Source organism: Homo sapiens, chromosome 11 (assembly GCF_000001405.40).
Source record: "Homo sapiens chromosome 11, GRCh38.p14 Primary Assembly".
Taxonomy (NCBI): Eukaryota; Metazoa; Chordata; class Mammalia; order Primates; family Hominidae; genus Homo; species Homo sapiens.
The window spans coordinates 49,108,124-49,252,302 of NC_000011.10; the positions used below are offsets into that span (position 1 = coordinate 49,108,124).

Consider the following 144,179-nt stretch of genomic DNA (forward strand, 5'->3'; position numbering starts at 1 on the left):
AAATGAAAAAAAAATTATTTAGTTTCTTGTAAATCCATAAAATGATATTTAGGTTAATATTTTGGTCATAGAAATATGAGAAAAGCTTGAGATTCTAGCTAACTAACTGCCTTCCTCCTCTATTTTCTCTTTAACTGTTATCACTAGATTTGTATCGTGGTCATCTCTGGGTCAGATATACTTAAGAATGACACCTTGGGAATTTTTGGACAACTCATTCGTGTTTATAACAGAGCACATTGGCTTCCCAGATCTCCTTCCACCCCACTCACTCTGAGAAGATCCTTAGAAATGAGACTTCTTCAGAGGTTTCCCCTCTGTCAATCTGCTCAATTGGGAGTCTCTATTGTAAAGAAAATAGGCAATGACTTCTCAAGTATGAGGAAACTGAGGAAAGACTATTTTTCAAAATTGTCTCAAGTTCTTTGACAGGACTTAGTGAAAGAGATGTCCTGTGAAGACCACTAAGCCTCCTGTTTTTGCCTTCACTGGCTTTTGGAGACATAATGTACAGTTGAGTCTGTCCCTGATTCCAGCAGTGCACTTTCAGAGTTTTCACAACAGCTACTGAAATGAGCTCACACATTATTAAAATGTTAACTCAATTTTTTATGAATCTATTTTTCCCTTCCTCTGATATAGAAATGTTTCCGGTATTCAGTAATTTTATTTGGCATGGTTTAAAAGAAAAGTTGCGAAAAAAAAAAAAAAAAAAAAGAAGAATCCTAATAATCTATTCCAGGTTAATTTTTTAGTTCTAAAAATCCTATGCATATGTGAAGGTGCTAAGTTTTTTTAAGTGTTAACAGAGACAATTACTTTAGTGAATGCAGGAATAGTGGATGCCAGAATAGAGAAGGAGAGAAGGAGTCTCGCTGGAGTGAAAAACCTAGTGAGTTACTCCTATATGTTACAATTGACAGCTAGAATAGATGAAAGAGACCCTATACGTGTGAGAAAAATGTGGTCCCAAGGGCAGCTCTATAAACCAATCTCACAGCATCCACATTGGCAAACAAACAACATAAACTACTAGCCTTGAAAAAAATCCCATTGTTCCACACAGGGAGCATTGCAATGGAGTCTGGTAAAAACTGTATACTAGCCTTTTATTCCTGAATATTCTCAAGACATAAGAGAGTCAGGGTCTTTAAAAATTACTGGTTATTGGAAGTAAAGAATAGACTCAATTCTGACTGAGAATTTTCATTTGATTTGAAAATTTAGGAGCCACAAATAGGAATTAATCTGGGAAAAACAAAGTGATGATATTGTAGTTTTCAAATTGTGAAATAAAATAAGATTTTGTTGAAGCATCTTAAATACATAATACTAGTGACTTTTTTTGTAGCTGTATAAATGTTAACTGCAAATTTTTCCTTATAAAAGTGAGGCAGTATAGCTGCAAGTGCCCTAGGCTGTGAACTCAGATCTCAGAGCAGGGCTGATTTCTAGACTGATTAAAAAGCTCAACTGCTTTCTATGTAAGGGGCAGCCCATTAGCAATATGCTCATAATCTAGTATTTTTTTGTGAAATCATATGGATAATCTTTTTACTTTAATTATTGAATTTATTTTCAGAAATTATTACATCATTTTGACCTTGCAGACTTTTTATAATTGCATACATCCTTGTAATCATATTGGCAAGATGCAGAATGAATCAGTATGAAACTTAAATAGATCTAGGCTCACAATCGGTGACTTACATAATAGGCAAACAGAATGACAAAGTAAGGGAAAAAAGGAATAAATGGTGCAATGTTCAGAGTTCAGGTAAATTATTCAATGTTACATATAAAATTGTACATTTATTCAGTGTATTTAATTTTCAATTGCTAAGAGTAGATTTTTGGGGTTGTCTTTTGTACTGGTGTGCTGTTCTTTATATTATTTTTACAATGGCATATATTATTCATATGATATACAATTTGAATAAATAAAAGTTGTTTTTAAAAAACTAAAATAAAAACTAAGCAAGGAAGCAAAAAAAAATTTAACTTACGGTATGAAGAGCTAATGTTAAATCAGAAAATTCAGGGTAGCCCAGTGTGAATGCAGAGAGTCAGACAGACTAGAATTTTAAGAAAATTATTTATAAATAATACCTCTAAAATGCTTATATATATATTCACTTCAAAAAATAACATGTGTGGACTTCCTTTTGTTTTCTAGGGAAGATCTTGAATAAATGGCAAATTCTGACATCCTTGGCAAATGATGTTGTTATTTTGAAGTAAGAAATGTTTTCCTGGAAATTATTATTTAGAACTAACAAATGTTTTCAGCCATCTCTGATAGCTGAAGGGAGTTAATGACAGATAATTTATAGGGCATTTTGTTATGAAAGTTGAACTCAAATACATTAGTCTTGTATTTGATTTTTGTTATTTGAATTTTCAGAAAATGATTAATGTCTGTGGTTAGAGATTTGTTTGTTCTGCACATGTATTAGTAATCCTCTACTTTATTAAACAATTTAAACGGAATTGTCATTGGCCTCTTGACCTCATATTGCTCAGTTATATAATACCTTGGGAAAAAATACACTTTATATGCTTTTCTGGTGAGATAAGATCCCATTACTCATGTATGTATATGTATGCATGTATCTTTTTTCTTTTTGCAATGACTATTACTCTGTATCCTGACAAAGCTAATAGCCGTATCCTCCTACTTGGAGATTTGAGAAGCATGAGTGCTGGACGTGATCCTCAAGATCTACCATGTACAGCTCCAAGATCTAAGTGTTTTCTTGAATGAGAACTCAGACTCTCACTTTTGGCAGACATTACTTGGAGATGAGAGATTCTTGAAATTGGGCTTTTGGTGTCTGTAATTATTACTGGAAAGGGAAGAATAGGGATAATGAGATAAATGACGTGGAGAGATTCTCTCCTTAGATTGTTAAAGAGAACTTTCACTACAATCTATTTACCACTTCCTCACTTTTATTTCATTATGTGCCATGGTCTTTCAGTCAGAAGAATTTCTAGTTAATGGAAAGGGAACTGTGAACTTTGTTAATATTGTTCAGTTCCCTTTTATATAGCACTCCTTCTCTTTGTCAGGCCTGTCTTTTACTGTAGTTATTTCTGACCAGAAACAAATCAGGAAATTATCCATATATGGAGTAACAGAAGTAGCTGAAGGAGCCCTTCTAGTGTGTGTGTCTTCTCAAATAAGATGCATGGGTTATATCTGATTAAGTTCCTTCTAATTTAATGAAAGCACATTTACTATGATACTATTGGACGTATTTGGACATCTTATACTTTTATTTTATTTTATTTTATTGAAATAGAGTCCTGCTCTGTTGGAGGCTGGAGTGTAGTTGCACAATCTCGGCTCACTGGAACCTCTGCCTTCTGGATTCAAGTGATTATCAGGCCTCAGCCTCCCTGGTAGCTGGGATTACAGGTGAGCACCACCATGCCTGGCTAATTCCTTTTCGTATTTTTAGTAGAGACAGGGTTTCACCATGTTGGCCAGGCTGGTCTTAAACTCTTGGCCTCAAGTGATCTGCCTGCCTTGGCCTCCCAAAGTGCTGGGATTACAGGTGGCCTGTACCTGTAATTTATACTTTTCAAAATGTGCTTGTGTATATTATTTATTCATTTTATGAAAATCATCACTCATGATGCATAGCATATTGCTATTCTATGTGAAAAAGTGCTTATTAATCATTAGATTAAGGCAAATTAAAATCACAAGATGAACCACTAATTGCCCAGAAGAGCAACCAGAATTTACCAAGAGATTTATTACTATGTGTTGACAAAGATGCAGAATGAATGAAATTCCAGTCATACACAGGGGAATGTAAATTTATACAACCACTTTGAAAACATTTTGGGAAATCTACATAAAGTATTCCTTATGACCCACTAATCCACTCCTAAATATACATCCTACATAAATAATACACTATCTTTTTTTTTGTAGAAATGGGGTCCCACTATGTTACCCAAGCTGGTCTCAAATCCCTGGGCTCAAGCAATCTGCCCGTCTCGGCCTTCCAAAGGACTGGAATTACAGGCTGCACTCATATGTTAATTAAAATATGTGTACAACAGTACAACATTCTTCATATCATTACTGTTCATAGTATACCAAAATTTAAATTAAAAAGTTTATCTCCAGTAGAATGCCTAAATAAGTTGTGATATATTCATGCAAATAAATTTTATGAAGCAAAAAAAAAAAATAATGAACTCTCACTACATGCAACAAAATGAAAGAATATCAAACATCACTTTAAGAAACGAATCTGGACAAAACTTATTCTTAAAGAATACTTAATATTGAAGAATATTAAATATTGACAACAGACAAGTTCTATTCTATCTAAAGATTTTTCTTCTTTTACCCCACTTTTTTCTTTACCTCTTTCAATGTATCTAAAGATTATGTCACACACAAAGACCTGGGCCTTCCCTGTCTCTTCTTCCCTATCTCCTCAATATAACAGAAGTCTAAACCACTGCAGGAAGATCGAGAAACATAGCTTCCCTTAAGGTACTGGTAAAAATTTATTCCAGCTCATAGACGGGAACAAGAAATTAAAAGATGGGAAATAGCATAAATATGTGTTAGATTAAGACCTAGAACCAAAGGCAGAGCAAGATCACTGAGAAAGTCCCACTTACAAGTCCCAGAGATACAGAGTCTGCCTATAACGGAGGCTTAATCAGAACTGTTTCATCTATCTGTGTGTATGTTTGTGTAATTATTTAGCCTGATCATAGAAAATACAATTTTTTTAATAATATAGAATATTCTGTAAACCAAATAATCATAAATTAAATCAAAAGGAAAATAGTAAATTCCACAGTGTTAAAATACACACAAGATCTATATTATGATCTTAAAGTCTTTTATACAGTATATATATGTGTTTATGTGTGTGTGTATATATGTATGTAGATAAAGATTCCATATATATATATATATATATATATATGTATATGGCTTCTTCATCTATTTGATACTAAAAGTCCTATATAAATATTTTCTATATTGAGTATGTTTCTACCTAGGTTTTCTAGCATCTATTTTAACTTTTAACTTTACAATTTTGGTTCCTATACATTTGGTACATAGCTATTTATAAGGTTTAATTTTTCATTGCAAATTTTGATAGCATTAAGTTGTCACATTGAAAGTTGTTGATTTAAATTATACTGACTTTCTTATCAGATTCTCAGATCCTTCTTTCTTAATGTCTCCATCTTTCTAGCATAATTTTGTCCTTCTCTTTACTTGCAGTCTTTCTGAATTATTTTGCTTTAGGTGTCTTTTTTTGTATACAGGACATAGCTGGGAATTATATTTGAGCTTATAAAAATACTTTTTATCTTTTAATAGGTAAGTTAAGACATTTCACGTTTATTTTATAAATGGTGCATGAATTGAACATCTCTAATATAACTAATAAGTACAAAAAAGATACTCAACATCATAGTAATTGAGATTATTTTAATTAAAAGCACAATTACATGCCACTATAAGCTCAATACAACAGCTATAATAAAAAACATAGACAATAGTATTTGTTGTTAAGGTCATGAAAAAATGGGAATTTTAATGCATTCTAGGTAAACATGTAAAATAATACAGCCAATTTGAAAAAGTTTGTTTTCTTAAAAAAATAAATAAATAAACATAAATGTACCAGAAAATCCAGGAATCCCTTTACTCAGTATCTACCTAAAAGAAATAAAAATATGTTTATACAAAGACTTAAACTCATATATACATGATAGCATTATTTATAATAGCTAAAAAGGTAAAACAATCCAAGTCTTGATAAACTCTTTAATGAATATCAAAATGTGAACTATTCATACATTGAAATGCTAATAAGAAAAATAATAAATAATGAAATACTGATTTATATTACAATATGGATAAATATTGGAAATATTATGCCAAGTTAAAAGACAACCTAAAAACTACATATTGTATAATTCCATATATATGGAACATTCAGAGGCAGAACATTAGAGAGAGGTAACTGATTTCTTGGTACTAGGGTAGAAGGTGAAATTAATTGTAAACCAGCACAAGGCATCCTTTTGGAGTAATGATAATGTCAAAAACTAAATTATGGTGACAGTTGCGGAACACAATAAATATACTAAAATTCATTGAAAGTTACATATGGGAGAATGTTACATGGGAGAATTTTATGGTATACAGATTATATCTCAATAAAGTTGTTGAAAGTACTGAGGAATATAAAAGTTATAAAATTGCCAAAGTACTCTTCAAAAAAGAATAAAATGAGATTTACATTATCTGTATCCAAATGTGCTATAAGTCTGTAGGGATCAAGAAAGTATATTAGTGTATGGTGAGAAAAATAAATATCTACAACAATAAAACAGAATTAGAGTCCAGAAGTAGATAACACATATATGGTCAATTGATTTTTGACAAAGGTGGTAAGATCATTCAAAAGATTCAAGGATAATCTTTTCCACAAATAGTGTTTAAATTTTTGGAATTTAGGAGCAAAAAATATGAACTTCAAACCCACATTACACTGTACATAAAAATTAACTCAAAATGGATCACTAACCTACCTAAATGTAAGCTGAAATTATAAAACTTCTAGATGTAGTCATATAAAAAAATTTAGTGACCTTGTGTTAGACAAGTATTTCTTAACATGTGGTGTCAAAAAAGGAAACATTAAAAAATGACAAAGTGGATTTATTAAAATTAAAAATGTTGTTCTTCCAAGGAGACAACAAAATTAAAATATAAGCCATAGACTGGCAGAAATTATATTTGCAAAACGTATATGTGATAAAGGATTTGTATCAAAAAGAACTCTTACAACTCAGCAAGTAGACACACTATCCAATGAAATCATTGTACAATGAGCAGATGATTCACTAAAGAAGATACTTGGATGGAAACTAACGATAGTAAAAGATGCTCAAGGCCAGGTGCGGTGGCTCATGTCTATAATTACAGCACTTTGGGAGGCCAAGACGGGAGGATAACTTGGGGCCAGTGGTTCAAGATCAGCCTGGGCAACACAGAGAGACCACATCTCCTCAGACAATTTTAAAAATTAGCTGGGCAGTGATGTGTGCCTGTAGTCCCAGCTACTTGGAAGACTGAGGTGGGAGGATACCTTGAGCCCAGGAGTTTGAGGTTACAGTGAGCTATGATCTTGCCATTGCACTCCAGCCTGGTTGACAGAGGGAGATCCTCCCTCAAAAAAAAAAAAAATGTTCAACACCATTAATCACTAGTAATATATATGCAAATTAACCCACAATAAGCTATTACTATACACTAAAAAATAGAAAAGCTTATGTAATAAAGGTTGAAAATACTAAATGTCAGTGAGGATGTAGAGGAATTAGAACGCTTATCAAGATGCTGGTGGCAATGTAAAATGGTACAGTCACTTTTTAAAGAAGTATTTTGACAGGTTCTTAAATGATTAAAAAAATCCACTAAATAATTCAGTACTTTCACCCCAAGTAACTACCCACAATAAATGAAATATATGTGGGTTGATTTGAACAGAAATATAAATCACAGTTGCTAAAATTGGGAACAATTAAGATGTACATCATCTGGTGTTTGGATAAATAAAACGTGGTGTATACAAGGTATGAAAAACCACTCAGCTAAAAAAGAATGGAAGATGGCCAAACAGATGCAACCGGAAAGCTCCGTTCCTGCTGAAAGAGACCAAAATATTGAGTAAACCATATAGCTAACAGACACTATAAAGCAACTATACAATCAACTCTACAAAACAACCAGCTGACAGCATGATGACAGGATCAAAATCTCACATATCAATACAAATCCTAAATGTAAATGATCTAAACTCCACAATTAAAAGGCACAGAGTGCCAAACTGAATAAAAAGACAAGACCCAAGTGTATTTGGTCTTGAGAGATCCATCTCATATATAATGACATCCAAAGGCTCAAAGTAAAGGATGGAGAAAGATCTACCATGCAAATAAAAACAAAAAAATGCAGGAGCATCTATTCTTACATAAGATAAAAAAGACTTTAAACCAAAAACAATAAAGAAGAGCATTACAAAATGATAAAGGTTCAATTGAACAAGAAGGCTTAAGTACCATGGTACCATATCTATGTATCCTTTACGTAATGATATTTCTCAGCCTGTTCTGTCTTGCTAATTATGGCTATACTGTAGTATATTTTTGTTGGTTCTATAGCTTTTGATTTTAATAATTTTACATGTTTATTCATTTAATTATTTACATATTTCTTGAATATCTCTCATATCATCAGACTGTTTCTTATTCCTATAATGAATGAGAAGAACTATCATTGGCATTCCCTTTTTGTAATTTACAAACTTGAAAAAAAGACCCAAATTCTGTTAGGAGTTTTACAGGGGAAATGTATGAGCCATTCTTGACATCTGAGACCTTGTCTAGTTCAGAAAGGTGGGAACTGGTGAAGGGAAAGTTTTATCCAGATGAAGGCAGGGAATAGAGAATTTTAGGCTGACACTGAGTTTTGAATAAGGGCTATCTGGAAGGCAACTTGTCTGTGCTTTAATTTGACTCAGTTAGCTGGGTTTTCATGCTCATGTATTCTTTCACCTCTAGTACGCTTTGATAACAATTTAAAAGAACATGCATCCTAAACAATATAATAAGAGACATTACATCTATTCAAATAAAATAGAAATGACAAATGTACATTATCAACACTTTAAAAAATGATACAATAAATATATATCCAGGAGGTAAAATGAAGTAAAAGGTGATGAGATATGACTGATTTTCCCCATTAAGAAAGTAACCAGAATAGGAGCCTCCTCTGCTATTAGAATTCCCAAGGCCTTGGTCAGGTTTGTGACCTGTCCCTGATTATTTAGATCCATGGCAAATGAAAGGTCTGAGAGGAAAATAGAAGATGCGTGAGAGGAAACTACAAATGAGGGAACTTTGGGCAACATTAACAAAGCTCACTACCCCACATTCATAATCCAGGAACACCCTTAGCCAGCCTTGGGGCCTTGGAACATAGTGAGGTAACAGTGGGGAGGTAGAGAAGAGACTGAAATGGTCATCCACTTTAAGACACAGGAGTAGAAAGATACCCTCAGAGTCAAGTCACATGTCATTCCTCTTTGTCCAGGCTTCTCTGCAAAGTCCTGTAACCCAATTACAAGAGTCTCTCACATCCACCTCCCAGTAATGTTTGCCAGAGCTGAGGATCTGAGCTCCCCATGAAGAAGTATACTGTGTACTTGTTGGATTACAGGACATGTCTGTATCATCAAGGCTGCATTGCAAATGCCTCAGGTCTTCGAACAGAAGCTTGTGATTCCTGCATATCTTACGATCCAAGGTGATATACACTGTAGCAAAAGAAAACAGTGAATGCAAAAAACAGTTTAACAGTTCAGAGGTACAGGTGCAGAGGCAGTCTGGCAAATGCTTAACAACCAATCCCTGAAAACAAACAAATAAACAAAAGCAACTGGTTTTGTTTATTAGGAATATTTCCACCTCACTAAGGACAGTTTCAAGTTACCAACAATTTAATAATCAGTCAAAAAATTTCAAAACATTTAACAATTTGCTCTCATGAGTCAGTACTAACTGGCTCCAGAACACCACTCTATCACGAGTGGCATACAGAGTATATCAGAGGAATTATGGAGACAGTTTAGCAACAGCTTCTTGCCCATTTGCAGGGCAAATGAATCTTTAATCAAGCAACTAAGATGAAAGAAAATTTAGAGAAAACATAAAGATGTAGGATGTCAAGCTCTGATTTAATTTTTACTAGACTACTAAAAATTTGCCAGCTTATTCATAAGATGCCAAGAAAACATCAAAATGGCCCTTTATTTAAGCCTCCTTATTAACCAATTTTCACAAAATAAAATAAACATACTAAAAATAATAAAAATATTATTAATTATACTCAAGCTATGACATTGTTACCATTATTAGTCCTAAACAATACCACTTTGCCTAAGATGGGAGGGCTTCACACTTGATCTTAGCCAAAAGGCCAAGAAGTAATGAGGGCTTCACAACTTAAGCAAGCAAAAGTGAAATAAACTGAAAATCTATATGTGCCTTTTTAAAAAGGCGGTTTCTCTCCCAGAATTTCTGGTTTGGACACCATTAAATCAGAATTCTCTTCATCTCATCCCATGGCTGCCTCTCTTCTATATGCCAGACTCACCCTCCATTTCCATTTGTCTGTATAGCCCTCTACACAGTGAAGGGATTTTCTTTCAGACTACTTTGTTGTTGTACCTATTGTTTACAAACTTGTTTTTCTGCTTTTGAGAATCCTGTGGTTTTTCAAATGTATTCCTTAAAAACTTCAATCTTTAGGTAAACATTCGAATAACAACATTAAGATATTTCTAAGAATTGGATCATGTAAATATAACCAGAGTTGAAATGCTTTGAATGAATATGCAGTTTTATATGCTACACTGAAAAATGAATGCTTTATTTATAGCATTCCTCCAGGTCTTTTTTTGAGTGTTTTTTTTTTAAATCACTTAAAATAATCATGTTACGTACTGTATTTCTTATTTGTTTATTTATTCCAGACTTCAGTTAGCTTTTCCTGAATGTTTATTAACAGTTTTAAAATTGGTTATAAAGGTTTCCATATTTACCTGCTTGTTCACTGAAAATAATAATAGAGACAGAGAAGTGAATATAGACTAAAGTGAATATAGGTCACCCATATAAAAATACTTATGTTGGAAACATTAGTGCAGTTCACACTCTCACCTCTGAAGAAGTTAAGCCTTTCTGACATCCCAGTGATGGTCCATGTACTGAGCTGTGGGTTCACAGGCTGAGGCATGGCCAGCCTCAGAAACTCATTCCTGCAAAGAAAAATACCTACTTTTTATTACCAGTCCCAAAGGAATCATTAGCAATCCACTAATAAGATGCTTGATCAGAATCCTCACAATTAGGTTGAAGAGTGTGACTTGAACTCAAGAACTAAGACATATTGCAATTGTAACTGTATTTTATGATGTGCTCTGCTGCTTTTAACACCTCTATGCCAGTAAAGTAGGTTATCTCAGTCATAATTATATCAGTTCTCACCTTTGCAGCTTCCTTAGGTGAGCCATGCAGAAATACTAATTTAATTTCTGAAATCTGATAGCTGTCAAATTTTTGGAACATGCCACCTGCTACATATGGAGCCTCAGCTCTATACTACATTCCTTCTTGGTGATGTTCCCTTTCTCCTATTTTCACCATCTCTCCATCAGCTGCCTCTCTGAGATTATTTGCCTTTCCCATTGACAACCTGGAATAACCTTCAAATAATTAGGATGTAGAAAATTAGAGGCAGGAAAAATAGTTGTCTTATTGAAACTTCTTTCTACATTAGGCCTTGCAATTAAAACTGCTTCCCATCCTTCACTTTCATCTGAAGTAGTCAATATACAAAGCCTGGATGACCTTTGAAAAGAAAGGAATAAATACAGACAGAAATTCCTCACTAAAAGTCGATCCCAGCAGAAACAGCCTTATTATTGTCACAATTACCAGGACTTGGATAGAGGGGCAAACTTACCTTTTCGTTATGTCTCCCAAATCCTATAAAGAGAGAGAGGATTGCTTAGTTTGCAGCACAAAATGGTTCTCTCAATATATCCTAGACATGCAGTCTGAGGATATGCACTGAATTGGAAAACTTAATGTCTTCCACTTTCCTTCTTTGGATAAAGGCATTTTTTCATTTTCTTTTTCTTTATAAATATGAAACCCAGTCTGACATCTACATATAGCTGATAAAATTACACTCTTGATGAAACATAGTCAGATGGACTGAGGTTGAACAAATGGGAAGAGGAAGGGAAGACATTCTGCTGTACAAACATCTGCAACAAGATTGACAGAGGTCCCCACAAAGTTCTTATAAGGATGTGTGGGGCCCAAATTTAGGACTTTAAAACTAAAAGAGTAAATAAAATTCATAAATCTCACACTTTCACATATTGACACATCCTTATACAAAACTGAATCATGTATTCACGAGCTGCTCTGTTGCAACTACTAAGAATCAGTGGGTGTAGTAAGATAATTTTAGAAGAGAATTTTCCTGAATTTGTTACTAGAACCTTTCCAAATAGTTTTCCTTCTCCTCTATGGGACAAGAAAGAGTGAGACTGGGTCTACAGAGGAGTGAAACCTGTCACCATAAGGTCAGGAGAGGCAGAATCTGAATATTTGGAACCGGAAAAGTAATATAGATCAAAAAGGATATAGACTCTAGCGATACGATTCCCAAGCAGGGTGGTGTTCAGCACCCTGACCTCCTTCAGTTTTTACCTGAGACAGGTTCACATCTGCTTTACAGCTCATTTCCTTCAGTTTCTCATACATTTCTCTCAGGAGTACACCCATCTTTGCCATTTTAGTTTGACTTCTCTTGAGTTGCTGAAAAACTAACCTGCCTTCTCTTGCCAGGCTCTCTAAGTGCTTTTTCTCTTCTTCACGGAGGTATTGACACACCTTAGGATATTCAGCGCTAATCATCATGCTCTGCAAATTTATAAAAACCTGTAGTGATATTTGATTAATTAAATCATGTGTCTAAGTGGTTTTATTCTTTCCTTATCAGCTATTCTGCTTTGTTTCATGTTTTGTGCTATTCTATTAAATATAGTTTAATGCCTTTCCACTTCAAATACAGTATAAATCTTCCTTTCTTCCTCCTTCCCTTCCTTCCTTCCATTTCCCTGCATCACTCTACCTACTTTCCCTCAAACCTCCATATTTACTTTTTAAAAATAAAGATAATAAAGATAAATTAAGATCAAATTTATGTTGTCTTATATAATGTTCTAACCTCTTCATCATTATACCTAAATTTTATTCCATTTTTCTCAATACTCCTACTCATAACAATTTACTTCCTCAGGAAAATAGAGAACATAAGATATTGCTGCATCTTTCTAAAGTACCTCCATTTCCAAAACACTCGGTGTTTTCACCAGTGTTTGGCTATGCTTGCCTATTACCCAAGACTACACATCTCTATCCACCCCTTGTCTAGATTACTTTCTTACAATGTTCATTCTTTCCTTCTGCCTGCCTCTGTCTTCCTGTCTCTGTCCCTATTGTTTGCCTACTCTCTCTTTCTGGCTCCATTTCTCTGTCTCATTCTTTCCCTGGCTTGTCTTTGATTTTCTCTGTCTCTGTCTTTCTGTCACTGTGTCTTTATTTCCCCTATCTCTCTTTCACTCAATTATATTATTATTATTATTATTGAGACAAGGTCTCAGTTTGTCACCCAGGCTGGAGTATGGTGGTGCAATCATCGTTCACTGCAGCCTTGAATTCCTGGGCTCAGGAGATCCTCCCACCTCAGCCTCTTGAGTAGCTGCGACTTCAGACACATGTCGCCATGCCAGGCTACTCAATTACTTTTTTTTTTTTTTTGAGACGGAGTCTCCCTCTGTCACCCAGGCTGGAGTGCAGTGGCATGATCTCAGCTCACTGCAACCTCTGCCTCCCGGGTTCAAGTGATTCTCCTGCCTCAGCTTGCCTCCCGAGTAGCTGGGACTACAGGCGCATGCCACCATGCCCAGCTAATTTTTGTATTTTTAGTAGAGACAGGGTTTCACCATGTTGGCCAGGATGGTCTCAATCTCTTGACCTCATGATCTGCCCACCTCGGCCTCCCAAAGTCCTGGGATTACAGGCATGAGCCACCGCGCCTGATCTCAATTACTTTTTCACACAGTTTTTCCCTTCTTTCCACATCACCTTTAAATACGTGCAAATTTTGCAAATTACTTTGGAAAAAAAATTAAAATATTCTTGTCCCAATTACCTCATCTAGCTTCTCTTGCTAAAACATTTCTATCCTTATCAAAGGTAAATTTATTAATCAAATGTGATCAAACTTGCTGTGCTCATGTGTGTGATTAAAGACCCCTTTACCTTTATTCCCTACTCTTTCCTGAACCAAACATTACAACTTACCAAGAACTTCTTTTTTCTAAATCCAAATATTATGCTTTAGTCCTAGAATTCTTTACCTTCCTTCTGCATTTGACACCATTTTCTACTTATTCCTTTTAACCATACCTTGTTTTTCCTGCCACAGAAAAATACATTCTTACAAAGCCACTGATTCATTTCTTCTGCACCTTCTTATCCCTGAAAATGGGTTCTTCTTGGCCAGCATACATTCTACAAACCTGGATTCTTTGTATCCATTCTCTGCTTTATTTTTCCCTGAAGCACTTCACGAACATTATTTATTATAAAGTTTACATTTTAATTTGTAGATTGAATTCCCCCACTAGATTATAGACTCCTAGGGTAAGTGATCTATTTCTTCTTTTGTCCACTTCTGTATCATTTTGTTGGGCTACAGCAGTGAGCAACACATGATAGGACCTCAAGAGAATGCAGGACTCCTCAGAAAATCCATCTGAAATGATCAACAAGATTTTTTTGTTCCCCTTTGGCATTCTCACAGTATCATGTATCAATTATTATTATTCTCTACTGGTCCCTGTTTATATGTCCCCTTCAGAAGTGCTTGAGATCTTTGAGAATAAAAATGTTGTTTAATTTACTTATTCAGTTTTAGGTACTTAATTCATATTTGTGAATGGATTATATAATCCTAATTTCTTACCTAAGCATTCACATTCTAGACCTGGCCATAAGTACATTTATAGCCATATCTCTCATCACTGCCTGACTCTTTTTCATGAATTAATCAAGAGGAGTTACTCACATGTCCAAATAATTTTACTGCTTTTCTAACTTTCAGCTTTCTTATTCCTAAAATCTTCCAACATTATCATCGGTAAATTTCTAAATTTTACTAATACATTAGCATCAGATTGATTTTCACCTAGAAGCTATTTTTTTTTAGCATTTCATGTCTGTTAAGCTGCTGTAGAACCACATTTTTACCTTCATTCTAGTGATCTTGCATGCCATTTTTAGCACATTTCTTGTCACTGCTGATGTATTATTGGTAGATACTGCTTTATTCACAAAAATCAGGATATTTTTAGTTATATATTGGATTCAACATGAAATCTCACACTAAAGATTAAGTTACATTGTAGAGAAACACATGTAGGTCCTTTTTCTGATCATCCTATTCAGGGGACATATGGTTAACTCAAGTTCTTCTCCCACAAGTCACATTTTCTATTCCAAACTGGTTCTGAGAGAAATTAGCTTACTGCTTACATCCCATGTTCCAATTATGTTGGTCTCTCTGTTTAGATTTCTTTGATTTTTCTGTTTTTTTTTCCAGATGGACTTCATTTGAATCAGGAGTTTCTTCTGAAAAACAAAACTATAAATTTGAGCACTAGAAAATAAAATATAGTATATTTCAGATACTTCCAAAAGAGGTACAGACATGGGACAAGTAAAGAGTGCAGAATGCAGACATGCAGGGGCTTTTCTTAAGGGCACTGATTATCAAGTCTGAGAGGTCAATGAAACCAAAGGTAGAATTCCCAAATTTAGAAAACAAGACCCATTATCTTAGAAGTCTGGCACTGAAACTGATACAACCTTGCCAATTTTCAGAAGTCACTCTTATTTTATATTTAATTTTAAAATGCTAGCCCTCAACTTATCTACAGTACTATTGGAGCATACTGACCAGTATTTATTAGAATTTTCTATAATAGATTCACTGCAATCATGACTGTGTTAGCCAATGACTATCATGGAAACTAGTGATTAATATAGAGCTTCTTACACTGAAATACCAGAACCCTAATGTTCATCAACTTTATCATCATTATTCTCCCTCAACCCAAGAGAATTTAAATTTCAGGTGAGCAGGGATGTTTGGTTTCTTCAGTGCTTTATCTTAGTGTCTAGAACAGTGTCTAATTTATGGTCATAAGCAATTCTGTTTGTTTATTGCATAAAATTATTAATAATGATGATGATAAGTATATCTTTCCTTATTACCTGTAGGATTCAGGGTTCTTCATATTTCAAAGTCCAATCAGTAGCATTTACTTACCCTATAGTATTCATCAGCCTCCTTTGTCATATAGTGTTTGTGAGTAGCATGCCTTGGGGATTGAGAGCAGAGAAAACACAGCAGGCTCCTATCAGTTTCACAGATGAGGTTCTTGATTTCCTGGTGCCTCCTACAGATCAGCATGGCAGAGCTTGATAACTGGCAGGAGACTGATTCTCTTGTAGGAATAACTTGTTTCTCAGCAAAAGTAATGCGTTTGAAGTACATTTGCTGTGATATTTCCCTGCGCCCAGGGCAGCAATTAGGAGTTAGTGGATCTTCCCACAAGAGGCAGAGACAGGGACTACAAAATCTGTGCCCACAGCCAATGGTGACAGGGTCTGTCAAATAGACTGTGCAGATCGAGCAGGTGAGCTCACTGGTAGAACACTGTGTGATAGCAGAAGCCATGTTTCTGAGAAAATAAAAGGAAAGTGTCATTCTTTCCCCCAAGGCATATGAAAGGAGCTTAAGACCTTTTTTACTAATTTGTGTATGCACTATAGCATGACAGGCCATGTTTTCTGAAAGACTAAAATAGGATGGAGAGACACAAACAGTGCAACAGATTGATCACATGCCCTCTTTCTTGACAACCTTGGCCTATAGCACTATTTTCCAGTTCCCTAATAGAAATCCAATATTTTTCATATCTGTTATCTCTTCTACAAAAACATAAAAATCACAGGTCCTGGGCTCATCTGTAGCCGCAGGCAGTGGATCATTATTTTGTCCAAAGCTATCAAGATTTCCCCCTTTTTTTCTCTCTCTTTGATTGGTCATCATAAGACATGTACTCCAATTCTGGCTAAGAGAACAAGAAAGTAGACTCGTAGAAGAATTCTGTAAAAGGTGTTCTTGCTACAGAAGAGACACATAGAAGAAACAATTGCTTTTTCTGCCTCTGGACATTATTTGGATGCAATATTTGCTTGTGTAACCATTTTGTGGGCTCATAGTGAACTAATCTAAGACAAAAGCCAATACTCTAAGGAAAACAGAAAGGTGGAAAGAACCTGCATCCTTAATAATACAAAAGAACACTAACTACATAATTCTGGAGAGGCCAACTAATGCAATAGAAGGAATGGTGGACAATCCTCATTTTACAGATGCCATAAAAATAACTGAATCAGGCAAGAATCATTAATGGATAATAAAATAACTAAGTCATAGATTTTGTGAAAGAGCCTATTTACATATCATCAAAGTTCTACCCCACATTAGCTCTATCCACAGTGTTATTGAGGCATAATAGATAAGTGAAAGTATATAATTTAATGTACACAGAGGTAGATGACTAAGGACACAAAACACCTCTGTAGTATTTTTGCCAAAAACATTTTACCTGCATGTAACCATGGGAGGAAATTAGATAAATGCATTTGAAAAACACTATGCAAAAAATAAGGCTGGCCTACTAAAAATAATTTTAATTTCTAAGGAGAAAATGTCTGGAAACAGCTATATAGCAAAGATAACTAAAAGAAATAAAAAATCTAACTCTGATGTAACTATAGTATCGTTGATTTGTACCTGGTTTGAAAAAAGTAACAGCCATTAGGACATTATTAGGACATTCAGGGATTTCATAAAACCTAATAGAGTCTTATGGTTGCAGCTCAGAAATGGAGAAGGATGAAAATACTATTGCCGCCTCCCTGCAAGAAAAAAAGTGCGAGAGAAACTAAAGATTAATGAGGTTTAGTTTGTTTGTTTGTTTTGTAAACCGTTAGAGAACAGAGGTAACAAGACAACTCAATCAGTTCTGGATAGAGACAGGTACAGCACTGAGAAAAACAGGACCCATGCATATGTTTATCTGGGGCAGATTCTACCAAAGTCCACAAAAACAGAAAATAAACCAAATGGTTTTAATTTACTGCTAAAAATCAAAGCTGGGCTAGAGTGAGCGTGCAAAGACCCTTAGGGTCGCAGACATAGAAGAATCCTCACCCAAAGGGCAGACCTTTCCAACAGAAATGCCAAGAGGCTCTCACAGGGAAAACCAGGAAGAATCAAGAGAAATTTTCCCTTCTTGTGGTACTGGCTGGCAGAGAAAAATGGCAGCAAACACATGAAATCAACCAAAATATCCGTCAATGATAGACCAGGTCAAGAAAATGTGGTACATATACACCATGGAATACTACACAGCCATGAAAAGGAACGAGACAATGTCCTTCACAGGGACATGGGTGGAGTTGAAAGCCATTATCCTCAGCAAACTGCAGGATACAGAAAACCAAACACCACATGTTCTCACTTATAAGTGGAAGCTGAGTGATGAAAACACATGAATACATGGTGGGGGACAACACACACTGGGGTCTGTCAAGGGTAGGGGGTGAAAGGAGGGAAAGCATCAGGAAGAATAGCTAATAAATGCTGGGCTTAATGCCTTGGTGATGGGATGATCTGTGCAGCAAACCACCATGGCACACGTTTACCTATGTAACAAACCTGCACATCCTGCACATGTACTTCTTAACTTAAATGTTGAAGAAGAAAAAATACATTTTAAAACATCTTTTAATTCCTAGAAGCTTTGCTCACCATGCATTTTCCCCAAGCACTATATTAAAACTGAAAGTGATTTCACATCAGATCTCTTTCTTCCAGTCTTTGCCTTTCTCAATAAACATAAAAGAACCCTTTCCAGTGAATCTGATGAAATTTTAATTTTCTTAATGTTTCTCCCACTGAAACACAACATTTAAAATAATTTATACCAACTATGTTAATGAATATTAACATAATAGTGACAAAGACTAGTTATGTATCATGGATTAAAATAATATAATGCAATTTATTTTTATGTTATTTTTCATTTTGAAAGTTTTTACAAGTAGCAAAAATATATGTGCACAGTTGAATTGGGAGAATAAAAGTAGACAGGTATCTGTATAATAACCACAGGCTTTTTAATTAACAATAACAAAACTTTTTAACATAAAAAGTCCAGAACCTGTTAAGGCACTCAGGAGGGGGGTCTCCAGGTGCAGAGAGTGGTTCTCATTCCAGTTCTACTCCTTTAAAAGATTTCTGGATAACCACTGCCACCATCAAGGTGACCACAAATGGGGCTTTTCCACATTAATATGCTTGTTGAACTCAGCTTCAATCTATTCTGAAACATAGGAAAGAGATGCAACTGGACCTTTGGTTAAAGGCTTTATTAAAGGCTCAGTGAAAACTACGGAGAAAGAAAAGCAAACAGTAACCAGAAGTCAGGTAGCCTAGTTCATGAAGCTCACTTTTCTCACCTTACAGTTGGTGCTTCTCCTCAAGGAACCTCCTTTGTCTTATCCTGCCTGCCCCACCACACAGAACTGATGCTTTGTAGCTGCCTGCACTGTCCAGATCCAGGAAGAGGAGGAGATGGGAGAGGGCTAAAGTCTTCATTACCAGCTGTGCTTTGTTTGCTCTCTGAGAAGGGATCCTTCTCAGATTAACAGCCAGGCTAATGAGTTAGCCTAGCTGGTGCATCAGTATCACCTGGAAAGCTTCTGAGGCCACAGATTGCTGGGGATTACCCATGGCTATTCTTCATTCAGTAGGTCTGGGGTGGGGCCAGAGAGTTTGAGTGTTAGGCAACTTATAAGAGGTTGCTGCTTGTCCCTGAACCATACTTTGAGAATCTCTGATTTAGCCCAATGTTCATAAAAGATGATATGTTTAGGTTGTAAAAGGATGGACAATTTTAAAAAATCTATTTGGAAAGCACAAAAATAGAAGTCCAGGATGTAAACTTGCCACTGTAGCTTCTTGCGGTTTGTGGTGGGTGAAAAGAATGGTAGGAAATGCATCCCCTTTTGCCCATACAACTACAGCACAGTGGGAAGGCTACTGTGCAGGACTCTTGCTTTTCAGGGTCTAGGAGCTCAAGGAACAAGATATAGACCCAATGTCCAGGGTCCCAGGCAGCCCTAGTTTTAGACATTTCTTTCCTTACCCCAACGTTACAACCAGTAGGTGATCAGGAAATGGGCCCTTACTACAGAGGTTCACAATGTGTGGCTGTGAATATTTTTAAGGTTCATAAAGTCAAAACTATTTTTATAATAATAATACTATTTAGACATTAATTGCCCTTTGAAATTTTATTATCCCATGAGTATACAGGAGATTTTCCCAGGGGCTACATGACATGAAATATCACAAAAGATTGAATAGAGAAGCAGATGTGAGAATCCAGATGACTTCTACTAAGCCAGACATTAAAGGGATTTGTAAATATGTAATCAAAGCCACTCTTTTCTTTATTTTTATGGTTTTGCAAAGTATACTTATTTTTTATAGAAATATTACATTACCAATTATGGTTTTATAATTATTTTAAGTTATTAATAAATAGATATTTAATATTTTTCAGCTTTAATTTCTAATACAGCATATCTTGACATTAAAAAACCCACATCAACAAAAGCTTGTGGAGACTCTCAATTATTTCATCAGCTTAACTGAGGTATAATTTACATACCATAAAATTTACTTAATGTATAGAGTTTAAAGACGTTAATAAATTGCTGTTAAATTCATTTTATGCATGATCACCATATCCACTTTTAGAACACTTTAATTCTTTCAAAAACATCTCTTCTCCCCCTGCTTTTTTTTATACTTAAGTTCTAGGGTGCATGTGCACAACGTGCAGGTTTGTTACATATGTATACATGTGCCATGTTGGTGTGCTGCACCCGTTAACTCGTCATTTACATTAGGTATATCTCCTAATGCTATCCCTCCCCACTTCCCCCACCCCAGGACAGGCCCTGGTGTGTGATGCTCCCCACCCTGTGACCAAATGTTCTCATTGTTCACTTCCCACCTATGAGTGAGAACACGCGGTGTTTGGTTTTCTGTCCTTGCAATAGTTTGCTCAGAATGATGGTTTCCAGCTTCATCCATGTCCCTACAAAGGACATGAACTCATCCTTTTTTATGGCTGCATAGTATTCCATGGTGCACACATATGTTTATTGTGGCACTCTTCTCCCCTTTTATAGTCAATCTCTACTCACATCCCTGTCTTCAAGGAACCGCTGCTCTGTTTCTTGTCTGTAAGATTTCTGTTTTTGTTGTTGCTATTTTTGTCGTTGGTTTGTAAAGAAGAGTCTTTCTTTGTTGCCCATGCTGGCGTGCAGTGGCACTATCACAGCTCACTGTAGCCTCAACCTCCTGGTCTCAAGCAGTTTTCCCTCCTCATCTTCCTGCATAGTTTGTACTTCAAGCAAACACCACCACACCCAGCTAGTTTTTAATTTCTTGTAGAGACAGGGTCTCACTCTGTTTCCCAAGCTGGTCTCACACTCTTGGGCTTAAGTGATCCTCTTGCCTTGGCCTCCCAAACTGCTGGGATTACAGGTGTGAGGCACCCCACCTGACCTGTCTATCAAGTTTTGACTTTTAATAAATATTACACATGTAATCATTCAATATATAATCCTTTGTGTCATTTAATATGTTTTTGAGATTCATCATGATTTTATGTATCTATGATTTGTTCTTTTTTTAACTTTTATTTTTTATAATTTCAACTTTTATTTCAGATTCAGGGAGTAAATGTGCAGGTTCTTTACATGGGTATATTGCGTGATGCTGAGGTTTGGGGTACGAATGATTCCATCACACAGATAGTGATCAATTTATGTATGTCTGAATCAGTGCCTGGAACTTTAAATAGACTCTTATAAATGTCTGTGGATTATATTATTTAAAACGAGCAGCCGTTAAAAATTCACTTTTACTGAAAACATTTCATGAAATAGACCCTTTGATAAAATATTTCTAAATTGACCCTTACATTTTCTTACCTTTCCTTCTACAACCAACTCTACAGCCTTCCATCATGTCTACTCCATTTGATTGTTTAAGTCACCATCCACTTCAACGTTGTTACGTACAATACCCTATCTCTAACCTCCTTTTAATCACTCTCTTTTCAATAATACTGTTGGTTACTTATTTCTTCTTGATTTCCTTTTATTCTTATAACTTCATATTCTGAAAACACTCATTTTTATTAGATTCTCAGACAAAATTTATATTCATCTGACTTCCAGCCTACCTCAGAGAACACCCTTTAGCAGACTTTTTGGAAGTCTCCTTCTTTTCTGTTTCATATCCAACTATTAGACTGTCCAAGTGCTCAGTTTTGCTACCTTTCCCTCCTTGATTATGCTCAAAATTAGTGTCATATGGTGTGATGCTTTAATACCTGATAATGTTACCCAAAGTTATGCTTCACTGATGTATTCATCTATTCAATATTTACTCACTAAATGTGAGTGCAAGGCATTGTTCCAGACTCTAAACTGTTCAGTAAAAATTATAGGGGCCCTTGTTTTGGACTAAGCTCCTGTGCTGGGCCCCAACAGAGCAGACTAAAAACCAAAATGAAGTTTCCCATACTGAAGTTCTACATCACCAAACCAAAACTAAGTCTTCGTTGTTGGGTTGATTTCTGACTGTCCTATTAATAGAAATCAGAAGATAGAGATTATGACAAGTAAATTCCCAAATAGGGTAGTTTCAGTCGGCATGATATTGAGGTTCTCTCTGTTTTAATGTTTACCCCAAAAAGTAACCTGAACTATTCTGATATTAACCAATCAGTTATTTTTCTGTACTCTTTCTCCCTGTCCCTGCCTTACAAGGAACATAACTTTGAGGTGATCAGCCAGTTTTCTGTTCATTGTTTTTGCTTTCTTCAGCTCTGTATATAAAACCAAGCTCTTCTCAGCTTATAAGAACACTTACTCTATTTTTTTTCTTTCTTTTTTTTTTTATTATACTTTAAGTTTTTGGGTACATGTTGTGCACACTTATTCTATTTTATGAAATACAGTGTTGCCAACTTCAGGAATCACAGATAAAGCCAATGAGGATCTTTAAATTAATGATTGTCACTTTGGTTTTTTAACAGAACCAAACAAATGTAATACATATTATGGAGTAGTAAACTATTTTTTTTTGTTTTGTTTTGTTTTGAGACAGAGTCTCGCTCTGTCGCCCAGGCTGGAGTGCAGTGGCACAAGCTCCGCTCACTGCAAGCTCTGCCTCCCGGGTTCACGCCATTCTCCTGCCTCAGCCTCCTGAGTAATTGGGACTACAGCGCCCGCCACCAAGCCCGGCTAATTTTTTGTGTTTTTAGTAGAGACGGGATTTCACCACGTTAGCCAAGATGGTCTCGATCTCCTGACCTCGTGATCTGCCCACCTCGGCCTCCCAAAGTGCCAGGATTACAGGCGTGAGCCACCGTGCCCGGCCATGGAGTAGTAAACTAATATTTGGGCTCCAGATTCTTACATGCACTGGGATAGGTAATGGGCATTTCAAAAATTAGAACTCCCAACTTCCCTGACAAAACCTGCTTACCTTTTTCTAAATGTCAAAATAACTAGGAATCATCTGGATTTCTCTTGTACTTTTACTTTCCATTTCAGGAAATTATCTTGCTTTTACCTCCAAAATATGTGGCAAATTGTCCAGTTTCCTTACTTTTTGTGTATTAAGTACCATTACTGAGCGCATGAAATAATTTGCTGCCAAGAGAACTTTCTTCTGTCTGTATTCATTTGTCTCCCGTTCTCCCATGAAAAAACCCAATAGAGCAAAAGGCAGAGGAAAGAGGAATTCAACCTTTTTATTTTTCCCTGCCTTACTGGTAAGCTAAGATGTGTCATACCATCTCTTGCCATTGCACTAGGATTTACATTATTAGCTGCCCTGGATTTCAGGCCTTCAGATTACGACTAAATTACACCATTAGCTTTTTCCAGAGCTTCTTGTTTAGAGATGATAGGATTGTAGAGCCAATTTCTCATTATAAAATCACATTCTCTCTCACACATACACATGCTCACACACACACATGCTCATTCACACACACACACACACACACACACACACACAAACAGTGCCCTATTGATGCTGTTTCTCTGGAGATTTTTGACAAATACCTTAAGGAAAATTTACATTGATACATAATAAAAGAAATTTGACAAAAATGAATACACATTATGGAATAAAACTGATTAATCCAAATTGGCATTTTATTAATATGTTATTATTTCAAATATTAGCATAATTGTTACAGTTGTAAGTGGTGTAACCATTAGCTTAAAAATTAGAAGCAATACAAAAACATATAACTGCTATTATTTAATATTGCTCTGTATTTTCTAAAAGAACACATAAATAAGGGATTTGAAATATTAAAAATATAAATATTACCATTATTTTCTGGTACAGTTTACCTAGAAAATCACTTATAATTTATTAAGAAATCTAGGAACAAAAACACTAAAATCAATAGATATAAAATGGATGCCACTTCTTCTATGATGCAAACATTAATGAGAACATGAAAACAGAGGAAAGTATGAGAATGCAGTAGCCTTCAACTGACTTTAAAAGATAGCAGTAAACCAAAATAATTAAAGCTATGTGGTATTGGTGAATTCACAGGTGGACCAGGAGAACAGTGTAGTGTGCATATCTACTCCTGTATCTTTCTAGGTATCCATGTATATTTCTGTATCTCCTGAATGATAAAGGTGAGGTGGACTTGCACCTGAGGCAGCAGGAAGAATCTGGAGCTTCCACCCAGGAGAAAAAATACAACAGACACCACTTGGAGCAGCAGTGCCCTGCCCAGTCACAAAACATTGATTCTATGGAGAAGTTTATTCAAGTGAAATAGATACATTTCCATGTTTAATTTCAAGTTTTTGAAATCAGTAAGAAGTCTCTTTGGGAGCTGAATCAGATATACATGTAAAAATATTGCCCCCTACATCACTCTGCCCACACTCAAGCATGGGAATGGCCAAGTCCTTACTTCAGGGAGTGGGGAGAGTGACGGCAGGAGTCTGGCAACATTCTTAAGGCACCTGCCCTAACTCCCACCAGCTACTCTTCACTCTACGTTCAGCACAGGAGTCCTGAGGGACACTTCACAAAGAAGGTGGAGATTACAGACTCAGTGTCCCCCTACCACCTCTTGCTGGCAGAAAATAAGGAAAGAAAAACTTGTTACTTCTGGAATACTCAGTCTAATACCCCATAGCCCAATCATCTCATTGTTTATTCAAAAAACCTCAATTCCATGAACTCCCTCTCTCTGGCTAGTTGTGTATATGGGTGAGGAGGCAATACTGGCTAATACGAATATTTGTTCTCTATGGTTGGTCCCCACTTCCTGGGTTTATGGACCTAATATAGAGTAGTGCACTGCATCAAGTTCCTTGTTTATAACCCGTCCCACTTTGTACAGAGGAGGAGGGGGAGAAAGGAGGGAAGGGAAAAAGCAAGGAAGTAAAAAGGAGCAGGAGGAGGGTCCCCTCCCTTTGACATAGATAACATGGATGGACTTTTGGCTTGGAAGGACTGTCCAACCTTTTAGGGTATTAACCAGGCTCAGGTTGAGCCTGAGTCAGGAGTACCCTGAGGAAGCTGAGCTAGAGCTGCTGCCCTCAGACTAGCCATCTTCATCTTCACTCCCACTGCTAGAGTCGGAGCAGTTACTACTTTCATCCTCTTTCCATCTTCCTTCTTGTTTTCCTAATCCCTGTGAGGAATTATACTTGACCCAAATGGTTTCTAATGGATTTGTTCCTGGACCCAGCAGCCTCTGCTCCTCTTCAAATTCTTCTTTCAGATTCCATTCTGATGGGATGGCAGATCTTTCTATCAAACCTGGTGTTTGGGCCTCCTGTGATGCTCATGTTCTTGTGCTAATTAGAAGTTGACTGTCTATGCAGCATAATTTTTTTGAGACAGACAATTGAGCCAGAGATTCAGGTCTACCTTGCAGTATTTCAGCAACTCCTCAGCATGACTCTTATGTTCCTTAAGGCTCTTCAGAGTATACTGATGGTATCTGCCAGTCTCTATCATGGTCTTACTCAGTGGCACCTGTTGCAGCTTCCTACTCAATCACGAATCTTGATGATACTTTTGGAATCCATTCATGAGGGGCTTCTTGGGCTCTCCATGGAATTGTATCTTTGTGGAAGAGTCATAGTTTTCTGGTTGAGATCTCAATTGCACATTTTCTGAGGCTTTATTGGGATAAGGGGATGTTTTGGATTGGTGCTTCTTGGGCACAACAGAGTTCTTGGAGTTCTGAACTAGATTGGGGGGGTCTTCACTGAGTTGAGAACAGGTTTTCCTCAAACTCCTGTTTGTCATAGAAATCTTGAATACATTTCAACTACCACTTCTCTGGGAGCCTCAGAACATTGGTCAGCTCCTAGTTACTTAGAATACATTATAGGGTTGTGGGAAACAAGTACTTAAGAGCTTCTCGGAGACGTGCTGATGGGTGTTTTTGGTTTTATTTATTTTGTTTTTTTTTTTTTTTTTTTTTGCCTCTTAGGAATTGTTAATATGTTTCTTAGTTTCTAGGATTCATTCTGTCAGAGTGATACTTGTTGAACACATAGGAAATTTCTAGCCACTTGAATATGCATATTACTCCAGTATAATCTTTAAAAGCTATTTTTTCTCAATCCAGCATTAACTGGGTTATTTTGAAATGCTGGATTTCATTAGATGGAAAGTTAGTATTCATGCCTTCCAGAAACCTTAGGAGTTCCTCTTAGGACCATTAGTCTTGGTTTTTAGGTAATGCCATTTCCAGGTGTTTGAGTCATTGATAATGTCCCAGTTCTGCAGACACCTCAGCAGGAACTCAAATGCCTTTACTCTCACAACTCGGAGGATACATTTCAGAGGGTATTATTTCTGAAATTCTTGCTATGTGTGTTATTATGTATTTCTGAGGAGAAGGACAATGAAAGTTCTTCTTTTTCCATGGTTTGAGTAAGAAAAATCACCCCATTTGTGATATGTTGTTTATATAAATAATTTACCGTTCACAATATAAATGAAAAGTTGCCTACTTCTGAATTACAATTTCTTTGTCTTTCATATACTACATGTACAATATTCAAAATCCTCCCCTTCCATCCCAGCCCAGCTTCTGCCAAGTCTTACCAGAGCCTGTCACAAATATAGCTGAATAAGACAAACGCCAGGCCACTCAATCAAGAGGCTTGCCGTAAGAAAAAGATGCTGGAAAAGGGTGGTTAAAAAAAAATGACTAAAATGGACAGGACTTTCCATCTCTATTGCTCTGAGTGTGGTCACTTTCTAAGTGCAGCCCAGATGTGCATGGCAAGAGGTGCAATTGGAAAGCTGGAGATGCAATGAGACAAGCCGAGGAGCTCCTCCAGACATGCATCCAGCTGTTGTTTTCCTTATGGGTAGAACATGAACCTTCAATTCTTCAGGACCCTGTGCATGAGAATGCATGGTTTTTTCCCTTCATATGGCAGGTGTTTCATAAAATTGGAAATGTTCTATTTAAGTCACAGTGCTTTGTATCTTACAGAAAATTCCTCTAATATATATATGTCATTTATTAGTACTTAAACATATAAAGAACTAAGAGCTACAATATCTTTACTAATCTTGTCTTTTCTAGTCTAATGTCTTTGAAACTTATTTCCTCAGATCATTCCCTGAACTATCCTAACTCTTTCAATATAGCATTTTCAGGATAACCTTCTAAGACTATGCTTCACATGAGTCAAATTAAATACAAACAAATAAAATATTTAATAAATCTAGATCTTGCCTGAGGAGTGGGCTAATAAGAAGAACATAACATAGGCCTTCAGGAAAAAAAATATGCAGAAGGGAGAGACAACATAAGACAAAGAGTCAAAAGGAAGGTGAACTTTAGAGAATGAACTTTGGAATATCTAAGAAACATATTTTAGTATTTTTAATTCTCAGTAGAATATAAAAGTATCCAGCTTTTGAATGGCATTAAAATGTTTACCAGAAGAGGAAATAACTCAATAATTATGGTAACTTCAGATAAATGATGTATCAGAAAAATAAAATAATCTAAAAAATTAAGAACATAATTTAAGTTCATATTTGAGAGAGAAGAGAAAATAGCAAAGATATTAGACTTAGAAATGGCTTTTGAAAAATTCTCCTATAATAAATTAAAATATGAATAAAAAACAAAATGGCAAAAAAATAAAAGATTTGAAGTTGATGAGTGCAGAAGATTGAAGAGTCAACTTGAAAGTTACAGAATTTTTCATTTCAAAACTCAGAAAAAATACTATTTCATCGATTTCCTAAGAAAAATTAAAATAATTATTATTTCTGTTATATTAAGTTTGGTTTTAAGGAAAAAGTAATATTCACATAAGAAAGTAGAAAAATGAAGAAATAAATTCCCTACCTCTTGTTTATGGTCACAACTTACTCTCAAATTCTTCAGGGTTAAAAAGTTGCCATCAACCTACAACTATTATGTAAGTGATACTTATGAAAAATAAAAATATGTATATGTAAGATGTATTCTAACTCAGAAAAAGGAGAAATCACACAAAATTGACATTAGAAAAGAGATCTGAAATATTTAGAATCTGAAACTAGTGAGGATGAATTACTGTGTTTCCAATTCTAAAAGGTAGGATGATGTGTGTAAATTCATGGAAACGGAAACACAGTTTTTGTTTGTTTGTTTGTTTGTTTGTTTTTGTTTTTTAATTGTGTGGCTCCTATGGGCCAGGCATTTTTTCAGATTGTATTGAGTTGAAGAATGGCCCTCCAAAATAGATGTCTAAGTCCTAACCCCTGATACCGGTGAAAATGGACTTCTGAAAATAGGTTCTTTGCAGATGTAATTAACTTGATAACCTCCAAAAGAGACCATTCTGGATTTAGGGTGAAACCTAAGTCCAGTGACTGTTATCATTATAGAAAAAAACAAGAGGAAGATTTGAGACAGAGACATCCAGGGTAAGACAGAGGGAGGAAGAGATTGGATTTATACTGCTGCAAGTCAATGAAAGCCAAGGGTTGCCATCAGCCAACAGAAGCTAGCAGAGAGGAAGAAGGTGGATTTCCCCTCAGAGCCTCCAGAGAGAACCAACTCTGTCAAACTCTTAAATTAAATTTCAGATTTTCAGAATTGTGAGATAATAAATTATTGTTTTAAACTCCTCAGTAGTCATTTATTATGGCAACCTTATAAAAATAATACACAAATGTTGGACACTTACCCGATTTTCTTCCTCCGAACTCTATTGGGTGGGTTTATCATTATTATTCCATTACATAGTTGTCCTAGCTTCCCATCAAAAGTTTATATAACTTCCCAAAGTTATGATAATAGTGAAAAGAGTAGGAAAAAATAACAAGAAAATTTTTTAAAGAACATTTAAATAAAATATTTATTTTGTAAATTGAAATACCACTGCAAAATTAAAACTCCAATAAAATATTTAAAAAATAAAATTGAGAAATTAGAGGAATAACTAATGAGCTTTTTAAAAATATGATATTAGCAGCAGAAAAAGAGACAAAGTCTAATTCAGGTGGTTCAACAGATGTTAATGAATGGGCTGCTAACACTATTATCAAAAAGGTGAGGAGAACCAACAAGGGCAAAGCACCCAGCTCCAAAAATGGGGTACACTCTAACCACTTCTAAACCCCAGGGATTAAAAAAACTTGTAGATGAATTTGAGGGACTGATGAATGTGTATGTAAATCTTGAGAAGATATTTTAGTATAGAATTTGAGTATGACTTTTTGATACGGTTACTGAAAGCTGGAAAAATAAAATTTAACTCCAAGAAAAAACAAAACAATGGTAAGGAAAAGAAGATCTAATCATACCATGTCTCAATGCTCAGCTATTTCATTTTACATACAGATTTAATTTTACATACAGACAATAATTTGCACAATGTTCATACAATTTAAAAATTTGTAAGTTACACTGGGAAGATGAGAAAAAAGTGTATTCCACGTATGGGTGAAATCAAGTAGTTAAGAAACTTAATTCTTCACTTCTCATAAAGTCAATGAACATTTTTCTAGATTAAGAAATATTATAATAACCATATTATTTAACATCCTATACAGTAAGATTGAGACTGTTTTGGCACATGTATGAAGATTAAGAAAATCATCCCTTTCTTATCAGAAGTTCACAGATACAAACAAAATATCAACAGAAAAATGCCATTCTGGAGAAACGTGCACATGCTATATGAGCTGACACTAGGAAGCAGTTCTTACACTTTGTCCATTTTTTTATCTGCACGTGTGCATAGAAAAGTTCTTGCCACCTATGGACAGATCAACCTGAGAAAAATGATTATGCACACACAGACACTAAAATTAGTCTCCAAAATCAGTGACCTAAAATTAGTCACCTACAATGCTTTATTTTATTATATTAGAAAACCCCATCCTATCAATCCCTAATACAAAATAATTGATTAGTGTTTCATCAATCTTTGGTAGGCTGCAAACTTTAGTATTAAAAATTTACCTCTCTCTCCTTTTTAGCATCAATGCTCTTGCATTTAGGCAACCTTAATATAAACGGTATCCAACACTGGGAACAGAAGAGCAATATATTCCACAATCATGTCAGATTTACTCTTCAAAGGTCATCCACATTTGGAAATAACGTAAACTCCAAGTTAAAATGACAACTGCTGCCATCTAATAAATTACAGTTTTAAAGTAAATAACTAGACATAATAAAAATTCTTACTTGTGGTGCAGAGTGCAGAAAACCCTCTCATTCCTGGTATTCAGTGTGGTCACCAATGTCACCTTTCCACAACCATGACAAGTTTCTGAATTGCTATTGAGCACTTTAATGACCAAGGCTACAACTTAAAGTTCCAAACATCATAGCACTTTTCACATTCTACAACACAGATTTCCAATTAAGTTTTAAACATCATGCCATAGATAAAACTGCATGATATCTAGAACTTTCCTTCCAGAAATCCACAATTTTCATACACAAGGAAGGAAAAAAAGGAAATAAAAATCATGTAAGTTTATATATTTCAAAGCAATGATAGATATTATACCTGAAAAGGAAACCGAAATTAATTACATAACTTTTATCAACTTGGCACATCAAGGTGACCTGCTTGGAAAGCTCATAAGCCTAGAAATATTTAAATTAATTCATCTTATGGGTTTTTTGTTTTGTTTTGTTTTGTTTTTTTTTTTTGAGACGGAGTCTTGTTCTGTTGCCCATGCTGGAGTGCACTGGCAGGATATCAGCTCACTGCAACCTTCACCTCCCAGATTCAAGTGATTCTCCTGTCTCAGCCTCTCTCAAGTAGCTAGGATTACAAGCCTGTCCCACCACACCTGGCTAATTTTTGTATTTTTAGTAGAGACGGAGTTTCACCCCCTTGGCCAGGCTACTCTTGAACTCCTGAATTCAAGTGATCCTCCCGCCTCAGCCTCCCAAAGTGCCGAGATTAGAGGTGTGAGTCACCACGCCCTGACTTGCATATTTTTTATTTCTAAGGGAAAAAAGTATGCATTCTCCAGCAGGCCTGTAGAAGAGGGCCCTGACTGTTAGAAGGAAAACTAACAAACAGAATGCAATAGCATCAACATCAACAAAATGGATGACCACACAAAAACCCCATCCAAAGGTCACCAACATCAAAGACCAAAGGTTCAAACCAGTTCAAACAGGCTGAAAATTCCGAAAATCAGAACGCCTCTTCTCCTCCAAAGAATCACAACTCCTCGCCAGCAAGGGAACAAAACTGGATGGAGAATGAGTTTGAAGAATTGACAGAAGTAGGCTTCAGAAGGTGGGTAACAACAAACTCTTCTGAGCTAAAAGAGCATGTTCTAACCCAATGCAAGGAAGCTAAGAACCTTGATAAAAGGTTAGAGGAACTGCTAACTAGAATAACCAGTTTAGAGAAGAACACAAATGACCTGATATAGCTGAATACACAGCACGAGAACTTCATGAAGCATTCACAAGTATCAATAGCTGAATCAATCAAGTGGAAGAAAGGATATCAGAGATTGAAGATCAACATAATGAAATGAAGTGTGAAGACAAGATTAGAAAAAAAGAATAAAAGGGAGTGAACAAAGCCTCCAATAAATATGGGACCATGTGAAAAGACCAAACCTATGTCTGATTGGTGTACCTGAAAGTAATGGGGAGAATATAAGCAAGTTGGAAAACACACTTCAGGATATTATTCAGGAGAACTTCCCCAACCTAGCAAGACAGGCCAACATTCAAATTCAGGAAATACAGAGAATACCACAAAGATACTCCTCAAGAAGAGCAGACCCAAGACACATAATCATCAGATTCACCAAGGTTGAAATGAAGGAAAAAAGTGTTAAGGGCAACAGAGAGAAAGGTCGGGTTACCCACAAAGGGAAGCCTATCAGACTAACAGTGGATCTCTCTGCAGAAACCCTGCAAGCCAGAAGAGAGTGGGGGCCAATATTCAACATTTTTAAAGAAAAGAATTTTCAACCGAGAATTTCATATCCAGCCAACTGTGTTTCATAAGTGAAGGAGAAATAAAATCCTTTACGGACAAGCAAATGGTGAGGGATTTTGTCACCACCAGGTCTGCCTTTCAAGAGCTCCTGAAGGAAGCACTAAGTATGGAAAGGAAAAAAGCAGTGTCAGCCACTGCAAAAACATGCCAAATTGTAAAGACCATCAACAATATGAAGAAACTGCATCAACTAATGAGCAAAATAACTAGCTAGCATTATAATGACAGGATCAAATTCACACATAACAATATTACCTTTCAATGTAAACAGCCTAAATGCCCCAATTAAAAGACACAGACTGGCAAATTGGATAACAAGTCAAGACTCATTGGTGTGCTGTATTCAGGAAACCCATCTCAAGTGCAAAGACGCACATAGGCTCCAAATAAAGGGATGGAGAAAGATTTACCAAGCAAATGGAAAGCAAAAAAATAGCAGGGGTTGCAATCCTAGTCTCTGATAAAACAGAGTTTAAACTAACAAGATCAAAAAAGACAAAGAAGGGCATTACATAATGGTAAAGGGATCAATGCAACATGAAGAGCTAACTCTCCTAAACATATATGCACCCAATATAGGATAACCCAGATTCATAAAGCAAGTTCTTAGAGACCTAAAAGGAGACTTAGACTCCCACACAAAAATAATGGAAGACTTTAACACCCCACTGTCAATATTAGACAGATCAGTGAGACAGAAAATTAACAAGGATTTTCAGGACTTGAACTCAATTCTGGACCAAGTGGACCTAAAAGACATCTACAGAACTCTCCACCCCAAATCAACAGAATATACATTCTTCTCAGTACTGCATTGCACTTATTCCAAGGTTGACCACATAATTGGAAGTAAAACACTCCTGAGCAAATGTAAAAGAAAGGAAATCATGACAAACTGTGTCTCAGACCACAGTGCAATCAAATTAGAATTTAGGATTAAGAAGCTCACTCAAAACTGCACAACTACATAGAAACTGAACAACCTGCTCCTGAATGACTACTGGGTAAACAACAAAATTAAGACAGAAATAAATAAGTTCTTTGAAACCAATGAGAACAAAGACACAACATACCAGAATCTCTGGGACACAGCTACAGCAGTGTTTAGAGGGAAATTTATAGCACTAATTGGCCATATGAGAAAGTGGAAAAGATTTAAAATCGATCGATACCCTAACATCACAATTAAAAGACCTAGAGAAGCAAGAGCAAACAAATTCAAAAGCTAGCAGAAGATAAGAAATAACTAAGATCAGAGCAGAACTGAAGGAGATAGAGACATGAAAAACCCTTCAAAAAATCAATGAATCCAAGGGCTGTTTTCTGAAAAGATTAACAAAAGTAGATAGACTGCTAGCCAGAATAATAAAGAAGAAAAGAGAGAAGAATCAAATAGACACAATAAAAAATGATAAAGGGGATATCACCACTGATCACACAGAAATGCAAACTACCATCAGAGAATACTGTAAACACCTCTACACAAATAAACTAGAAAATCTAGAAGAAATTGATAAATTCCTGGACACATACACCCTCCCAAGACTAAACCAGGAAGAAGTGGAATCCTGAATAGACCAATAAAAAGTTCTGAAATTGAGGTAGCAATTAATAGCCTACCAACCAAAAAAAGCCCAGGACCAGATAGATTCACATCCGAATTCTGCCAGAGGTACAAAGAGGAGTTGGTACCATTCCTTCTAAAACTATTCAAAATAACAGAAAAAGAGGGACTCCTCCCTAACTAATTTTATGAGGCCAACATTATCCTGATACCAAAACCTGGCAGATACGCAACAAAAAATGAAAATTTCAGGCCAATATCCCTGATGAACATCAATGCGAAAATCCTCAATAAAATACTGGCAAACCAAATCAAGCAGCACATTAAAAGGCTTATCCACCATGATCAAGTCGGCTTCATCCCTGGGATCCAAGACTGGTTCAACACACGCAAATCAATAAACATAACATATCACATAAACAGAACCAATGACAAAAATTACATGATTATCTCAATAGATACAGAAAAGGCCTTTGATAAAATTCAACACCCTTCATGCTAAAAACAGCCAATAAACTAGGTATTGATGGAAGGTATCTCAAAATAATAAGAGCTATTTATGAGAAACCCACAGACAATATCATACTGAATGGGCAAAACTTGAAGCATTCCCTTTGAAAATGCACAAGGATGACCTCTTTCACCACTCCAATTCATCATAGTATTGGAAGTTCTGGCCAGGGCAATCAGACAAAAGAAAGAAAGAAAGGACATTCAAATAGGAAGACAGGAAGTAAACTTGTCCCTGTTTGCAGATGACGTGATTGTATAGTTAGAAAACCCCATTGTCTCAGCCCCAAATCTCCTTAAGCTGATAAGCAACTTCAGCAAAGTGTGAGGATAAAAAATCAATGTGCAAAAATCACAAACATTCCTATACACCAATAATAGACAGAGAGCCAAATCATGAGTAAACTCCCATTCACAATTGCTACAAAGAGAATAAAATACCTGGGAATGCAGCTTACAAGGGATGTGAAGGACCTCTTCAAGGAAAACTACAAACCACTGCTCAAGGAAGTAAGAGAGGACACAAACAAATGGAAAAACATCCCATGCTCATGGATAGGAAGACTCAATATCGTGAAAATGGTCATACTGCCCAAAGCAATTTATAGATTCAATGCTATCTCCATCAAGCTACCATTTACTTTCTTAATAACAGAAAGCTTTAATAATTTGCCCATAGACATACTGTAAGTAAGTGGGAGAACTAGGGTTGGACCTCAGGCAGTCTGTCTCTAAAAACTCTGTTCCTGGTCAGGAGAGGTGGCTCTCACCTGTAATCCCAGCACTTTGGGAGGTGGAGGCAGGTGGATCAACTGAAGACAGGAGTTCGAGATCAGCCTGGCCAACCTAGTGAAAACCCATCTCTACTAAAAATACAAAAAAATTAGCTGGGCATTGTGGCAGGTGCCTGTAATTCCAGCTACTCAGGAGGCTGGGGCAGGAGAATCACTTGAACCCAGGAGGCAGAGGTTGCAGTGAGCTGAGATTGCACCAATGCACTCCAGCCTGGGTGACAGAGCAAGACCCTGTCTCAAAACAAAAACAAAAACAAAAACAACTGTGTTTCTATCATTGCACTACCTCTTATGAATGACAGTGACATTAAATATGTTGCCAAAGTATGTTCCTAAGCCACCAAATTACATATAATATTTTGGGGAGATGATTATTGCATGCTTGCAGAACTGATTGAAACTTGACAAAGCTTTCAAGTATTATGTAGGTTTTGGTCCATTTTTTAGAATAATAATATTCACCTTATCCTACATCTACAGTATTGTCCAACTCTCTAACACTGACATGACAAAAATCCTGTTAGCATGCTCAGCCAAACCCTGTAACAAAGGCATTGTGGAAATCCTAGTGTGCACTGCAGCTTTGATTTTCAAAGCACAGAATGCCTCAGAAAGTCTCATATGCACGCCACTCTGATTACTCACAAAATGAGTGTCATCTATGGACTCTCCCTACTGATAGAGATTGAAGTGAAAATAAAAAAACAAGACTCAGTCTCTAAGGAGCTTATGGTCTAGTAAGGAATATAAGGGAAGGGGCAGTCATTCTGGAAGTATTCCTAGAAGAGATGACATGTAAGCTGAGACCTGAAGGATGAGGGTAGTCTTATCTTTTCTGGGGATAAAGGCTACATGGCAACTGTTGTCATGAGAAAAGATTTTGGGACCTGGCATGGTGGCTCCTGCCTGTAATCTCACCACTTTTGGAGGCCAAGGAAGGTTGATACCTTGAGCCGGAGAGTTATTGACCAGCCTGGGATACATGGCAAAACCGCATCTCTACCAAAAATATAAAAATTAGCCAGGCATGGTGGTGCACACCTGTAATCTCAGCTACTTGGGAGTCTGATGCTGAAGGATCGCCTGAGCCCAGGAAGCAGAGGTTACGTTGAGCTGGGATTGTGCCACTGACCCCAGCCTGGGTGACAGAGTGAGAACCTGTATTAAAAAAAAAAAAAATCTCATCTTTTGCTGGGTTGATGGCCTTCTAATCCATCTAGGCCAGAATGCTTTCTGAAATGCAAATATGCTCGTATCTCTATCCTGCTTAACCTTACTATGGGCTTTTGATAAACTACAGGAAAGTACTTACACTCCTCTGGATGTCTTCTACGCCCTATGTGATGTATTTGGTGCTCAATGTATGGATTGTTCTTCCCACAAATCCCTTGGATTCTAGAAACACTGAGTTCTTTGTATTTCTTTAACATGCCACAATCTTCCATACTTGTTTTTTATCTTGAATAACATGATTACTTTGCCAGTGGGAATACAAATAAATAAAATCACTTTGAAACAGCTTGGCATTGTAAAATTGAAGATGCACACACTTTACAACACAGACATTCAACCTATAGGCAGATACTGTCAGGAAAGAGAATCTCTTGAATATTTGCATTAGGATACATGTTCACAGAAGCAAAATATAGAAAACATTCCAAATATACACCAGCAGAAATAAATACATTTTATTATTCACCAGTTATCCAAATTTGGGTTATCCACTCCAAACTCCCACTTGATTGTCTTCATAAATAGATCTGGGCCCATTAAATAGTTCTTCTTTGTCACGTGTTAATGATGTTAAACTTTGTGAGTAGAAGGCATTGGAGAGATGTTCCAAGAGGGTGCTTTTCAATCTGCTTTCTGTGTGCACCCTTGGCAAACTCTGGCAATGCAAATGACATCTCCAGCATCTGACACGGAGGGCATACAGAGCTACACCAGTGCCCAGATTCTGTAGTTCAGGCTGCTGCTATGGCACCCACTTCCTGAAGTTCATGGTGGCCAGGAGAACCCAGCGGCCAAGAGCTTCTCCTGAAATTGTCCTTTGCCAAATTTGTAGTAGAGCCCCTCTGGCTTGACATTTCTTCATAAACAGCTTTACACATTGGCCCAGAAGACAAGTTTCTGGGGAGTTCTGAAGTGTCAATTTGAAGCAGATTCTTCAAGGGCAACACTACAGCGACTTCTTAACTTTGAGCGAGGCCACAATGTGAGGGGACTCTTCATTGGCTGCTCCAAATTCACCATGGAGACAAGAGCAATTCCTTACATCTGCTCATCACATATTCTTGAGACTTCTCTTTACATATTACTAGACAATATTTCATTGTTCCAATGCTGTAACAATTAATAATTCTTCATATTAACTTTCCCTATTCACATTACTGTATGTTTTCTCTGTCTTGATGGACCCTGAATCCTACCCTCATGTGAATGAATGCTCTATATCAGCAAAATATGGCAAACTACAGCCACAGTGATAATATATTTGAACCCTTAAAAGTCAATGAAAAAAATCAAGTCCCTGAAAATTACACATGGTATGATTGTCTTTACAAAAAGTTCAAAAATACATAATGCCAAAACATGTAAAGGATACAGCCATGTGTGATAAAATTATAAATAATGACAGAGGAAAGATAAATAAACATAAAATTCAAGAAAATGCAAAAGCATAACTGTCATTAGTACATGGGGCATCCAAAGATATTAGAAATGTTATTTTCTTCATATGGCTATTAGGTTCACAAGTGTTCATTTAATTACTATACATATATTTTATACTATAGCCTTTTATATAAATAAAAAATAATTATTTCTTATGCTATAGAGTGATAACATTTACTAAAAGTGTGATTTGATCCATTTCCCAAATAGTGTGCTGAGATAGTGATCCTCTCAGCCCAGGCTGGCCAGGTAGGCCGTGAGGCCTCTGGCTTGGGATAATCTTGTGCATATTCCCCAGTGTGCTCTCTGACATACTGATGTTTTCTTCTGTGTGAAGTGACATGAATAGATTAGACTTGATTCCCTGATAATGCCAGATGAGAGTTTTACTATATTAGGCCATTCTCCTTAGATTTAATACTGAGTTAAATTTTTCCACTTCAGAATAACCTCTTATAATTATGAAATTCAGTTTTAATCCATAGGGAGAAGATAAACAATATAAACACACACATATATAAACACTCACATAACTATATATAATATTCAACTTTATTTCAAATATACCAATTTTAAAATTTATCAATATACCCATTACGATTCTTTCTGAGTGACATACCACACAAATTCAATACGGATTCTCTAAAGAATCCTCTTAGGCTACTTCACTCAAAGTCTCTGCAGCTGCCTGCACTGTGAAGGCTGCAACATAAATCTGTCTCTTCACTTCTCCCCAGGCCTTGGAAGGGTCCACTTTGCTTTCAATATCAAACAGAGCATCATAAATTCCTGGGAATGACTCCCCTGCATACTTGTTGTGGCTGCTTGGAGCATAGATGACATGCCTGTTGATAAAATCGTTTGCTGTTTATTAGGTGCCCAAATGATATACAAGAGAAACACAAGAGCACTCTGCAATTCCTGGATTGCATATTCCTATAACAATTTGAACAAGCCACTTGTCAACTGAACTTCCAAGTTCAATCATCTCTGAAGACTATTATATGAAATCTATAGTAATTAATTATATTTTTATTTCAAACAAATAAATTAAAGTGGTTCAGTGCTACAAAACTAACAATGATGATAGTAACCACAGCAATCATTCTTGGTATTTAATGTTTACTTGCAATTTTTCTGATGTTTAGAAATAAACTCTACACAGTTGATATTAGTATTTCACAGAGAAGGAAACTGAGGTCTGAGAGATCAAGTAACTAAATGATTTGTCTCAAGGCACACGACAAGTAACTGCTGATTTTTTAATATATCATGCTACCCCCTATATTATAGCACAATTGTAATCATTACAGTCTTGCTTGTGATCAGCCAACCCTCTATTGTGGTTTTTTTTTTGTCTTTTTTTAAAAAGTCACACTACCATGTTAGAATACTTAATATAGAGTTTGAAGAATCATCAAAAACAATTTTGTAATGTTCCATGTGACCAAGGCAGAAAATGTTTTATAGAATGGGCTATGACAGTTCATGTAATAGCCCACAGAAGAGAAGGACAAACTCCATAGTAAAGATGTAAATAAGGCCAGAAGCAGTAGCTCATGCCTGTAATCCCATATATTAGGGAGGCCAAGGTGGGAGGATTGCTTGAGGCCAGGAGTTCTAGACGAGCCTGCGCAACATAGGGACACCCTGTCGCTACAAATGAACGTACAAATATTAGCTGGGCATGGTGGCATGTGACTGTAGTCCTAGCTTCTTTGGAGGCTGCTGCAGGAAGATTGGTTGAGCCCAAAAGTCTGAGGCTGCAGTGAGCTAAAATTGCACAACTGAACTCTAGCCTGGGAGACAGAGTGGGACCCTGTCTCTTAGGAAAAAAAGGGGGGGTGGGGGATGGATAAAAATATGCTGCTACTGGTGATCTGATCCAGTCAACCTGCTTGGAAGATGCTCTTACTCCCAAGCCCGACCCTTTGATAATCCCTAGAAAGAAAGTTAGGGCCATTTCTGGCTGTCCAATGATCTATCTCATTCTGCAATATTTAGAAGATCAACCTGGGGACAGTCAATGTTTGGCAGAAAAAAATCCAACTGTCAGGATTTAGGAGGAAATAAAATATCTAAATATCAACATTAGGGAAAAGAATAAATAAATATATATTTATTATATACATTATATATAGAGAGATGTTTGGGTTCTGTGTATACATAAGTAAAAATATATTTAAAATAGAAAAGGAGCTAAAATTATACACACCAGAATATAACAATGATTTTATATTTTTCTGATAAAATTGGGGAGATTTTTATTTTTTGTCATGGCTTTCTGGATCTTCTATATTTTCTAAAATAAATTTATATTCTTTTATAATCAGAACAAAGATACTCAAAATAAAGATATGCAAAAATCATATTACATTATATGAAGAAACAATACAACTATCACTTACTACATATATTTTGAAATTTTCTATTTGCTTGCAAGAAATCAACTACAATATTTTTTCCACAGTGAAAAAAATAAAAATAATTAGAAGAAAAAGTGATATTACAGAAAGGAGTCATATTTTCTTTTCTTACCTATAAAAAGGCCTGTCTGGTAACCCTAATGGATCAATAAATGCTCTTTCCAGAAACATGAGTTGATCATTCATCATTCTTAATACTATTGGGCTGAGAAAGAAAATGAATATAATTATAACTTCATGAAAATATGTTTCTACTCAGAAAATAAAAATTTCAGAACAAAACTGAATTTAGTTATCTCCGGGGATTGGTTTCAGGACCACCCTCTACACCAAAATTTGTGCATACTCAAGTCCTGCAAGGAGGACACATGTATGTGAAAAGTCGGCCCTCCTCCTTTGTGGAATTTTTTTTTATTATTATACTTTTAAGTTCGAGGGTACATGTGCACAACGTGCAGGTTTGTTACACATGTATACATGTGCCATGTTGGTGTGCTGCACCCGTTATCTCACTCATAGGTGGGAATTGAACAATGAGAACACTTGGACACAGGGTGGGGAACATCACACACCAGGGCCTGTCGTGGGGTGGGGTGAGGGGGGAAGGATAGCATTGGGAGGTATACCTAATGTAAATGACGAGTCCTCTGTGGAATTAACAGGGTGAAAATGAACAAACTACCAAACAAATTAAATTGATCTCTCGGTATAATGATCCAGATTTAAGTCTAAAAGTTACTTAAAATTATATCGTTTCAAGTGATTTTCAGAATGGTTTAAGTACAGCGTTCTTGGAGCCTGATATGACTTTCTGGATTAACTTGCTCTGCCTCAGTGAGGAAATGTAGCTGTGTATGTGGAATCTGAAGCCACATCTGATCTCCCTTGGGTTAGCTGCCCCCAGTATAACTCTTACCACATGCTTAATCCCCCTTTCACATCTTAGTCTTCATGTTGTTAAGACAATGAGATAGGCAATTATATAAAATAGAAAATGTTTGTGGAACACATGGCTAGTAGTCCAAATGGAATGTAACAGTTTTTTTTTAAGTTTCTATAATTCTCTTACTTTATATTTTTCATTAGTTTTTCATTAGCTACATCTGAGTTTCTCAGATTCAAGCTTGTAGAGTGAGCATCATTCTGTGATAAAAGTTCTAATATATCAAAGCTAAAAGAAAGATGCTTGTTGAGATTTTTTCCACATAAATGAATTTTCTCAGTTAAAATACTTTTGTTCTAGATTTATGTCCATCCTACTTTTAGATATTTTTAATGAAATCATTTTATGTATGCAATGCTAACATTTTCAAATGTAAGCTTGAAAATAAAAGATTTAATTTGGCAAAATAAAAAGTTTTCCATATTTAAAAATAACAAGAATAGTCAGCCCTCCATATATGTGGGTTTTAGTCCTTCAATACTGTATTTTATTTTGTTTTCTTAAGAGATGGAGTCTTGCTCTGTTGCGCAGGCTGGAGTGCAGTGGCTTAATCATAGCTCAGTATAGCCTTAAACACCTGAGCTCAAGCAATTCCTCTGCCTCAGCTTCCTGAGTACCTGGGATTACAGTGAATAATACTGAATTTTCCATCTGTGTTTGCTTGCTAATGTGAAATCTATGGATAGAGAGGGCTCACTGTATTAATTGAAAAAAATTCGTAAATAAGTGGACCTGTGCAGTTCAAATCACTGTTGTTCAAATGTCAATTGTAAATTTTAACATTCTGTAATATGCAAATTAAGAACAATAACATACATAGCTATGACATCTTTAAAATCTTATAAAATACTATACTGCTCAGGCTTATAAAAGCACAGAAACAGTTGTATGTGCAAATGGAAAAAATAATAGTGATTTTTATTTACATTGGCATAATTAACTGATCAACCCAGATATACAAATATAGGCAAGATTTTCTTCACCTTAGGTATCCTAGCAATCTACTCACTGAAGTAATATCAATATTAAAATAAGATGACTTGCTAATGTTTAGTAAGATGCCTGGCAAATTATAAATATTTACCAAGTGATAACTAATAATATTCCTTTTATTTTTAAAGCTAAACCTATTATGAACACAACAGATGGTGATTACTTAAGTCTTTCAACAATATTTGGATACCTGCTATTTATCAAACACTCCCTGCTTTTACAGAACTTACATTCTAAAAGGAGTGTTGGGGTTGTTATTATAATAAGAATGATTCAATATAATTGAAAGTTTATCAGCAAGCTCTGAATACTTCAACAATGAGTTACTGAATTTAATATACCAATTATTTCACAATTTAATTAACTGAGAAAAATCATTACAATAAGAAAGCATGAATCATCTTGTTCATTAATTTACTTCTTGCTTTTCATAATTTAGTTTTACTAAAAGAGCATTTAGTGATCATTTCCTATGTGCCAATTACTGTTCTGAATCTTTATACAAAATGTGATTTTTAATTTTCAGAGCAATTCTGCAAGTTGGGTAGGGTAACAGCCCCATTTTGTAGATGAGATAACAAAGGATCATGAGTTAAATAACTTGCCTAAATTCACACTAGAAAGTTTTAGAGTGAAATAGGAGATTGATATTGTTCTTTCAACTGCACCTTGCCGACAAAAGGAAAATAGGAACAACTTAAACTCCCATAATTTGGATTTGAGCTATTTTTAACATTTATGTATTTGGCATCATGAATTCAGATTCTGTGATAGTATAAAGGTAAATGAAACACAGAATACCTGTTAGCAACTCCGATAAACAGTTGAGACAATCGAATGAAGGATAATTTCAATAAGATGCAATGGGTTTCGGAATCAAATTCACAAAGAATTGCTACAAGTACAAAAACTCGTGGCCACACACACGTAAATGCGCGCGTGCGCGTGCGTGCACACACACACACAGACACACACACACACACTTCTCTTTCTCTGTATCCTGTGTTAACGTCTTATATTCTTTGATGGGGCAAGAAGTGATACAAGAAAAGCAGGATAAAGTCATGTCTCTTCCTTAGATTTCAAAGTTTTGGTTGAGAAATTCAACATTCAGTTTAATTTACTTAGTCAGAATTTACTATTATGTGCAAAGCACTGCTCAGGTGTTTCAGAATTTGTAAGTATCATATAGGGAACAGAGTGTATCTTTACTATCACTTACAGAAAATAAAACAAATATAGAAATACTAAAGGAAGGGGAAGCTGAGTGTGCCAAACAATAAGTGTCCTAAACAAACCACAATTCAAACCATGAGACATTTTGTCAGAGGGAGAAAACATTTTTTCTTTTAAATACAAAAAGAAAACCAGTTTTATAGGATACATGGTGTTTGGGATCTCCTTAAAATGTATTTCTTATTGTTGACTTTTTTACTCACATATAAAAATTATAAAGAATTGAAAAGAATAGGAAAACAATTCTTCCAATATTCCCTGAGGATAGCACAATTATTATAATAATTCATTAATTCCCTTAAAGTTTTTCCTGTATTTGTTAAATAAAAATTAATCAAATTATATTTACAATTTTACAACCTTTTTGCTTACTTCATATTTTATTCTAAGTATCTTCTATTATGTTGTATTTCTAATAATCCATTGTTAGGATTATAAAATGTTCAAATTGGTGAATATCAAATTTTTTAGTAATTTCTCTTCTCTTAGGCATTAGGTTATTTTGAATTACTTGCTATTATAATTTTATACTTCAAATCTTTCTCCAGGCAGCCTTTCTTTTCCAAAATTGAGACTTTTTCCTAAGAAATAATCCAAGAAGTGGAAATACTATGTCAAAGCACAGGACTCTGTGACAGCTCTTGAACACATTAGCAATATGTATCTATCTTTTTCAAAAAGGCTAAAATAATTCATAATGCTATCAGAAAAGCATGGAGAGCATATGCTTCAGTGTACCAGCTACAGCAATGGGCAAACCAAGGTTTAAATTGTTATTAATGTGTTATAAAAATAACATCACATTACTTTCATTTGTATTTCTGAATTATGCATTAGTGAACTGCAATATTTTGCCATGTTTCTTTGCAGGTGTATCTTTGACAACATTTGTAAAATTATTTGTCTTGTTTCTTACCGATATTTTCAGCTGGTTCTTTTGGACTGTTTAAATTAATTTTCAAAAAATATTTTTATAATGTATATATTACTCTCCATTTTTGCTAGAAAATAAGTTTTCAACTTTCTTAATTTTTCTTGTGAATATTAATTTTCGTATTCTGAACCATTTCAAATGGTCTCAAATCTGATTGCATCATTTCCCCATTGCTTCTAAACTTGGCATCTTTCAAGAAATTTCCATTTTTACTAAATAATTCTTTACACCTGTTGTTTATGTTAGCATACAATGTGAAGTGCGATTCTGAATTTACTTTTATAGCAGTTATAGCAGGTACTAACATAGTTCATATAATATTATGGTTGAGTAATCTTTCCCCATTAATTTTTGCTGTATCATTTATTACTAATATTTCCTTATAGATCACCAAGCCTATTTCTACATCATCTACTGTAATCTTTTTATGTGTCCTTACATCAGCTCCTGGGGATTTGATATTTATATCATGATACTATATTTAATACACAGATCTCTGCCCTCAAAATTATACTTTAAAAAAATTACCTTAGTATTCTCACCAAGTATTTTTCCTTCCATCTTAAAATTTTGTTCAAATTGTGTTGTACTTGTGTAATCTTACACAGAATTAATCCTAAATGTTTAACATTTCCAAAATTAATGGCTTCACAATATTTGCTATTCTGGATAAACAGAATTTTGCCAGATGGAAGTGGAAATAAGGAGCTCTATGTGGAGGTAATGACAAAAACAAAGGAGGTAGAAAGAAATCATGTTTTGAAAAATAAATAGTCTGGCTGAGTTATGATGTACAGATACTGAAAAAGCAAGAAATAAAACTGGAAACAGCTGGGGTCACACAGTAGAGGACCTTCAATGTTAAGCAGAGTATTTTGTAACTGATCAAATGTCAGGAGGGAGGGACTGACATTTCTGAGCGGCACAATTGCCACTCAGAATGTCGAAAGTAGGTCTTTTGAGATGGGGCAGCCCTACATAGGACGTGCTAGAGTGGAAAGACAGAAAACAGCAGGAAACGACACTTGTATACCTATGTAACAAACCTGCACGTTCTGTCCATGTATCCAGCAACTTAAAGTAAAACAAATTTAAAAAAAAGAAAACAGCAAGAAATTCCCAAAGCTAGTTCAGCAACAGTCATGTTAGTTTACTTTTAAATATATATATATACACACACATACACACATATGCACATATATGTAGAACATACTTGCTTTTGTCAAAGTCCTGGAGTCTCTCACTGAACTTGGAAGCAATTTCTGTAAAATTCTTTACTGCAGAAAAAAGTGAATCTGAAATAGAAATTGGGATCATCAAATGCTTAAAGAACATAATTTCTAATGGCACTGCTCTATAGTTCAAGAAAAGGAACAATATAGAAGCCATCATCTTTTGTGTTTTACAAGGTATTTATATTTTTATATTATAAGACGTGAGCATCCATAAAATGGAAAATACATTTATAGACATAAACAGAATATTGGATCACTTGAAATAGCAATAAATAATAAATGACCTAAGATAGCCCATTATATTTAGGAGATTAATAGAACCATACAGATGAGGAATTTGAAAAAGGAAGGGTAACATACCAAATGATACACTGTATGTCTTCATTTCCTGTGGATGTTTCATAGAAATACTGTAGATTTTGTCAGCATACTTTCTTAAAACTACAGCATAATCTCGACAATCAAAAGGGAGCACTATGGAATTGGCTAGCTCAAACACCATCCCTCCTCGAACCTGGGCCACAGTGAGGTGATATTTAAACATTGGATCATAAAACTTTTCCACCAACTCATATGTTTCATAGACACTGTGATACAGTGGATAGCCGCTGAATTTGTTTGTTTCCTACAGAAAAAACAACAAAACATATCTCTTATAGGATAGCTTACAAAAAATGATTAGCACCATATTTACTATTAGTATTAGTAAGATTGGTCAGTGATGGATCAAGGAAAGTACTTAAGCATCTCAATAAGCTACATCCTAAATGGCTAATATTATGATACATAAACACATTCCAGGCTTGTATCAATTAAAATATGTGTATATGATATAACAAATATTATTTAAAAATTATTTGAAAGGGACCAAACTGGCTTGCCTCTAAGAATGCAGAACATTGCATTCTTAGATTCATGTTTTAAGAATCTGAAAAAAAAGACAAGACAATCTTGCATTTGGATAAAAAGAAGACGAATTGTTAAAGGCAAGTACATAAGTATTACACAATATTATATAGGAGAAGACACTAAATTGCTTAATCACTAAAATTCCATGGATAAATGATTGTCTGACAAGCAGTGTACTGAAGGCTGGAGAGTCTGAGTGGTGAGGGGTGCAGTAGTGGATCCAAAATCTCACTAAGGAGAGAGAAGGGAGGCCCAGACAGGTGTCAGGAAAACCAAAAGTATAGGTAGAAGGAAGGACTTTTCAAACTGTGAATTGCTGGTTTATCACTTTTGATCATCTTAAGATGCTTATTTTTTATTATTAATATAAAAGGACATTTTATGTACTGATGTGTTGAAGAGACTGGGATTCTGGAATTACCCTGCCAGGGTTTGAATCTAGGCTTCAGGACTTACTACCAAAAACTTTAGGTGGTCATTTGACTTTTCTTTGTTGTAATTTTTTCGTAGTAAAATGTAGACAATATTAATATTTATCCTCACTATCACCTCCTGCATAACTCTGCCTAACCTCCTACCTCACAGACAGGAGACTGAAGATTTTCCATCTGGGAAGAATAGCCCATGAGGAAAGGCTTACAGAAACTTAATGTCAACTCTAAATCACCAAATGTCTTTTCTGTATTTGGAGTTGAGCTCGATCTCTTATTATTGCAATATTCTTATTGGAATAGTTTTGAATGAACTCTTCCTTACCATTTTTATAACTGTGAGAATGATTTTTCTTTATAACATAAAATTTAAAATTGAAAAAGTATCAGGATTAAAATATTACTTATAAATATGGATGTATCATAAAAGTTGACAAAGGTTTCATCTGATGAACAGAAATCAGGGGTGGTATGAATATGAAATGGAAATAAGAAACAACTGTTTTTAATTATAAACCACTGTTCTTATAAAACTACTTGACATTTTATAAACTATGTACCCAATTTACTTTGAAGAAAATGAAAACCATATATATATATATATATATATATATATATATATATATATAATCAACAACAAAAGAAAGGGAATCATGACTTTTACACGTACACAGTGTATTATACTGATATGATTTGACTCTGTGTCCCCACCCAAATCTCACCTTGAATTATGATAATCCCCACGTGTCATGGGAGAGACTTTATGGGAGGTAATTGAATCATGGGGGACGAGTTTTCCTGCACTGCTCTCGTGATAGTGAATAAGTCTCATGTGAGCTGATGGTTTTATAAAGGGAAGTTCCCCTGTATATGCTCTCTTGCCTGCTGCCAGGTAAGATGTAACTTTGCTCCTCACTCACCTTCAGCCATGATTGTGATGCCTCCCCAGCCATATGAAACTGTGAGTCAATTAAACATATTTCCCTTTTAAATGACCCAGTCTCGGGTATGTCTTTATTAGGAGCAGGAAAACAGACTAATATATATATCATTTTTCATTTGTTTAATGACTTGTTATTTGTTTAATAATTGGAGATACAGTAAGAGATGGAAATCCAAATACACTCATTAATTTTGAATGATAATGGGGAGATACTAATTTTGAATAAGGAGGAGGGTGAAATCAAAGACAATTCCTACATTTCCAACTTAAATGACTGAGTGAATGCAATGCCACCAAATGAAACAGAAAATATGTTTAAAGGAGTACACAGAAGTTCACATTTGCAGACATGAGTATTGATACCAACTGACACTTGAATTTAGGGTTGGAATACAAGATATAGGAGTTATCCTACGTAGTAGTGATACTGTCAACCATTGAGACTTCTCCCTCTGCTTTCAAATTTCTCTATTCCTCTAATGCTTGAGTCACTTTTTGGAGTCAGAATTATTTGTTTAGTTAAAACATATTCATAAATAATCTTAGATAATTTGAGATTCACTTACCCAATTTTTAGTATACCGTGCTCTGCCTGAAGCAATTCCAAGTCGTTGGAAGAACACCTCAAAATCATTTCCAGATCCCAATTTGCTTATCCTTTTAGAGATAAAACAACAGAATTATTTCAAAGTAATTTGTTCATTAAGCACAGATTACATGTCCATTAAACTAAACCCCATTCTTACTATTATAAATGTAATTTTAAACATACAGCTTTAGACATGCAGCAAAAACATGAAAAGAATATTAATTTTGATCACAAAATATCTCCTTCTATGAGACTATTTCGTGTAGGAATGACTATTTTATGTCACATTTTGTTAAAGGTTTCTGAAGTTGGAAAACATTTTCCTTAAGATTATTTCATTCCATTTATCATCTTTATTTGTTGTACATAATAGAGTGAAAAGCAAATATTTTTCAGATAATTTGGACATAAATTTTGCCCTTAATAATATAAATAGTGCTGTTGACATCGATAAACTCAGAGCACTGAGATATTTATTCTTCTTCCCTTGCTTGTGAAGATACAACCAATGTTGAAATGATGCTTGCATTTTTATTGCAATAAGCAAAATATTTGTTAACTATATGATATTCAGAAAAAGGATAATTACAAGGTGATGAGGTGGCAGAAAAACGAGGAAAATTACTTTTCACCATTATCTCTATCATGGGTTGAGTATCCCTAATCCAAAAATCCAAAATCTGTATCAAAACATTTCATGCACCCCAAAAATAAATACACCTACTACATACTCACAAAAATTAAAGATTAGAACATTTTAAAAAATGCTGCAAAATCCAAAAGTTTTTAAGCACCTACATGACACTGAAAGGAAATGCTAACTGAAGCATTTCAGATTATGAATTTTCAGATTAGGCATGTTCAACCAGTAAGTATAATGCAAATATTCCAAAATCTTAAAAAAATCCAAAGTCCAAAACACTTCTCATCCCACGCATTTCATATAAGAAATGACCAATCTTTATAATCTGCTGAAATGTTCCATATGTATATATTACATATTCTAAAGAGAAATCACATTTTGATATCCTGCAGATTTAACTACAAAACACATAGTAATATTTTATTTGTGAACCAAAGTAATGCTTTTCTTTATCAGATTTTAGACCATTTTGAAACTTAATTTTTCACTTAATGATTGAAAGAAAATGTGCTTTTATTTTCAAAACAATCCCACACTGAATTCAGTGGAAACTTCATTCATTTGTTTACCTGGGCATGCCACTGAACTCTGGGGAAGGACTTTTTTTAGTCCAACTTTCATAAAGAGATTTGCCTTCAAAGCCTTCATCAGGGCTTTTCAGCTACACAAATTAAAAGAAAAAAAGAGAATACTTACAAATCAGATATATTAAAAACTAGATGTCCATTAACCAGAAGTGAGTAACTAAGCCACAATTCAGCAAAAACAAGGGATGCTATCCATACATTAGCAGTCATCAAGAATTATAAGTTTCTGACAAGTGGGAAAATACTCATGTGATTATATATAGGTGAACTATATTATAAAAATAAATGTATGAAGTGCATAGCATAAACAGGCTACACCAAATTCATACCAAGCCATTGTCTTTAGATGAATGGCATAGCATATGATCTTTTTGTCTATTTTTCTGAATTAAAAGATACTACAGTCAAAACTATTTCTCATCTCACAACAAAGAAAATAAAAAGAAGTAAGCTGGTTAAGGGTAAGGATTCAATTTAATATTGTTTCTTGCCAGTAGGGTTGCCAAAGTCATTCAATAATATACAATAAACCGCAATGTCTGTTCTTGTACCAGTATCATGCTGTTTTGATTACTGTAGCCTCATAGTATAGTTTGATGTCTCCAGCTTTGTTCTTTTTGCTTAGGATTGCCTTGGTTATATGGGCTCTTTTATGGATCCATATGAATTTTAAAACAGATTTTTCAAATTCTGTGAAGAATGCCAACAATAGTTTAATAGGAATAGCACTGAATCTATAAATTACTTTGGGCAATATGGCCGTTTTAATGATATTGATTCTTCCTATCCATGAGCATGGAATGTTTTTTCCATTTGAATATGTCATCTCTGATTTCTTAGAGCAGTGGTTTGTAGTTCTCCTTGTAGAGATCTTTCACCTCCTGAGTTAGCTGTATTCATAGGTATTTTGTTCATTTTGTGGTAATTGTGAATGAGTGGTAATTTGTGACTTGGCTCTTGGCTTGTCTGTTGTTAGTGTATAGGAATGCTAGCAATTTTTGTACATTGATTTTGTATCCTGAGACTGCTATAGTTGCTTATCAGCTTAAGGAGCTTTTGGGCTTTGACAATGGAATTTCCTAGATATAGAATAATGTCATCTGCAAACAGGGATAGTTTGACCTCCTCTCTTTTTATTTGAATGAGCTTTATTTTTTTATCTTGCCTGATTACCCTGGCCAGCACTTCCAATACTATGTTGAATAGGAGTGATTAGAGAAGAATCCTTATTTTGTGTCGGTTTTGAAAAGGACTGCTTGTAGCTTTGGCCCATTCAGTACGATGTTGGCTGTGGGTTTGTCATATATGGCTCTTATTATTTTGAGGTTTGCTCCTTCAATACCTAGTTTATTGATAGTTTTTAACATGAAGAGATATTCAATGTTATTGAAAGCTTTTTTCTGCATTTATTGAGATAATCATGTGGTTTTTGTTTCTAGTTCTGCCTATGTGATTAACTGCATTTATTGATTTGCATATGTTGAATCAACCTTGCATCCCTGGGATGAAGCCTACTTGATTGTGGTGGATAAGCTTTCTAATGTGCTGCTGGATTCTGTTTGCCAGTACTTTATTGAGGATTTTTGCATCATTGTTCATCATAGATACTGGCCTGAATTTTTGTTGCTGTTGTATCTCTGCCAAATTTTGGTATTGGGATGATGCTGGCCTCATAGAATTAGTTAGGGAGGAGTCTCTCCTCCTAATTATTTGGCAATAGTTTCAATAGAAATAGTACCAGCCCTTCTTTGTACCTCTGGTAGAATTAAGCTGTGAATCCATTTGGTCCTTGGCTTTTTTTGGTTGGTAAGCTATTTATTACTGCCTCAGTTTCAGAACTCATGATTGGCCTGTTCAGGGATTCAATTTCTTTCTGGTTCAGCCTTCAGAAGGTGTATGTTTCCAGGAATTTATCCTTTTTTTTCTTTTTCCTTTTCTTTTTTTTTTTCTGTTTTTGTTTTGTTTTGTTTTTTGATGAAGTCTTGCACTGTCACCTGAGCTAGAGTGCAATTGCGCGATCTCTGCTCACTGCAACCTCGTTCACGCAATTCTCCTGCTTCAGCCTCCCGAGCAGCTGGGATTACAGGCACCTGCCACCACACCCAGCTAATTTCCATTTCTTCTAGATTCTTTAGTTTATGTGCATAGAGGTGTTTATAATGTTCTCTGATGTTTGTATTTCTGTGGGGTCAGTGAGAATATTCCCCCTTATCATTTCTGACGGTGTTTATTTGAATCTTATCACTTTTCTTCTTTATTAGTCTAGTTAGCACTCTATTTTTTATTAATTTTTTTCAAAAAATCAGCTCCTGGATTCGTTAATATTTTGAAGGGTTTTTCATGTCTCCAACACCTTCAGTTCAGCTGTGGTCTTGGTTACTTTGTGTCTTTTGCTAGCTTTGGGGTTTGTTTGCTTTTGTTCTCTAGTATATTTAGTTTTGACACTAGGCTGTTAACTTGAGATCTTTCTAATGTTTTTTTCTTTTTTTTTGAGACGGAGTCTCTCTCTGTTGTCCAGGCTGGAGTGCAGTGACGTGATCTCAGCTCACTGCAACCTCCACCTCCCGGGTTCAAGCGATTCTCCTGCCTCAGCCTCCCGAATAGCTGGGACTACAGGCACCCGCCACCACGTCTGGCTAATTTTTTGTATTTTTAGTAGAGACGGGGTTTCACTGTGTTTGCCAGGATGGTCTCGATCTCCTGACCTTGTGATCTGCCCTCCTCGGCCTCCCAAAGTGCTGGGATTACAGGTGTGAGCCACCACACCTGGCCAGATATTTCTAACTTTTAATGTGGGCATTTAGTGCTATAAATTTCCCTTTTAATTCTGCCTTAGCTGTGTCCCAGAGATTCTGGTGTGTCATATCTTTGTTCTCATTAGTTTCAAAGAACTTCTTGATTCCTGCTTTTATCTCATTATATACCCACAAGTCATTCAGGAGCAGGTTATTCAATTTCCATGGAATTGCATAGTTTTGAGTGAATTTCTTACTCTTGATTTTGAATTTGCACGGCAGTACAAGAGACGTTTTTAATTTCATTTCTTTTGCTTTTGCTGAGGAGTGTTTTACTTCCAATTATGTGATCAATTTTAGAGTAAGTGCCATGGGCTGATGAGAAGAATGTCTATTCTGTTGTTTCTGGGTGGAGAATTTTGTAGATATCTATCAGGTCCATTTGATCCAGTACTCAGTTTAGGCCATGAATATCTTTGTTATTTTATGTCTTGAAAATTAATTAATATTTTCAATAGGCTGTTAAAGTCTACCACTATTATTGTGTGGGAGTCTAAGTCTCTTTGAAGGTCTCTAAGAACTTGCCTTATGAATCTGGGTGCTCCTGTGTTATGTGCATATATATTTAGGACAGTAAGCTCTTCTTGTTGAATTGAATCCTTTACCGTTACGTGATGCCCTTCTTTGTCTTTTTTTTTATCTTTGTTGGTTTAAAGTCTGTTTTGTCAGAAACTAGAATTGCAACTCCTGCATTTTTCTGTTTTCTATTTGCTTGGTAGACTTTCCTTCATCTATTTATTTTGACTTATGTGTGTCATTGCATATGAGAAGGGTCTCTTGAAGACAGGATACCAATAGGTCCTGGTTCTTTATCCAGCTTGCCACTCTATGTATTTTAATTGGTGTATTTAGACCATTTACATATAAGATTAGAATTGAAATGTGTGGATTTGATCCTGTCATCATGATGTTAGCTGGTTATTCTGCAGACTTATGTGATTGCTTTATAGTATCACTGGTCTGTGTACTTCAGTGTGTTTTTGTCGTGGATGGTGATAGTCTTTCCTGTCCATATTTAGTACTTCTCTCAATAACTCTTGTTAAGACAGGTCTGGTGGTAACAAATTCCCTCAGCATTTGCTTGTCTTGAAAGAATCTTATTTCTCCTTCACGTATAAAGCTTAATGTGGTCGGATATGAAATTCTGGATTGGAATTTCTTTTTTCTAAGAATGTTGAACATTGGCCTCCAATCTCTTCTGGCTTGCAGGGTTTCAGCTGAGAGGTCCACTGTTAGGCTGATGGGCTTCCCTTTGTAGGTAACCTGGCCTTTCCCTCTAGCTGCCTTTAACATTTTTTCTCTCATTTTGTCCTTGGAGAATCTGATGAGTATGTGTCTTGGGGATGATCTTCTCAAGTAGTATCTTACTGAGGTTCTCTGCATTTCCTGAATTTGAATGTTGGCCTATCTAGCTATGTTGGGAAAGTTCTCATGGATTATATCCTGGAATATGTTTTCCAAGCTGGTTCCATTCTTCCTATCTCTTTCAAGTACACCAATCAGTCATAGATTCAGTCTCTTCACATAATCACATATTTCTTGGTGGTTTTGTTCATTCCTTTTTCTCTATTCTTGTCTGCCTGTATTATTTCAGAAAGACAGTCTTCAACTCTAAGATTCTTTCCTTCACTTGGTCTATACTGCTATCAATACTTGTGACAGCATTTGTAGTATTTTTCAGCTCTATTCTTCTCTAAACTGGCTCATTTTACTGTCAGTTCCTGCAATGTTTTAACATGATTTTTAGCTTCCTAGAATTGGGTTACAACACGCTCCTTTACCTCAGTAAACTTTGTCCCTATCCATATTATGAATTCTACTTCTGTCATTTCAGGCATCTCAGCCTCAACCCGGTTCCGAAACCTTGCTGGAGAAGTGATGCAGTCATTTGGAGGAAAGAGGGCACTGTGGCATTTTGAGTTTTCAATGTTCTTGTACTGATCCTTTCTCATCTTTGTGGGCTTATCTGCCTTCAATCTTTGAGGTTGGTGACCTTTGAGTGGAGCTTGTCCTTTTTTTTCTTTTCTTTTTTTTTTTTTTAAACAGTCTAGCCACTTTTCTGCAGGGCTGCTGTGTTGTGCTGGGGGGTCGACTCCAATCGCTAGTTGCCTCAGATTTTACAGTACCTGGAGGAATCATCGGTGATGGCTGTGAAACAGTAAAGAATGCAGCCTGCTTCTTACTGTAGGACCTCCGTCCAAGGGAGTTATAGACATGTTGCCAGCCTGAACAGACCTGTAGGAGGTGGCTGGAGACCCCACTAGGAGGTCTTACCCAGACAGGAGGAAAAGGATCAGGGACCCAGTTTAAAAAGTAGCCTGGCCACGTTTTTGTAGAGCAACTGTGCTGTGGTGAGGGTCCACTTCAGCCCTCGGTTGTCTTGGACACTCCGAAGTCTGAAACCTGGGATGGCTAAGTCACCCAAACAGCAAAGATGGTGGTTTGCCCCTCCTCCTGGCAGCTCCATCCCAGGGTGTCCTAAAACCTCTGTTAGCCAGAGAACACCAGTGGGGGTAGCCAGAAACCCTAGTTGGGAGGCTCCACCCATTGATGAGGAACGTAGTTGGGGATCTGCTTTATAAGGAAGTCTGGCCACGTTTTTGTGAGGCCACTGTGCTGTGCTGGGGTACCGCTTCCACCCCCAGTCATCTTGGGCTCTCCAAAGCCTAAAGGTGGGAATGGCTAAGCCACCCAAACAGCAAAGATGGCAGCCCACCCCTCCACCCCCACCTCCCTGCCCCCCACCACCACCCAAGAGCTCTTTCCCAGATAGGCACAACACTGCTACCAGTGGCTGGCTGGAAATCCAAGCCAGTGGGTCTTATCCTGTGAAGTGCTGTGGAAGTGGGGCCTGCAGACCATCACTGCTCAGGCCCTTGAATTCAGCCTCTTTTTTATGGGTATGTATGGGGGTCTAACCTCCTGCTGTGCTGGAGTTGCAGTTACTTTTGCCATGAAGCCTGGAAAGCTGGTGTATCTAAAGCTCCTGTGTCTCTGTGCATGCCTGAGTGGCTGTTCTGCTAAGACTCCATGCACCTGTGTATCAGACTGAAGGCCCTGGTGGAGTGGGTTCACAAGGGTATCTGCTGACCTAAGCGTTGCAAAGATCCATGGAAAAAGCATGGTTTCCTGGGGTTGCACATTCGCTCATCATTTTCCTGGGTGGGGGAGGTTCCCTTGACTCTGTGTCATTCCCAGGTGGGCCATCGTCCTGCCTTGCTTTTCTCCATTCTCCTTGGGTTGGGTTGTTTCCTTGATTAGTCCCAATGTGAGTATCTGCTCGTTTCAGTTGAAGGTGCTGTATTTACTTGCCCCTTCAATTTCTCTTTGTGAGAGCCACACACCATAGTTGCTTCTAGTCAGTCATCTTGGTCACTCCTCCATTCCATTCTTTTGAAACCAAAGCTTAATGGCATTTAAATTTTATTTATAATCCCTATCTGAAAAAATGTAATTGTGATCTCATCTAGCCTCTGTCCCTGGAAGCCAGCACCTGGTATTCTTATGAATATTCTTTCTCAATCAGTTAGAACATTTAATGATTCCTGTGTTCTGAATTAATTGGTATCACTATACTGAAGAGTATAAACAAGTTTTTTAATTAAGGAGTTGAGCCATAGGACCAAGTCTTGGTTCGGCTACCGTACAAGTTGTGTGTGACTTTGGTGGCCAATGTTCTTTGAGCTCAGTTTCACTGTTTTAAGAATGGAGATGGTAGACATGATGCTACTAATGGGCTACCTCACACTGGTGTGGTGAGAAATGAGGCAATCTGTGTAAACAGTTTACTAGATGTGATGGTCTGTGAAGATGTGATGTCATATATGTTATATGAAATGAAGACAAGAAGTTATAAAACACCACCTATGTTTAACATAATACCTCAAGAAAACATCATTTGTAGAATTTGGGTTTTCTTAAATTATATGTAATTATATACCTCTTTTGTTAGGTTGTGTACCAAGCTGTACATCAGCGGTGTACAATCAACTCTCAGAGTGTAGTTTCCTGAAAAATAAGAAAAGAATAGATTTTAAAATTTAATTTCTTTCTGTTATTATTTTCTTCAAAGACCACTGCTAAATTCCTACCAGAATGATTGTTTTAAAACCTGATTTCAACTGTAACTCTCCAATGGCTTCCCAACTAACTCTGTAAAGTCCATCATTCTCACCATGGCCCACACTGCCATATATGAAACCCTAGGTCACCTCTCAAAATCTGCATTTTACATTCTGCCCAAGAATACTCCCTCAGCATCTTTGCACACACTGTCCTTCCAGCCTGGAACAGTATTCTGCATTATATCTGCATGACTTACTCCTCCTCCTCTGGTCTAATGTCATGTTTTTCTGAGAGATTTCCCCTGATCACCCTACCTAAAATAGCACTCTCTTACCCCCTAATTTTAGCCACTCTCTCTTTTAACCTTGGCTCTTGTTTCTCTATATTACTCATCTATTTAACATAAAACATATTAAGTACTTGTCTTTTTATTATTGGCCCTCCCACTAGACGATAAGTCCCCTGGGATAAGGTGCACTCTCTTGTTTGCTGCCATACCCCAAGTGTTTAGAACAATCCTAGAATCTGGCATTTAACCAATCAATATTTGTTGTAACAATGAATTTGTGAACCAGGTGCTCTTCTTAGAGTTTCAGTCCCCATTCCTCAGGAGGGGGCTGGTGGTTGTGACAATCAAGTGAAGCACCCAGGAGAGGTGTTCTTGGGAAGCCAACACAGCACAGGGAGGGGCTGCTGACTCAGGAGGAGTTTTGGGGGAGGGAAGTCAAGACAAATTCACAAACTTGGAGAGGGGACTCTTGAACTGGGTTTTCTAGAACCAGGACACAGTTGGGGGGAAAAATGGTATTTGCAGCTAAAGGCATAGCCTGTGCGAATGCCCAGAAATGTAAAAGCACATGAAACACTCAGAGGATGGCAACTAGCTTTTATCCCAAAGCCTCGGATCCATGTTTGAGAACAGCAAAAGTTGAGGCTTTTAAAATAGTGACACCACAACAGAATTGTTTATGGAACTTAAAGATTTGATTTTAGATTCTAAAATTTATCTGGAAGAATAAATATGTACAAACAGCCAATGTAATTTTTAAAACAGAAGTGCTTATAAGAGTGGAAATTGGGGAGTGGAGTAGTTTGGCAGCATTTATTACAATTTAATTGCCCACATCTGAAGACCAAATAAATATACTTGTAGCTCTCTACCCTCTCCTCACATTATACCAAAAAAGCATGCAAATAAAATAATATTAACCACAACAAACTGAAGCAAGCTGTCCAGCAGCTAGAAAACTGATACAAAATTTGTCCTATTGAATACATTGTAGATTTTTGTTGTCTGGTGGTAGTGTTTGTTTTTTAAGTGAAACCGAGATATGTGCTGATATGGAAAGTTTTTCATAATGTGTTGCTGAATGAAAAAGGCAAGTTGTAGAAGCATTTAGCTGTAATATGATACCAAATACCTGTATAAGGTGGTGAGAGACAATAGAGTGTAGTGGTTAGAGGGGTAAAGTTGGAACAGACCAGTCTGATTTGAGTCTAAGCTCAACCCTTCACTAGCTGTGTGGCCTTGGGAAAATTACTTAACCTCTCTGAGTGTCAGTTTCTTCTTTTATACAAAAGGGATAATAAAAATATTTACTTACTTATCTCAGAGAGTTATTGTGAGTACTGAATAATTTTTTTACGTGTAAAGCACCTGAGATAGCACCCACTACGCTCTTGGTGCTTTGTGAAGCTAAATTCTATATATTAATGCCAACATGATGGAAACACCCAAAACTGAGGACAGTAATACCTTTGGAGAGAGGACTAAGTTTGAGAGTAGTTTGCATTGGGGAGTTTCGCTTTATTTGTACATTTTACATTTTAACATTAGAAATTTCAGAATCTATGATTATTTGTATTATTTGAGAAAGAAACATTAATACAATGTAAAAATATAAAACAAGTGAGATGAATGGTGTCCCAATCATATAGTACCTCCTGTCCTTTGTTCTCGATTTTGAAAATTATAGAGACACAATGGAGCAATTTCAAGCCAGGGATGACATAAGTAGCAAAGCTTAATGAGTTTTTAAAATACATTAAAATATCAAATCTTAAAAAACTATGGCCAAGTATGGTGCCACACACCTGTTTTCCCAGCTACTTGGGAGGCTGACGGGGGAGGATCAGTTGAGCTCAGGAGTTTGAAACTATCCTGGACAATACTACAAGATCTCATTTCAAAACAACAATAACAACAACAACAACAACAAAAAAAAACAGAAAAAAACTATCAATAAAGAGAACGTTATTCTATGTTTCAAGAAAATATATTTGGAGTATTTATTCTGGGTGGGCATATAATATACATATATATACATGTATATATTTCACCTTATGTGTTTTAAGTAGGTGTAATGATACTAATCAAAGTTAACTTTTTTTGACATTTACTCTGTGCAAGGCACAGGTCTGGGAGATTTGCAAATGTAACTTTTTTTGCCCTTACAGGAGCCTTTGAGATAGGAGCTCTTAGAAGTTATATTTAGAAGTGAGAAAACTGAGGCACAGAAAGTAAGTAGCTTGGGTCACACAAATAGGAAGTTGCAGGGCCAGGAATGAATCCAGGCATCTGACGCCAAAGGTCAAGCTCTTAGCCACTACCCTAAGAGAAGGAGAAAAGAATAACCAAATGCACTGTGTAAACTAACTTTCAGAACAGTGTAGCTCAGAGGCATTGACAAAGAAGAAAAGGAAGGTTGGGAGCTGTGGCTCAGACCCGTAATCCTAGCATTTTGGGAGAACAATGTGGATAGACAGCTTGAGCCCAGGAGTTTGAGACCAACCTGGGTAATATGGTCAAATGTCATCTCCACTAAAAATACAAAAATTAGCTGGATGTCTAGCGTTTGCCTGTAGTCCCAGCTACCAAGGAGGCTGAGGTTGGAGGATCACTTGAGCCTGGGAAATCAAGACTAGTGAGCCATGATCGCTCCACGCACTCCAACCTGGGCTGCGGAGTGAGACCCTGACTCAAAACAAACAAGCAGACAAACAAAAAAACAGAAGAAGAACAGAAACAGAAAAAAAAAACAAACAAACAAAAAACAGAAAAAGAACAGAAACAAAAAAACACACACAAAAAAACCAGAAAAAGAAAATGCCAACGTGACTCCATCAAGGTCTCATGTTCCAAGTGTTGACATGGCAAATTTACTAATACACTAAAGAAAATATTCTAAAAAATTCCCCCTTCATTCATTTAGTCCTTTTTTTTTTTTTTTGCAACCATACCACAAATATTTATTTAATAAGACGTTAGGAATCTAGGAGTGAATAAGCAAGATACTGTCTGTTCCTTGTTAAAGAATACAGTCTATTACTTGTAAAACAAATAATTACTTAATAATGACAGTGATGAGTGCCATGAAGACATGTCTTCCCTGAAAAAGTAACATTTCAAAGGAGGGTCTAAGGATAAGGATTAAACACATAAAGAGGTGTTGAAGAGCAATCTGAGTGTAGAGAACAGGAGAGCAATGGCTGGGATGTTGCATATGGTCAAGATATAGATATATTAGTGGAGCTGGATTGTAGTGAAAATGGACTCTTTCATTTTCATGAAAATCAATCTGAGATTTCCTTTAGTTTGGTCCTTTGCTTATTAAATATATTTCCATTCTTCAAAGTCAGCCTCAAATGCCTATTCCCTTTCTCAAGCCTTTCCTGAAGTTTCTATTATTCTTTCCTCTGAACTCCCAGAGTGGTTTTATCCTACCCTTTCTAAAGTACCTGCATACATTATAATTCAAGATTGATTTAGTATATTATCTATACTGAGTGCGCCACCACGCCCGGCTAATTTTTGCATTTGTAATAGCTATGGGGTTTCACCATGTTGGCCAGGCTGGTTTCGAAATCCTGACCTGAAGTGATCCACCCGCTTCAGCCTCCCAAAGTGCTGCGATTACAGGCGTGAGCCACCGCACCCCACAAATGATACTTTTTTTCTACACCATTCTAAATTATAGAACTCTTTAGGTCCCTGAGTTAATCATTCAACAGATACTTACTAAATTCCTGCTGTATATAAAAAGAAATCTGCCAGATGAAGCTAATCAAAGAATGCTGCTTTTCTGAATTAGTACTCTATACTTCAAAGCAAAAAAAAAGTAAGAAAAGAAAGAAAAGAAAAGAGAAAAGAAAACAAAAGGAAAGGAAAGAAGAAAAGAAACACCTGTTCACCTAGGGCTCACCCAACTCTCAACTAGGGTTCATACACTGCTTCCTGTCAGAGGTTGCAGTAGATTCCCTAACCACACATTAATGCATAGCCTTCCTTGTTAGTGCATAATTTATTAACTAGACTGCTGCTCCTAGTTTAATCACATCTTTTCTTATGAGACCAACGATATTCACCTTCTATAGATGAGTCAGCATTAATATAAGCCACGCCACGCTCTTGAAGGAGTCTTGAATTCTCCTATAATAAAAAGGAAAACTATAAATATAAAGTTATAACCCACTCCCCCTCCCCCACAAAATGCACATCTACATTTAATGTATGTAGATTTCTAATTGAGCTGACCCATATTAACGACAAATTTGACATAAGAAATTCTCATAAAAGAGCTGCTTTGAAAGAATTTCAATAAAGATTACTCGTAGGAAACAACAAGCAAAACTTGTTAAAAGCTAATATTTAAGATGAAATTGTCCATATACTTATGGTAAGTGGAAAATGAGTTAATTTCTTAACCATACTGTAGTTTATCTTTCAAAAAGTTGTCTTAGCAAACATGAATGACCTAAGAGACTTTTCAGTGAAAATCTTCCTATAAACATCTCATTATTTAAGCAGAGAATCTTGTCTGATTCATATGGAATGAAGGTATTTTAAGTGTATGAAATTTTAAGTTAAATTTCATGTTACGAAAAATAAGTGAACTTAAATCATCTCCTGACCAGAAGTCAGGCTCTCCTGTAGGATGGTACCATCTCCTGGTCAATATTGATAATTGCACACTTTTAGAACAAAGCGTAGCAAAGTTTTTTTGAGATATCAATGTGAATTCTGAGTCTCTAAAATACATAATTTCCTAAGCATTCTGACTATAAGATAAAAAATGAAAAAAATACAACTGTAAGTGAAAAAAATAATTTGAAAGACACAAATTACACCGTCAAAATATTAGGTTCTTCCAGATAGTGGCAAAATTCTTTCTTATAAAACTTTGACTAAGTCTACAGGAGCACCATTTTTTTTTTCAAAGAAAATTAAAGTCCACAGGGTTTCACATAATATCTGGAGTATGAAAGGAGCCAGTAAATATTTACAGCATGACTGGAAATTAATGGAATAAACATTGACTTTGCATATATTTACTTTATAGCTAACGTTTCTGTTATATAAAGCCAACAATACATGCAGGTAAAATTACTTTTCAAATGGCTTAGTAAATATTCTGTGGTGGAAATTTCTGCCTTACTTTTAGCATAATTTAACATAGAGCAGGTCATTATGAATTAAGAAAGATAAATGAAAAGTATACCTTACGGCCAGGCATGGTGACGCACGCCTGTATTCCTAGCACTTTGGGAGGCCGAGGCAGGCATATCACTTAAGCTCAGGAGTTTGAGGCCAGCCTGGCCAACACAGCAAAACCCTGTCTCTATTAAACATAAAAAAATTAGCCAGGTGTGGTGGCACATGCCTGTAATCCCAGCTACTCAGGAGCCTAGGGCAGGAGAATTGCTTGAACCCGGGATGCTGACGCTTCAGTGAGCAGAAATCACATCACTGTACTCCAGCCTGGGCAACAGAGCGAGACTCTGTATAGTTAGCTTTAGGAGATATTTTGGAAAGCGTAATAGAATCATGATAGAAATCAAACATGATACAGGAAAATTTGGCTTCATGGTCAGGAAATAGAGACAATTTAACTTCATATTTTTCATAAATTTGAAATAGCTTAATTCCCTTTGAATCAGACAAGATTCTCCATTTAAATGACATGTTTATGGCAAGATATTCACTGAAAAGTCTGTTAAGTCGTTCATGTTTGCTAAGACAATATTTTGAAGAATAAACTACAATATGATTAAGAAACTAACTCCTTGTTTTGATGTTTGGTTTCTAGCATATCTACTTATTTACTCTCATACTCCCAGGAAATAAAGATAAATTAATTTTGACAATTGACATTAAGTGGCTCTAAAAGGTTCAAACAAAACTTAGTTCTTTAGCAACAGAGATTTTTATTGCTGATTTTTGAACAAGAATATGTTACTTCAGATTTTGGGGAAAAAACTTTGAATACTTTCTCATTATATTCACTTCTTATTTTTATGTGCTTGGCAAATAAGTCCTGGCTACTTTATTTTATAAAAATTTATATTATAGCAAATTACCAACTAACCTCTGCCCACTCAGTAGAACCAAGAAGACCAAATTCTTCTGCATCCCAGCTTGCAAACAAAATTGTTCTTCTAGGTCTCCACCCTAAAATGTATGTGTATATATAAATGATAGAAAAAAAATTCATAATATACCCAGGACACTACCAAGCCCAGATTGGAAAAAAAAAAAAAAAAGTCATTGATGGTTTGGGAAGGGCAAATTGTAGTAAAAAATCTTTACTTACGTAACTTTTTTTGTAAGATTTTAAAGTTGTCAATACAAAATAGCACAATTACATAGAAAAGGGGGGACATGTGACAGTAAAAATCTTGCAAGATCATAAAACATTCTAATAGGTTTATAATGATTCGCTATGCATAGGAAGTCATTGGTGGTCTGCAACTGCCTAGAACAAAGAAAGAAATTTCTAGATGCATTTGGTATTCTGAAAGCAGATATAACTGAAAGAAAATCCTTTAGAACTCTTTCCTGTTGTTCTGACATCAAATGAACAATTGTTCAATATCAGCTGGTCCGTATGATTTCACACCATTCTCTGCCAGAATTAATCAACAAGGGCTCAGTTAGCAACAGCAATGTTTGCTGTTGCTGAAAACCACATAATTCAGCAGAGGGGTGATGTGTCTCGGAGGTTATAAACACTGACCTTGGAGTTAAGGCAAGATCTTGTTTCAAACCCTGGTTCTCTCACTAGCAGCGTGACTGAGGGAAAGTTATTCAAACCTACTAAACTTCCATTTCTTCATCTGTATACAAGGAACAAGAGAGTAAAGATGAAGACACCACTTGATTGTGGGAGGATTAAATGGAATAATGTTTAGAAAGCACTGAGTAGGTGCTTTCAAAATTGCGAGTAGTCATCATCTTAGTAAATATTCATGTGTGCTTAAGAATGTGTATACTATAGCTGTTAACTCGAGTCTTTTGTTTTTGTCAATAGTATTATTCAAATTTCCTATTATTATTCATCAGCATTCCATTTCTTTGGCATATTCTGTAATTGTCACAGTGATGTTTTGTATAGTTACCACAGGAATTTCCTAGAAAAATCATGAAACATTTTTGTAATAAAATTAAACACTACCTACTTCATGAATTATGTAAATTTAGGTCTCCATTGTTTGTTTTCTTCAAATATAAGATAGCTGTGTAGAAAAAAGAACTGAGCGCCTTTACATTTTATTTTAAATAGAGACATCATGGTTTTGAGGACTGGTAGTGAGAAATTTGAGTTTCAGCCCTGATTCTCTTATGCTGCCACATGCTAGCTACATAATCCTGGGGAAATTACTTGATTCTCTAAACCTTGGTTAACCTATCTGTAACATGAGAAGATAAGTAAATATGTCTTCTCCCTAGTTGCTATGACTTCAAAGAAGATAGGACATATAAAAAGTTTCTCAAAAAAAAAGTAAATACTATGCAAACAACATACATTATTGTTTTTATGGTTGATAAAAATATATAGATTACATTTTACAGCCCCAGACACCTTGTTTGCAGGGTCAATAAAGAGAATGAACTTCCTGCTCTCAATGTGTAATTATTATTTTAAAAAGCAAACATTTGAACTAAATTTTACTTTGGCTTTCATATGAAGATTCTAAAATGACTAAAGTGGTGATGTTACGAGTGTAAACCTAATTTTTGTGAGAGCACACCAGGGCTCAGGATGTGAGAACACAGATTCCAAACTTTTGACAGAATCCCATTAGACCTAAGACCTGTATTTCTCTGAATAGAGCATCTATCTCCTTAATTACTTTGTACACGTAATCTGAGGTCTGGGGTTAGAAGAGACGGAGGAACGTCTGCTTACAGTCTCTGACTAGGAAGCTTTGGCTTATAATCTAATTTCAGTGTGTTTTCTCTAGTGATGTAACCCATCTTCATCTTCTTAGTTGCCAAGAACAACCATTAACAGTATAATTCCTTTATTTCAGATTATCACTTAATACATAAATATCAATAATATATGTGTTATATAAATAAATGCAAAAATAAATAAACAATATAATTAACCAACCAACACTGAAAATTGTATTAGTATTTTTACCAAACACATGTAATGGTTGAGGTAGTATTTTTATACTCCCTTTACAGAAGACTAAACTGAGACTCAGATAGGCTGTTTTTTTTCTTGCTGTTTGTTTGTATTACCTTCCTTTTTCAGTGTTCCAAAGCTCCTCACAATTTCATGAACAACAGCTGCTCCACTCTGAGGGTCAATACCACCAAACACCCATGAGTCCCGGTGACCTCCCAGAATGACATATCTGTCTAGAAAGCATAGATACAAGATTATTTGTCATTTCAGGTCAATAAAAGAGAAAATTGCAAATGACTCAATAGCATCTAAATACAAAGCACTCACGCCTCAGAAAAAAAAAAAAGGCTAGGTTCCCCAAGATTTGTGAAAATATGTTATTTCTGATTTTAATATGTGTTTCTTCTATCTGAGAAAGCATAAATGTGATAAAGCAAATATATATTTCAATGTATTACTATAATTATAAGTACTACATTAAGTAATTAAGAAAGTTTAAGGTTATCCTTGTTCACATTTTTTGTAACTCTATTACTTCTCTTACCTAACTTACCACTTTCTAATATATTCAAAGTAAGAGAACATAGTGGCCACATAGGAAGTTCTCCAATTCCTATTCTTTCTATTCAGTTTTTAAGGTACAGCTCAAATATTTTCTCCCTCCATTCAGTTTTTAAGGTACAGCTCAAATATTTTCTCCCTCTATGCAGTTTTTAAAGTACAGCTCAAGTATTTTCTATAGAAGAGGGAATTTCTTTGCCTACCCAGCTCTCAGGAGTGATAAAGCATTGATCACCCTTAAGCATATGGCTCCCTTCACAAACTGTCAGTTGTTTGTCTTGGGTCTGTGTCTTCTTTTATCTCCCCATTTCCAATGCTTATCATGGAACTGGCACAAAATAGGTACTCGGTATTATTCAACAGTAGCCACTTATATATTGTTTAGTACTCTTTAGAATATGCAAACAACAAGGATATCAATATTCTTGATCTAAAATAAATCACTGGCTGCTTGTAAGAAACATGCAATTAATATGTTTAATATGCATTTAATAGTATCTGTTTTGGTAAGAAATACAGAACAAAATAGTTCATAAGAAACTGAGCCTTCATGAACTAAGACTATGTATAAAATGTATTAATCAGTAGATCATCTGAACTTCTATGGAAATCATATGTCCATATATTTTATCAGTGGCTTTAGTGGTAGAAAATAAAACTATGAAAGGATTCATTAATACAAGATTATCTTAATTTTCTAAGAGTGTGATATTTTATATAGATGTTTATAGTTATCATGAAGATATTTATGCAAAAATATGGTAAAAAAAAATTCAGAAAACTCGGAAGAAAACACATCTTTCCCTACCCTGCTTCCCTTGATCCTTTAATTGAGGCCTGCACAATTTATCATTCACCTTGGTCATCTGCCCAGCCTAGCACCAAACATTCACTTTTATTCACCACCTGTACCACAATACAAAATTATTTCATACTTATTTCCTTTGTTTTTAGGTGAGTTCCACCGATTTTCTTCGTTTGTTTGTTTGTTTGTTTGTTTTGATTCACTTTGCACTCCCAGAGCTTGGTAGTATCCAGCACATAACAGTTACTTGATCAATATTTGCTAAGCAAACGATTCCTTTACCTGGTTCCACTGCTCCTCTGAGAGTACCTATCACATTGTAAATTCTTGTCACTTCATTGGTAGAGTGGATGTGCATCTTGACTTTTCTAATGCAAAAATAAAAGACATTCTTAAAAAAAAAAACTGGTTAACAGATTAACACTATAAGGTTTAAGGGAATTTTCCCCTCTGCCTTTGAAGGTTCAAGTCTGGTAAAATAAACTGAAAACTGATTAACAGGAGAAAAGGCATACAAACTTACTAACACACCAGTGTATACAGGAGCCAAACAAAATATGAGACTCAAACAAAGGCCAAATGGCTAAAGTTTAACTAGCACCCTCTTCATAGAGGAGGGGGAAGTGGGGGAGTGCAGGTGGTTTTGAGGGGTGGTAAATGGTTTTCAAGAGAGTTAAATGGGCCCAAAGAGCAGGCAATAGTTTATAAATAATTCTCTTTGGAACTTGAATGGAACTAGAGAACAGTCAACAGCTTGTGACAAAGCCTGTGCAGATAAAGTGATATGCCTCAGTCTTCCTTCCCACTACATGAGTTCAATCTTCCCTGGTTAATAAAATTTCAGGGAGGGGAAGGAAAGTCATTGTCTTCCTTCTGCAGGAGCTTCAGATAAGGGAACTTCAGAGAGAAACTTACACTCTGCTCTTGTGGGGTGAAGTAAGAGGTCAGAATTATTGATTCTGAAGCTGCATCTAAGGACTTTTATCCTTTAGTTCAAAGTGCTCAGCATGTCAAAACACCATACTTTGGGTTATTCATTTTCTGAGTTCCAGCAACACTCATAATTTTTAAATCTTCAATCTTGCTTAAAGATTTCTAATTGTTCACAGGCAAAAATTACACTGGTTCTAACTTGCAGTTTTGTTTCCTGCTGGTATTACATAAATTTTACTTTTTCTGTCATCCTCTATAGTATTTTTTTCTTTAAGTCTCCCCCTTAAAAGAGTTAAAATTAAAATAGTCTCTTAACTGTGTAGAAAAGTTTCCAGTAAAGCCAGGTCCAACATTGTAGGGCACTTTGAGACTTCCTCTCCAGCTGCTATCTGGTGGTGCTGAGCCACCCATTTTTCTATTGGACACAAAAAAACATTATTAGCCACAAAAAAACCTTGAAGTAACGCATTAAAATGTTAATGGATTCACTTTATTGAGCATCTGCTCATAATATCTTTAATGAGTGCAAAGTGCTTTGAATATAATACGTCATTTAAACCTTACCATAATTCTGAGGAATTGCTACCTCCACTTCACAGATGGGGCACAGGAGGCTTAGATAACATGCCCAAAGTCATGCAACTAGTAAATGGTATAATTAAGATTCAAATTATTGATAAGAATTTGATCTGCCTTACCAGTATCTAGTAGTAAATCTAAAAGTGCTTTCCAGAGCATGTGCTGAAGAAAGAGCTTGATGTCTAACTCTCTGAAATTTTCCATTCTTATTTGTCTCACTGGTATATAGTTATTTTTTACAAAGTACTTTCATACACACCTACTAAGAAGACAGGAGGATCAAAAGAAAGGATTTCATTTCAGAAGCCCCTAAAAGCTTCACGCTATTTTTTAAAATTCAGAAATAAAGATTCAGGCAGACCACCCAGTATATGCCATGGTCCCTGGTTATCTTTCAGCAGGTGACTGAGAAAGAAAACATGGTAATGTTTATGAAATGGTGGGGTTCTTGTAGTTTCACTTCAACATATCTGCCTTTACTGTATTAAGATGATGGATTAACTTATTCTTGATATGGGCATGTAAAACAATATACTTTTACTAAACAGCTACAGAGAGACAAATGTGTTTCCAGACAAACTTAAGAGACTGAGTGTTCAAACTGAATAATCTCGACCTTAATTGTAACTATATTTTTATGAAAATCCAGCTGTAAGGCAAAAACAGACTTCTTTGGGCCTACCACGGGCATTTTGTTCCTTAACAATACTCCAAACCTTAAACCCAGCTCCACTTAAATAATGGCCTGGAAAAATAAATGTCATTATCTGATATTATACTGAGATGTTTAGTTATGAAATCAAAAGTGGAGAATTTCAATCTGTCCTGTAAGGCTTTCTCTGCGGTCACGCACCCTCATGCACTCCAGGCTGTGCGGTGCAGCATGCTCTGTCATGTCCTGTTTTCTTCTGTGCCTGTACACGGGTGCTTGTTCCCTGTCTACCTGTTTGAGGAAATATGAATAGCTCAACTTAACCTAGAATCTACTGCACATGCAATAAGGAAACAATCAGTAAGATCACTTTCTCGTGGAAAATTCATTAGAATTAACATCTCGTTTTAAAATGCTCTATCAAAGTGTAAATAATTCCTCTCTCTTTTCCCTTTTTCACTAAGGAGTTTGTATATTAAACAGAATTTCAAGTAATGTATTATAAAATTTATTTAAACTATTTACAATAAAATGCCACGTATAAAGCATCAAGCAACATGAAGAGGCATTTTACATTGGTAGAAAGCACAATACATAGCCAAAACAGCAGAGTATTAAATAAACAGAAAATTTGCAAAAGGCAAGTAAAGAATATACATATACTTAATTATACATAAAATATTGATACAGGAGGTAGAAAGAAATTTAGTAAGCAGATAATGGGGGCAACAGAGTCCTCAGCAGAGCTTCCCTTCTAACAAAAAGCAGCCCAATAAATTATTTTTTTTTTCTAACAAAAAGCAGCCTGAAAAATCGAGCTGCAAACATAGATTAGCAAGCTGAAAGTGCGGGAGAATGCTGGCAGCTGTGCCAATAGTAAAGGGCTACCTGGAGCCGGGCGCGGTGGCTCACGCCTGTAATCCCAGCACTTTGGGAGGGCGAGGCAAGCGGATCACCTGAGGTCGGGAGTTTGAGATCAGCCCGACCAACATGGAGAAACCCCGTCTCTACTAAAAAAAAAAAAAAAAAAAGGCAAAAAATGAGCCGGGCATGGTGGCACATGCCTGTAATCCCAGCTATTTGGGAGGCTGAGGCAGGAGAATCACTTGAACCTGGGAGGTAGAGATTGCGGTGAAGCGAGATCACGTCATTGCACTCCAGCCTGGGCAAAAAGAGCAAAACTCAGTCTCAAAAAAAAAAAAACAAAAGAAAAAAAAGGCTACCTGGGGGCCAGGCATGTACACATAGAGGGTCTATCTTCCGTGGTTTTGTTATCACATGCACAGTAACAGAGAAATGAGCACTATGACGCAGCTCAGGCAGAGAACTCACCTGAAGAATAAAAGATTAGGGTGGGGCCACCAGAAATTCACACCCTATGCAAATGACACACCTGGTCTAACCAGTTTGTCCATGACTTATATAAATCAGACACTACCTCTTCACCAGCTCATCTATAAAACCCTCTGCATTTTGCAGTGGACCAGCAACACACTTTTTCCGGGACCTCTCTCTGCAGCAGAGAACTATGCTAATACACTATAAACTAATAACATCAGTTGCTTTGGGGGTGTAAATGGATGAGAGGAAAACTTTACTATAAATCCTTTTGAATTGTGAACTTTGTAAATGTATTTCCTTTTCAGAATAAAAATTAATAGTCCATATTTCCATAAAACAACACAATATAAAACCACGATTGTAGTGTCCCCACAAGGAGGTAGACAAATAACTAGAAGAGAACATAATAATAGTTATATATAAGAATCTAATATACCAATGAAAAAAATAATGCACATACATGGAGAAGTTTCAGTTGAAAAATGTTACTGAAATTTCTCTTTAGGTTCTCTTTAGGTTCTCTTTAGAAATAAATCTCTTTAGGTCATTTTCTCACTTTATAAATAAAAAATAAATTCCACAAATATTTAATAGTTGAATATTAAAATTTCAAACCACAAAAATATTAGAAAGTACCATTAAATGTTGGAAAATGTCTCCGAACATATTTGGTAGATGGTAGATGTCCAGTAATTAATGTATAGACAGTATTGAGTTTATAATTCTGTATCTTGTAGCATATTAATTTTGATTTGACAATTTGGAGAAGACTTGTTGTCTACTATGTTTAAGGCACTGTGTTTTATTCACTAAAAAATATAAATATATACAAGACTCAGTCTTTCCACCAAAGAGTTTATAAATCACTCAGAAGAAAATACATATAAAACCAATCATAATATAAAACAGAACATCACAGAGCAAAGGTAAAATTCTAAAAAATTTGGACAAAAGAAAGCTTGAATCAGCTTGTGAGATCAGGAATTACTTTCTAAAGAAGGTTTCACTTGATCTGGATTTTAAAGATGAATAAGGGCCGGGCATGGAAAAATGAGGGCGAAGAGCCTTCCAGGCACAGAGGCAGGCAAGCATAGAGCAAGTGTAAGGCATGATGACTATTCTGGCTGGGATATAAAATGACTAAGATTCCTTGAGAAAGAAATTGAAAAATAGTGTAACTCAAGTGCACATGGAGCATTTTTCATAATAAATCACGTCTGTAAAACGAGCCTGGATAAATTTAAAAGGTTGAAATTATACAATCATTTTATTACTCATATACTTCTTTTACTAATCCAACCACAATAAAAGGAATTTAGCAATCAATAACAAAAGTAAATTTAGGAAATTCACAAATATATGGAAATTAAACAACTAACTCCTAAATAACCAATGGGTCAAAGAAGAACTTGCAAATACAATTTAAAAATGCTTTGAGATGAATGAAAATGAAGACACAACATACCAATATTTATGAGATGCAGCAAAAACAGTGCTTAAAGGAAAATACATAGCTGTAAACACCTATATAGAAAGAATCTCAAATCATTAAGCTAAGCTTTCACCTTAAGAAACTGGACAAAGAAAACTAAACTAAACTCTAAAGCATAAGAAAGGAAATTACAAAGATTGAAAGAGAAATAATAAAATAAATAGAGAAAATCAATGAAACCAAGGGTGATTCTTTAAAAAGATCAACAAAATCAGCAAACCATTAGTTAAACTGACCAAGTTTAAAAAGTAATTACTAAAATCAAGAATACAAGATAGGACATTACTACTGACTTTACCTAATTCCTACTTCTACCACAGTGCCTGAAATATAAAAGTCATTCTATAAATGTTTCTTGAGTGAGTGGGCTGTGAGACGCCATTAAAGGTCTCCCGAGCAGAGGCATAAGAATGAGCCAATACTATAATCAACAGAGGTGGCTACTAAATGCTTGCGTCATTGAGTAGAGAGTAAGTAGTGTTTACCAAAGTGTCTTTTGCATCAGACATCAATTTGGGCCCCGGCTCTCTCACTTACTCTCTGAACATTGGTTACAATGAGTATCACAATACTAACTCATATTGTTGTTTTATAGGTTAATTGAGGAGATGTGTGTAAAGCATTTAGCACAACAGTAAGTGCTAAAGCGTAATTAGCCCTCCATGCAGGATACATGCTATTACTGTTGCCGTTGGCACTATAATTATCGTCCTGGAAGTTACTGTAGAAGGCAAATTAAAACCACATAATCACACTGTGTTCAGGGTACATGTAAAGAAAAATAGGAAACAGTATATATGGTGTCCCCTTTCTGTCCCACTCAAGTCAACATTGAAGTTTTTAACATCACTCACATTTCATCAACTTTTTATTTAAGTTCTCAGCATTCTTCGGCCATTATATGACTTTATATCTCTCCTCATTTACTCACACATTTATTAATAAACTTTTATTTCATGATATATTCCATTTGTAAAACACTGTCTTTTCTAATTAGTGCACAATGCTAAACTGCTAACCACTTGAGAGAACCTCAGAATTGAGTATCTTGGCACACTCCCAAGGTACGTGTGCCAAGAGAGTAAATTTTCACAGTGAAATTCATAAACAAACCATATGTTCTTTTAAACAATTTTTTAAAACTAAATTCCACTTATATGGACTGTTTCATTATGGCTTAGAAAGTATAGGTGGATAAATAGTGTCTATTTTTAATTATGAAATTTTGAATGTAAAATGCACTTTTTCATGAAAGTTATGTTATTAACGGTGATTGTATTTGTAAAATGGCTTACAGAGGCTGACACAGTAATGTCAGATGAATTGTGTTTGTTATTTTTCAATCAATCAGATAATTCCATTACACAATCAGAGCACAGCTGATATTGACCTAGTAAACCAGACCAAATCGTAGACGTCTAAATAAATCTCACATCTAATTCCATAATATTATGCATCCCTCTTTTGTAATTACAAAGATAATACAGGTTCATGTTTTAAATTTTTTTTTTTTTTTTTTGAGACGGAGTCTCACTCTGTCGCCCAGGCTAGAATGCAGTGGCGCGATCTCGGCTCACTGCAACCTCTGCCTCCCGGGTTCAAGTGATTCTCCTGCCTCAGCCTCCTGAGTAGCTGGGACTACAGGCATGCACCAGCATGCCCAGCTAATTTTTGTATTTTTAGTACGGACGGGGTTTCACTGACCATGTTGGCGAGGATGGTCCCCATCTCTTGACCTCATGATCTGCTCGCCTCGGCCTCCCAAAGTGCTGGGATTACAAGTGTGAGCCACCGCGCCCAGCCCCATGTTTTAATTTTTTATAAAACTGAGATAATACTATATATATATAGTTTTGAAATTTGCTTTTCTTCACTTAATAATATAAGCATTTTTCTATATTATTAATTATTCTGGTACTACATATAATATCTTTTAATCACTTCATTTACTATCAGAGTAATTAATGTATTATTCGAGTACATATAAATTGTTGAAGATTTGTGTTGTCTACAGTTTTCCACTATTACAAGTAATGCTAAAATCACTTTTATCTTTTAAATGTCATGAATACTTAGTCTTTATTTATACATATTTTTAGGCAAATGCATAGTCTATGGTGCTATCAAAAGTTGTGCCTGGTCCTGAATCTTAACCAATGCAGTAAATCTTATAGCCCCAAGGAAGAAAGACCAGGGTACTTTCTTAATCTGCCCTTAAATTGAACAGATGTGTCCTACTCCCCAGACGTCAGCCTCCTCACCTCTAAAAATGAGTGCCTTGCCCTTGGTCAAAAAGTGCTTCCTCATAGATACTGGAATAAAATTAGTAAGAAAGGCTTGAACTTAAAGAAGAAAAGGGACTACCTGGCCAGACGCTTTGGTCTCTATCAATTTCACTTTTAGAAAAGCCAGTGTTCTCTCACCTCTAAAGAATAATGGTGGCTGGGCGCAGTGCCTCATGCCTGTAATCTCAGCACTTTGGGAGGCCAAGGAGGGCGGATCACCTGCGGTCAGGAGTTCGAGACCAGCCTGATCAGCATGGTGAAACCCCATCTCTACTAAAAATACAAAAATCAGCCGGGCATAGTGGTGGGCACCTGTAATCCCAGCTACTCAGGAGGCTGAGGCAGGAGAATCACTTGAACCCAGGAGGCGGGGGTTGCAGTGAGCCAAGATTGCACCATTGCACTCCAGCCTGGGCAACAGAGTGAGACACTGTCTCAAAAAAAAAAAAAAAAAAAAAAAGGACATGGCAATGGGAGAAAGCAGCACAGGGAAGAGGAAACAGTTCCAATGCCAGGTTAAGCAGAACAAATCTGGGAAAGTTTCAATAATGAAAGCAGAAAGTTTCAATAATGAAAGCAGAAGGGGAAGAAGAATAGAGATAAAAACAAAATGGAAGTTGCTCTCATAGTGTGTTATTCTGGGTCCTCCCAGACGTAGCCAGTAAGAGGAATACATGAGTAAGAGATTTACTAGGGAAAAGCATGTGTGGAAAATGAGGAGAGAGCTAGGAAACCCTGAGAAAGTCCTTAGACTGCAAGGTAGGTCTAATATTGAATAAAGGAAAAAGGGAGGAGGAAAAGAAAGAGGAGTGTTGGGTGCAGCATCTATTTAAGCGAGGCTATCAAGGAGTCCCTGGGCCAAAGTTTTGCATCAGAGGAGTCCAGTGCCTTCCAGAAACAGGCCTGCAGTAGTATCCTTGCCACACTGAGTCATTGCCCGAGAACACCTACAGGAAGCATGGTCTTGACAAAAATATAGTGGGGTTTCAAAGCACAATGTCTGGAGCAATTGATCAATTAGGTTCCCTGAAGTTAAACATCTGAAAGGTTCATTTTCATGGCTGTCATACACTAGATACTCATGTATATACTAAATTCCAGAACAGAACCACTCTTCTATTTTATACTGATAAAATTACAAGCAACACCCATGTTGGAAAATTTAAGTACTAAAAAATGGAGATAAAAGCCTAACATTTGAAAACTGTCAATAAGAAAATTACCCAAATAGCCATCCATGGTTTCTTACAAACTTACTCTAGGAGCTTCTGTGCATCATAGTATCCAATTGGATGAACAGGAATACTTGGAAGACCAACAGCCTCTGCAATTCCACGCCTATAAGCATATTCTGAAAAAAAAAATTGCCATATTTCCAGTAAAAACTCAGTTTCATTCAAACGGTTCTCTATAAATCACATTAAATACATTCTAATTTCACATTTGCTAGAATTGTTAAAGTAAAACAGATTAACAATTCAAATGTTAGCGAGAATGCAGAGCAACTGAAATCCTCATACATTGCTTGTGATAATCTAGGCTAAAATTATACAATCACTTAAGGTAACTCTTTTGAAAAGCAATGTCAAGCAGAAATGTGCACTATGGCACAGCAATTCCACTCCTGGGTACTCTAGAAAGATGAGCACATGCCCACAAGAAGACGTGTACAAAATTGTTCATAACAGCCACATTTATATTAGCCAAATATTAGACAAAGTCTAGGTTTCTAACAACAGAAGAATGAATAAACAATCCGTAGTATAATCCCACAATGGAATGCTACTCAATCATCAAAAGAAAAAAACTAATACATACAATATGATAGAAAATCTCAAATTACTACACTGAAATAAGCAAGGCTTTAAAAAAAAATCTACTGTTTGATTCCACTTACTTGAAGTTCAAACCCAGGCAAACGAATACACGATGCTAGATACTAGATAGTGATTGCTTCTAGGGGACACAGAGAAAATTGACCAGAAAGGGGTACAAAAGAACTTTCCAGAGTGATGGAAAGGCCCTTATATTCTATTTTAAGTGACATAAACACATGCAATTTGCAAAATTTATTGAACTGAACTCTTGAGATCTATGTATTTTATTGCATGTAAACTGTACCTCAAAATAAGCACACACATCCTATCATTTCTTCAGACTTAAGAAAAATCAGAGTTGTTTTTCCATTTTTTTCTCTGTTTTTAAAACAATCTAATAAGAAACTTAGGTAACTGCAAATCCTTGTTTTTATGGGTAAAATGACACAATGATATGCTGTGTGGGATTTGTTTTCAAATTCTTTAGAATAATAGCAAAATAAAATTGGAGAGATAAACAAATAAAACAAGATTGACAACATGTTGATGACTGTCTCTACTTTTGTATATGTTAGAATTATGCCATAATAAAAAGTAAAATTAGAAAGAAAATAAAAATGTATAGAGCACAAAATATAATTCAATAAACATTAGCCCCATAGAAATAACATAATTTCTCCCTAAAATACCATCATTCAAATTTGAAGAAAATCAACAGAAACATTCCAGTTAATCTCATTTTATTTTCATTATTTTGACTTTGCATAACTAATAAAGCTTAGGCTAAGCTGCATTTTTTAAAACTTGGAAATAAAAAGGTGGAGCAAATGAAGTTCAGGTAGATTTATATAATTTTACTATAGGGTAATATGTGTCATTTTTTAAAAAAGAAAAAAATCTCTGACAATGTATTATGTTCTAAGAAGATTTACAAAGCCAAAAAAAATACATACTCTTTACAGGAGTCTACAATTTAAGAGTAAAACCAGATGAAGACATAAATGTCATAGAAAACTTGGCAAAGTATTTTATACAAGTTTTAAAAATTTAGTTAGCTTTAAACCACACAAACTTAATGATCACAGATTTTTGTAAACATCATTAAATAGTTGAGCACATTCAAAATAAATTAGCTCCCTTTGTTAATGTTTTACAGGGGAGCCTTTCAGCATAAGACTACTATGTGGACTCTGTGAGCCAGACTGCCTGAATTTGAATCCAACTGCCCATTCAGAGGAGGGGTGATCTTGGGCTGACTTCTAGTCTCACTTTCCTCCCTGTGAATAAGAGATAATAACACCCCCTAGCTTTAGGGTTGTTAATGCAAGTAAAATGCTGGCATTTAGGAAACACTCTTTGAAAGTTATCTCTGTTATCTTACAGAAATGAAGCAATATGCATTTCCTGGGCCCTATATCCTAAATTGGCCATTTAAAAAGTTTATGGAACTTCTGCTCTCCTGTCCCTTACCCACACTGTGAAATCTGTAAATCTGGGGGGAATTTATTTAACAGCAAAACCTGATCTGACCTGAACTCATTTGAAAGCAAAATTTGACTTGAGTAGACATAAGTCTGTTTATATTCCTTATTCCCCGCCCCCCACTTACTACTTAGCGTAAGTATTCATACACTCTGCAACAAAAATATTTATATACTTTTTCCCCATATTCTGTCCCAGCCCCCTATGTCACTGTTATGCAAGTTATGGTATATGTGTAACACCATAATGTTTTTTAAATAGCTGAATAAGTCTGAATTTGAAAGCCCACCAGGCCCAAGTTTCAAAATAAGGGGGTAAGGGGCCTGAACCAATCACTTTAGAGTTCAAAATTCTTTCATTCTTAAATGCAAAGAGAATAAAAAAAGACATGCTTAGTCCATTGTACCAAAGGAAATTCTTTAATAAAGTCTCTTTCAAATGTTAAGTTTCCTATGATATTCAAGGATTGATCATTCACCATTTGCTGGGTAACCTGGTGTGAGAGGGTCTCCTGCACCATTCAGATTTAGGATATTTCCACGCTGGACACCACCTCCAGGAAGATTCCAACCATCTGGATAGGACTTCACCCCAGGAGCAAAGTAGTCAGCAGGGTCGGAGTAGAGAATGACTCCTTTGGCCCCTGCCAGCTGGGCATTTTTAACCTAGAAAACACAGTGTCTTTCTTTCCTTATTTTAAATTGGTTGTTCCAGATTCGGTAATATCAATTTTCAATATTACACTTAAATGAGTACCAGAACTTTATCTTCAACCTTTTCTCATTAGGCCTACAACAAAGGACATCTCGGATAGAATTTCCCTTTTCTTTTTGCTACTATAAGCTCTAAAAATCCTCAGAACATCAGATTTAGAAATGTTCTTATTAGTGGTAGTGAGCATTTGCTATTTCCTACCACTAGCTTACAAATATAATAAGCAAGTAGACCCCACAGGCCAAATTCCTATTTGTTCTACAGTCGAAAGGGAATTTTTTAAAATTTAATTTCCCACTAAAGAGAAAAATATATTAACAAATCAAATGACAGTAATTTTTAAATTTGCTATGTGTAAATTGTTTTCCCTCATTATTTATAACAATTCATACTACAATTTAATTTAGTAAACATTTTTGTAGAAAATATTTAAAACAAAGATACTGAAAGTTAATAATAAACCCAGTGCATGCTTCTTTGTAGGCCACAGCCATAACCTGTAAGCACAGAAAAATTTGTTCTGTTCACTCTAAACATCTACACTGGCCAAATTCCAATGCTCGAATTTAACCCCGGGATATAACCTAGTAAATGTGTCCTCTCTGTAAGGTGGGCATGTCACAGAATACAAGAAAATAATGGTATTCATAAAGTTTTAAGAAAATGATTCTACACATGTAAAACCCACTATAACTTTTTACATTGGGGGAGAGAAAAAAAGAGATAATTTTTACCTTACCTTATTTCCTCTGAAAACTTTCCCATATCTGGCAATTACAATTTTCCCAGAGCAATTGATTTTCATGTCCCGTTCCAATTTAAAGAAGTCTTCAGTTCGTGCATAGTTAACATACACTAGATCGCCCTGTTGAGATCGGGAATGACTTAATATGAGTCAGATATAAAACAAGGAGGTTTTTCTGCATGGGGACTGTTGGACATTTTTGAAAGAGGGAAGAGGTCAGAGCACACAGGAAGGTCAGAAATGCATGAGCTCCAAAGAAGAGATTCAAGGGAAAAATGAATTTAAATTGAGAATGGAATTAGATGGGCTAGAAGCACATGAATAAAGTAATATTTGTTTGTATTTGTCCCATATTTAGTGGCTACGAAGCTGAAGCTACAGAAGCACCCCCCCCACACACACACAGAAAAGCATATACGTGTACACATTGCTGCACGCAACTTGAAGGTGTCCAGATACCCTAGGCTAAGAAGCCCTTAATGAGACCTTTTCTCTCTTCAGTGTGTGTTCACAGGGAGTAGCTTAATGGTTCTTAACAACCACCAAGTAAAGAAAAATGCACAGGTAACATCATTGCTTCACAGGTCTGATTTCAATCATTAAGTGATTATGTGCAAATCTTATAACATATTTGAGTCTCGATATTCTCATTGGCTCAATGATCTGCTAGATTAAATCAGTGATCTTCCAACCTTTTTTGCTCACCTATTCCCTAAATTAATTTTGACAATGTCCCCCTTCATCTAAAATTTAAAATTTTTTATCATACCTTTAAGTAGCTGCAAAGCATGCAATATCTAGCTTACTATAAATATTAATATTTTTAGAAGAAATTGTATACAACTTTTATATTGATCCAAATGATTTAAATACTGTATTTATTTACTATTCAACATCATCAATTTTAAAAAATACATGAACATGCTGTTCTTTACAGTCAAAATTTTGTCATCTCTTTTTTTTTCTTGAACTTGTATATTGTCCATCTTCCCCCACAGAATTTTACTCTAAAGTAAAATATATTTGTGCTGGGCACCAGATGAGCTGTCCAGATTCACGGTCAATGAAGGACTTTTTGCTCCAGCTGCAGGGAAGGCTCTCTGCAGACAATCTTCATCTGTCAGCCCCTTCAAGGATTGCCTCAGCTGTAGACAGCCCCCTTGCTCAAGGTCATGTCCCTTTCTAGAATGCCACACATTCAGTGACTGATTGATGTGAGGGTACAGAGACCTGGACATCTCAGTCTAACGTAGGACAATTCTGAGAAACTATTCCAGACCTCCTTATGGGCTTAGCCAAGGCTATCCTTCAGCTGGCATTGCAGGGTGACTTCTCCCTCTGCCTAATCCAGCTCTGCTTTTCACAGATGTTGATCCCAAGAGAACACTCCACAATTATCAACTAGCATTCTAAATTTCAATTCAGAATCTATTACCTTAAATATGGGTATGCTTGAAAGTCTTTTATTAATCACTGTCAAATTTCCTTGAATCAGTATATCTTTATAAGTCAAATTTTTTAAAAAATTTATTTTTGTGACAGATTGTGTTAAGAAACAGCTTCAAGAGTAAGTTATAATTATAGGCCAGGCATGGTGGCTCATGCCTGTAATCCCAGCACTTTGGGAGGCTGGGTTGGGTGGATCACTTGAGGTTGGGAGTTCAAGACCAGCCTGGCCAACATAGTGAAAACCCATGTCTACTAAAAACACAAAAATCAGCTGGGCGTGGTGGCACCGCCTGTAATCCCAGCTACTCGGGGGCTGAGGTATGAGAATTGCTTGAACACGGGAGGTGGAGGTTGCAGTGAGCCAAGATCATACCACTGCACTCCAGCCCGGGCGACAGAGTAAGACTTGGTCTCAAAAAAAAAAAAAAAAGATAGATTAAGTTATAATTATAATTACTAGCAGTATCAAATTAAGTCTAACAACATCATTGCAATTCTTATATATAATGCATAACCATAAAATTTGATTAGAAATATATCTTTGAATGCAATGAGTGGGACAGTGAAGCGTTATCTTAACACATTTGTTCAGTGGGTGAACAAATTATTGCTAGAATGAGACTGGGATCAGCAACAACAGTTCAATTTACATTTCTTGTTTTTACAGTAAGTTCTGAGAAAACTTGGATAGGAATGAAAGATTTGTTATGGAATTGTTACTAACTTATTTAAACTTCTTTCAAGTTATAATCTGAAAATCACAAATTGATCCATCATTCAAGTGTCTTTTAATGATATTAGCTGGAAACTCAATTGGGTTTACCTTTAATTTTGCTCAATTGTAAACCATTTGAATTGCTAAGAATTTGTTACATAGCTATTAGAACCATTCACTATCTTAACATTGAAAACAATATTTCTAATTGTCTCTTTTTTTGAAGCCCCAGAGATTTTTACAACACAGATATATGCTTCATATTGACTTAGAATGGGTAGGAGATGTTTTTCATTTATAAAATAAGATGAAAATGCTTGTAAATAGGGAGCAGGACCTCACGACAGGCTAGCTTTCAATACCATGAAAAAGCGCACAGGGTAATTGATGATCTGCAAACTGATCTCTTTAAAACCATGTCATGCTTGCCTTTCGAAAGTCTTTACACAGCCTAGTTTGAAACCCCTGTCCCAGATGATTTCCAATATCCTATCATTTTATTTTGGTTATTGTTTTCCTTTTTGACTACATTTTTCATAGCATGTACACGACAAATATACATAAGATATTAAAATAGAATTGTTTCCAAGCTGATTCTAGGATTAATTTGACAAATTGGTGAAGATCTATTATGTGTTAGGCAGTGCCCTATGTAATACAACAAATCTCTGCCCTTGAAGGAACTTACACTGCAGGTCCTCCTTCACTCACAATGGAATTAAGTCTTACTAAACTCACCTAAGTTGAAAATAATTATACACCTAAAGTGTGTTTTTGACTTAGGATATTTTCAATTTATAATGGGTTTATCCAGACATAACCTCATGGTAAGTTGAGAAGTGTATTGAATGAGTATGGCTATTGCACCATCATGAAGTCAAAAAATTTTAAGTAGCCATCTTAAGTTGGGGGTTTCCTGTAATGTGGATGGGATAATACAATAATGAGCATTAAAGTTAATAACTAAGCAAAGCATACATTATATTAAAAGGTGATAAGTAGTATAGAAAAAATTAAAAAGCATTTAAATAGAGTATACAAATGGTGAACTAGAGCTTAAGTGGGTGTAATATTAAATAAAATGAGGAAAGTCTAATTGGGAAACTGACATTTGAATCTTTGCCTCTGTAAAAGGATTACATTTAGCTCTTGTATTTCTTCCTAAGACCAATGTAATATTAATGCACTATTAATCATAACACTATATGTCTGATTTATCATTGTTAACCCTCTCTGGAGCACACTCATTCTATTTTAACTGTGGCTACAAAGTCATTAACCAATGTGATTTCAGCAAAATAATTTTTTTAGTGTAAATATCCTACTTTCTTTACCCTTAATATAAGTAACTTTGAGGAGATTGTACCTTTAAATGTCTCTAAATGTGGCTGTCTTTTGATATATCAGCAATCCTCACAAAACAAACTGTGAGGGAGAGAAAACTGAAAAACATATTAGCTTAAAAATGAGAGTAAACTTTGAAAATGAAAACAAGTGTGACAGATATTCCCTCTCAGCACTTCTCAAATGCAAGTTGTCACTGTTAGAAAAGAGCTTTGTTTTTAGACAAAGACCTTCTTGTACAACTTACACTGTACCATCCATTGTTCTATGACTGTGAATAAATAGAATCTTGCACTCTTAGCCCGGAATTTTCTTTGTTTCCTTAAGCTTCCATCTCCCTAACTCTTATTTATAGAGACAGAATTGGGAGGCAAAACCAGTGATTCTCAAAGATGGTCCTTGGACCCTCAGAAACAATATCACGCTTGTTACAAACACAAACTCTCAGGCTCCACCCCATTAAACTTAGGGAGTGGAAACTAGAATCTGTGTTTTACAAGCCATCCAGATTATTGTGACAGACACTAAAGCTTGAGAACCACTAGATAGACTATATTTTATGAACATCGCAAATTGCTAATTTTAAATAGCATAAAGCAGAGTCCCATATTTCATATTCCACAGGATTCAGACGTAAATTCAAAGATTACTGATCGTGAATTTTTGTTTTGTTTTGTTTTTTGAGACGGAATCTAGCTCTGTCGCCCAGGCTGAAGTGCATACATTTAATTTAAAATAGCTAAAAAATATAAAATATACTTTAAAAATCTTAAATGAATGTGATCTATTGAAGAAGCTGAAGTGTGAAGTGTGAAATTGAAGAACCCTGAAATGTATTGAGCAGTGAAAAGATTATGTATACAAAAACAGGTTGGCCGGGTGCGGAGGCAGGCAGATCACCTGAGGTCAGGAGGCGCGATCTCGGCTCACTGCAAGCTCCACCTCCCGCGTTCACGCCATTCTCCTGCCTCAGCCTCCGGAGTAGCTGGGACTACAGGCGCCCGCCACCACTCCCGGCTAATTTTTTTGCATGTTTAGTAGAGACAGGGTTTCACCGTGTTAGCTAGGATGGTCTGGATCTCCTGACCTCTTGATCCGCCCCCCTCGGCCTCCTAGAGTGCTGGGATTACAGGCGTTAGCCACTGCGCCTGGCCTGTAAAACGTTTTAAACACACATATGGACATACATAGTTTTGAAAGAATTGACATTCCACTGGCTGGGTTACAGATGATCCAGTGAGGAACACCGATCAGCAAACTCATCTGATATTTGAACATAAACAGCAAACCCATACAACATGTGTGCTCTTTGTATTTAGCCATTGATCTGGAAGATTTTAAGTCTATTTGAAGGAAATAAGAGACAACGGTCTTTATAACTCTTTCTTACGATTAATAGTAATGTCAAAGTCCAAAAATTATTTGGAAGATTTTAATTGGGTATGCAGTAAACCTACAAACTAATCTAGGTGTAATTTTCTCCTTATAATATGATGTCTTCTCAGCCAGAAACATAAACGGTTTAACTGTTTTTTCTTTTGTTTTGTTTTGTTTTTCTAAGATGGAGTCTCGCTCTGTCACCTAGGCTGGAGTGCAGTGGCACAATCTCAGCTCACTGCAAGCTCCGCCTCCCGGGTTCACGCCATCCTCCTGCCTCAGCCTCCTGAGTAGCTGGGACTACAGTTGTGTGTCACCGCATCTGGCTAATTATTTTGTATTTTTAATAGAGATGGGGTTTCCCCATGTTGGCCAGGCTGATCTCGAACTCCTGACCTCAGTTGATCTGCCTGCCTCCGCACCCGGCCAACCTGTTTTTTTATACACAGTCTTTTCACTGCTCAATACATTTCAGTGTTCTTCAATTTCACACTTCACACTTCAACTTCTTCAATAGATCACATTCATTTAAGATTTTTAAAGTATATTTTATATTTTTTTAGCTATTTTAAATTAAATTTATTCATTATACTTTCTGCTATCATATACTATCTGGTCTTTTATATTTAGCTTCAATCTGATAATATTAATACTATTTTTAAATAAAAATGTATTGTTAATTTTTGGTATACATAAGTCATGAAGTTATATCACTGTAAATCATAAAGAAGGAGAATATTAATAAAGAAGGCCCAAAGTGCAAAAACATAAGGAAAATAATTTGACAACGTCAAAATTAAGGATCTCTTTTCAACAAAGGAAAACACAGAGTGAACAAAAAGATGAAAAATTAGAATAGGCAAAACTAATTTATGGTGGCAGAAATGTCAAAGAAAGATATCCTCTGGGGTATGTAGAGTTGATTAAGAAGAACCATAAGGGAACTTTCTGAAGTGAAGGTCATATGCTGTACATTGATGGGATTTGGATCACCCAGATGTTGGCATTTGTCAAAAATCAATAAATGTGCATTTGGGATTTGTGCATCTCATTGCAGTAAGTTGTATCTTTAAAAATACCATTAATAAAATATAATCAATATTCCTTCTTCTTACTAAGACATTCTCATTACTTAAATGTGGAAAAATGAATTGGATTACATTAAAAGTCCCTTTATGACCCTTTAATTATCGGCTGAACATATGAAGAGAAGGAAGGCTTCTTTTTGTCATTTTTATTTGTTGCACTGTGTTTTTACCTCTGGCATTCCTTGAGGAGAGAAAGCACTGAAAGGTGGTACAATATCCGAAACATTTTCATATCCTGGAGGAGGTGGTTCAAATAATGATGTGTTGAAAATCTAGAGAAACAAAATATTATAATCAAAATAAAACAGTTAAAGTTTGATTACTGTAATCAAACACAAAAAAAATGAATATTATCTTTTATGTCAGTAGAGGGTGAATGAATCCTTCAGGATTTTGATGATAGTATCAGATACCCAGCACTATGCTAGAAGTTGTGAAGAATTCACGAGATGAATAAATCACAGATTCTGTCCTCAAAATGGTTAGATCTATTCAAGGAAACAAAGCTAAAAAAACCCCACCAATAACTAAAAATCAACCAAATGAAAAACAACAATCATAAAATAAGTAAGTACTATAGAAAGAAAAGCTCAGAGGAGGTAAAAAGATACTCTTCCAAAAGGAATACTATATACTGTAAACTGTGTACTGATAGAAGGAAGAATTAGAAATTTATTTTTTGTAAGTGGCATACATACTAAGCTAGTGTGAACACAAGCCTAAATATGTAGTTGCTTCACAGAAGGTTAGAAGTAAATTAACCTCATGAATTTCTTGAGAGAACTTGTAAGGACTAGCTTTCGATTTTGGAGAAAGATTTTAATCACCAAATAAAAAGTACCTTTGTTTGGTAATCTCAATCATTATAATAGTGCTTAGATAATTACCTAGGAACAAATTAAATATTAAATTTACTTTAAAAAAAAGTACATGATTGGGGAATCCACAACTGGCCTTATCTAGATTCTCTGAACAACATATGCACTGAAAAGAATGAAAAACACTGAACCAAATATATGTTTTTTTAAGTTTAAAATTAAATTGGAAAAAAAATAGTAAGGAATATTCAGAAGCAAAAAAATAAAATGAAAGCAAGAATCCTCAGAGGTAGCACGAAATTTGGCTTTGCCTTAGATGGATCTATCAAAGCCTATGGCCCCATGAAAAGGATTCAGGAGTTAGTTTAAAGCTGGTTCACATAATGGAATCTAGCAGAAGACTGTGCATAAAGCTGGTCTAAGAACAACAATATCCTGGCCAGGTGAGGTGGCTCACGCCTGTAATCCCAGCACTTTGGGAGCCCAAGGTGGGTGGATCACGAGGTCAGGAGTTTGAGACCAGCCTGACCAACATGGTGAAACCGCGTCTCTACTAAAAATACAAAAATTAGCCGGGCCTACGTGCTTGTAATCCCAGCTACTCAGGAGGCTGAGACAGGAGAATCACTTGAACCCAGCAGGCAAGCTTGCAGTGAGTGGAGATCATGCCACTGCACTCCAGCCTGGGTGACAAAAAAAAAAAAAAAAAAAAAAAGAACAACAATATCCTTCAGGGTTAAGGATAAATTCAAAATAAACTTGCTCCATGGAAAGTAATGGCTTAGCGTAAAGCAGGAAAAAAGGGTTCCAGATAATTCATAACCCTACAAATTTCCATTCACTGTTTATATAGTATGCCTCAAGCGAAAATATTTATTTTAAAGCAGTGCCAGGTTTGTAGTGCTCCCTGGGGCCTAAGAGAAATGATCAGGAGGAATCAGCCTTCAAATTAGCCTTAAAGAATTCCCAAATTCTTATTACTATCATATTAATAAACATATTTATCAAGTTTATGAAACAAGACTGAATTAAAATTATGCATATAAATTGGTAATATATAACAAAAGTGAAAGTGTTCTAAGGTTTCTATATTGTAGAAATATTGATTGAATTATGACACCAAAGCTTTAGGGGAAAAAAGGAAGAGTAAAATTCACACTAGAGGAAGGTAAAAGTGACCTAAATATTGTATATCAGAATTATAAAAAATGAAAATGGAAAAAAGAATAATTAAAAAGCGTAGCATGTCTAAATAAAATCAGCTGTGTACCAATTGACAAGCAGTGACATAAACCCGCTGAAAAAGAAATACCAAACAAATATTAATTAAAAAAAATTTTAGGACAAAGTCAAATAACATTATGACGAGATAAAAAAGGCTACTACATAAGTATAAGTCTGTCATTTCATCAACAATTCTGTTTATATATGATAATAGGTCTCCAAATTATACATAACATAAATTTATGGAATTATAAATTTTATATATATAGTATAAAACAGACATCACTATAGTGAGGTGAGATAATTTAACATTTATCTCTAATTAATAAAGGAAGCAGACAAAATGAGAGAGCACATTAAGGATAATGGAGATTTCAGCCAAATAATAAGCAAACTCAAACTAATGTACAAATACAAAATATTAAACCAAACAACCATCAAATACATGTTTTTCCCAAAGAAACACAGAACGTCTATAAAAACTGAGCACATATTAGGTTCCAAAGGAAGCCTCAACAATTGTCAAAGGATTAGTGTCCTACAAACCACATTATCTGATCTCAATATATTCAATTTAGAGATCAGATCAAACAAATAACAATAACAATCTTTATATTCAGGATTTTAAAAAATACTTGTAAATAGTTGCAGGATCAAAGAAGAAAATACAGAAATTAAAAAATATTTAGATACTAATGATAATTAAACTACTCCTAATCCAAATTTGTGAGATGTAGTTGAAGTGGAAAGGGAAGTTAAAGGGGAAATTTATGGCTCTAAATACTCATAATAGAAATGAAGAAAGACTGAATGTCAATAAGTTAAGCATTCTACTGAGGATTTTACAAAGAACAGCAAAGTAAACACAAAGAAGATAAAAGAGGCAATTATAAAACAAGAACAGAATTAATAAAATATAAAGCAAAGATAGATGAGAAAAGATTGCCAAAGCCAAAGTTTATTCTTTGGATACACTAGTAAATTTGACATATCCCTCTCAAGAGCAATAAGAAAAAAAAATAGCAAAAGCGCAAACAAATAATATTATTTATTAAAAAGAGGCACATCTACAGACGCTGAACAGATTACAAAAGATAAGAAAATACTAGGAACAACTATACTATAAATTTGAAAGCTTACATCAAATGGAAAATGCATTTTAAATAAAACTTATGAAAACTGACATAAGAATACATTTTTTAAAAAATCGGCCAGGCACAATGGCTCACGCCTGTAATCCCAGCACTTTGGCAGGCCGAGGCGGGTGGATTACAAGGTCAGGAGTTCGAGATCAGCCTGGCCAACATAGTGGAACCACGTCTCTACTAAAAATACAAAAATTAGCCGGGTGCGGTGGCTCATGCCTGTAGTCCCAGCTACTTGGGAGGCTGAGGTGGGAGAATTGCTTGAACCCGGGAGGCGGAGGTTGCAGTGAGCTGAGACCATGCCATTACACTCCAGCCTGGGTGACAGAGTAAGACTCGGTCAAAAACAACAAAAAAATCTAGTTGTATAGCCATATAACAATAAAGTCATATATCAAGCAATAAAAATTGTTCTATGACATAAAATTATCATATGACAAACAATAAAGTCATTTAACAAACAATAAAAATTGTTATATGACGTAAAATAGTCATATTACAACCAATAAAGAAATTAAACCAGTAGTTTAAAATTTTCCACAAACAGAGTCAAGGCCAACTGGTTTTCCTTGAGTTTGAAAGGTTAAAGGAAAAAATAATTTAATTGCAATAAAACCTACTTCAGAAAATATTAAAAACCCAACTCATTTTAGAAGGCAAGTAGAATATTGAAATTATAACCCAACAAATAGATTGCAAAAACACAGACTAAACATGCTATGAGTATAAACATAATATATATCAATATATGAATTTAAAACCCTAATGCTAATATTACAAGTTCAAAAAATATAAGATTATTCTAACATTAGAATACACTGAATGTCATCTTCAGATCAAGAAAGAAAAATCGCATGCTCATCTTAAAGAAAAATGTGTTTAATATAAATCCATACAGCAAAAAATTTTAGTATATGTGGAAAGGATGTACTTTAAGATAACCAGAAAAAGAAAACAGTAAATACCATAATTAATGGTGAGAAAGAATTAAAGGTATTTCCTTCAAGACCAGAAGAAAGTTAAGGATATCTGCTATCAAAACTTCTTTTCAACATTATATTGTATAGGTCTTGGTCAGTGCAGTAATACAAATGGGAGGGATTTGGAGATGAGGAGGGGATCTGGGCAGATTTTACATTGTACTGACTAGAGCAGTAGTTATTTCCCTTTTCTGACATGGATAGAAGCTAAAATGAAACCAAATCAACTACGACTTGCCACATCCCCACATATTCCAAATTTCCCATATTTTTTTCTGTGATTCACATGAGAAATGAACTCATCTGAATCACTAGGTAAGATTAAAAGAAAAATTATGCTGAGGTGCAATAAAAATCAATAAAGGAACAAAGTCATTATATAAGCATGTCTTTCAGGCAAGGGAATATTCAAACTTGTCTCACTTGATTTGCCTTTATGGTAATCAATTTTGCAGCACCACTATGCCACACTGAATTTTACAGCAAGTTTATGAGCTATTCTAACAAGTAAGAAAAGTTTTTAATGTCAAGGAAATGCCTTTTTGGTTGACTTTATCAAAGTTAGATTAAATTTCAGTCTTAGAGTATTTTTTACTTTCCAAAATGCACTGGTAGCCTCAAATTATATATTCTGAGTATAACTAAAACAATATTAGTTTATAATTTCTGTTTACATTTTGTGACATAAAAAAGTCAATATATAGTTAAATCTTTATGGGATGTTATTTCTGCATAATCAAAGGTGAAACAATGTCTCTGTATACATTAAAAATATTTCTCATAGGATCCACAAAATACTAATCATATTTGTTGCCTACGGATGGAGAACTTGTCTGTTTTGTGCAGGGGTATAAAAGAAATCATAGTTTACCACATAGCTCAGCTGTGAACTGTTATTCATAACAATTAAATTGTACTGGGAGATGGGAGGTAGTAAGAGAACATGGTGGTTGGGGCCAAGGGATGAACAGGGAGCTGACTTGTCACAATGTCAATAGATAATGCCTGCATCTGAAATAAAAGCCATATAAGCATGTAATTTATAGAAATAGATGTAAATATAAAAAGAATTAACTTATAGTTGAATAATGATTGCCTCTGGAAAGAGGAAAATAGAGAAAAAGCAAGGCACTCAGGAAAATTATGTGGTTATGTACATATATAACTTGGATAAAAATAAAAAAGAACTAATGATATAAATTTAAAAAATTAAGAAACTAGGTATCTAACACTATTCAGGAAAATCTCCCAAGTGAAACTTTTACATGATTCATTTTGTATTATGTAACAGGCTTTGGTAACATTATGCATGTTTGTAATACAAAAGTAAATAATGAAATAAAATAAGCAATGGTATAGTCAAAACTGGGAAGTGAGGAGGAACGAAAAAAGAAGAAAAAAACGACAACATAGCAAGACCCCATCTTAAAAAAAAACTAACCAGCACTTTGGGAGGCCGAGGCGGGTGGATAACGAGGTCAGCAGATCGAGACCATCCTGGCTAAAACTGTGAAACCCCGTCTCCACCAAAAATACAAAAAAATTAGCCGGGCGTCGTGGCGGGAGCCTGTAGTCCCAGCTACTAGGGAGGCTGAGACAGGAGAATGGTGTGAACCCGGGAGGCGGAGCTTGCAGTGAGCGGAGATACCGCCACTGCACTCCAGCCTGGGCGACAAAGCGAGACTCCGTCTCAAAAAAAACAAAAACAAAAACTAAAATATATTATATGTCTGCTCTTTTCCACATTGTACCTAGACAATTCTCAAATTTGATAGATCAAAGAGACGTTTAAGCATATGTATACATTTTAACATTGTCAATATTTTATTTCTTTAAATAAATTTTCTGAACATGTTTTAAAGACCCCTCGGTATTTAACTGTATAGATATGCCACCACTTATTTAACAAACATTCTGAGACTATATGACGTGTAGTGGTATTGCCTTTTCAATATAATATATTTTAGGGTTTTTTTAGTTTGTTTTTCTTTTTTTTTTTTTTCCTTTTAAGGTGGAGTCTTGCTATGTTGTTCAAGCTGGTCTGCAACTCCTGGCTCCAGCAATCATCCTATCTCAGCCTCCCAAGTAGCTGAGATTAGGGGAACATGCCACCACGCCTGGCTTAATAATATTTTTTAAAGTTATATTGTTAACTACTATGATTGAGAACAGTAGTTAATATGAAAAGCTCCAATCACATTAGAAAATTTAGTATGGAATTATATCACTGACTGTAAAACATAACAACATATTAATCATTAAGAAGAGACTGATTCATTAGTCAATAAAAGGAGGTTATTGACCTACTATGAAAAAAAATTATATATGTACTTAAATCACATGACATTTTCAGTTCACTGATCAAACTGGACATATTTCAAGCTACATGTAATTAAGAGTGCCCAGTAATAAAAGGACTAAAGGAACTTACCTAAATAGAAATGGACTCTTCTACATACGGTAGCTCTAAAACTGAGGTATGTTAAGTAAGGATGAATGTATGTTATATTTTGTGATCTTTCATATTGAACATACATCATAATAAATATATCAATTTATCTGCATTGTCTTCTCTTTCTCAAGTATATGCCCCAACTTGCAAACAAGATTGCAAATTCTTTAAATACCATGCTAAAATACCTTGCCTCCAAACTTGTCCTCTCCAAATGTCCACACACAAATTCTTCGCACAGAGTTCAACCTGATCAATTGAGACATAATCATTAAGTACCAATAAAAACTTGCTGGGTCAAACTGCATACTGGATCCGTGCATTTCCCAGCAACTCCAAATCTGTGCAGTGTCTTTATAAATTAAACCTATCAAAAATGTATCTCCTGGCCAGGCGCAGTGCCTCACACGTGTAATTCTACAACTTTGGGAGGCTGAGGCGGGTGGATCACCTGAGGTCAGGAGTTCGAGACTAGCCTGGCCAACATGATGAAACCCTGTCTCTATTAAAAATACAAAAATTAGCTGGGTGTGGTGGTGCACACCTGTAATCCCAGCTACTCAGGAGACTGAGGAAGGAGAATCCCTTGAACATGGGAGGTGGAGGTTGCAGTGAGCCGAGATGGCACCACTGCACTCCAGCCTGCCTGACAGGAGTGAAACTCCATCTGGAAAAAAAAAAAAGAAAAAAAGAATCTCTTTTATAAAGTATCTCTTTTTATGCTTGGAGGTTTACAAGTATATCATATTTGATATTGGTGTGTAGTACTAAAAACTAAAAAACAGCAGCTGTTATCAAGCATTAATTTCTCGAATCTTTCTAAAACACAGTAAACTCAAACATCATAGGAAAGTAGTTGACACGGATAATGAGATATTAAAGGTATTCACAAGATCCAATAATATTGATTTCTATTAATATTTAGAGATGGGATAGAACATTATTTCATAGAAGGTATTTGAAAAAGAATAAATGGGGGGAATGTTTCTTTTATTTATTTATTTATTTTTTACCTCATTTCCATCTTCATTAATTATTGAGATGTAGTTGGGATGAGTCTTATTTGGGTAGGACAACAGGACATCATAATGTGCTAGCTCAACAGAATCCAGGCCAAATTCTTTCCACTGGGATTGAATTTGCTTTGCAAGCTGAAAGTTTTGTTCTGTTCCTGCTAAATGTGGTATCTGTGTAAAATTACTGGTGAACAAAAATTGAAAGTGGTTAGATATTAATGTTTAATCAACTTTTATTCCAAATCAACAAAGTAAAGCAGAGTTACACAAAAGTACTTTGAAGTGTGATACGTTAAAAAATTAAAGTGGTAGTATTATTGCATGAAATAGATTTTCAAAGTCTGCTTTGAAATTTTTATGCTCTAATTTGTACTAAATCAAGAGAAAAATCGGAGAAACTGATTTTTGTATCATTATGTGTAATCCTATTACTATAACCTCGTATGGTAGATTATCATATTCTTTCTTAAGACCTATACTTCTTGGAACTTACATGGAATTATCTGTTTATATCACTGTGTAAAATATTGAAACAGACAAAAATATTTTATCCAAAAGATCAAGGTGTAACATGGCAAGAATTACTAATAATTACATTTATTTAAATACTGAGAGTTATAGACAAGTGATAAACTTTTTGATTAGCAACCATTTATAAAGTATCTTCATCAAAGAATAATCTGAACATACCGATACAAGTTCAGAATGAATCTCTTGCACTCCATCTATCATACAGAGTGACACACTTAAAATCAATGACAATAATTAGTCTGAAGAGGAATATCTTTAACAAAGAAATTATGTGGCCAAAATTTGGCTACCAGAAATATTTTCAGGAGTAGACTAATTTCTCATTTAATATATTTAGATTCTGGTGCTTTTGATTGTTTTAAATTTCTCCCTCCTGGGAAATTTCTTGTTTCCCTGAAGAGCTCATTGGTAAGTATTTTTAACTTAAGCCCTTAAATACATGACAAGATATTATGTAGCATGAAAAGATATATATATATATATATATATAGTTCATAAACTTTTGGAACTTCATAAATTTCTAGTTTTAAATATGTAGCTTTATAAAATCAACATAATTCCATCCTTATGGTGATTTAAAAAAACTAATAACCAACATGACTATGATAATTCCAGTTTCAAGTTTCATTCTACCATGTATTTTAATTTTTTTTATTTGATGAATCAACAATGAATTAAAGTAACTCAATTTTTTAAAATTGGAATTTCCTGTAACTTGTTTACTTTAATAATTATATTAAAGTTATTTAAATTGTATTTATAAAAATAGTATTAAAATCCTCGTTTGGTAAATGTTTAGGGGCAAAATATCTTACACAGAATTTCTAATATGGAAAATATTGTAACAAAAAGGACACAAACATAAGAGGCAGCTAAGGAGTCTCTATCCCTTATCAGTGAGCACCTGCAGGGAAAACAGAAAAACAGCCAACATATCGCTATTTTCTTGAATATTACAAAGATCACAAACTGCAATGTAACTAATGTAGGATGCAGATATCCTGAAGTGCCAGCTATGCCTCTGTCCCTATAAGCAAAAGGAATTACTATGGGGAATCTTGAACCTACTCACAAAAAAGTGGGAGAAAATCATTATAAGGCTTTGCTACTATTAAGTGAATTTTCTTGTAACAGTCTTGTCACTACCAACTAGGAAACAACATTTTGCTATTATCAGGGTTGGGACTCACTCATTTGAACAAAACACATCCTGGAAAAGATTAGTAGGAGAAAAAAAGATCCATTGCAAACACTAAATAAATTAATTAGCATAAATCATGTACGTGGTATAATACAGGTGTTGTCATTAACTCAGTATGTAACCCTAGCTGTGTCTTGAGTTTCTCATCTGTATATGGGGAGAACATCACTGTCTCACTACTTCACAAAGACTTGAGGCTCAATTAGATTGCGTATTAAATAGCACTTCTCAATGATTTTAATCATTTGAGATGTGTGTCACAAGTTGTTGAACCTACCAGAATATCAAATTTTGTAAAAAATAAACAAGAATAAGAATAAAAATATGAATTTACAAATTTTCCCAAATAGCCAAATTCTGTTTATATATCACTGTAGGGCTGCTTTAAATGTGTTTCTAGTATTGTCACATTATCTCTTTTTTTTTTGTAAGAGACAGAGTCTCATTCTGTTGCCAGGCTGGAATACAGTGGTGCAATCATAGCTCACTAAAACCTGGAACTCCAGCTTCCTGAGTAGATAGGACTACAGACACATGCCACCATGCCCAGATAAGTTAAAAAAATATTTTGTAGAGACAGAGTCTCACTCAAGGCATCTGCCTGCCTTGTCCTCCCAAAGAGCTGGGATTACATGGGTGAGCCACTATGCCCGAATACATTATCTCAGTCCTTTAAAAGAGCTACTGTTGTTTCTGTTTCAGTACATTTCATCTTGTTTACAAATAATTTGGCAGTGTTTCCAAGACTTCAAGATGACGAAGGTATTTAGTAAAAGGTGGAATTAGCTGGGCACGGTGGCATGTGCCTGTAGTACTACCTACTGGGGAGGCTGGAGCTCCAAGCTGCAGTGAGCTATGATTGTGCCACTGCACTCCAGCCTGGCAACAGAGTGAAACCTTGTCTGAAAATAATAATGATAATAATAATTGAGATAATGTGACGATACTTGGAATATATTTAAACCAGTCTGAGAGAGATCTATGAATGGATTTTTGCTATTCTGGAAAATGTGTAAATTCTTATTCTTACCTTTTCTTTTTAACAAAATTTGATATTCTAGTATCAACAAATTACTTGTGACACACATCTCAAGTGATTAATAGATTAAGAAGTGTAGTTTAATATGTGATTTCATTGGGCCTATATATTCAAATACAGACCTATGTATTCAAATACAGACCAGTAAAATTCTGAGACCAAAAGTCTAAAACACCTTTTAAAACAATCTTATCTTGCAAAACAATGTGGAAAAGGAAGAATCCCTCTAGAGAGATGCAAAATGGTAAACAGATCTGTGAATTCAACTGGGTGTTTTCAAAGAAGGGAAAACACAGACAACCCTGTACATCAAGGCAGAGTGAAAAAAAGCTGCTCCTAATTAATCTTCCCATTCACTACTGAGGCAGATATTTCAGAGGCAGTGGGGGCTTTTAAGAGCAGAACAAAAGATTTTAAAGGGGGACCAGATGGAAGGTCAGAGGTTTTAATAGTCTCTGACCCATGGGTATATTTTAATTGAAAGCTCTCTGATGGACAAATGGCAAATTGAAAATCTGGAGAGTTTAGGAGGCTTCTGGAGATTCTGTGGTCCTTGGAGGAATGAGAGGGAATTCTTTCAATTTCTTTCTTTTGTGTGTTTATGCTGAATATCCCCCTGTGTTCTGGTTAGAGGAGCTTGGTTAGAGACATGGAGAATAAACAAGAAGCTGACTGCTTAATCTTGCTGAGGGTCCAAAAAGAGAAATAAAGGCATTTATTTTTCTTCTTTGTTGGTCAATCTATGTCACAAGTTAGTGTTACAAGTAGTTAGACAGGAGCAAGTCAGGAGGGGGCTCTCCCCCCACCCTCTAGAATGTCAGGTGATGGTTCAGTTCAGCATTGATCGCATTGCCTCTCTAAAAATGATTTAGCAGTGCCAGGGAGAGGCCAGCTCTTGATGGTCCACACCTGTTAACACCAAAATGTTAACTGAATGCAGACTCCAGGGAGAAGCAACTTCCTGGGCATGCGTGTTAGAGACAAAAATGGTATAGTATAATCTTCCAGGTACACTCCACCAGAAAAAGGAAGAGAGACTCAGATGGGCCTGTGTATACTTCCCTAAACACATTGCGGGTGCTCTTTTCCCAAGGGTTAGGAGGGCTGGGCAGCCCACCCTAAGAGAAGAATCATGGGAAAGAGGCAAGCGTAAAGAAGTCCTACGATCACAGTTAAGTGGGGCACTTGGCCTTCTCTCACCTTCATGTGCCTGCTTGGCTCTCTTCCAAGCACACCTTCCTTTCTTTCCTGTTATAAGGCCTTTTAAAATAAACTTCCATTCCTGCTCTGAAACTTGCCTTGGTCTCTTTTTCTGCTTTTGCCCCCAGTTGAATTCTTTCTTCTGAAGAGGCAAGGACTGAAGTTGCTGCTGACCTTATGGATAGGCTGCTGATAACTTGGAGTAACTTGGATCTCTTCCACCACTAATATTGGGAAAGGAAGAAAGCTGGAACAGCAGCTCTGTCAAGGAGTAAAGACCATACCTTGCCAGACCTCCACTTTTATTATACCTACTATACATTATTAGAGTGGAATAAGCACAACAGGCAGAGGAGGGTTTTCCACAAAGATAAAGAAGTTCGAGCTTCAGAGTCTCACATTTAAAACGGCCCTTCCAAAGACCTGAGAGGTATCCTATCAATTTGTATTTATACTTTTAATTCTGTTGTAATTAATACAAACATATATATGTTTGTATGATTATATGTGTGCACATCTATGCATACCTATGTGCATGTGTGTGTGTGTAATGGTCTTTTAATTTAGAATTACAACCTTTATTCACCAGCGAATCCTGCAATCATTAGAGGGACTTCAAGTATTTTAGGACACATGAGCTAACTCAATTTGTAAAAATTCACAAAAGGATCTCATGCTTAAAAAAAAAGCAAGTATTCTGGGCTGGGTGTGGGGGCTCACACCGGTAATCCCAGTACTTTGGGAAGCCGAGGCGGGCAGATCACCTGAGGTCAGGAGTTTGAGACCAGCTTGACCAACATGGAGAAACCCTGTCTCTATTAAAAATACAAAATTAGCTGGGTGTGGTGGTGCATGCCTGTAATCCCAGGTACTCAGGAGGCATGAGAATCGCTTGTACCTGGGAGGCGGAGGTTACAGTGAGCTGAGATCACGCCATTGCACTCCAGCCTGGGCAACAAGAGCGAAACTCCATCTCAAAAGAAAAAAGGAAAGAAAAGAAAAGAAAAAAAAACAAGTATTCTAATCAATTATATATAGTAATTCTATATAAGTATTTTCTTTTTGGTTGCTTTTTAAATTTACTTATTTATCTCTTTCGTCCTACACTGGAAATAGCTATTTCAGGAAGTAGGGAGCTAGTTTTTAAAATATGCCAAATTTATGCTAAATATATGCTCTTTGACTTCATCCATATCATAATAAGATCATTATTCCCATTTTACAGATGTGGAAAAGAGAGCTCAGAAAGGTTAAGTATTCATCCAAAGTATTAATAGGCAAAGATGGAATTCAAACTCAATTCTAACTCAAAGTCCATTTTTTTAACTGAAATGCAATATCTTTCTCTAAAGCATTAATCAGCAAACTAGGTTCCACTGGCCAAATCTGGACCACTAACTGTTTCTGTACAGTCCACAAGCTAAGAATGGTTTTTATATTTTAAATTGGTTTTAAAAATAATATTTTTGACACATCAATTATATGAAATCCAAATTTCAGTGCCCATAAGGAAAGTTTTATCAGAACTGACTGTTTATGTATTTTCTATGACTTCTTTTGTGCTGCAATAGCAGAGCTGACTAGATGTGACACAGATCAGCTGGCCTACAAAGGCTGGTCCTTGTACAGAAAAAGTTTGCTGACTCCTGCTCTAAACCTCTGTAATGACAAAATTTAGCTGAAAGTATAGTCCTCCTCAGATGAAATGTGATCCAAGATCTTTAATAAATAAAATTTTAAGAAAAAAGTCCAGTTCCTATATATAAAATATTGGACCAAAACAGAATGATAAATTTTTCTAACAACTTGTCCATATAAACTTTCGAGGATGTACTTACTATAAGAACTTCTTGATGTTCTCAGCTTTCAATTCATCCAAAAATGCTTTCATATTATGCTTTGGAGTAATGTTAGTAGCTTCATTGGAGGATTTTATAAACCACCCTGAAAAATACATCCAAAAATAGGCATGAGATACGAGCCTATAGATAGGACTTATTTTTCATTATTGTTGTATGTATTATTTGTAAAACACAAATTATCAATATTACCTCTGACATTAGGTGAGATATTTCTGAATTTTAATTTCTCTTGCCTACTTTCACTGAAAAAGAGTCATGCAAACAGATTTTTAAGTTGCAAACCAATTGCAAAATATTTCTTATCCAACTTCAATGATAGGTATTGCTGTTATTCTAAGAAATGTTTTATGAGATAATCAGGACGAAAATAAAATGACATTAATGTTTCAACTAATGGGTGTAAACGAGATGTTCTGAAAATGAAGGCAAAAAGGAGATCCACCTTCTACTTTCATAAAGTTTCTATCTTCCTCTGCTGACTCAAATAAGCATTTAATACATTTTTATAACGAATTAATTATGAATATATTTCAAATAAATAAATTATTTCCAAGTGTTGAAGGAAATTCAGACTTCTAATTTGCTCTGATTCTGAAACTAAAACAAAATGCTGTGAGAGTTTGCGTTTCCAGTGAAGTAGGCGTGAGAAATCCAAGTTCAGACAGCTACAATGAAACTACAATTTACCCAGCCTCTCTGCCAGACACCCAGTGCACGCATAGGCGGCCAGAAACAATGGATAGCTAGATCCTGCAGTCATTAGACCTTGCAGTTGGCTTTTAACCTGAAGGAGATAAGGCAAGATTCCAGGGTTTATTTAGAGAAATTACAGGATCTGGGAATAAAGTAGTTACAAAATTAGTCCCCAACCAGCTTTCATGGAGCTTTCCAATTATTAATTATTCTAGTTCTTAATCGCATGCATACAAATGCACATACATATATACATGCATATTAAAATACATGATTGCACGCAAACGGAAATAAGATTCCACCTGTGCATAAAACAGAAAGACTTGGATTAGAGTGAGGGATCAGGAAACACCACACTGAGGACGAGATGCTTGAACTGAGATCTGAAAAATGAACAGGATGAAGAGGATGGAGGCCTGTAGGGGGAGGGGAGAGCAGAGAATCCTAGTGGGTGGGGGGCGGACATCAATAAAGAACTCTTCTGTGTCAGCCACTGAGCACGGAATACAGGGATGAGAGTGAGGGCAATACCAGGAAGAATAAAATCCTTTTAAGAGATGAAGATTGTTATGAGCACAGTGTGTGGTTCAAAAATCTTTTAACAACCCCAAGGTGAAGCTAGTGGAAGATATTGAATTTGTTTAAACCCATCTGGTCCATGCCCTGTTCTTCTAAATCCCGAAAGAGGGTCAAGAATTCCGAGCAGGAGTGGACTACCTGGTGATACCTTAGACTAGTCCTGTGTATTAAAGTCCAATGAGGAGTATCTTGGTAAAAGAAGAAATAAAGTGGCGAAAATCCCAGTACTGTGCTAGGAGATTTACATGCTATATTATTTACTATTACCAATAATTTGCAGATAATATTATCCTCATCATAAAATAGGGTAACTAACGCTGAGAGGGACTCGGTAACTTGTTCAAGGCCACTAAGAAGTGGCAAAGTCAAAACTGGAATTTAATAAAAGAGTCTGAGCTTGCCTGTGTGGTTCTGCTTTTCTTAGAAAGTTGGATCAAGTCTGCAAATCAGTACCCAGGAAAAACAGCAAAAGACCCGCTGGTAAAGACCTGTCCAGATTGCTGACCTGGTTCACACAGTTCCCAAGCTTGCCTCTGTTACTTCCAAGGAAGAAAGAATGCACAGAGAGGTAAAAAAACAAACAAACAAACAAAACAAAACAAAACAAAACAAAAGCAAAAAAAAAACTTCCTCTGTCTTGCAGGGCTCCAGCACTTGGAACCTTCCTACGCCCAGTTTCAGGTTCTCTCAGTTCTACCCTCAACCTGAGTGACTGTCCTACCAGCAGCTTGTCGAGAACTCAGCCCTGCACCGTTCCCAGCTACCCTCCTCCTAACTCGAGGGGTGCTCACCCCACATTACCCCGACCCTAATCGCCGCCCCTGGGGAAGACCAGCAACAGGATCCCACTCGGCAGCTGACCCGCGAGTCCCAGCACCGCGGCACCACGGGGAAGACTCCGAGGTTTGCTCCGCGAGGCGCCCCCCTACCGAAGAGGAAGCCGAGGAGAAAGAAGCCACCCGCCAGCACCAGCGCCCCAGCGCACAGCCAGCGCGGGCGGCGCGCGGTGGCCACAGCCGAGTCGGTTTCGTGAAGGAGATTCCACATCTCGGCGCGAGCAGAGCCGGCCTCCCGGGACCCGCGCCTGTGCTGCTGCTCTACTGCGCGCCCTCCAACCACCACGGCGGGGTAAAGTCTCTCTCAATCTCACTAATGCCTCGCTTATCAGCCCTGCAGGCTGGAATTCGCTCCAGACCTGGGGTCCAGTTTCTCCACCACAGCAGTGTTTCTAGAGTGCACTGAACCAATCCGAGCGAGAGAGAGAGGCAACATCTGCCTCCAGGAGAAGGAAATCCGGCCCCTTTTGAGAGGCGCCTTAAAAAAAAAAACTTTCTTGGAAAATGTCCAGCTCTTGCTTAAATATAAAAATGAAAGGAAGAAAGAGACTCTCCTCTCTCCACTCCTATAATTATGAGGAACTTTTATTCAACTCTGAAATTCTATACAATCTCTACAATACTCTACTGAATAAAAGCAGAGCAGAAAAAGCTGCGCTTTTTTTCCATAGTCGGGAATGCTTGTCATCAGTGTAAATCACCACCGCGCCCTTTTTCCTAAAGAATATTATTGTTATTAATAAACATGTAGGGTATTATCCTCCACTTACATTACAAAACCATTTTTTAAAGCCGGGCGTGGTGGCTCACGCCTGTAATCCCAGCACTTTGGGAGGCCCAGACAGGCGGATCACGAAGTCGAGAAATCGAGACCATCCTGGCCAACATGGTGAAACCCCATCTCTACTAAAAATACAAAAATTAGCTGGGCGTGGTGGCGGGCTCCTGTAGTCCCAGCTACTCAGGAGGCTGAGGCAGGAGAATCGCTTGAACCGGGGAGGCGGAGGTTGCAGTCAGCCAAGATAGCGCCACTGCACTGGAGCCTGGTGACAGAGTGAGACTCCCTCAAGAAAGAAAGGAAGGGAAGGGAAAGGGAAGGAAGGGGAGGGGAAGGGAGGGGAGGGGAGGGGAGGAAAGAAAAGAATACTGGAACTTGTTGAAGGCAGAGACTTTATTTTCATATCCCGGCTATGTCTGGCTACTGTCTTACGTAATAGATATAAAATCAATCTTGGTTGGATTAACCAGAAGAATCATCATACAAAATTATATCCCCGCTATAAATTCTTAATAATAATAATCGTATTTCAAGGGAGAGAATAGCTACATGCTTTATAAAATAAACTGTGTTCTTATAATCCGTGAGAGAGGCCGTGCATTTGCTAGGAGTACTTTATGGAAGCACTGCTTTTAACAGAACCATAAGGTACAGGTAGGATTTGACCCAGTGGAGATGAGAAGAAACATTAGGGGCCATGGGCCAGCTGAGTAGGCAAAGGCAGAAAACTCAGAGTGTATTCAAGGAATAGCAAACAGTTTGCTTTGAGAAAGGGAGAGCACAGTATGAGTTAAGTGGAAAAAGATGGACTAGATTGTACAGTCTTGGGTGCTTCGATGTAGACTTTCTGAGCAAAGTGAAAAATTTGGGAAAATTAATTTGTCAACAATGAACCATGACAACTCCTAGATGACCTAGGGCAGGAAGGAAGGGAATTTCTTCATCTCTTTCTAACAAAATCCTGAATGTACTATATCTTTCCTAATGTTCCTATTGTCAAATCTAATCAGAGATGGCTAATAATAGTGACTAATATTTAAAGAGCACTTATTATGAGTGATGCATGTTATGTACATCACCTCATTTAATCACCATTGGGACCCTTCAAGGTTTGTTCTATTACTCTTCCCGATTTACACATGGTAAAACTGAAATTTAGCTAGATTAGGTAAGTCATTCGAAGTCACAAAGCTAAGACTTAATATAATGTCTGTCTTACTTTGTACCACTCTACAGTCTCTATTCAGCACAGGATACCTTTATGGAGTTTGCTTGTGGCACTGGAGGGAGCACTGAGTTTGGAGTCAGAAGACTCTTAACAGTCTTTGGACCTGGTCCTGTCCAAGCTGTGTACCCCTGGGTGCTAAGTATTCAACTTACCAGAATATATCTTCTCATTTGTAAAACGTGGGATCACCCAGTAACATTACCCAGTACAGTTGGTTAATGTGTTTTCTTTGAAGGTTAGATGTGATTATAAGTAAGCAAATTTCAGTTAAATATAAAAGTGATTTTTGAACAATAGAATTTATTCAATTAATAATTCAATTAATAAGACGCTATGGTGAAGAGGATGTATTTGAAGAATTCAGACAATGAATGAATATCTGTCACATATTGTAAGGCTTGTGGAACTTACAGTTTAGTGGAGAAGATAAACCTTCAACAAGTAGTTAATAACCAATATACTGAGCATTTTCTATATGGAGGACACCACACTATGTGCTTTATGTGCATTATTTCATTTAATTATCATGACTTATCCTGAAATAATTTAAAATCTCTAACAGGTGATTATGTAAACCACACTAGATTTTTCTGTTGCACCCTGTATTATTATTTACCTTTTACAGATAAGAAAACTGAGGTTTAAAGAAATTGATTAAGTTTTGCGGAGCGCTAAGGAGTTAAAAGAAAAATGAAAAATGGGCTTAGCTGGCAGGAACAGAAACAGGGGTAGAGGGGAATGAATGTTCCAAGAATAGGGTCAACTGCAAATGGCTCACTTAGCACCCAAGCATCCTCTTACAAGCACCCAGCTCACAGCCCATCTGTAACCAAGCATCCTGTCTGCAAGCATTCAGCCTAAGGAGCACCCTTATAAAACTCCACTCGAGTCCCTGCCTCTTTGCAGACAGCCTTCCCTCTGCTGTCTGGCCAGTTGCTCCCTTGCAATGTGTCTCCCCTTTTCTCTAAATAAATATGCCTTTCTAAACTCATTACTGTCTTGGTATTAAGGTAAATTCTTTTACTACCTGCACGCCAGCCTCACAGTTGTTGACCATGACAACTTTCTCAAGAAAACAATGGGCAGATGTTTGTTTTCTGAATCCCACCGATAAGCATTAGGCCATACTATACTTCCTTCTTTAACTATTGGAAAAAGATTGAAGGTGACTCTTCATGTCAGAATTTGTAGAAACAAACATGAACTAAATCAAAGTATTATACTCATCTATGAGGTGTGTTCTAGAAAAAAATTAAAATATTTTTAATTCCTCTTATTTCCAGCCTTTTACCCATATTTGCCTTTGAAAAATACTTAGTCAAGAAAAATCACTGGCTTTCTTTCTTTCTTTCTTTCTTTCTTTCTTTCTTTCTTTCTTTCTTTCTTTCTTTCTTTCTTTCTTTCTTTCTTTCATTTATTTATTGTCAAAGTCTGGCTTTGTCACCTCAAACCGCTGGGCTCAAGCAATCCTCCCACCTCAGCCTGCCAAGTAGCAGAAGCTACAAACACCAGCCACCATGCCTTACTCATTTTAAAAAAAATTTTGTAGAGACAGGGTCTTGCCATGTTGCCCAGGCTGATCGTGAACTGGCCACAAGCAATCCTCTTGTCTCAGGCTCCCAAAGCCCTGGGAATAAATACATGAGCCACTATGCCCAGCCTCCTTGGCTACTTCTTAATCTGTAGACATAGCATTCTTGGACTTTAAACTGCATGCTGAATAACAGAGCTCTAGAAGATAAAAATTCTAACTTATTTCTCCAAGTAATTTGATTTTTTAAAATTTCAGTCTTTTTAAATTGGGGGTGGTTACATAGGCATTTATATTTGTTGAATTCTTTTTGTCATATGTTAAAAATATGTGCACTTTATTGTATTTAAAGTATAAATTTTAAATTTGATATAAACAAAAAGATAGGGCCATAGATAAATAAGAATGTTCCCTAATGGTTCATCTGAATTCCATTGTTTCAAAGTAATTAATTCTCATTCTCCTTATGCTAACTTTACCTAAAGTAGGGGAATATTTGCAGAGGGAACTTTGTAGACAGATTTCTTTGCTTCGGAATTTTGAAAAATAGAAAATGTGGTAATACTGTCTCCAATGTAATGATGAAATGGAGTAGTAAATGAACATATTTTAGGAAAAAATGCTTGTAATATTTAAATAAAATATATATTTTTCCTCTGCTAATTTTTATTACTAAAATAAAATGCTTTTTTTTTTTTTGTGAGATGGAGTCTTGCTCTGTTGCCCAGCCTGGAGAGCAGTGGCACGATTTCGGCTCACTGCAACCTCCACCTCCCCGGTTCAAGATATTCTGCTGCCTAGCCTCCTGAGTAGCAGGGACTACAGGTGTGTGCCACCATGCCCAGCTAATTTTTGTATTTTTAGTAGAGGCAGAATTTCATGTTAGCCAGGATGGTCTCGATCTCTTGACCTCCTTATCTGCCTGTCTCGGCCTCCCAAAGTGCTGGAATAACAGGCGTGAGCCACCGCGCCTGGCCAAAATGCTTATTTTTATACAGAAGTATAAAAAGTAGGAAGCTTAAGTACCATTTTATAACCCTCTGTCCTTTCCCTTAACATATCACCATCCAGAGATGAATACCGTCAACATTTTGGTAGTAATTATTTGAGACATTTTTCTTCAAATACACACAGTACTTCGAATGAAAAATGAAATCATGCTATGCCTTTATTTTTAAGAAAACTTTTAATTAACATATACATACATAAAATGTACAAGTCTTAAGTGTACAGCTTGATGAGTTTTTACAAAATGAACACACTGGTCATTCAGCATCATGATCAAGAGACAGGGTATCAACAAAACTCCACAAGCCCTCATCACATCCCCTTTACATCACTATCTTTCATGCTGACGGATATCCACTATTCTCCTGTTCTAAATTCTAAATAATGTCTAGTTTTGCTGTTTTGAAATTTCTGTAATTGGAATCACGTAGTACTTGTATTTTTGTGTTTGGCTTGTTTCCCTAGGAACTATGCTTGTGAAATACATTAGTAGTGTGCTAGTAAATCAGCTCTAAAGAAGGGGGAAAGCCTTGGTTTGCAGCATTTACTGATTTCTGTGATGCAAATATTCCCAACCATGGCAGATATCAAGGAAACAACAAGAAGTTACTGAATGTGCAGTCTGAAAGGGAAGGCCACAATTGCCTTTTGTAAGCTGGCAGAAGCAGGCTGCAGCACACCACTGGACACTCCCTGTCTTTCCATGTAGCAATAGTTCATTCATTTTCAGTGTTGTAGATTTATCAGTTGTATAAATGTTTCACAATTTATTTATCTATTCTCTCCTTAGTAGATTTTTAGATTTTCTCCAGTTCTTGGCTATTAGAAATTGTACTTCAGTGAACTTTCTTGTGCATATCTTTTGGAGGTCATATGTATGTATTTTTGTGGGTATTTATCTAGAAGTCATAGGTATGTATATGTTCAGCTTTAGTAGAAACTTTTAGAGTTTTCTAAGGTTTTTATGTACTATTCATACCAGAAGAGTATGTGGAATTCCAGTTTCTCTCTGTTCTTGCCAACCAACTGGTATTTTACTGATGACAACTAAAATGGAGCAGCTTTTCATGTGGTTGCTTCTAATTTGTACTCTTCTTTTTTTGCACTGACCAAGTGTTTTGTCCCATTTTCGCTTGGGTATTCTGCCTTTTTCTTTTTTATTTGTAGGAGTTTTTGTATATATTATGACTATAATTTTATAATTTATTTTATTCAATAATGCAGAATTTTACATGAGCATATAAAAGATCTATCTTATCATTTTGTCACTTTATAGTATTTATAAAATATATTTATAATATTTTAAAGAATAGACATAAAATGAGGTATTTCATTTTTATTCATATCAAAATTCTTATCAAATAAGTGATTTACAAACATTTCATTTGACATTCTAGTTGTCTTTTCACTTTCTTGGTAATATCACATGAGTACTTAAAACAAATTTTTTTACGTGTACCTGATTCACATGAGAATTTAATAGATGCTCCCTTACTTACAATGATTTGGCTTAGGATTTTTCAACTTTATGATGCTGCATAAGTGATATACATTCAGCAAAAACCATACTTCAAGTACTCATACAATCATTTTGCTTTTCGCTTTTTGAACAGTATTCAATACATTACATGAGATACTCAACACTTTATAACAAAATAGGCTTTGTATTAGATGATTTTTTTCAACTGTTGGCTAATGTAAGTGTTCTGGGATGTTTAACTTAGGCGAGGCTAAGTTATAATGTTCAATAGGTTAGGTATATGAATCATACATACCTGATTTTAAATTTATCTCAGTCAGTAACTCGCATATGCAAATATGGGCAAATTGTTCCATTTTGCCTCATTTGTAATCTTTACCATTCCCAGAAAAGGCTCTTCTCAAAGTTACCAATGGTCTAGGTCTTTTCAAAGGCAGTGATCAGTTTTTTGATTCTGTTTTGTTTGTGTGTGTGTGTGTCAGTGGAACAACTGAACCATGTGACGTGGTATAGCCATAAGAATTCTTTAGACCCATAAGAACATCTGTTCTTACCAAACAGGAAAAACATGACAAAGGTGTAGGTTTCCATCAAGATCAGAGGTATTTTGACCTATGTAAGAAGATATTTTAAATAATATAAAAGCCAAAGAAAATTAAATCCAGTGATATAACCCTGAGTGGGTTTGCAGAGTTCTGTGGGAAAAAAATATTATAGGTGAAATCCAAACTGAAGCATGTAATGTACCTGAGCCATAAGATTTGCAAGACCATTTAGTGAGTTGATATGGTGACTACAGATAAGACTGAATATGTTCTATCACAGTAACAGATATCAGAGTCCCTGGTCAATATCTTAGGCGAATATGCATATTCCAACCATCTAGGGGAGTATCCTCAAAGACTTTGTGGTAACACTGTTGTTTCCTTTGTGGGAAAGCCTACTTTTACCCTTAAAATATTTAAAGTAAACATAGAAATATTTAGGTAATTAAACCCATTAGTTAAAATAAGTTTAAGCATATTTAGTATTTCAAAAATGTGATGCGTACTGTTCAGAAGAATATTGACTATTCAATGAAACTTTTTTTTAATGTAAGCTGTATAAATTGAGTAGTTGAGTTCACCTTTTGAGTTTTAAATTCAAAGTACTTACGGTATTTATATGCACTGTGACTGGAATATGGAAAAGAAGTTAAAATCGGGCCAGGCACACTGGCTCACTCCTACGATCCTAGCACTTTGGGAGGCTGAGGTGGGCAGATTGCTTGAGCTCAGGAGTTCCAGACCAGCCTGGGCAGCATGGTGAAACCCTATCTCTACAAAAAATAGAAACATTATCTGGGTGTGGTGGCTTGCGCCTATAGTCCCAGCTACTGGGGAGGCTGAGGTGAGAGGATAGCTCACACCTGGAAGGTTGGAGCTGCAGTAAGCCTGAGTGCAAGCCACCGCACTCCAGCCTGGGTGACAGAGTGAGACCCTGTCTCAAAAAAAAAAAAAAAAAAGAAAAAAGAAGTTAAGATTACTCATAATTATAAATTAAATATATTAGACTTACAAAAATTAATTTTAAGTACTTAGAAATGTTTGTTGGACAGACCATTGAAGTACCTAAAATATTAATAGAATACATTTATAAATGTTATTTAAAATGCTTAACAGTATTTAATTAACTATGTAAAATAAGACGAAGACTATGAGATATCCTGTAAGTTATTGTTAAAATTTATTAGATTTCTAAATAGAGTAAGATATGCCGAGACCAGCTTGGTCTGGGAGACCCTAACCCAGCGGCGCTAGAGGAATTAAAGATACACACACAGAAACATAGAGGTGTGAAGTGGGAAATCAGGGGTCTCACAGCCTTCAGAGCTGAGAGCCCTGAACAGAGATTTACCCACATATCTATTAACAGCAAGCCAGTCATTAGCATTGTTTCTATAGATATTAACTAAAAGTATCCCTTATGGGAAATGAAGGGACGGGCCAAATTAAAGGAATAGGTTGGGCTAGTTAACTGCAGCAGGAGCATATTCTTAAGGCACAGATCGCTCATGCTTTTGTTTGTGGCTTAAGAATGACTTTAAGTGGTTTTCCACCCTGGGCAGGCCAGGTGTTCCTTGCCCTCATTCCTGTAAACCCACAACCTTCCAGCTTGGGCGTTAGGGCCATTATGAACATGTTACAGTGCTGCAGAGATTTTGTTTATGGCCAGTTTTGGGGCCAGTTTATGGCCAGATTTTTGGGGGCCTGCTCCCAACAAAGATATATATATATATATGGAATATCAAGAAGCTAAAGAACAGGGTTTTTTTAAATGTAGCTTCAATCAGTTAAATATTGATTATAAAAATTAAAGTAAAACTCTGAAGAGTTTTCTGTGTATAAACCTGTCCTCAAGGATATAAAAAAACCGTCAGTGCAGACACTCAGAGAGTTTAACAAAGTTAATTGCTAATTCCTTCATTAACACTTTCTCTTCTAGACTGTATGACACCATTGTCCTCTGAAACTGACTGGCGTCCCTTCTCAGTCTCCTTTGCCAGCCCTGCCTTTTTTACCAGACCTTTAAATGTTGGAGTGTTCCAGGGCTCTCCCTTTGGCCCTGCTCTTTTCATTCTATAGTGTCTCTTGAGGTGATTTCAAACTCCAAGTACCATCTATATCTGGCCACAACTGGCTAGAGGTTCACCAAACACATTTCCCTATTGTTCTGGGAATACAGCTAGGCCGCATGTCTCAGTCTCCCTTAAAGGTAGGGGTGTCCTCATTATTGTGTAAGAACTAATAACATATGAGAGGAAGTGATGTATGCCCCTTCCAAGCTTATCCCCCTCCAAAAACCTCCTATACAATTTTCCCCTCTCTTTGTTTACCCTAATGGTTTCTGAAACACACAGAGGCTCTAGCAGAGGATGCAGAGGCCCTGGAGAATGATACAGCCAGACAGAAAGAGCCTAGATTACTGAACCATTGCTAGGAGCGATCAATAACACCCAAATAAACTTTATAGCAATAAAAGAATAAATTATTTTTTTAACTGAATGGATTGATTTGGTACAGAAGCTGGTGCACTAAACACTTCTGATCTTGACTGAGACCTGCATTTTTTTCGTATTTGTTGTCCACTTAGACTTCTCCCTTGAGATTCAGCATTAAATATGTAATTACTTAATTGAGGTCTCCAACTGGAAGTCTATTAGCTCAAGCTTCACATAGTGAAAGATAAGTTGCTCTACAACCCACTGCCCAACAAATTTACTTTGTGCCTCCCCAATACCAACCCAACCTATTGCCAGACTTCCCTCCCTGTCGTACCTGAATAAATGATGACACCACTCTTCACAGCAGTTCAGGCTAAAATCCTGTCACTCTTGACTATTTTACTCATAACCAGCAGCTACCTCTACTTAGTCCTAAAAGGGAAAAAAAGTCATCTTTTCCTTGTAAACCTTTACCTTTACTCTATTTTTCTCTGCTAAACAAAGTTTAAACTTTTTATCAAGATGTACAAATCTTTGCAAAATCTCATACAAATCTAGTCTTGCGATGAACTTCTACCTTGAAAACCTCATGCCCCTGGTCACTGTGAAATGGATGAAGAGTAGATATCTGACTCAGCTTTGGAGAATATTTTTGCCAAGGTGTTGAATTCAAGTTTAAAGTGACTGGAAGCATTACATGAGTGGCTAGCTAGCTTCTACCTCACATATGAATTGACTAACAAAGAAAGCAGGATTAACTAGAAAGCAGAATAAAGCAAGTGCCCAGAGAGGAGCAGAAACAATATTAGAAATGGAGCACTCCTTCAATTTATAATCTCCAAGATCTTGATTACTGCATTTCCTGAGACCCATTGTCATTTCTACATTTGGCTTCTGTGAGACATTCTTGTATCTTTATAATAAGCCCCTACCACCATTACTCCCTCTCTTTTTTGCTTAAGCTAACTGGAATTGGTTTATTTTATCTACCGTATAGAATCCTGAATAATTAAGCTTTCCAGCCTCATCTCTAATTCACTAGTACTCCCCGATTCCCTTCTGCCATCACATATGAAAACTGGATACATTGAACTTCAAATGGTTTCTAGAATATTGTTGGCTATTTTGTGATATTAGGATTTAAAAAAATCTGTCTCATTTGCTTGTGATATTCGCTGCCACTTAGCTTTCTGGAAATGTTTTAGTCATGCATTAGGGCTCGTCTCAAATATCACCCTTGCATTGGACTTATTTGGACCTTCTGCAGGAAGATATTTTTATTCCATCTTTTGTGCTGTCATAGTACTCTATCTACCCATCTGTAATGACATGAAGGACATGAAATCATTATTGAAAGATTTTCTTCCTCATTAGACTGACGCAAAGGCAGGAATGATGCCCAATTAATTCTGAATGCCTCAAGTATACCACACGATTTGACCTACAGTTGTATGTCTATTTGTCAAATGAGGGAAGAAATACATGAAAGAAGAAACTGTGCTAGCCCTGCCAATTATTATTTTAGCAGATATCTTATTTTAATTGTTTAAGTTTCAAATGATCTTTGTGGTATACTGGCTTATTTGTTTAGTTTATTTCTCAGCACATTCTTTGCATATTTTATTACCCATCAGCAATAAAAGACAAGAAGGGAAAGAAGGAATTGTAATAATCAGCTCTTCACACCCTTATTTCTCTTCCCTAATATTTCCCCAAGTTTTTATTTTGTTCTCACAATTAAGTCTATACTACTTAGAAAATAAGATTAAATCTTCTATGCTCCTTTGGTTAGAAATTTTTCTGGGATGGATTTAAAGTTGAACATCTATTGCAACTTAAAATTTTTGTTAAAGTTGCTCTTTCTTTCTAATAGCAATTATGTTGGGCTAGAGGATAAATAGTTGGAGATAATGGAATTTTCTCTTAGTGTTATTGCTGCCTCCATTCTTCTATATCTTGTAATGGACTCTTTGGAGATTATAATAATAATGAATACTAGCTTAATATTTATCAACCACAGAGCCGGGGGCTGAGCCAAGTGGTTTTATATACATTGCCTTATTTACTCCTTTTCTCAGCACTGTGACTATAGTACTTTCATAATACGTATAACTTTAGAGGTATTTTGAGTTACTAAGAAATAACATGAAAACAAGCTCTTTGAGCCTGTAAGATTACTAGCTAGGACAGCTTTGTAAGAGAAAGACCTCTTTACCCTTCAGGAGTAGCAGGAAAAGTATGCTATTCAACAGGATTGGCTTATCCACCTGACTCTGACATAATCATATATGAAATGATACTGATATCAGCTTTCTTTCTCCAATTGTTGATAATTTGGTTCATTATTTCTTGTCCTTCCTCATGAGTAATTTGATCTGTCCTGTTCCAGTTCTTCCCTTCCAGAGCAGGAAAGTCAAAGGAAAGGAGGAAGTTGTGTAGAAGAAAAGTTTCAAGGGGCATTCTCCGGAAGGACTGAAACATTATGCTAACCAGTCAAAACATATTTTGAGAAGTTAAATTTGGATTAGAAGTCTCTTTCTATAAATTTTTTTTCAATTTTTAAAAATTTTTATCTTTAAAAAATGTGTTTTTCAAATTTTATCAAAAAGCTCGAGCTTTGTCCTAGCTGAGCTCACAGGAAAAGGAATGTTTTCAGATCTCAGATCTGAATAAGTGGGGGAACAGCTTATCTCTGAGGGGGCAAGCTGGTAAGAGGGTCCCATTTGAAAAACTCAGAAACAAGAAAGGATTTTAAGTGGGAACCAGGAGTTTCTCTTCAAAATAATCCTTTACACTCTGTTCATTAAAATATATATATATTTTTATATATTATATATTTAAATATATATTTATTTAAAAATATATTATATTATATATAAAATATATATTATATTTTATATACATATATTATATTGTATATATAAAATATATATTATATTTTATATACATATATATTATATTGTATATATAAAATATATATTTAAAATATTATATATATATATGAATTTAAAAAGTAGTCCTTTCACAAGGTCTAAGGATTTCTCCACTGCTGATAATCACAAGAGAACAAACTGAGTCTCTAGATAGGGAGAAAGTGAGAGTTGCAACATAGTTCCAGACTCCAGAAGAAAAGGGTTCACGTGCCACGGATTGCCAAGATATCCTGTGATAACTTAGCTTCTGCTTAGAGTGCTTAGGCCTATATCTCCTATCTACTATTTTCTCTATTTCTTGGGAAAGCTGTCTGATTCCATCTGTGTTTCTATCTGGATATTTAGCACTTATCACCATTTTATTATATTATTATATATTATTCAACTGGATTTTGTGGTTTAAGAGAATGTTGGGCTAGGAATCAGACCAGTGGTTTAATGCACTGAAAAGACATAATAATGTTATAATAACTAACACTTATTGCTTATTTGCTCTGTGTTGGGACTATGCTTAATGCTTTACATGGAATGTTGAGAATTACTGAAGTGTTCAGTGAGCAACAAACTATGAAGGTAGATCTATGTGATAAAAATTTAGTTTGGTAACAGAATAAAATATGTAAAAAGAAGTTATCTGTGGTGTATGTGGGATCATTGGTGTGCTTTGTCCTCAGACATAAGTGTAGGAGGGGGCATTTCAGATGAATGTTGCTATTTCTACAAGTCAAGCCAAGTAATTCAATAGAATAAAAATTTGCCATTATTAATTATTATTACTATTAATTTTGTCAAGCCTGGGCAGCTATATGTCATACCTTCAGTAAAAAGGAATATCCATAGCCTAGACATTGAAACTAATATATTTATTGTTCCAGATGCTAACACAGCTGAGTGATGCCCTTCATTCAGGAGCTCCTGGGGAACACAGTGCTATATAATACAGTGAAATGGGAATCAGTGAGAAGAGGAAAAATAACTTCATCAGGAATGTGAATCCAAGATTCTTAAAAGGGCAGAGTACTTTTCTCATTCATTGTTTTTTTTTTTACCTCCATTCAATTAAAGAGACTTGGGGTCATCGATGTTTCTTTTCTCTTCCATTTCATTTTTGACTTAATACACAAATGGAGTATGTTATTGACAGAGGGTCCCCCTTGTGGTCCAGCGTAAACTCCGTCATTCAATCAAAACTGCACACCAAAAACCTATATGATTCATAAGCAAGTGGCATAGGTGTTTGCGCTACGTCATATTTCAACAGGTAGCATACCTCCAATTTATTTGTTTATTTTTGAGTTGCTTAGTTTGTATTTGCATTTTCTGGGTACTAGATTCCTGACAAGAATCAGGTAAGGCTGTCATAGCCCAATATATGGAGTTCTATAACTCAGCACTTTAAAGAAAATAGTCCTCAGGACTTTAAAAAAGTTTTTAAAAGGCAAATTAAATAATTATTTGTATTTTAAAAAAATCTTTGTGCTTTTAAAATGCTATTAATTTAAACATGATTATGGACAATAGATTGCTAGTGATGAATGATGGGGTTTTGGACGCACCAGACATTGTACAGCTTCCCTTGGGGCAAGCATGGTGATCGATGTGGGTTTCGCAAGCTGGAGTCATTCAACTTGGTGTTCTAGTCTTGTATATATACTTAATTTCATATTTAAATTGTACAATTATGTTATTTTGACTATAGTCAACCTGTTGTGCTATTAAATACTAGATATTATTTATTCTTTCTAACTATTTTTTGTACCCAATAACCATCCCCACCTCACCCTCAAAGCCTACACTACCCTTTGCAGCCTATGGTAACTATCCTTCTGCTCTCTACCTCCATGCGTTCTATTGTTTTGATTTTTACATCCCACAAATAAATGAGAACATGAAATGTTTGTCTTTCTGTGCCTGGATTATTTCACCTAAAATAAAATGTTTGTCTTTCACCTAAAATAATAAAATGTTTGTCTTTCTGTGCCTGGATTATTTCTCCTCAAATAATGATCTCCAGGTCCATTCATGTTGTTGCAAATTTTTTTCATGTGTCTTTACCACCTGTTCTGGTACCATACCCATCTGTGTTCAATTTTTTTTGTACTGAAAAGTATATATATATATCTCCAATTCCCTGTGATACCGAGGAAAGACAGCATACACACACACACACACACACACACATATGTATATGTATATATATACATATGCATATACAGCTACTGAGTGACAAGTGGTATGGTATAATATCACCTGTCACTCAGTAGCTATCATATATATATATATAAAACAAGGAATTGTTTCCAGGAACCCCAAAGATACTGAAATCTGAGGACGCTCAGCTCAAGTCCCTTATGTAAAATGGCATAGTTATATTGTTTCTCTGACTTTTGGCTAAGATGAAGTTTAGTATCTGTTCTTATCAGTTTAAAGTGGCATAGTATTTGCATATAGCCTATGCATCCTCTATACATTAAGTAATCTCTAGATTACTTATACTACTTAATACAACACACATGCTATGTAAATAGTTGTTATACTATATTTTTTATTTGTATTATTTTTTATTATTGTATTGTTATATTTTAATGTTTGTTATTTCCAAACGTTTTTAATTCATGGTTGGTTGAATCTGTGAATGCAAAATCCACGGATATGGAGGGTCGAATGTACACACACACACACACACACACACACACATTCATAATTTTCAAAGTCCACAGTAAGTATCAAGCAGTGTGTGTTTACCTGCATGTGTAGGTGAATTAACTCTGTTCCTGAGGCGGTTTTATTTCCCTCCAATGGATTCTACTTTATTTCTTAATGTCAAGAAATGGCTTATCTCTATCTGAGTACCTGTACTTCCTTTCTCTGTCTCTCTCTGCTGTCTCTGTCTCTATCTTAGTGTTTGTGTGGGTGAGAGATCACCATTCTGCCTGCACCACTCAAAATGCAGCTCTCCTAACTAAAAGATTGTATTATTCACGGAGGTCTCAAACGAAAATGTTTCTCCCATTGGACAGAAATGAGAATGCCCTGGCAACCATATTAGGGAAACATGATAATTTACCACATCCTCTCTGTATTCTTGTTCATTTATTTTTCATTCTGTCGTACTCTGTACCTTTTTATAGGCCACTTCAATTTGTTTTTTACTAGAGCTGGAAACATGTTACTTCTCCTATGAACCAGCCAAGTTTTTATGTGCTTATTATGGATTCAACATACCCCTCTTCTCAATTCACAACAAATGGCTCCTCTCTATCTGAGATAGAGCAAGTTGAAGTCCTATCCCTCCAGTACTGTACTTTACAATGTGAAGGCTTGGGACAGATTCTCCTCCACAGCCCCCAGAGGGAACCTATCCCACTGACACCTTAATTTTATACTTCTAGCATCTATAACTGTGAGACAACAAATTTTTGTTGTTTTCAGCCACTAAGTTTGAGGTGATTTGTTCTGGCAGTCCTAGGAAACTAATACAATGCCTCTATTAAAACAATTCATCTTGTTTACTCCAGTGTTTTTTTTTTTGGCATATCTGTTTCAGACTGGACTATGTACTCATCAAGAGAAATGACCTTATCTGTCATATACTTCACTCTGTGGTATTTATGTAAGGGATATAAAATGTAAGACATGATATGCTATGTAAGATATGATACCTGCCTTAAAATCCAGTGTTTATTCATCAAATTGTTACTGAGTGCCTGATGTAATTATGTAACAGCCACTCCTCAGGATACTGGTCATACAACGGTGAGCCCAGAGATGATGGTTTCCTCTCTCGTGGAGCAAACAGTCTGGAAAATGGTGGGGTGGGGGGACATTAAAAACACAAACAAAAAGAAAATAATTGCACAAAAATAATTGTCAAGCAGGAGAAAAACATCTGTATGTAAAGAAGAGGAAGCAGCGATCATTCTTGGCCATGGGATGATCTGGAAAGGCTTCTAAAAGGGGCAGTAGATTTTAATAAACAGCACACACAGAGAGACTATTTCCTTGTGAAGAAGAGAATGGGGAAGGACCCCTGGGTCATTAGTAGTTCATTTGCCTGGAGCATAGAGAAATAGAGTAAGTAGAGTAATCATGGCAATAGTTTTTTGGGTGTTTTTAAAATGCTTACTAAGTATCAGCCTTACATTATCTCATTTACCTTCACATTTTTTTGACGTAGGCTGTTGTCATCCCAATTTACAGATAAGGTTGTTGAGTTTTCCTTAATCGTAGCTTTATACTTATTATTATACCATACCACCTGTCACTCAGATTTATTCCTAGGGATAACTATAATTTGAAATGAGATCTCTGACTCCACAGGCTCTGTTTTTTTTTCATTCCACAACAGAGAATTATTCCCTAAAATGCAGAGTCAGAAAGATAGGTTGCAGGCAGATTTTAGAATACTTCTATTACTAATCAAAGACTATAAAAATATACTTTACAGTAAACAAAGGGGAAAATCAAATGTCTGCAAAGTAGTAACATGATATACATGCTAAAACATTGAAATAGGAAAAAATATTGGGGGAAGTAGGATTCCTTAGCACTTACTGAAGGAAAGATCCAGATAAGAAATGTAAATGTACTAGGCTTGGTGGCTCACACCTGTAATCCCTGCACTTTGGGAGGCCGCAGCTGGTAGATCACTTGAGGCCAGGAATTTGACACCAGCAGGGCCAACATGGTGAAATCCCATCTGTATTAAAAATATAAAAATTAGCCAGGCCTAGTTACATGCACCTGTAATCCCAGCTACTCAGGAGGCTGAGGCAGGAGAATCGTTTGAACCCGGGAGGTGGAGGTTGCAGTGAGCCGAGATTGTGCCACTGCACTTCAGCCTGGTCGACAAAGTAAGACTCTGTCTCAAAAACACACACACACAAAAAGCAAAACAAGTTATGTAAATCCATCATCAGAATGACTTAGTGTGAACAAGAAGCATCTGAGTTGTCTGCTAAAAATTCCTGCTTCTTCGCAATGAGAATATTCAAAAATCTCGCTTCAAGGTGGTGGATAAATTACCTCAATTTGGTCATTACACAATGCACCCATTTAAACACACATCGAAACATCAGGTTGTACCCTATAAGTATGCACAATTATTATGTGTCAATTATATTTTTGTTTAAATTCTACTTCCAGTCACCACTCCAGAGGACTGCTGACGTGAGGAGGTTTTAGACAATATTCTGTTCTGGCCTAGCCAAGGGATTAGGGAGGCAATGTAAGCCAAACTTCCTTTTTCACAGCAAGCTCTTGGACTGCAGGGATCAAATTTCATTCATCTTTTTATTCCCTTTTCCCCTAGGTCCCAGACCCTTGCTCATAATAAGCATGTGGATGACTCGAATTGAATTGTAAGAGTGAAAGACTCTTGTGAAAGAAGAATCATTAAGACTGTGTGAATTTAAAAAGAGAACGAATTCAAGAGAACATGCTTTGTAAGTCTGGGAAAGAGAACGTGCACGGTACAAGGGCGGTAACATGTGACCAAGAAGAGAAGAGTAAAATGAACTCACTAGCCAATTACATTCGAGTGATCTGCTACTTAGAATGCATGACTGAACTCCTGGGTGGTCTTATAGCCACTGCGTACTTTTCCTCTGCCAGACTTTGAAAGCACTTTGAAGACAGGGTGTCATCTAAAGGTTGGTGATTTGTATTGAGTTCCCCCACCCTAGAACTGGCAGGCACCATTCTCTCTGATAAATATCACAGGAAGAAATCAGAGAATTGTATTTTCCTTTGAAATAGTTGGAAGATATATAGAAAAGCCTAATGTGGTTTTCTCAGTTGGAAATTTTCCAGGACATAAGGATGTGAATGCCCATCTTCTCAAAAGACATGCTGTAGATGCCAACAGATCTGAGCAGCAGGATGGAATGTATCGAAATAAATGGCAGGATTATCCAGTGCTGGAGCCCTTATTTAAGAAGCCCATATTAATTGAGCTGAATATAGTTGGCATTCCAACAAATATATGCTGAAAGGAAAATAGCAAAAACAACTTAGGGGATATGTTCTCTCACGTGGTTGATAATTTGTTTCCTAACATTCTGTCACTGAACCTGGCTGGATATGGAAAAGTCCATTCTACTTTCATTCTACTTCAGCTACTCAGATCTTAGTTGTACCCTAGAACTTTTCATGATGGATAATTGTACCCTTCTATACTTTTCATTTAAACCATGTCACTCACCAATAATTACCTACCATTTTCAGCTAATTGCCTCTAGTGCCTTGGCTCCAAACATTCTTTGACCCAACTGTATTTACACTTTTCCTCATTCCTTTATACCCCTAAAATTTGCAGTCCCCTTCTTACTTAGCTAATATTTTACAATCTCTCCCACAAACACCCTCAAATGGCTTTGCATCTCTCTTCTTCATTGTGTTACTTTTGTAAAATCCAGACCCTATTTAAATACAATGTTCCATGTATTCTGTGCCTGAACCTATGCAGCTGATGTAGCTGAAGCAAAGCAGGGGTATTGGTTGGCCTCACTTTAAATTCTTCATCCTTAATTGGAAATGTATCTTCATACTCCCTGGTAATCCTACTTTATATATTTTTACACCTATTACTTTTCCTGAACTTCCAATACTGCCTCGCTCCTCTTCATTTTGGTTTATGAACCTGGCTTCCTATTTCACTGGGGAAATAGAAGTAATCAGTAATAACTCGCACGTCTTTTCACCACCACATCGACCAGCCCATCCTATCTGTACATGTTTATTGTCTCTTCCTTCCTTTCTTACTTGAGCTGTACATGCTCCTATCTGATCACACCTATGCACAGGGTCTCATTCTCTTTCACTTCAGCAATTAGACTCTTCCTTAAAAAATAATTTTCTGTCTCAACTTGATTATTCCCACAATAGTGCAAACATGTTGTAATATCTTTTTTCTTTAAAATAACCCATTTTCTTTAAAATAATTTCCAACTATCAACTGATTCCTCTGTTTCTCTCTCTATAAAATTCCTTAAAAGAGATTTCTTATGTTGCTTCTCTCCCTTTTCTCTCTTCCCATTCTCATTTGAATCTACTTCAAAAGGTTTACTATACTAAGAAAACAAGCTCTTCTCAAGATTACCTATGGTTTCCATAGTGCTAAATTCAGTGATAAATTTAGTCTTTGTCTTAATCAGCCTCTCGGTATCTTTGATTCAGAGGGTAATTCTCTCCTTCTTGAAATACTTTCTTCACTTGACTTCTGGGAGCTACTCTCAGTTTTCCTATTCACTTTAGATGTTCCCCTAAGCTCTGTTTACTCATTTATCTCATCCCTCCACTGGAGTTCACTAGGGTTCAGTCCTTAGATCCTTTCTCTATCAGCATTCACTCACAAGGTGATATCACATAGCCTTTGAATAGTATCTGAATATTGATGATGGTCAAATGTTATTTCCCTTGAACTCGAGATTCTATTCAACTCCTACTAAACATCCTTACCTGAACAATTAATAGACACATCAAATTTAATATATCCTAAGTTGGACTCTTGATGTCCTGCTCTTCCAAACCTGGTTCTCTTGCACATTTTCTATCTCATTAAATGTCTATTTCTTCCCATTGCCTAAGCAATTCAGAGTCACTCTCGAAGTGACTTTTCTAATTTCCCCATGCATATTTGATCGATCAGTCGTGTTAATTATGCCTTTTAAATGTGTCAAGAATCTAATTACTCCTCTTCCACTGCTAACTTTTCTTGAAATGACCATCAGCTGTCTCTTGGATAAATACGATGCTTTACTTTTGGTATTTCTGATTCAGCATTTGCTTCCTTATTATCCGTTCTGAACATAGCATCTGGGTTAGAGGTCTTGTCACCTCTGTGTCCCAAAGTCTACAGTGATTCCCACCACCCTCCTTATCAAGGCTAACAAGGCCCTACATGATCTGGTCCCCACTTCTTTTCAGACCTAATTTCTTCTACTTTTTTCAGGCTTCACTCATTAGCCACACTGTCCTCCTTGGTGTGCTTCCACTCTTAGCACATTCCCAGCAAAGGCCTTTTGTTCTGATTGTCCCTCTTCTTGGAGCTCTCTTCCTTAAATATCTGCAAAATATCTGCTTATCTTTTTCCATCACATCCTTCAGGCCTTTCCTCAAATGCCAATTTCTCAGGGAGGTTTTCCCTGGCAACCGTATCTAAGATTACGCTTTCCTACCCCAGCACTATCAAACCCCATCCCTGCACAGTTCTCTTCCTATTTACAGCCATCTAACCTACTACATATGTGACATATCTATGTATTGACTGTTTTCCCCTCTAGAATATATGTACAATGAGGGCATGGATTTTGTTCACTGTTTCATTTCCAGCACCGTAAAGAGAACCTGATATATAGAAGACCCTATATAAGTAACAATTGAATACTTAAAGGCAGGCAACTCTAGGGTTTCTTCCCCAGACCTCTGTACCAGAAATTGAAATAGGAAATAGAAGATATTGAGGATACTAGGTATTCTCTACCTGTGTTATTGACCAGAAGCAGCAACATATAATTTTTCTTTGCAAGGACTAAGCTAATCAATAACGAAGCAATGTCACTGAAAATCACACTCATGGAATGAATTTTAATAAAAATATATTTTTGGATGCTTTTTGTTATATTTGAGAGAATGAATTGAGAATTTTTGTTTTTTTTAAGTCAGGTGGACTCCTAATAACTTTTAAAGGCTAAGTTAAAAAGGTCTCATTTTCTCTAAAGCATTTCTGACTTACCAGTCAGTCAGTCACTCTTTCCTCAGCACATTTTATGTGTGTCTTAACTCTAGCTCTTATCACATTATTTCATAGTTTGCTGTATTGGGTTAATTCCACAACTAGGCTTTGTGTCCCGAGGAGCTACAACTGCTTCTGTCACATAGTAGGTTCTCATAAATCTTTGTTGAATAGCTTATGTAGACTCAGATGCCACAAGATTGGCAATAATTCACTGTTATTACAAAAAGAGAATTAATATAAAACATCACCTTGTTTGTAGATATATTAAAGAAGAAGGGAACCATGAAACACAATCTTAAGGAATTACAATGTGTCCTCTAAGTTTTGGATTTAATTGTCCTACCTAAATCTTAACAAACAAAAGCACATTGATACTTTATTTTTCTTCTTCTTATGTTTTGTATTACCCTGACTTAGTCACCAGATGTCACTATGAGACTGTTGTCCAGGTCACTCTTTCTTTAAACAAGAAGGAAACAAAGACCTCACATGAGGCAAAACCTATGGAGCAAAAACACATGGAGCAAAACCTATGTCCTTGCGGAAACACCTTATAAATGTTAAGGCTAGTAGCTTTAGGGTTTTATTTTAGAGTGGATTTTGGCATGGCTTAGTGTGTAAGAAAGAGCGCTGGACTGGGAATTGAGACTCCTGTATTTTAGCCCCAATTCTGTCATTTTAAAATATTTGACCACCTGGTAGATTTCTTTACCTTTCTGGGCTGTGAAAGATATCCTCATCTGAAAATAAGGGTGGCCAAAGAACCTCACAATCTTCAAGCTCTAACATCCAGTGATTCTATTCCCTTCTTTTGCTAATTTCTTGGAAAGTAGCCAGAAGACTTTACTACCAGGGATGATTTGGGAAGTCAGCATAAGTGAGAATAATGAGTACCTATTGCATACTCTATTTTATTCTAAACACAGTCTCTGCTAGGCTTTGACCTACCATGAAGTGGGGAAACCTTTATGGTCACTCTCACTTCTACACAGTCTCTGTATATTGGTGGTACACATTGTGTGAAATACCTTCTCCATCTAGAGATTGCTTCATTTTTTTATTATAAAAACATTACACAAAATTTGTTTAAGGTGTCATGTAAATATACTTTTAGTGACTGTCATTTTTGGGGTTTCACTCTCAGAGGAAAATGAATTATTTATATTAGGTATTTCTGAATACCTAATCTGAATATGCTTGCTTTTTTAAAAAAACCAGTTCTCTGCAATGTTCACCCATCCACCTACCTAAAATATGCACCACTTAATCTTTTATTCATGCTGCTCCACAGCGTGCCGTAATCATAACCCACTTGTGGTAGACTCAGACACTGTTGTTGTATGAATGCCTCATTTATCTCTTTCTGTGCATATTTATGTTTCAGTTAGCTATTTTCATTGCATGTAGTTCCTTCCATAGTGTGGGTTCTTGTATTCTCAGCCATTTTCTTTGTCATTATTTTACTCAGAGTCGAACCACAGAGTAAATATTTTTGAGAACAGTCTGAATTATATGGAGCCTTTAACACTTAGAGGCACTATCCTAATACCCAAATTATTATATAGAACAAGCTGACACGTGCTTTTATAGAATTATCTAATCCTGAAACATATCTTGAGTATTTACTAAATGCTCCACACTGTTGATGTTCTGGGATTGAAACAACAGATAACACAGTGTGGCACAGAGAGAGCAGGAACAAGCATTTACACAGCAAAGTGGTGACCGTTACAGTGGAGTTGTGTGCAACACACTGTGGGAGGCTAGAGGAAGGCAGCCAGGCTTCACAGAGGATGGTATAGACTTACCCTTGAGCTGACCTTCAAAAATAGTCAGGAAGGTTTGCATGGGAGGTTGGGAGTCTATTCCAGGCAGAGGGGGCAGCAGAGGCAAAGAAAAAGAGGTTTGAGACTACATATTAAACTGGAGAAGTGCATATGGTCTATACTTACTGCTTAGCAACAGAGTAGAATGATTTGCTGGGAGGTGAGACTGAATTAATATTAATCTATTGATTTCTCTTTGAAATTTACAAAATTTTCTCCTCTCCCCTTCCTTCTTTATGTATTTTGGTTCTACTGGAGTCAGTTCAGGTGTTTCTTAGGAAATTGTTCTTTATGATCTCTGTGAGTTGACATTAAAATATACATTATGTATGTTCTGTGACACATTGTTACTCTTATATGTTAGTTGTTTAACACCTATATGGGCTCTTGCCTCAGCTAAACAGTGAGTTCTCAAAGGTCACATTCATGATTAGCAGCCACACTGAATTATTATTACATGGAAGAATGGAAGGCAGGAATGAAGAAAGGAATGGTGGGAGGGAGGAAAGAAGGTAGGAAGGAAAAAGAAACAAGGGGCGGAATAAGCGCTTGTAGTGGAAGATGGAATTAATGTTTTTCAAGAGTATCTTAGTTTCTAAGATGCTCAAATACAATGAGAAATATATTTGAGCATCCTGAATTGTGTGAAAGTTTTAAAATAATATTTGTCAATGTTCAGGAGAAAAATTCTTCTGAACATGTGAAACAAGAGGAAGACCGAAGGTAGATATGCATAGAACCCTATCCACAGTTACTGAGTATGTTTAGTAGGGTAGAAATTGAGAAAAACTGCCTTATAGAGAGCTCAGCTCCAAAATGACTGGCATGAGATTTAAACTCAGCATGTATAGGTTACACAAAATAATATCACATTCCAATCATAGATATCATAGACCCTAAAAGGGCAATAGTGCAAGATCTTTCATTGCACTGTCTTGATATTTCTAAGTCAAACTGCTTTTTGTTTCAAGGAAACAAAACCTCTTGAGGAAGAAACTTCTGAGATGGCAGCTGCCAGAGATATACAAGCTGCCCAAGTGAGGGGTTAGGAAAAGCTGAAGCCAGGCAGACATGACTGTGGGTCCAGGCTCTACCTCTTGGTAGCTATGTGACCATCAGCAAGGTGCTGTGTTTCTTCTACCCAAGCTTCAGTTTCCTTGCTTATTAAATACAATGAGTTTTTTTTTTTCTTTCTGACAGAGGGGGCAGCAAAGACAAAAAATTGATTACAGGACAGGGAGTATCTGAAAAACTCGGCATTGTGCCTGACACGTAAAGTGCTCGGAAAATAACAGCCATAATTATTGTTGACAAGTCTGGAGCAGGAAAACAAACAAGCATACAAAACACAAGATTAGACTGTAGGTTAAAAAATACAAGGTCTAGTTCTGGCTCTGTCATTTATTTGCTATGTAACCTCAGTCACATGTGTTTTTTTCCCTCATCTATACAATTGGAGAATTCTACCTATTGTACCTACTTGGCAGCATCATATGAGATTATATAGATATAGATATATATAGCACTATATGGTCTAAGGGATCATTTTTATTACAGGCTTGATTTGAAAAACGCAGAGTTCCACTCCCTCAAGATGAAGCACCCGTGCCTTGTTCTGCCTGACAGCCTAGGACTGATGCTACTTGCAGAATTTTAGTGCTCAGCCCCTTCAGAGATTGCCCCAGCTACAGAGCGGCCATAACCAACCACACACCCTCCAGAGGGTTGCCTGGATAAAATGACCACTCCATATAGAAGGCCTGGCCAAACTGGCCCGAGTCTGGACAACAATGAAGGGCCCTGATAGCTTCAGAGCTCCCCATAGGGTTGGTGGAGGCTGCTATTGAGATTACTTTGCCCATCAACTTCTCCCTGCTGCTTCCTGCTTCCTTCCCCTTCCTTCAGCAGATGTGGACTCCATGGACACTCCTTAATAAACATCTTGCAAGCTAAACTGCTTCTCAGAATCTGCTTCCCAGAGAACTAATCCCGTATAATCCCACTGATACATTTGGTTACATATGTACATATTGAATAAAGTTTATTTTACCTAGCAATTTGGTAAAATATTAGCTCGTTACAAATTTCCAAAGTGCACAGTGCTTGCAACTTTTATCTCATATTGTATGACTTTGAAAGTTGTTGAGAGCATATTTTATAAATAATCTCGCTTTGGGTGTTTTAGTAGTGTATGTGTAGCGCATAAATTAGGCAGCATTCTCATACAACACATATATCAGGTACTACAGGGACAGAGGAAGATCAGCGTGTATCAACAAAAACCACACATTTTATGATTAACACAGAGGATGATATGGAAAGTTGATGTATACCCTCCCCTAAGTTTTTCCCCGACTCTACAACCATGCTGTGATGTTCCTGGCTTTGTGTGAGTTAACTTACTTGGGAGTACAAGAAAAGAAAAGAGGCTTTTCAGCGTAGGATTATTTGTTTATTTGTTTGTTTGTTTAAGAGATAAGATCTCACTCTGTTGCCCGGGCTTGAGTGCAGTGACGCAATCATAGTTCACTGCAGCCTTGAACTCCTGGGCACAAGCAATCCAATTCTCCCATCTTGGCCTCCTGAGTAGCTGGAACTAAAGGCATGTGCCACCATGCCCATCATGTTGTTTTTCCTTGTTAAAACCACTGAAGCCATCTTCCTGGTACCCATGATGAGATCGCTTCTCTACTTGTCTTCTTGTTGCTTATTCTATCATCTCTGCACCTCCTGCTTTCCAAGAATTCACTGGCTACTAGATAGCCTTCTGCTATTTTCTAATATCCTCATGTGCTCTCAAAATATGTGATACATAAGCAAAACACTGTTAACCATCACGAAAGTTTAGATTAACAGCTTCTTTCTTTTTTGTAGTTGCAATCTTTCCTCTCTCCTTCTACCATTTTTTATTTGTTTTAATGAAAAGAGGCTTCTAAGCACTGATTTTCACTACCTCTTCAAGAGCCACAAAAATCAAAAGTACTAAGAGTAATATTTTTAACTTTAGGAGCCCAGGCAATCTTTCAAATAGATGACAAGCTTACGGTCAATAAAGAGGAATTTTAACCACATATCTCATGGATACAATGATGAAACTTGTCCCTTTTTACAGTCAGGAAGTAGAATCACCAGACCTCAAGTCAAAGTCCACATTTAAATCCCAAACACTCAGCTTCCTATGACGCATGCAGACATCCTTGCCCTTTGAACATACTACATCCCGTAATAGCTGTTTTGCAGTGAATGCACATTTCCTGGAGAATCGAGGTTGCCTCCTGGCCTTCCAATGTCCTGTGCTTCACTTCTATAATAGGTACATATTCATGGGCAAAGCTGTTGCCTTTGTGTTTTCACTGTTCAAGCTCAGGCAGGAACATAAGTTATCAGGATAGCATCCTAAAAGCACTTCTATTTCTTCCTGTTGGCAGTACATGCCAGAAAACTAAATTTTATGTTGTTTCATCTTATTTTTGGCAAGTTCATTCTGCATAAGATATATCTTAACAGTAGCCAAGCACAAGCAATCAAACTCAGACTTATTATTTTCTTAATCCCGTGTCACCCCTCGATATGGCCATTTTGGCCAGATTTACCCTGTGATTAAATGTCTACTTGTGTTCTGTTTATTGGTTATTGTCTCAGTACATCTGCAATTTTAAGATTCATTACATTATCTTTTGCTCATCTCTCCTATTCACCTGTCCGCAGTCTGTGTTTCACCTTGCCCTCACCTCCTGTCATCAGCCTGTCTCCCAAAAAAGGCCCCACCATTGTTCTGTTGCAAAATTCTATTTGGTCAGCTGCCTCATTACCTCTATTCAGGTCTTTTTCCTCTCCCCATATGCTCCAGTTCTCTGTTCCTGGATATGCTGGGTATAACTGGCACTCACTACTGAGTACAGGTACCCCTTATATGTGAGAGTCCTGGAGGCACCCAACCAATCTCACTATGGTCCTCAGTCAATGACTGAAATTGAGCTGCATTTCTTCATGGAGAAGTGGGAAAAATACCTCTTTCCCAATATTAGCATGGCTGTATTCCACACAAGCATAAGACATTTATGTTTGTGTCTCCATCATTTACAAAGTTTATAGTGAAGTAGCTCTTTTAGGTTATAACTTACACTGCTTACTTTCCCCACCACCTATTAGCAAAAGAATGAGCCCATGGGACATTTGAATAGGAGACCAATCTGAGTGAAACTTATCTACATGCAGATAGGTAACATCCAAAATGCTTCTTGGTAAAGCCAAATGCTGATGAACAGTGGGCCAAACTCATTAGTTTAGCTCTATTCCCCGCTACCCAGCTTTAATGAGGTATAACTGACAAGTAAAACTTACATATATTTAAGATGTACAACATGATAATTTGATATATATACATGGTAAAATGGTGACCACAATCAAGTTAATTAACATATCCATCACCTCACATAGTTACCATTTTTTCTTTGTGGTACAAACACTTAAGATCTACTCTCTTAGCAAATATAAAGTATACAATACAGTATTAATAACTACAGTCTCTATGTTGTCCATTACATCCCCAGAACTTATTCATCTAATAACTGAAAGTTTATACTATATGATCTTAGCTCTTTCTTTTATGGTAAGTCTCAGACTAGCCCTACTCCTGGGGGAGACTAGATGAAATTCCTGAGCAGAAAGTTGGAGTAGAGCAGGTAGATCTGAATAGAAATTTAGCATGAAAGAAGTCATAGGGGCCTAAGAAGAAGGAGCATTGGGGAAGGGGACATGGTATGAGGACAGAAGCAGAATTATCATCAAGAGACTGCAAAGCACATATCAATCATAACTGCCAGGCAGCCATATGGATGCCAGAATAAGGCTCGTAGTCCTATTGTGGCTATTTACATAGGCATTTCTGCACATAACCTCTGTCAAGGGTACATGTTGGCTGTTCTCAGCACCATCGGACAGAACAAACCATTACCACTTGCCTCTCCATGTGTGAGGACCTCCCAGCAGAAATACTGCTTACCTGTGCCATGAGATTTGTTTAGTACCCCTGTGCTGTCTGGGTACCTTCCTCTAAGCTTCCCAGGAAATTCCTAAGGTCTGGAAACACAGGATAGTGTTCTTGACCAGTAGTGGTTTCAAAGAGAATTTTCATTCCACTTCCAGCCTGTGCATTTGGGTAGAACAAGACCACAATAAAATGAATTCCATTACACAAATATTACTTACAAATTCTGATCCTTCCTGAAGTGACTTGGAATATTGTATTTCTCTTTTGATTTGGAAAGAGTTGATATTTCTTCTCACCAACCTGCACTAAGTTCTGTTTGAACTGAGAATCTTTTACATTGGCTTTCTTTTTTTTTTCCCAAAATCTGAAGTAGTGTTTCTTTTGACCTTACCGTTACTGAAAGGAGAACAATATGGCTATAAAAGTAAGTGCAGCGTCTCTAAGAAATCCAAGTGTTTAGCAAATCAAATACAACATAAGGTACATTAAGGTTTTATTAAAATCTCATTTATTGGCAAGAGTTGCTTCTTTCTGAAGAGTTCTAGTCTGCCTCTCAAGAATTAATCTGATGTTTTCCATTTGTTTTATAGTATGTTTTTTACCCTTTTCCTCACACAGGTCTCATACCTTTATGAAACTTTTCCCTTATGACTCTACTTCAGTGTCGTCTTCCCAGAGAACCCAACCAGTGACATCCTGAAAGCATATGCTGTGAGCTTTGTGAGAGCTGGGACTTAACGGCGGTTTTGTTCAGGGCTCTGTTTCCAGTGTCGTGCTCCGCAGACGACATAAAGCAGGCACTGGATAGGAATGTTGAATGTTAAATGAATGAACAGCATCCATGCTTATGGTCAACAAACCTAGTGGCCTCTGAGTGTCATGATGAAGAGCACTTGTTCTGGAATCTGACCATATGAGTTCAGTTTGGCTCAGTTGCTTCCCAGTTTGTAACATTGGATGAGTTCATTAACTTTTCTACTCTTTTATTTTTTCATGTGTAAAATCAGAACCATAGTTGTATCCACAAGATAGTTTTTCTTAAATTTGTATTGTTTTATCTTGTTTTTGAAGATTAAGTGAATTGTGAAGCACTTAGGATAACACTGAGCAGATAGATGTTCTCAATTAAAGTCAATGATACTACACAGTATGAATGTTTATGGTGGCAAAGTGCTCACTATCTGATTAGGTGATTCTTACTAGTTTTAGAAGTTTTCATTTCTAGAATGACTTTTCTGCCCTCTCCATCAATATACTTTATTATAGAAGTCTGTTCATTCTCTTTAAAAAACTTAGTAGTCTCTGAAATAAACTTGCTTTACAAAATCTATACGGAGGGAAATTTTCCATCTTGTTTAGTGTTATATCCCCACTTCAAGAAGAATAATTAACATGTAATAGTTGTTTAATACATATTTATTTAAAGAATGCATTGAGTAAATTGTTTAAGTTTTATTTTTATGTTATGGCAAATTTGACCTCATAATTGTATCTATCAGTTCTATCTCAGCTCCGTGGAGCAAAAGATAATGGCTTTAATGCCTTTTATTTTCTTTTTAGCTATTCACATTTTTATTTGTTATTTTTAAAAATTATTCTTAATTTTTTGGTGTACATAGTAGATGTATATATCCTTATGGGGTACATGTGATATTTTGATACTGGCTTTAATGCCTTTTCTATATGACAATTTATTGGACATTTGAAGAAACGATCTTTCCTTTATTTCTCTATTCTTTACGTTTTCCTTATGATTGTGTGTGTGGTGGGTGGGGGTAGGTAATGGAAGATAATATGAATATAGAAGAAGACATAGAGAATTCCTAAGATGGGGCGGGCGTGGCGGCCCACGCCTGTAATCCCAGCAATTTGGGAGGCTGAGGCAGGCAGATCACATGAGGCTAGGAATTCAAGACTAGCCTGGCCAACATGGCGGAAACCTGTCTTGACTAAAAATACAAAAATTAGCTGGGCATGGTGGCACACACCTGTAATCCCAGTTACCTGGGAGGCTGAGGCACAAGGATCACCTGAGCTGGGGAAGCAGAAGTTGCAGTGAGCTGAGACCACACCACTGCACTCCAGCCTGGGTGACAGAGTGAGACTCTTTAAAAGAGAGAGAGAGAGAGAGAGAGAGAGAGAGAGAATTCCCAAGAGTGAATTTCCAGCTCCAAGAGCTTTAAAGTGTCATGTGAAGTCACTGAAGGAAGAAGACTTTGGAGAGTGGTGTTCCAGTAATAATATCCGGCCGTTAGAATAGTCTCCTAAACCACAGAAAAATATATACCAGAAGAGTATCTAATTCAAGAAAGAGGAAGATATGTAACCCAGAAAATGCAATCAGGTCTGCCATACGGAAGCAAATAGATGGCATCTGTATGGCAGACCTGGAGAGGACAGAGGGGCTCGGGGGGAAGATGTACTAGTCATTTACCTATGGGTCCTTGGCTCCAGATCCATATTCCTGTACTCAACTTTGTGATGCTTAGGTTAGGACTGTACAAATTGTATTTCAGAGACCTATTTTTCAGCACTAGAGAAATATTAGGAGGTAAAAGAAGAGGAGCTGGGTCTTCCTATTTATTGCTATTTCTGTCAATATCAATCTACAGTGGTAATTCATTTCCACATTTGGCAGCTGAATAAACACTATTGGGAAAAAATATACACCTGCTTTTTAAAAGTCATTATTATTTAAGTTCTCCCTATCCACCTGAATAGCACACTGTTCAAAGCTCATATGCCATTGCAAAAATAATTCTAAAATTTGTTTGGAACCACAAAAGCACCTGAATAGCCAAAGCAATTTTGACGAAGAAGAAAAAACATGAAATCACACTTCTTGATTTAGAATTATACTACAAAGCTATAGTGATCAAAACAGTATGGTATGGGCATAAAAACAGACACATAGACCAATGAAACATACTAGAAAGCCTGAATATAAACCCAAGCACAAACAGTTAACTAATTTTTCCCAAAGTCACAAGAAAAACAAAATGAGACAAGGATAGTCACTTCAATAAATGGTGTTAGGAAAATTAGATATCCACTCGTAAAAGGATAAAATTGAATCCTTATCTAACACTAAACATAAAAACTACTCAAAGTTGATTAAAGGCTTAAACATAAGACCTGAAACTATAAAATTCCTAGAAGAAAATATAGGAAAAAATACTCCGTGACATTGGCCTTGCCAGTGATTTATTTGATATGGCACCAAGATCCCAGGCAATAAAAGCAAAAATAAGCAAGAGGGACATCAAACTAAAAAGTTTCTGTATAGTAAAGGAAACAGTCAACAAAAAAAGACAACCTATTGACTAGGAAAAAACATTTGCAAACTATGTATTTTACAATGGATTAATATCAGAAAATATAAGAAACTCATACAATGGCAAAAAACAAACATGCAAACAAACAAAACCAAACAAAAAAACACACCTGATTTAAAAGTGGGCAAATGACCTGAAGACATTTTCCAAAAAAGGCATATAAATAACAGGTATATGAAAAAGCACTCAACATCACAAATCATCAGGGAAGTGCAAATCAAAACACAACGAGGTCACCTTACAGTTGTTAAGATAGTTATTATCAAAAAGATTAGTATTGGCAAGGATGTGGAGAAAAGGCAACCCTTGTATACTGCTGGTGGGAATGTAAATTGGTATAGTCACCATGAACAACAGTATGTATGTTCCTTAAAACATTGTAAGTAGACCTACCATAGGATCCATCTGGGCATATGACCAAACCTTATGAACTCAGTATGTCAAAGAAATATCTGCACTCCCACATTCATTCCAGTATTATTCACAATAGCCAAGATATGGAAGCAACTAAAGTGTCCACTGACGATTAATGGACAAAGAAATTGTGGTATATATACATATAAATACACGCATACACACAAATGTTATTCAGCTTCAAAGAAGGGTGATCTTGTTATTTATGACAACATGGATAAACCTGGAGGACATTATGCCAATTGAAATAAGCCAGACACAGAAAGAAAAATACTGCACCATCTCATGTACCTGTGGAATCTAAAAAATGGGTAAATAGAAGCAGGGTAAAGTGGTTACACCAGGGCCGAGGAGGTGGGAGAAATGGGAATATTCTGGTCAAAGACTGAATAAGTCTAGAAATCTAATGTACAGCATGATGGCTGAAGTTAATAATACTGTATTGTGTACTGGAAATTTGCTGAGAGTAGATTTCAGGTGCCCTAACAACACAACACATAAAAAGGAAACTATGTGAAGACATTAATATGTACATTACTTGACTGTAAAAGTCATATATATATATATATATATATACACACACACACACATATACATATATATATACACATATATATATACACACACACCATGACTGTATACAATTTTTATTTAAAAATAAAGTAGCAATATGTGAGGGAGAAAGGCTCATATGCTATTAGACAAGCCTTCCTTACAAGCATATAGGAAAATAAAACAAGAGTTTAGCATATCTAGAAACTTTGTTATGCATGCATGTAAGTATATATGTATTTATTTGTTTCCTTGTATTTTGATTCTAAATAATCTGAGTTGGCACAAAATTTGAGAGTTTAACTTCATAAAACATTTTATTTAAAAAACAGAGTCCATATTGACACATATTATTTAAAAAACAAATTAATGATGGAGAGTAGACAACTCTCCCCTGCAGAAGAATTCTAAATAATTTATGTAGGTATTCCACCCTTAAAAAGGTACAGAATAACTGTTATCTTAAGTGTGGACTGTTCATAGTGACATTTTCTCAGGGAGCACAGTATGGAAAGAGGTGGAAAAGATTAACTTTATAATGGAGAGTATGACAAACAGTATTTCAGTGAAGAGATTAAAGTAAATATAAATGGTTATTAGTCATCTTGATCATGTGTATCCTTGATATACTGTGATGAAAATGGCACTTCATGCCTTTGGTCATTCTTCCAAAATACCATAATTTTATTCTAATTATGATTTTTTTAAAAATCTGTAAAACCTCAGTTGAGGGACATTATACAAATACCTGACCAGTATACCTCCAAACAGTCAAGGTTATCAAAAATAATAAAAAAAAACAAGAAAAAAAGTTTTATTTATTTATTTTAACTTTTATTTTTAAGTTCAGGGGTACAAGTGCAGCTTTGTTACACAAGAAAAATAACTTAAAAAACAAGGTCATCAAAAATAAGAAAAATCTGAAAAAATTTTCATAACCTAAAGGAGCCTAAGAAGACATAATGACTAAATATATGATATCCTAGATAAGATCCTGGTCATGGGGAACAGACAATGGGTAAAATCTAAGGATATCTCAATAAACTATGGAATAGAAAGTTTAATCAAAAATAAGCTGAAGTCCCCAAAAATGTTTTTAACAAGAATATTCTTACATTTGTATTTTTGTCCTTGTTACTGTTTACAATTCCCCTTTCCATGATCTTTTGTTAATTGATACATAATAATTGTACATGTTTATAGGGTGCATGTGCTATTTTGATACATACATAGCATGTGTAATGCTCAAATCAGGGTAATTAGAATATTCATACCTCAAACATTGATTACTTCTTAGTGTTGGGAACATTTAAAATCTTCTTTTCTAGCTATTTTTCAATATACAATAAATGATTGTTAACTGTAGTTATTTACCCTAGTGTGCTATCGAACACTAGAACTCATTTCTTCTGTTTTGTTTAAACAACCTCTCTTCTTTTCCCTTCTCTCTCTCTCTCTCTGTCTCTCTCTCTCTATATATATATATGTGTGTGTGTATGTATATATATGTATATATGTATATATATGTATATATGTATATATATGTATATATGTATATATATGTATATATGTATATATGTGTATATATATGTATATATGTATATATATATGTGTATATATGTGTGTATATATGTATGTATATATGTATATATGTATATATGTATATATGTATATATATATAACTCACATTTAAAGATAATTTGTTTATGCATTGGTAGACACTTAGGCTGATTCCACATCTTTGCTATTATGAATAGTGCTCGATCAACATCGGCATGCAGATTTCTCCTCGATATACTAATTTCCTTTTATTTGTATATATATACCCAGCAGTGAGATTACTGGATCACATGGTAGATTTATTTTAGTTTTCTGAGGAAACTCCATACCATTTTCCATAGTGACTGTACTAATTTACATTTCCACTGGTAGTATACTAGAGTTCCCCTTTCTCCACATCCTCATCAGCATTTGTTATTTTTTTCTCTTTTTGGGAATAGCCATTTTAACTGGGGTAAATGATATCTTATTGTGTGTTTCATTTGCATTTTCCTAATGATTAGTGAGGTTGAGTATTTTTTCATATGCCAGTTGGCTATATGTGTGTCTTCTTTTGAGAAATGTCTACTCAGATTATTTACTAATTTTGTAATTGGATTTTTTTTTGCATTTGAATGTTAGAGTTCCTTATATATTTTTGTTATTAATCCCTTGTTGGATGGATCATTTGCAAGTATTTTCTTCCATTCTATAGGTTGTTTCTTCACTCTGTTGATTGTTTTTTTTTCTTGCACAGAAGCTTTTTAGCTTAATGTAATAGCATTTGTCTATTTGTCTATTTTTGTTTTTGTTGCCTGTGCTTTTGAAGTCTTTTCTAAAAAACTTTTGCCCAGATCAATGATATGAAGTGTTTCCCCAATATTTCCTTCTAGTAGTTTCAGAGTATCAGGTCTTCATTGAAGTCAAGTCTGTAATTCATCTTGATTTTATTTTTATATACAGTGAGACATAAGAGGTCTAGCTGATCATCTCAATAGATGCAAAAAAGCATTTGAAAAAATTCAACATCACTTCATGATAAAAACCCTCAACAAACTAGGTATAGAAGGAGCGTGCCTCAATACAGTAAAATCCACATATAGCAAACCAGTGGCTAGTATTATACCAAATGGGGAAAAGCTGAAAGATTTTTACCGAACAACTGGAACAAGACAAGAATGCCTGCTCTAACCACTCTTATTCAACATACTACTGGAAGTCCTCGCCAGAACAATTAATCAAGAGAAATAAATAATGGGCATCCAAATTGGAAAGGAGGAAGTCAGATTATCACTTTTTGCAGATGACACAATACTTTTATATAGAAAATCCTAAAAGCCCCACCAAAAAAACTTTTAGAACTAATAAACAAATTCAGTAAAGTTGCAGGATACAAAATTAACATACAAAATTGGTAATATACTAACCACAAAGAAGCAGAAAAAGAAATTAAGGAATTCTATTTATAGAATCTACAAAATAATAGCTTCTATTTATTTATTATTCTAGGTATAAATATTTCTAGGTATATACCTAGAAATAAATTTAACTAAGGCGGTGAAAGACCTTTACATGAAAAACCATAAAATGCTGATGAAAGAAATTGAAGAGATCACAAAAAATGGAAGATATGTTGTGGATTGAAAGAAATAATATTGTGAAAATGACCATACTACCAAAATCGATCTGCAGATTAAATGCAATTCCTATACAAATACCAATGATATTCTTCAAAGAAACGGGAAAAAAAATCATAAAATGTAAATGGAACTAAGAAAGACACCAAATAACCAAAACAATTTTGAGGGGAAAAAAAAAGAAGTTCATGAATGCCTTTTGTATGATAGATGAGTATGTTTTCTTTCGTATTGACTTGCCACATGACTTGTCTTGACTAATGGAATTGAGAAGAGTTTGTGTGCATAATGTAGCTTAGCCCCACTAGAATCACCATTAAAACAGAGAATATATTTTAGGTCTCTGTGCCTCTATGTCTCTAGCCTTTCCTCCCTTATGGGGAGAAAACTAATCTAAAATGAAAGAACAGATACAAGGGACCAAAGTAATCCTGGCAGTATTTGAATCCCTAAGGCCAGGTCTTTCTAAAGACAGCTACATTCCTATCCACAAATCAATCAATCAGTAAGAAATAAGTAAATAAATAGCAAAAAACAACAAAAAGGTATCTATGGAGTGTGATGGATATGTCAATTTGCTTGACTGTAATAACAATTTCACTTTGTCTGTATGTATCCCAGATATTGGTTATTCCTCTTGCCGCATTCCAGAATGAGAAAACAAGTGGAGCTGAACTGAGCCAAGTCTAGCCAAGCAGCATTGAACTCATTGGAGCTACAGCCATATCGTAGCCTTCATGTAATATAAGTAAGAAATAAATGTTTGCTCTTATAAAACACTGAGATAATAGGAACATTTATTATTGCAACAAAAGAAGATTAACACACTTGATGATACCTTTTCAAAAACATTTAGTTCTTGTACTGTCTCCTTCATAAAACTTCCTCTAAGTGTTTCTGTGACTCATCTATAGTTTCCAGATTTAGCAAATAAAAATAGAGGACTCAAAGCTGGCATTTAAAAATATGTATAGCTCAAGTTCCTAACTTGATTATAAGCTCTTTAAAGTAGGACCCAATCTTATTCATAACATCCAGCAATATATATTGGACTTCTACTGTTCCAAGCATTTTTATTAGGCATTGGAGATGTAATGACGTGTGAAAATAAACAGAAGCTTTATACTCTTTAAGTTTTTAAACTACTGGAGGAAACAGAAATTAAGCAAATAATCAACACAATAAATATCAAAGTGTAGTTCTAACCAATGTTATTTAAAGATACCAGGTGCATGGTCCTCTGAGAAACTGTATGGGAGACCTGATCAAGTCAGGAAGGTAAGGAAAGGCTTCCCTGAAGGAGTGAGGTGATTTCTCAAGTTAAGAGGCAGAAAGGTCAGAAAGAATAGTCCAGCCTCTGCAAATTCCAAAGATGGAAGTTAGCAATGTGTCTGAAGAAGAAAGACTAAAGTTGCTATGAGATGAGATTGAAGAAGTAAATAAGGACAGCCATGGTATCTCCCTAACGATAAACGCAGTCCCACATGCTTAGTATGTGTCCAACAAATAATCGTGACCATATATGGCTTGACTTAGATATATTGAATGCCTGTGGCTAATTGATAGGATTACAGACAGAAAAAACACATAGTCCTTATCTTCAAGGACTCTCTCTCTCTCATACTCTATCTGCTAGAAGCTATAATAGTTCAGCAACCATCAGTCATAGTTGAGTTCTAAGTGACAAAAAGCCAGCTCTCACTGATTTATTCAAAAGAAGAAAATCACTTTATTGACTAATGGAATACAAATAAATATTAAACAACCAAGCTACAGGAAGAATAGGAGTGTGGCTGTCTTTAAAAAGACCTGGCCTTAGGGATTCAAATACTGCCAGGATTATTTTGATCCCTTGTATCTATACTTTCATTTTAGATTAGTTTTCTCCCCATAAGGGAGGAAAGGTATAGAGACATAAAAGTTAAAATTGAGAGATAAGCATGAACACTCCAGTGGAAAAGAGGTAGAAAATCTGAAGACGAGTGAAATTATGGGGTCTGAAAAGCCAAAATACATTTATTGTTTGAGGAGTGTATTTAAGAGAGTATAGTAGGTGAACTTAGAGATAATCTAGAGTTACATCATGATAAACATTATTACCTGACTAAAGGAAGTTAAACTTGATGCCAAAGGTATCTAGTCTTCATCATTAGTTTTCTTAATTTTTCTGGGCTAAAGTATTCTCATTTGCACAATGAAAGATGTATTGGACATACTTTGCTCAGTATTGCTTTACTTGAAGAATTAATCTTTCCCTACATCATGTGGTGACGGTGCAACTGTGAAATATCACCACTCCATCCCCCAACTACAGGTATGACCACATGGCTCAGGGGGGACAATCAAAGTGCTTCATCCCTTTAGCCATAGAGACTTTTCAGAGATAAGAAACTAATCTGAGCAAGGCCATTCAGAGACTTACTATGAGATTTGATATAAGCATGTCAGAGAAAAGGGATTTTCTAACTTTTTGAGGGAAGATAAGATAGGCTGCAAGATAGGCTAATGGCTGCTTCAGTGGCCAGGGAAGAATGAACATAAAGCCAAAACACAAAAGAAAGCACTGTAAAGGGAAGGAAAGAGAGTTATATCTAAGTCCCTGGATCTGTCCATGCCTGAAGCAACAGCCACTGGTGGACTTCCTAGTTATATGAGCTAATTATTTTCCCTTTTTTCTTAAATAGTATGAGTTAAGTTTCTTGAAATAAAAATATTTTTGATGAAAATGGAGGTAATTCTTTCTGCTTACAGGGTTATTGTATAGATCAGATTTATAAGAATCTGGCAAGGCTGGTGGCCCATACCTGTAGTCCCAGCTACTCTGGAGGCTGAGGCAAGAGTATCGTTTGAGCCCAGGAGTTTGAGGCTGCAGTGAGCTATGATCATCCCACTGTACTTCAGCCTGGGTGACACAGTGAGATCCTGTCTCAAAAAAAAAAAAAAAGAAAAGAAAAGAAAAGAAAAAGAAGAATAAATATATAATTCATTGTAGGCTCTAAAGAGCACCTGAGTCATTTGACGTTTATCAAATTCCTTTGGCCACAGAGAAAATAATAAAAACAATTATTCTCATGAAATAGTGGTAAGTTATACTTTTCATGAAATAAACTACAGTAATAGATTTTTGCATATGCTGTGATTTGGAATCATAAATGATCCTAATTGCCTCTGTGTTGGGCTTTGTCTAAATACTTGCTATACTTTGTTTTTACTGGTATTTGAAGCCAGCAAGTAATCTGTTTATTCAAATACTTATGGCCAAATATCCTTAATTACTTTCTGAAACAATAGTTTCTGAATAGGGAGACTGGTCAATTATTTTTCTTTAATATGATTATTATAATAAAGCTATGGACATGTTTTTGCAGTCAAGCTTCCTCAGAGATGTTTATAATGATTCAATCACAAACTAAATCTCTGTGTTTCCTGCTTTGTTGTTGTTGTTGTTGTTGTTGTTAGGGAATTAGGGGATTCCCTGGTATAGCAGTGTCTTTGTTATATCCACTTCCTATCTTACCTCTTTTCTGAAATATTTCAAGTTCTCCCTGCCAGTGCACCAGGAGTAAAAAGTCCTATTTATATTGTTCCTCACTGTGTATGTCATTGCTTCTATCATATTCTGGAATGCTTACGGTACCGTACTTAGATTCAGGATGGCCAGCATTTCCAGCCATTGATGACATTATTAAGAAACAGAATGATAAACTATGGCTGAATCATTTAAAATGCCAGGTGTTCCTGGAAATAAATCTCTTATGACAATGTATCTGAGGCTGGGCAACGTGTCTCACACCTGTAATCCCAGCATTTTGGGAGGCCCAGGCAGGTGGATCACTTGAGGTCAGGAGTTCGAGACCAGCCAGACCAACATGGTGAAACCTCATCTCTACTAAAAATACAAATTAGCTGGGTGTGGTGGCACATGCCTGTAATCCCGGTTACTTGGGAGGCTACCTCAGGAGAATCACTTGAACCCGGGAGGTGGAGGTTGCAGTTAGCCGAGATCACACCATTGCACTCCAGCCTGGGCAACAAGAGTGAAACTCTGTCTCAAAAAAAAGAAAAAAAAGAAAATACATCTGATATATTCCAGAAATGAAAACTACCCTCAATCTGTCTGTATCCGATGTGTTTTTCCCTGGTATTTCCTTAGTAAGCTGCCTGGATAGAATGCGTAAGACAATAACAGCATTGCTTTTTCACATAAAAGTTTGAAATTTTCCCTTCAAATACAAAAATATTTTTCTCAGTCTCTTTTTTTAGAAAGTCACCACTGCAGTGAGGCAAAAACATACATTCTGAGAAGTTAAAGTAGAAATGACAATTTACAAAACAAACTGTGCTCTGATTTGCATAATGTGTAAACTGAACTAAATCATGGCATGCAACACAAACTATTTAAGACCAAAATGTTTTAATGTCATCTTATTCAGACCCACACGTTCAAAGATAAAACCATAGATAAGTGGCTATACCCTCAGTCTGAACTCATGTATTTCAGAGAAAAGACTATTACCTGTTCTACTAATTTTCCTGTTTATCAATTCTGAACAACACCTGCCCAGACCATGCTTACTAACTTTACTCTAAAACCACTTTGTCTGCCTTCTCCCAACCAAAAAACCTAGCAGTACCTTTCCCTAAATTTTCCCCATGAGAACTAAGGGTACTCTGGTAAACGTTCTGTTTTCCCTTGTTCAGTCAACTTAATAAACTAAGTTTTGTGTGGTTAGCAGATCCCTGATGATCTTTTCATGGAAACTTGTGTCATTCAGACATGATGACATTGCTTTCTTCACCATCCATCATGGTACCCACACTGTGTTCTGTGCTCCTAAAACTTAAATACTTGGCCCTAGGGATATATTTGTCCCCTGTTAGATGTTGAACAGGTATCTGAGAAGAGATAAAGACTAGGGACTTATTCTTGTTCAAACTCAGTATTTATTGGCTGACCTTATGTCTATCCAAGGACAGTCAAAACCGGGTGGTAGCCAACCACTTTACTTTTGAGTGATGGCTCTTGTTCTGCAGAATCTATGAATTTGAGTCATAAAAGAAAATGATGTGCTTATATTCTCAATCACTAGACTCTGGTTTTTCTTTTTCTTACATCATGCTACCAATGCCAGAGGCTGAAACAAGGACAAATGTGCAGAGGCTACATATCGCCACACAGCTGGAAAATGGCTTTGACAAGCACACAAAGTATTCTTGCTGTGGATAATTTCCTTTCAACATAAGTAATATGTGTCCTCCCTCATGACCTGTGTGAGGTTGGACTACATGATTGTTAGGTCTCTTCAAACCCAAGACTACTTTAGGTTATAAAAATTTCAAAGTAGGTAAACTTTGGCCTTAATCTTATTCAGCCCATCTTTTTTCCCTGCTCTTCTGACATTGCTTCTGTTTGCTACCTTTCACTAGTGTTCATTGATGGATTTAGTGTATTCATGTTGTCCTCATTTACCCAAGATCTTTATTTTAGGCCTAGTGCCAAGAGCCAAACTTCATTCTCACACATGTGATTTTATTTCCTGTGTTAGAACCAAAACAATCAGAATTCAGTTTTTAATAGCTAAAAGTTACAATTCCAAAAGAAATTTGACGTCATCAGGTCCTTCCTGAAAGAAATAATCACTGAACCAAAAAATGGATGTCCATGTATCATTTATATAGCAGTTGCCTACCTTTCATATACAGTATATCAGGTTAGAGCTGTGCAATAGTATTTTATAATTTACATTATGAGCACGGATCAATGGTATAGTCAAAAATCCTACCTTTCAATCTGTTGCCTAACAGGCATTTGTTGGACACATTTAAAAACCAGCTGACTTATATTAAACATAATTGTGTGCTAAACTATATATTTGGCCTTCAACCTAGAAAGAATGATTTTATAACTTCCATTTTGTAGGTTTTAAGAAGTTAAGTAACTTACCCTATATGACATATTTGGTAAATGTTAGACTTTGCTCTCAAGCTTTCAATTTGGCTGAGTAAATAACAATATTCATGGAACAGTTATAAAATAACATGAAAACACAAAGCAAGTCACAAGGCACTACTTTATTAATTGAACCCATGTAATTTGGGAAATCTATTATCAATTTTCTGAATTAAAATAAAGGAGGTATTATTGTGAGATGGACTGTATTTAGAAAGCTCCCTAAAAGAGATGGATAATTACACTGGGTTGTGAAATATGTACAATGGCAGAATGTTTGTCGAAGGGAAGAATTTCAGAGAACGCAGGAACAATACATTATTGGAAGGAGAAACTAGTAGGAGCACTGACAGATTATCAAATTACCAAGAAAATTTTCAATGGCTAGTGAGGCCTTGAATGAGGGATAGGGCAGGAGGAGGGATAATAAATAAAAACTAAATAGCTATTAGTGTTGAGGGAGATGTGAAGTGGAATTTGTGGCCACACTCCCCTTTCCCTCCATGAGCCACTTGGTCTATAAAAAGACTGGCAACTAAGGTTTATTCAAGCGGAATTCATTGGTATCTACACTAAGAGTTTTAAAAGCCACATTGTGACATACAGAGAATTTGGATGGATGGCCTGACAACAGGCAAACATCAAGGAAATTTATTTGTTTATTAGTTGGTCAGTTAGTTTGTTTGTTTGAAAGTTGCATTTCTCTGTCTTTTGACAGATAAAAAGATGGGAACATATATAACTGAGAGTAAGAGAAAGAAAAAATTAAAATTCACCTACAATGTGGATGTGGTAAATGAGAAGGAAATTGATATGTTTAAGTACCTAATGTCAGCCAGAAACTGTACTAATTTTTTTTTTTACACATTGCTTCACTTAATCCCCATAACAACTATAAGAAGTAGATGTTACTTAAAGAGGGGGAGCTAAAATTTAAGGGATTTTTTTTTTTTTTTAGTTATACTTCAAATTGAAGAAATAATTTAGAGAAGTTTAATACCTGGCCTAAAGTCATATAGTTAATAAAAAATAAAGTATTTAAACCAGCTCTCACTGATATCAAAGTCCATTGTCTCATTAAATGAATCTCATATTTAAAAAAGAAAAAAACCTTAATAATTTACTGAGATGAAGCATTCTTAGGAAATTTAATAAGCAAAATATTCAGATAAAAATTAGTATTTTAGTCAAGCATTTCTGTGCAACACATCAACCCAATAAAGTGGTTTAAAACAACAACTTTTTCTTTTTTTTTCCTTTTTTTCTTGAAATGAGGTCTTATTTTGTCTCCCAGGCTGGAGTGCAGTGGCACTATTACCAGAAAGTGGTCCTGATCCAGACCCCAAGAGAGGGTTCTTGGATCTCACACACTCTATGACTCCATAGAGTAAAGTGAAAGCAAGTTTATTAGGAAAGTAAAGGAAGAGAGAGGGGCTACTCCATAGGCTAGGCAGCAGCATAGGCTGCTCAGCTGCTTATACTTACTGTTACTTTTTGACATATGCTAAACTAGCAGTGGATTATTTATGAGTTTTCCAGGAAAGGGGTGGGCAATTCCCAGAACTGAGGGTTCCACACCTTTTTAGACCATATAGGGTGACTTCCTCATGTTGCCATGGCATTTGAAAACTGTTATGGTGCTAGTGGGAGTGACTTTTAGCATGCTAACGCATTATAATTAGCATATAATGAGGAGTGAGGACAACCAGAGGTCACATTTGTTGCCCTCAGTGATTTTGGCTGGCTTGGGCTGGCTTCTTTACAATATGCTGTTTCATCAGCAAGGTCTTTGTGCTCTGTACCTTGTGCGGACCTCCTAACTCATCCGCAACTAAGAATGCCTTAACCTCCTGGGAATGCAGCTGGCTTCAGCCCTATTTTACCCATCCCCTATTCAAGATAGAGTAGCTTTGGTTTGATCGCCTCTGACAGCATGATTTTGGCTCATTGCAGCTTTGACTTCTCCCCGGCTCAAGTGATCCTCCTGCTCAGCCCCCCAAGCAGTTGGGACTATAGGCACATGCCACCACACCCAGCTAATTTTTGTATTCTTCTTGTGTGTAGAGATGGGGTTTTGCCACGTTGCCCAGGCTGGTCTTGAACTCCTGGGCACAAGCTATCTGCCTGCCTCGGCCTCCCAAAGTGCTGGATTACTCGTGTCAGTCACAGTGCCCTGCCCAACAACTTTTAATTATCTCTCATGCTTCTCTATCAATTAGGACCTCAGCTGAGTCGTTCTGCTATATTGCATCAGATGTCAGCTGGTTCTGCAGTCATCTGGAGGCTCTGCTGGTAGAACACCCAGCACACTTCACTCAAATGGCTGGCTGCAGCTGGTGCTAGTTATGGTCTGGGATCTCAGATGAGGCTGCTAAGCTGAATGTGTTGTTACTCCTTTACATCGTCTCTCCACATGGCTTGAACTTCTCACAGCATGCCTGCTGGATTCGAAGAGATGGCATTCAAGTGCTTAAAAATGTAAGCAAATCTCTTAATATTCAGCCTGAGTATTACATAGGGCTTCTACTGCCATATTCTCTGGTTGAAAACAATCCTTGGATCAGCCCAAACTAAAAGGGTAGAGAAAGAAATTCCACTTCTCAAGGAAGGAATGACAAGTTTTGGGCCCTTTTTAATCAACATCCAAGTAAGCTGCTTGTGATGAAAGTGAAGGTGGGGAACGGAAAAAGTGGGAAGGTAAAGATCAAAAGCAAAATGCTCCCGAGAGTCCTTAAAAAGCTAACCGTGTATGCTTGGATTCCAAGAGAGAGACTCCAGATAGAGCTAGGAATAGAAAGATTTCCTAGCATTAGGGATTTCCTAGTAATTGGGAGCAAGGTAGATGAACATTTACCGTTTCTCATAATTTCTGTAGTCAGGCTTCAGGTACAAAATTAGGCTAATATATTGTCTGTTAATTATATGTATTTCTTAATCATATATTCATTGAGGAGATACCTTGGGAGGGTTGAGAGGGAAGATAACTGAGAGATGGTGATATTGCTAATACTACCGATATACGGGACCCCTCTGCAATTACATGTCTTTTAGTTAATTTCATGTGTATATATTCAGCCATTGACAGTATACTCTGTATCTTCTGTGGGTAGGAGCCACAGCACTGTATTCATTTCGCATGCTTAATCACGCCTACAGATTCAATTCATTCAGACTGTTGTA

General features: G+C 36.1%; 1 protein-coding gene and 3 pseudogenes across 15 annotated transcripts; 1 reads left to right on the forward strand and 3 right to left on the reverse strand.

The window, feature by feature from the left end:
• TRIM77BP (tripartite motif containing 77B, pseudogene) lies at positions 8,887-16,447 on the reverse strand (annotated as a pseudogene).
• On the reverse strand, positions 25,684-26,696 carry UBTFL9 (UBTF like 9 (pseudogene); annotated as a pseudogene).
• FOLH1 (folate hydrolase 1) lies at positions 36,969-100,479 on the reverse strand. Of its 15 annotated transcripts, none has more exons than XM_017017434.2 (20): positions 100,435-100,479; positions 98,655-98,751; positions 97,944-98,049; positions 92,132-92,318; positions 84,670-84,771; positions 78,521-78,646; positions 77,546-77,732; positions 75,026-75,119; positions 67,736-67,834; positions 66,769-66,854; positions 65,234-65,353; positions 63,072-63,154; positions 61,072-61,135; positions 56,582-56,649; positions 49,829-49,920; positions 48,594-48,684; positions 46,105-46,369; positions 45,723-45,804; positions 40,516-40,608; positions 36,969-38,822 (listed from the first exon to the last, which is right to left on the reverse strand). In XM_017017434.2, the coding sequence occupies exons 2-20, from the start codon at positions 98,725-98,727 to the stop codon at positions 38,633-38,635; spliced, it is 2,208 nt and encodes a 735-aa protein (XP_016872923.1). In that variant the 5' UTR covers positions 98,728-98,751; positions 100,435-100,479; the 3' UTR covers positions 36,969-38,632. The 15 variants fall into 15 exon arrangements, with proteins under 15 accessions (XP_016872923.1, XP_047282635.1, NP_001180400.1 ...); XM_047426679.1 differs by lacking the exon at positions 98,655-98,751 and adding an exon at positions 99,745-99,772; NM_001193471.3 differs by having other exon boundaries at positions 100,169-100,479.
• On the forward strand, positions 114,388-114,499 carry LOC124902845 (uncharacterized; annotated as a pseudogene).
• The last annotated feature ends 29,680 nt before the right edge of the window (positions 114,500-144,179 follow it).

Excerpts from the sequence above, each read along its gene's own strand:
- FOLH1 (XM_017017432.2), bottom strand. The coding sequence starts at position 100,286 with ATGTGGAATCTCCTTCACGAAACCGACTCGGCTGTGGCCACCGCGCGC. Across the intron at positions 92,319-97,943 it reads AACATCAAGAAGTTCTTATA|TAATTTTACACAGATACCAC; the intron begins GTAAGTACATCC and ends TTTGTTCACCAG. Across the intron at positions 77,733-78,520 it reads AAGTTTTCAGAGGAAATAAG|GTTAAAAATGCCCAGCTGGC; the intron begins GTAAGGTAAAAA and ends TGTGTTTTCTAG.